The sequence below is a fragment of the Electrona antarctica genome (genome assembly GCF_951216825.1).
Source record: "Electrona antarctica genome assembly, chromosome: 21".
In the NCBI taxonomy this organism is placed as follows: domain Eukaryota; kingdom Metazoa; phylum Chordata; class Actinopteri; order Myctophiformes; family Myctophidae; genus Electrona; species Electrona antarctica.
Genome location: NC_136802.1, coordinates 11,341,444 through 11,485,622, shown reverse-complemented (window position 1 = coordinate 11,485,622; position 144,179 = coordinate 11,341,444). Strand labels below are relative to the sequence as shown.

At 43.6% G+C, this 144,179-nt stretch overlaps 5 protein-coding genes across 8 annotated transcripts; 3 read left to right on the top strand and 2 right to left on the bottom strand.

Moving 5' to 3' along the window:
* Positions 1-42,470: 42,470 nt before the first annotated feature.
* Positions 42,471-96,091, top strand: LOC306913619 (RING finger protein 17-like). 3 transcript variants are annotated; one of them, XM_079490404.1, is made up of 41 exons: positions 42,471-42,680; positions 45,042-45,163; positions 45,589-45,686; positions 46,067-46,169; positions 47,685-47,774; positions 48,771-48,874; positions 49,837-50,005; positions 50,903-50,979; positions 51,326-51,400; positions 52,252-52,586; positions 52,869-52,904; positions 54,427-54,543; positions 56,697-56,713; positions 57,742-57,883; positions 60,377-60,548; positions 61,322-61,472; positions 61,957-62,144; positions 62,797-62,932; positions 63,904-64,066; positions 64,522-64,637; positions 67,404-67,524; positions 70,094-70,211; positions 71,330-71,611; positions 72,663-72,822; positions 74,770-74,882; positions 76,218-76,308; positions 77,482-77,606; positions 78,067-78,382; positions 78,958-79,066; positions 79,680-79,855; positions 81,252-81,371; positions 81,487-81,567; positions 82,317-82,439; positions 83,918-83,974; positions 84,739-84,849; positions 85,664-85,787; positions 86,948-87,083; positions 89,965-90,016; positions 91,622-91,756; positions 95,314-95,438; positions 95,851-96,091. In XM_079490404.1, coding segments are annotated over exons 1-41 (5,148 nt in total). In that variant the 5' UTR covers positions 42,471-42,619; the 3' UTR covers positions 95,852-96,091. The 3 variants fall into 3 exon arrangements, with proteins under 3 accessions (XP_079346530.1, XP_079346532.1, XP_079346531.1); XM_079490405.1 differs by lacking the exon at positions 56,697-56,713 and adding an exon at positions 57,611-57,627 and having other exon boundaries at positions 42,472-42,680; positions 78,067-78,379; positions 78,961-79,066; XM_079490406.1 differs by lacking the exons at positions 56,697-56,713; positions 57,742-57,883.
* Positions 96,092-101,981: 5,890 nt separating this feature from the next.
* LOC306913651 (tetratricopeptide repeat protein 39B-like) lies at positions 101,982-103,622 on the bottom strand (the record flags this gene model as incomplete). Its single annotated transcript, XM_079490438.1, has 1 exon — positions 101,982-103,622. Exon 1 carries the CDS (start codon positions 103,521-103,523, stop codon positions 101,982-101,984), a length of 1,542 nt encoding a protein of 513 aa, XP_079346564.1. The 5' UTR covers positions 103,524-103,622.
* A 1,695-nt stretch (positions 103,623-105,317) lies between these two features.
* Positions 105,318-106,991, top strand: LOC306913844 (tetratricopeptide repeat protein 39B-like; the record flags this gene model as incomplete). Its single annotated transcript, XM_079490654.1, has 1 exon — positions 105,318-106,991. One exon carries the CDS (start codon positions 105,318-105,320, stop codon positions 106,989-106,991), a length of 1,674 nt encoding a protein of 557 aa, XP_079346780.1.
* Positions 106,992-109,648: 2,657 nt separating this feature from the next.
* rela (v-rel avian reticuloendotheliosis viral oncogene homolog A) lies at positions 109,649-135,783 on the top strand. Its single transcript, XM_079490386.1, has 11 exons — positions 109,649-109,778; positions 117,687-117,722; positions 121,563-121,699; positions 124,720-124,865; positions 126,901-126,992; positions 128,145-128,279; positions 129,465-129,569; positions 131,044-131,259; positions 132,061-132,141; positions 133,185-133,280; positions 133,951-135,783. Exons 1-11 carry the CDS (start codon positions 109,772-109,774, stop codon positions 134,790-134,792), a joined length of 1,893 nt encoding a protein of 630 aa, XP_079346512.1. The 5' UTR covers positions 109,649-109,771; the 3' UTR covers positions 134,793-135,783.
* A 2,105-nt stretch (positions 135,784-137,888) lies between these two features.
* cUnh11orf68 (chromosome Un C11orf68 homolog) lies at positions 137,889-141,389 on the bottom strand. 2 transcript variants are annotated; one of them, XM_079490387.1, is made up of 3 exons: positions 141,266-141,389; positions 139,510-139,742; positions 137,889-139,011 (listed from the first exon to the last, which is right to left on the bottom strand). In XM_079490387.1, exons 2-3 carry the CDS (start codon positions 139,684-139,686, stop codon positions 138,442-138,444), a joined length of 747 nt encoding a protein of 248 aa, XP_079346513.1. In that variant the 5' UTR covers positions 139,687-139,742; positions 141,266-141,389; the 3' UTR covers positions 137,889-138,441. The 2 variants fall into 2 exon arrangements, with proteins under 2 accessions (XP_079346513.1, XP_079346514.1); XM_079490388.1 differs by having other exon boundaries at positions 139,510-139,692; positions 141,266-141,365.
* Between the last annotated feature and the right edge of the window lie 2,790 nt (positions 141,390-144,179).

The following is a 144,179-nucleotide window of genomic DNA, read 5'->3' as shown; positions in this document are numbered from 1 at the left end:
AGAAGGCCGATGCACACCTCAAAATGGGAACTATGCACAAAAACGAATTTCACCCACTTTTTGACTTTTTGAAAACTGTGATGTGACAATAAAGTTGATTCTGACACTGAAAATGTTGGGGACAGGTGGGGAGGATGAAGTGCATATATTCAAAAGAGGATCTCTGAATGACGACGACCTGCAGGTCCCGCACACTGCAATGTTCGGTCGGTCATCAGGTCAAATATTAGAGGCAGAAATTGTGAAAATAGCAGATCTACATGCTCTCAAACGCCTCGCAACGCATGCAGATCTGCTACTAACGGAACCGAGTTAAACAATGTAATGTAATGCCTCAACTCTTACAACTCCCCAGTGCTCGTCAGGGTTGGGGGTCCCCAATTCTAATGTGATTATTTTGGGGCTCATGGCTGGAGAACAACTCACATAGACTCTAATTCCTTCCCCTACAGTGGTCTGAAGCTTTACCGTAGACATGAATATCACAAGTTGCAATATCTAATACAAGATTATTTAAGAGCAGTTTTAATTTTGTGCAATAATACAACATAATTTGTTTTCATATAGGCCTATAATTAATTTTGAATACTTTTCCTATTGAATGTATATGCACCTGCAGGGGGTGTCAGGGAATAAATGAATTGCATTTTTATAGCGCTTTTCCAAGTGCTCAAAGCGCTTTACAATGGTTCATTCATTCATACATTGGGAGGTGAAGCGGCGAACAGTCGACGCCAGCGTCCTCACTTCCCACATTCACACACCAATGGTGGCAAGCTCACACCAACCGACTCATTGGAGGCAATGTAGGGTTCAGTGTCTTGCCCAAGGACACTTCGACATGTGGACAGGAGGAGCCGGGATTCGAACCGCCGACCCAGGGATCATTGGACCCAGGGATCCACAGCCGCCCAGCCCCTGTTCACTGCCCCACCACCAGGAGATGTTCTGGATAAGGGGCGAAACATCCATGAATGGTGGTCCCCAGCTGATGACCCTGCAGCAAAAACGTACCTTTCTGGTATGCGGTCAGGCTTATAGGCTTGGCTCAGGGAAGAGGACGCCCCTGCCATGCATAGTCCGCCATGGCACCGTTGGAGGTGCGACAAAGAAAGCAGGAAGACCATCCTTCTGTATGAAATAACTATCGAATGTATTCAATGTACACTGCATGTATGTAGTACAGAGACCTGTATTCTTGCTTTCTTGTTTTGTGCACCACTGGATAGCTTCAATTTTTGAGTGGTGCAACCACTCCAAGGAACAGCAATGTCCGTGTTAACCTATGTGACTCTGTGTTAACCTATGTGACTATGTGACTATGTGTGTGACTATGAGTACCAGTAGGGGCAAAAGTGGCGCTGTTGTGCCAGAAACAGAGAGAGAGAGATAGTGCTGCACTGTTGCCTGCTAATGAGAGACAGACAGAGAGAGAGGGGGGGGAAATTGCACCACTCAGTTTACACGGGTGTGATTTTTGTGTATTCAAGTAGCCATACGAGTTTGGTCCCGGACGCCCCTTTCCACCAGTCTTTTGTTTTATGGGCTACCTTCAGAATTGCTTTCACATTAATGGAGGATGCAGGTTCCGAGTTAAAGACGTAGATTTGTGCCTGTTCTAGCATTGAACAGATCTGTCTACAGCTCTTACCCTGTGCCTGGAGGGAGTGGGTGTTAACCCATTCTGACCTGAGATCAGATTCTAAAAATGTCTTCTACATCCTGACAGTTTTCTGAAGCTATGTTTCTATGTCAGTCGTTCTTCGATTTTTCAAAAATAGCAGACCTACAAGCTCGTAGCGCGCCACTCGGTGGCGCGCTATGAGCTTGTAGATCTGCTATTTTTCAATAGCTAAAGCATAACATAATGCTAACACCAAAAGGGGTTCCCGCCCAAAATGCGTTAAGGCTGCTATTCTAAATTGCAACCTTACAACCTTATCACTGGGTACTTAAGTAAAAATTGACTTTTACATTCGTAGAATTTACTGCCAAGCCACAGCAAGCAATGTGTCTACGGCTGTGTAGCAAAATAAGCAAGACCTTGGATGTCGTCCAATATTCTGCTGTATTGAGCAAATAGATATTCGGTCCTGATGCCCATGGGGGTGTTGTGTCCATTAGGACCTATTTAAAGTAATGTACAACTGACACCTGCACACCTTTTAAAAGAACATTCACACGACAATTACTTTTTATAGGAACACTTTTTTTTATGTGACTCTTCACAGAAATGTGTCATCCAACCAAACTCACTCACCTCCCCTTCAGAGCACAGAAGTGGAGGAATAGATGTTCCTTGTAGTTATTCTTATGATTATGGATTACAACCAAAAACACGCACACAAGATAAATGGTAATTGAACAAAACTAAATGGCATTAACCCATTTTGGACTGAGGTCGATTAAAAAAAAGGCTTCTAAATCCTCACATTTTTCTGAAAAACCTATGTTTCCATGTCAGTGGTGCTCAACCTTTTTCATGTCAAGGACCCCCAGAATTATCTCTATTGGGCCACGGACCCCCATCTCAAAATATGTAGTTCCAGGGACCCCCCAGAAGCAAATATTTTAGTTCAAAATGTTCGCTCTGAAATATATATTCAATGATTTGCGCCACATTTGAATGATTTTTCAAAAATAGCAGACCTACAAGCTCGTAGCGCGCCACTCGGTGGCGCGCTATGAGCTTGTAGATCTGCTATTTTTCAATAGCTAAATTATAACATAATGTTTAAAACACCAACAGGGGTTCCCGCCCAAAATGGGTTAATGCATAAATACCCCCCCCCAACGCAAATAATAATAACAGAATAATTCAATAGAACAAAGAAAATAAACTGACAGACATGCTGGGAAATGTCTCCGATATGCACCCCCAGGATGCATCACAACACTTTTTTCTTGATATGAGAACGATCTTTCATGGAGAGCTAGTGTCATGTGGGATGATCTAGAAGCCCCCATCACTCGTGCGAGCCCAGGTGTTTCACATCCTTTATAATTGCCCCCCGCGGCTTGACTGACTGCAACACACCTGGATGTTGACAAACCATGACAGCTAAGACCACGAGAAGGAGGGAAAAAAAATAGAAAACCAAAAAACTAAACATGGGTTGCATGGGCAGTCAATGCTTCTGCGTGTCTACATCTTTTAGGATAGATTCCTACGTTTTGACAACCTACGGAGAGCATTCCTTGAACTCTTGAACTTGAACTCTCCGGGTGTCTGAAAAGCTAATTCTAATTAAAAAAAAGAGGAATGATTCAGCACAGTGAAGTGGAAAACCTCTTCCAAAGCAGGCCCTGGTGTTGAAGATTGTGATTGTGCCGTTTGTGTGCTGTCATCTTCCTATTAAGAACCCATATAGGAAAGGGCATTTCTATTTCTGTTTTTTATTTTTATATATATATATATATATATATATATATATATACACAATAATCATCAGAGCAAATGTTAATTTCTTCCCTTTAAAACCTCAGTCACTGTTTAAATTTTCTGTCCACTGCAAGTATAGTTTATCCAAGCCTTTATCTTCTCGCTGGTACTCGGCTTTTAAATCCCCCACTCCCGGTGATTGCCTCATGATGGCAAGACGCAAACAAACAACCCGTTTGATTATCAAAGCCGAGCAGGGCAGTGATCTGACTCCGTGTGAAAAAAGTTCATCTATCTTGCTGAACGAGGTGGCAGAGACAGGGCAGTTTTAAAGAACTAGGTCCCTGGCCGACTCTCACCTTCAGCGCTCTCTCAACTGGGAATGAGAGTGCTCCATCATCAGGCATGCTCTGTGACACCGGCAGGGGCACCGTGCGGAAAGAGCAATGGGGTGTCTTGCTCTCCGCGAGCTCTCCTTCCTCGTGGCGTGACTGGCCCTGCTTTGGTTTCACCTCACGCCTCTGCTGAATGCGGGCACAAGGGAAACCGCCATGGTGGCTGGTCACTGTCAAGCCCACCAGCTAGACACAATACAGCAGGCTATTACAGTGTTGGCTTCTTCCATTCAGCCTGTAGTTTTGTACACCAGCTCAGTTTAATGCGGTTTACTGTACACCCGTCATGATTTGATATGCTGCATCCTTTTTTATTATAAAAAAAACAAACTCCCTAATAGCCTGCTTTATGATCTTTGTAGAAAATGTTTGAAAATGGTCGAAATCCAAAGCTGTTTTGTTTTTGTCCCCCTCAGCAAAATTGTAAATACTTTCATTTCTTGGTTGTTGTCTTTGTCTTTTTCTTTTGTCTGCCCACTCTTTCTTCTTTTTCTCCTTCTGAAATGTACACTCTGAAGCGATATTGCCCTTTGCGCCTGTTAAGTGTTGACCTGATGCCATATGTAGTCCTGAAGAAAGCAAGGATGTTACAGAGACACTGGAGATGGAGTCACTTGGAGGGGGGAGGGAGGGAAAAAAAGAATCCTGGGAACTGCACTTGTGTTCTATGCATAGAAATGCTGTTATTGTACTGCTTTTTCCAAATAAAATAAATATTAAAAAAAAAAAAAAAAAACTCAGTATACATAATGCATAGGCCTACATATAAATGAGAAGCCGAGATTTTAAGTCAGGCGGTCCCTTGTTTAGTCTTTTTCAAATGGTATGTGTGCAGTTTGACTTTCTCTCCTTCAAATTGTTTTCCAAACAGGAGAATGTTTCCCCCGTGTTTGTATCACATTTATTTTAATTAGAGATTATGGGCATCACAAGACGACAACATGCATTTTAATTTAATCTAATTACCTGAAAAGCAGGACTCTATCCATAACTGTCATTTTTTAATCGTAAGGTCCTTTAACCCATTTTGGGCGGGAACCCCTTTTGGTGTTAGCATTATGTTATGCTTTAGCTATTGAAAAATAGCAGATCTACAAGCTCATAGCGCGCCACCGAGTGGCGCGCTACGAGCTTGTAGATCTGCTATTTTTGAAAAATCAAAGAACGAATGTAGAAGACATTTTTAGAATCTGATCTCAGGTCAAAATGGGTTAAAGAAAAAAAAGAATGAGAAAGGTGCACTCAGTCGAGCACAAATCTCCGCCAGGAGGAGGCATGCCTTACCTCCTTCCATCTTCATCGGTCTGGGGCATGGGATAATGTTTTTGGGGTGTGAACGTGTATGAAAGGTCACAGGGCAACGGGGGATAAAAAAAAGAACTGACATTACCGTGCAAAAAGAGTAGACATGTGGCAGCGGTGTGGCAGCAAGGTTTGCGGAGCGGTGTTGATACCGGAAGGTCGCCAGTTCGTATCCCCGGACCGGCACGTTAAAATTACCACCGCTGAAGTGCCCTTGAGCAAGGCATTGAACCACTACCATGAAATGTTCTATGAGCAGGGCCTGGCTGTAAACAAGTATCTGATGCTTAGTCCAGTTACCCTGGGTAAATATAGTAACTTTGCTTTTACATGCAATATGGAGACAAATCTTTGAACAGTGAACAGTTGTCATCACTAGGACAAACATGTAGTATGTTATAGCCTATAAAGACAATTTGTAGTCAAGACATACAGTAATGGACTGGACTTTGCTGTACGGGTCCGCCTGGACTGAAATGATGCAACAGCAGACCTGATCATAGGCTACGTCTACCTGGATATGTGCGTGCAATGTTGAATTGATAAGTTGTGCCTGTGCGTACCTAGATGAATAGACATGGAACAATACTCACAACATTGATGATGTGATTATCGGTGGATTCAAAAACAAACACAAGAGGTATGCCATGGATGCGAGGTGAGACATAGACTGGGAGGATATTCCCCAGAAAGTCAATTACTATACTCACTGCGAAAAGGTTCAGTTCTTCAAAAGACATTATTTCCCCTGAGAGACACAAAGCGAAGTCGACAATCATAATTTGATTCCTGAATCGAAAAACATAAAGCCGAACTGCCGAATCAGGTTGGAAGCTGAAGGGGACTCGAGTGTACCAAAATGACCACTGAAGAAGAATTATGGTAGAATTACATCTTGTTGTTGTGATCATGTTGTTTGCCAAAACATTTGCCATATATGTTCTAACATTCTGCATATTATCATCATATATCATATATTAAGAGTCAAGATGCCATGGCTCAGCCCTGCTATATTTGCGTTACCGACGGGCGGACGGGAGTTACCGACCCTCGCCCTCTCTCCCTGCTATTGTTTTGGGTACAGCTGTTTCCTTATATTTGGGCGTCCCCAGTTGATAAGCTTCATGTCATGTGCAACATTGTTTTCTCACTCAACACTAAACGAACCAACATACAGCATACAGATACAGGGTGTCTGCACATTTCTAATGTTGCAATTTAATGACTTTTAAGACCTTTTTAATACCAAATTGGTCAAATACAGTATTACATAAGAAATAGGCAAACATTGTGAATTGTTTGTTACGACTTGTACAATTTTTATCTGTGGATAAATGTAATGCCTACAATGTGCTTTACTTGTCAGGGTGAAAACATTGGGAACCCTTCTCTTTTAACGATTTTGTAACGCATTTTTTTCCAGCCAGTGTTAATTATCTAATGTAATCCTGGGCTGCCAACCTGGGGAGAGCAACGGACTGACCTCATGCTTTCTTCAATGCATGAGTAGTCCGTCCAAGCTGCTTCTTCTCACCTTACAGGGGGGAGTTTCCCCGGTTGGACGTAGGAACACGTTATTCCAACCAGTTCCTTTCCCCTCCATCAGGCGCCCCAGGTGGCCAGGGGGAGGTTAAGGCTGTTAAGTAAAAGTACTTCCCACAACTGGCTGGAAGTGTGCACAAGAAATATGACACTGGTCCACCAAGTTGTTTGAATTAAGCTTTCATTTAGTTATCAATATCTCCAAGAGAAAACTACAGTATGCTGTCAAAAATATATATATATATAGATCACCCATATTATAATGTCCTGTTCATAACCAATCTGAAAATATTTTCTGTAATTGTCGGCCATCACATATATGCGCTTTTAAGAAGAAAAAAAGAATCTGTATCTGGAATGCGTGGGGAGTTCTTTCACATTTGGCCCCAAACAGTCATGCTGAAAATCTAAGGCAAATTTTCATTTTACGGCCCGTCAGCTCCCTGATACGGTGCAAATGAATGCAGCAGCAAACAAATCTATCAAATCCTACAACACAACAACCGTGCTCTCTCTCTCTCTCTCTCCCTGTGACTTGAACACGCACGCACGCACGCACGCACGCACGCACGCACGCACGCACGCACGCACGCACGCACGCACGCACACACACAAACAGCAGAGGCGAGAGGGAGGGAGGGATGGATGGATGCATGGAGGAGGGATGGATGGGTGCAGTGGTGGAAAAAGCACTCAAATGTATTACTTAAGTAAAAGTATCAATACTGCAATGTACCTTCCCAGCCAGCACGCCAACGTGGGTCCCATGTGGTTTCGAGGTGGGCTACCTATGTGGGTGCCCAGTTAACCCACGTGTAGACCACGTGGGACCTACATGGGCGTGCCCACTTCCAACCCATGCCCAGTTAACCCACGTGTAGACCACGTGGGACCCTCATATTTTGCCCAGTTCAAGCCCATTCCCACTTGGTACCCATGTATCCCGCATTGAAACCACATGGGCCCCAAGTGGGCGTGCTGGCTGGGCTATTACAAGTGGAAGTCTAGTATTCAAAATGTACTTGAGTAAAGGTACAAAAGCAGCCGCATCAAATTGTACTTAAAGTACTAAAAGTAAAAGTACTCGTATTGCAGAATATACAATTTCAAAAGTTCATTATGTAAAAGATCTTTAGAAAATCGCCGATCTATAAGTTAAGATCGGCTTTTTTCAAATGGCCGAAAAATATATAGGTCTGAAGTGGTTTGTGTGTTTTGTAACAATTATCTAAATCTTCAAAGTAATTAGTAACTAAAGTTTTCATATATTTGTAGTGGAGTAAAAGTACAATATATTTGCCTCTGAGATGTAGTGGAGTAGAAGTAAAAGTACTGAAATTAGGAAATGCTTCGGTAAAGTAAAAGTACCTCAAAATTGTACTTAACCCATTTTGGGCAGGAACCCCTTTTGGTGTTTTAAACATTGTTATAATTTAGCTATTGAAAAATAGCAGATCTACAAGCTCATAGCGCGCCACCGAGTGGCGCGCTACGAGCTTGTAGGTCTGCTATTTTTGAAAAATCGAAGAACACTGTCAGGATGTAGAAGACAATTTTAGAATCGTTCCCAGGTCAAAATGGGTTAAGTAAAAGTACTTAGTTACTTTCCACCACTGGATGGATGGATGGATGGATGGAGTGAGGGAGGGTGGGTGGAGGAGAGACAGACGATGTTCCGGAGTTAGAAAAGGCAGTTGTGCATGCAGGGTATACTAAACCTTTTGATCCAACGACCTGCTGTCTTTAAAGAAGCCTCCGGCGAAGGAAGCACGCGTTCGCTTCAATCCTGGGTAATTGCAGACTTAATTTGACCAGGGATGGCAAATTATCGCCCACAGGATGCATGTCTTATACAAGCCGACACTTGAATATTGGAATATTCCACTCTGGGGAAGGACATTACAGTTACAACATGAGCGATCGAGTGAAGAGTTTGGATGTAATTTGCATTGACATTGTAAGATTAAAAATCACACCCGTGTGAAGTGAGGGGCGCTCTTATAATAGTACATCATAGCCTACATCTCATTCGTCTTCAATGTTTGTGTTTACGCAATGTTTGTGTTTACACAAACACTCAAAGCTGGCCGTTCATTGTTAATGGCATTCAATGTGTGTGTTGGGACAATGTTTGTGTTTACACAAACCCTCAAAGCTGGACACAGGAGAAAGAAAAAAATAGTTAGATCTATACGTCAATCTTACAACTCTAATTTGTTGTCCCTGATCTGGTAGATCAGGGGCTGGTGATGTAATGCTCAGTGCTGCATCATCAGTCAATGTTTCCATTTACATGGAAACATTGACTGCGTTTTGCAACGTGTGCGTTGCAAAACGCACACGTTTGCCCTCTTGCACAGAGGGTCATTCCAAAGCCATTAAGATGGCAAATGGAAGTACAGGTCTGAACGAACATGAGTACACATATCAGTTCTGTTCAATGCATGACAGTCGGTCCAATAGTATGTCGGACTCGGAACTAAAGCCTGTAAAGCCTGGTGACAGGTTGAAAATGTCAATTTCATGCCATTTAGACTTTGATTAAATAGCCAAATGGATACCTGCCAGTAACTTGACATGTTAATCAGTGTACCCATTGATATCTTTTCATCATTTATTTTTTATTTTTCCATCTCCAATTGAGCATTCGTTAGCTTTGACAGGAGGGGCGGAGAACCAAATGGACAGCTCATGCACAAAAAAGTTCCTGTAATGCCATGTAGCATACTATACCGAGCAAGAAAAAAAAGTTCTTAAATCAAGCTTTTCTTCTGGAACTATTTCAAATCAATCTATGGGTAGGGGTCTTGTGTGCTCTATACGCATACATTATTTTTCGCCCCCAATTGCAATTTGTGGTCATTTGTCGCCGGCTCTGGTTAGATCTTCCAAAATCAGGCCTAAATTACCCTTCATCGGAGTATTCATTTCTGCCGCCAGCCATTGCACGTGAAAAGATGTCGTGGGAGAAATTAATGTGCTGTTGGGTTACTTTCAAGAGCCCTGTGAGCAGAGCAATGCAATCACTCATCAATGGCCATACATTTCACTGCAAAGTGAAGAGAGAGTGGTGCGTTTATGCTGACTACTGTGAAATAGTTTGACAGAGTGCTGGTTGGTTTTACACTTTTTTTTTTACGCCCAATAAGCTTTTCCATTAGGTAAATATCTACTCCCGACCCCATACCCCTGAAGGTGTGGAGCTGGGAATGGACAGTGTGTTTTGCATGCGTTAATTTGAATTTCCATGCATTGTAGTAGCCCATGAGCATGCGCCACTGCAGCATAAGTGGGTACGGTGGTGTGGCTGAGGTCATTTCCATTCTGTAAAGCGCCATTAAATGTGTTTAATTTAATAAGCAATAAGTCATTGTGTCGCATAGCGACGTATTACTCAGGTACCTGAGTGATGAATTGCACTTTAAAGGCAAATAAACCCTATCAGAAATCTTCCCATTAATGAGCATACTGTATTAAATCACATTCCCTTCCTCCTGTCTTGACAGGAATGGTGCTTTGATGCTAACGCCAAACCATTGCTCACTGTACGATCACCATCTTAGAGTGAGTAATGGTTGAGTGTACAAACAAACAAACAAACAAAATGAACCCTAAAAATCGTTACCAAGGTACAGTACAAGGTGTATAGTGATGCTGTGCCTAGAAAACACATGGAGGATCTATCTCAGTGAATGTAGTGCTCTAACAATGGCCAAATTGAGTAAAGCAGAGCTTGATACTATGTCAAATAAACATACAGTAGTCCTCTCAGCTATTGACGGTACATTATGCACATAATTATACCAAGCCCTATATGTTTGTGAGATAACCCTGACAACACTGGGCTAACACTTTGGCCTTTGAACCTCCTCTACCCTTCTGTTTTAATTCAACACATAAGTCTGTTTTTCTCCCAATATTTACCCCCACAAATCTACTAGTTTAAACAAACAACAAGTCTAACATGAAACTTGGGTACTACTCATATACACACGTCCTCTGAAAACTCTGGAAATTCATTTCATAGCGATGAAGTATCTGCAAACCAATAAATCACTTTTTTGGGAGACCTAGCATCCTGGGAGACAATTGCACAGTACTGTATGATGTTACGTTTTTCAAATCAATGTTCTCATTCAAGCATTGCGTGCTACAGAATGAAGGGTTGTTCAGCTCGACACTTTGACGTGCTGGAATTAATCTTGCTGTGGTGATACCAGTGTTGTTCCTATTTGCAGTTATATGTCAGCTTTTTGTGTTTTTCTTTCTTTTACAACAACTAAAACAGACAATTTACCATGCCGCTAAACGGATGAATATTTTTTTATTTAGGACTGTCATTTAACTTATTAATTATCTTTTACTTTTACTCCATTCTGGGATTCCCTTTCTTCAGTTGAACTTGTAGTTTGATTTGCATACATTTGCCATATTCAGGCCATTTCTTTCCATTACATTTGTTGTACTAACCATAGGCTATTCTTTGTCATTTTCATATAGGCCTACAGTATTGTGCCATTTACAATATCGTATGTAAGACGGCGTACCTTGTGCATTACTTGTGCATACAGTACCTATTACAGAACATTATACAGATACATTTGAAACAGCGGTCATTAGAATGTAAAGTGTGATTCTTTTTGCGTCTTGGGAATTACTAGCATCCGCAGAGGATTATGAAGTGGAGGCACTCAGTGTGAGTCTCATAAATAAACAAATGTTTGAAAAAGAGACATTTGTGTCTCCTTTTCAAAGGTTTCTTTTAATCATTGACAGTATGCAAATTTCCAGGAATAGCGAAACTGTCAACCGTGCTTCTTCATTAGACCGACTCCACTTGATGGAAAAATTGTTACTTGGACAACCTGCAATCAAATTAATTGACCCCGGGCCAGGAATGACCTGTAATTTGAGTGACAGCTATTACATGACATGAAGAGTTAAGGCTCTTTCTGGCACTATGAACGAAAATAACCATTTGCAAGTTTCACTGAAGGTTCACATCAATTGCCTTTATATTATACCCATACTGTATGTGTACAGTTGGATCGAGCCAGGTTTCACAGTACGGTGCATGTGGGAGTGATTCTGGGGCTTGGTGAATAATAATTTTCTCCCATTTTCTTTAAAGGTATATTCAGTGATTTCACTTAATTCAAATATCACTTATTTTTTCTTATTTTTTGGATAATCCTTCCTACTATAAAGTGTGCTGACCATATAAGGAGTTCCTCCCTGTCCCCAGTGCGCCCCTGGGTTAAAAAAACCCTAGTTTCGGTTTGGGCTTTGGGTGGCAAAGCCTTCATCCAATCCGGATGAGAGGGGCCTTCCTCCAATCATGATGGAGTGGGGCGGGCCTTGGTGCAGTGCTGTTGGTCTTTTGTACTTCCCCCACTGTAGAGCGTGTGCATGTGCACATCTTGTTACCGGGGTGGACCGGGTTTTTTTCCAAATCACCCAAATCACTGAATGCTCCTTTAAAAATTACAAAGTTGATGTGGTATAATTGTGTGCAACAATGTAACCTCGCGTCACCAGGCTTTCCACCTCGGAGGAAAGCCTGATCTGAGTTACAAAATTGCCGTGTGAACGGGTCGGATCGGATGATATTGTTACTTCATGTTGTAGTATTGTTTTGTAGTCATCAGGCAGGAAGAATCATCCGGAACTTCCTTTTCCCTCAAACCGGAAGAATAACAATAAAAGCTCTCGTAGCCTGCGGCTTTTATTGAGAAAAATCGGTTTGAGGGGAAAGGAAGTTCCGGATGACTGATGAGTGACTACAAAACAATACTACAACATGACGTAGCGATATCATCCGCTCCCGACCGGATCATAAACCCGAAAAGGAATGCTGCCCAGGCTAGCAACAATGTGGTCCTCCTGTGTGTCACAGGAGGCAAACGAACAGCCAAGATTAGAGATTTAAATTCAGTCATACTAGACAGAAAACATGGACCTCTTACCATCCTCGCCTGTCTGCCCGCCAAGTTCGCCAACCATGCACACCTATTTACAGCTCTGGTCCAGTACAAAACAGTACATACCTTGCCAGCAAGTGCAATGGACCCCCACCCCCCACACGACACGATAACATTCTACCTCAATCATTTATATAGTGTACCTTAATCGAATTTGACACACAACCCCGCCTGTGTCCACCAGATAATGGAGGGTGACCTCGACCCCTTGCGGTCAGCTGTTCAGGGGGTCAAAGCACCACGATATATCTCAAGAAGAGGTGACAAACTGTAGGCTATCAAAATAATTTGACAAACAACCCCTTTGCATTCCTTAACCCAAATATATCTATGCTTTACTCCCCCCTCAACGCACGCACGTGCACACGCGCACGCACACGCACACCCACACACCCCCCCACACACACACACACACACACACACACACACACACACACACACACACACACACACCGTTTAGTCATCTGTAATTCCATTATCACGGCTTCCTCTCCTCATTACTCAACCTGGTTGTCTTCACTACTGAGCCATGAAGAGAAATTAATTCTTTACCACATCCTCACGGCAAGATTTCCATCTTTAGCTGGAGGAGTGGCTGGTTCCTCGTCTTCAAATTTCCAACAGTTCATGTTTTTTTGTACTACTTCCTCGTGTGCCCCTAGCCAATTTAAATTTCGAATTACTTGACTCAGACGAAGCGAAGACAGTGTGATTGCACGACTGCATTGTGTAAAAAGACGGAGGGGGGAATGCGACCTCGCTCCGTAGCACCCCCCCACCCCCCCCCTTCTCACCGCAGCCATTTCCATTCAGACAGGGACATGTGACTGGGAGGGTCCCATCTGCAGCGGGTTGTCAATCACAGGAACCCTTTTCACCTGGTGCTTTTGAACACTGTGTGCGACCATGCTCGACTTGTTCCATTGCTCTCCTCCCCACTCCAACCCCCCGCCCAACCCCCCGACTATACTCTCGTACTTCAGTGCGTCTCTCACATCCAGGGGAAAACAAACAAGCGGTGTCATACCTCTATTATGTGCCAGGAAGCCCACTACTCAAGCCCTGACACTTGCATAATGAGAAGTAGACGTAGTGTGTCCATCACCTTATCAGATGAATGCTCCTTCGTGTGATGTGTAGCAGCAAGCAGAGAAGTTTCAGAGGTTGTTGTCAGATAGAGAGAAACACCCATGCCATGGCTAGACTGACAAATGCACGCCCTTGTAATTACATTTTACACAATATGAACTATTTTATCAGGGCAAATACTATGTAGTTTTACACGTATTGCACAAACATACGTATTTACAAGATCATGTTTAAGATACAGTATAAAACTCTGATGTCATGATCTCATAATATGCTAGTCTTGTTAATAAGGCTAACCACCTCCTTAATAATCCAACCGAACAAAACAACACATTACATTTCCCACTTAACAAAATGAAATTAGATCCTCTTCCTTGTTTTTAGGTTGAGAAAGTACTATAAGGCTGTTCTTTTGGCATATAAATATAGCAACGGAACGGTCTCTGGTGGCTCAACATAGATGCTCTCCGGATAGCGGGGCGAAAAAAAAGGCAAAGTTAATTGGGAAACTCTGGGCTGGAGTGTGATTGTGACTTTGATCAATGACTGGGGAAACTCATTACCAGCGCAGGCCAGCACGTGAGGCGGACCCTAATTGCGTGCCAGTCTGTAACTCAGTGGTGTAATTGACAGCTGCATGAAGCAGGTGTGCCCGGTGACACCGGGGCACGATGCAAAATACAAAGGAGAAAGGGACGGAGAGAGAGAGAGGGAGGGAGAGTAAGAAAGGATGAGTGATGGAGCGATAAGGACGTGGAAGTAAGTGTCCCGCAGCACTGAAAATGGCAGATCTACAAGCTGGTGTGCAACAGCTCTGTCCACAGTGATGATGGGTTTTTGCACATGATTATTCATTGCATTCACATACTGCTTTTGACCAATACAATACAAAATGGTTTCTAGAGGTTTTTGCCATTTGCACGTGGAAGATGACTACCTTTCACATTTGGCTGTTGGACAAAAGATTTTGAGTTGTGATGAAAGGCGCCACTCACGTCACGAATAATTTACAAACAACTGAGACTACTTGCTGTACTAAAAGCATTTCTTTACATTACAGCATTCAGTAAAATACTATTCCCTCTGCTGGTGCAGCAGTAGCTACTGGTGGTTGTAAATCGTATTGTCGAGTTTAAGTGCTTGTTCAGACGAAACTAAAACATCAGCATTAAGCTGATGTCAATCTGAGAACCCATCGTCAAAAAATAAAGGGAAAAACCGTGCCCTCTTTTCCTTTGAATTTGATGGAGTCAACAGTCTGTCTCGAGAGACTATAAGCTGATGTAAACAGACCGGGGCAATAAAGTTGAGAGTTTTTGTATACTTAGCACTAGCGGTGTGCAATTCAGACCCATTACTAGACATTAATAATAATAATAATAATAAAGTTTCTTTTGCACATTTCATCTATTATTCTCCCTGACTTCAATCAGTTTGTCAGTGTGTCTTTGATGGCTCAAATCAAATGCAATATCACAACATTTTGAAATCCCAACCAGTTGCAGTACCAACCTGCAACAATCAAAGCTGCCTTCCTTGCTTATCCGAAGTGATCCACTGATATAGAGCGTCACAGTCCCGCCCCCTACCAGGGCCCAGGAAATGATTCTCCGTTCATTTTCCTCATAGACATTTCAAAAAGTATTTATTTAAATACGTTTACGCCGCGGACAAAGCCAACTCTTGTCGTGACAAATCATGACAACAAACACAATGTTTTGGGCCGAACAAATAATTAGAAAGAAGAAAAAAAACGGCAGGTTACAACACTTTTTTTGTTGTTTTTCTTCTTTGTAATTATTTGTTTGGTCCAAAATATTGTGTTTGTTGTCATGAGTTGTCACGACTCGAGTTGGCTTTGTCCGCGGCGTAACCCCATAGAAATGTGTATGGGGAAAATGCATTGGGAATCATTTGCTGGGCCTGGCGTCGTCATGACACGGGGTGGGACTGCGACGCTCTATACCGTCCAGTGGCCGAAAGCCTGTGCTTCATGCAGGCTTTCTGGGTAACAGGGCTTGGCTCTGGCGTGTTCCAAGTGACCATGCAGGGCCATATAGCACATTGAATTCAATCAAGCACACCGTTCTTTTCAGTGTGAATGAGAGGGACTGACTCATAGGCCTCTAATGGCTGCCCATAATGAAGTACCATGATTAAGCACTTGAAGTGGGATCGGGGGAAATAAAATAAAAGGATTCACACCTCACCACAGCCTCTATGTGGGTGCTTTTATGCAGACTTTCCTGCTTTCTCATTTGACTTTCGTATGATTCCCAGTTCCCACATACAGTAAAGGCAAACAAAAAGAGGTTGCATGCTATTTAAATCATTTCCTGTAGGATGTACAGTAATGTATAGCTATCATATTCCGCATTATATAGACAGCCAGGATAGGTGGAATTGGTGAGAATGACTTAAAGGGGAAAACCACCCATTTTCAACATGTCATTAATGTACCTTAGAGTGGAAATAATAAAAAAGTCCCCCCATGTTGTGTTTCCTAGAACTGTAATTATGAAAAATCATTAACATGGTGAATCACATCTTGATGATGTCATCAAGATGTGTTTCACCATGTTAATGATGTTTTTTCAGACCTCTAGTTCTAGGAAACACAGAATGGGGGGACTTTTTTATTATTTCCACACAACAGCTCTAAGGTATAATAATGACATAGTAAAATGTTGAAAATGAGTGGAATGCCCCTTTAACCACTAAGAACCAAGTCAGCATTGAGCTGTGGGATTTTGAGACCACTTCAGAATATTAATGCCTGGCCCTTGACGACACTAGAAGACAAATCATCATGCGCGTAACGACTGACATTCAGATTCAAGTTGTAAAAAGGACACATGTTAATAATAGAGGTGGTTCTGACTGGTCCGAATCTCTATCAGGAGGCAGCTGATTTGAATCCTAAATTTGATCCCACACACACACACACACACACACACACACACACACACACACACACACACACACACACACACACACACACACACACACACACACACACACACACACTACAAGACAATGTGTGCCATGGGGTGACCTGCCCAATTCTGTGAGTTTGCTGCCATCTAAAGGTTACAAATCATCTAAAGGGTCTTGTTGTTATACTGTAATGAAAGTCACATAACTGCACCTATAATACATTTAACCACACAAACCCTAGCATCCCTATTCTGGGCAGGGACGGATTAACCCCACGAGGGCCCCTGGGCCGGTAATTATTTTGGGGCCCCCATAGTGCGCGTGCATAATTTTCGTGTTTTTTATCATCTTTTTGACCTAAATGTAACAAAATCAATGGCCAATGAAAGCCCAAGGAGCAATTTTCACGGCCTCAAACACAGTACAGTGCGGTCCAATTTCCCAGAAGGGCCCCTTAGAGCCAAGGGCCCCTGGGCCACGGCCCCACTGGCCCAATGGCTAATTTGGCCCTGATTCTGGGCATGTCATAATAGGCAAACATTCGTCAAAAACAGGAAACATACGGTGAAAATATAGCAGATCTACAAACTTTGTTGTGAGCTTAATATAGAGGCTATGTTTAACTACCGGTATTGAAGAGATATAAAGGGGAAAAGCGTACCAAAGTATAGACTCCTGGGCTCTATACTCGAGTGACGGCTCACAAAAGTGGCCTAGGGTTTAGTTTCCCCTAAAACTATCACCAGTAAGACGACCTGAGGTGATGCCCTGAGTGGATGTGTGCACGCGACCTCACTCTTTAGGGCGAGGTCGCGTGCACGCATCCGCCTGGGTGACGGCAGACTGCTCGGCAAGCGCTGGCGCTTTAGCATGGGGGGTCAGATTAACATATGGAATTAATTCTGTAATGGCCATATATGGAGTGTCTTGAGTGTACATGGTTTTATGAGGTCAGATCAACATGTGGAATGTCAGAACAGGTCAGCTCCATATATGGAGATCTAAGGGTGGCAGCGGGGGCAGTGTCTTGAGTATACAGGGTTTGATGAGGGCCCAGGTAGGATGGGCCTTAATTTCTGGGACTGTTGAGAACTCTAGTTTTCGATGATCCAGTCTTCTCCATGTATGGCTATCCAGGGTTTGATGAGGTCAGTGTTGTGAGACGGCCATATATAGAGCGTGTCACGAGGTGTGACAGACTGATGACCATATATGGTGGTGTGACGTGTCATGAGGCGTGACGGACTGACGGCCATATATGGTGGCGTGACGGAGTCACTGACGGAACGACTGACGGAACGACAGTTTTTGCAGGTTTTCATAGTAATCTGCGACCTACAGTTGCAATTAGTATTAAGGCTCAGTTATACCCTTTATTCAGGTGCACGAGAGTGACGACACAACAGCGCATCAGCCAAACCCCCTCCATGTGCTCGTGTCCGCGATATTATTATATATACTACTGTATATCCGAATAATTGTAACTGTATGAAAAGGTGTCATATAATCCCACGAGGGATGGGCCACGAGGTGGCATGACACTTAAATAAAGTAATTCATTCATTCATTATTAAGGCAAACGCAACGTGGCAATAACGCACGCCTTTCGGTGGTGTCACAGAACACCGGAACACAAGTTGTTCCTCCGAGGATGTCTTGAAGAACATAGACTAATTATAATGTTAACGTGGCCCGTGGAGACGAGGCTGGGGCAAACGGACCAGACGGCGGATGACACCCTCCACATGGTCAGACACACTAGATGACCAAACAGATGCTTCACACCTCCGAACTCATTAGCAGAGGCCATCACGGTGCTGAACCAGCGTCCACCGATCTGACCATGGCCATCTGCATTCTAAAAAAAAATCCACCTTGCATTTGTTTAACCCATTTTGACCTGAAAGAAATGGCTTCTAAATCCTAACAGTTCAACCTTTTTCATGTCAAGGACCCCCAGAATTATCTGTATTTGGCAGCCGACCCCCATCTGAAAATACCAAAGATTTGAGTTAAAAACGTTCGCTCTGAAAGAATATATATTCTTGTAAGTTGTGTGCCACATTTTCACGTTTTTTCAAAGCTTTTTACAAGCTCGTAGCGCGGGCACTCAGTGCCGCGCTATGAGCTTGTAGATCTGCTATTTTTCAATAGCTAATGTATAACATAGGCCTAATGCTTAAAACATCAACAGGTGTTCCCGTTTTGAATGGGTTAAGGAGCCTTATGACCATAGGAGTATTTTCAATATTGTTCAAATAGCCACATTTATGGTTTTTATATTAATGGTTTGTGAGCAGATAAAGGTAAATTGGATTGTATTCATGAAAAATGTATAAATAATACATTTTATATATGTACCGGTACTTTGTTTTGTGTGAAAGGATGAGGAAGTGACCACAGTTGCACTTATTCTCAATAGGGAAATCTCATTGCAGTGATTGCGTTGTCCCAACTCTCACACACACACACACACACACACACACACACACACACACACACACACACACACACACACACACACACACACACACACACTGCCTTGGGTACGGTGGGAGAAGATGGATTGCCGCTAAGTATTTTCCGAAACATATCGCAGTCCATAGATTATAGCTATTATAGGTAAAGCTCCTGGCAAAAAGATTAGTCTAATTAGTTTTCTCTTTAACTATGCTCCGTCTTTGGCTGTACATTATTTGTGATGCATTGCCTCTTTAAAACTTGGAGAGGCAAGTGGAATGCCACTTTAATCGAGTGTTTTGCATCTTCCGGTCGGTTTACCCTCATCAACATAACGGTTCGAGGGACGCTTAAATGGCTCTTGAAGCGCGTTATGGACGATGATGATGATCTGCCTCATATTTATTTAGCAGCAAAGAGAGGATGCAAGGCCACGGAGAAATGGAGAGAAGTCGTCAAGCTGTTATGACTCTGCTCCATCAAAGACATCCTCACTTTGAGCCCTTTCTCTCAAAATATGGATGTAATGATAGTCATCTCTTACTCCCAAAATAAGCACAGACAGATGTCTGACAAATGCCCCGATATCTATCAAAGTGCTATTTCCTCGCCTTGTGTTTTTTTTCCCTCCCCTTACCAGCCTCTGACGATACATCACTGGCTTTGATCCCAACTGTCCTAACTGTCTGCCGAATGTCACACCAATTCTGAGATTGGCTGTCATAGTGTGTGCAGTTTGTGCATTGCGGAGTGCGGGCGTGCGTGCATCCGTGCGTGCGTGCGCGTGCATGCGAGCAAGCGAGTGTGTGAGTGTGCTTGCATTCACGTGCGTGCCTCTAAGTATTGCAAATATTTAAAAACGGCACTATAGTTTTGCAGGTACTACTGTGTGTGTGTGTGTGTGTGTGTGTGTGTGTGTGTGTGTGTGTGTGTGTGTGTGTGTGTGTGTGTGTGTGTGTGTGTGTGTGTGTGTGTGTGTGTGTGTGTGTGTGTGTGTGTGTGTGTGTGTGTGTGTGTGTGTGTGTGTGTGTGTGTGTGTGTGTGTGTGTGTGTGTGTGTGTGTGTGTGTGTGTGTGTGTGTGTGTGTGTGTGTGTGTGTGTGTGTGTCACGTCTGAGCAACAGTCTTATCCAGGGAGGATAAATCCAATCCATTACCTGGCGGGGCTCAGGGCAGCTCAATCGATGGCACTCTCAGTGGCTACTGATGAACTTCCCTCTCTGACAAGGTGTATCATTCAGACCTCTAGCCAGAGTGTAGGCCTCCGTCTGGCATTTCAAAGCATTCAGCACATGGAGGACTCGGATATATTCTCAGGCAAACCGAGCACATTATGTGTTGAGCTCAGAAAATCCTCACAGCCGGGTGCATATTATGCTGTTGCGAAGAGTTGTACTCAACTCGCATAAGGTAATGCAGTGCCCGGTATCAAGCTGGGCAATATATCAATATTATATTGATGTGAGAGTAGATCGTCTGGGATTTTGGATATCATTTATTATGGTGAGGGAAAAAAAAGTGTTGTCTCTTCCTTCGTTTCGAGGGAGCAGCAATATTCGTCATGGAAGTCTGTTTCATGGCAATGAATCCACCCATTAGATTTGGAGATATAATTTTGGCCTGATGGTGGCACTGGAGAAAAGGCCATGTGGTGTTCAAAACCAGTAGGGTTCATGTCCATCCGCTGGTAAGGTGCACAGTCATTTCATTGCATATCGAGCCTGTTGTTTTCCAGATATCTTGTTGCAGGCCTAAAAATAACCCAGTATCTTTGAAACACAACGTACAAGATGTGTGTTAATTTACTTATTATTACCAGTAAGACACCTGACATCCGCCTGGGTGACAGCATACTGCTGGGTGAGCACTGGCGCTTTGGCGCTTTGTTGATCACATCAGATCAACATATGGAATGAATTCTGTACTGGCCATATGGAGCTTGTCTTGAGTGGGTTTGATGAGGTCAGATCAACATATGGAATGTCAGAACAGGTCAGCTCCATATATGGAGATCTAAGGGTTTGAGGTCGGAGTTGCTGGCCAATCTGGATGACAAAAGGGATCTCCATATAGGCTTTATATTGATGACATCAGGGATCTCCATACAATGTGATATGTGACTAGCTCTGAGAATGCCTGTGGGTGGGCATCCTCTTCGGTTGCATGTTCCTTTTCCAGTCTCTTGGTGGCTCTGAGGTACGACCTCTCTCTATTGTACAGGTCTGCCAAGCATGCAGCATGGTGGAGCTCCTGTGCAATAACATCTCCACCGCTGACTGAGTCTTGCAAGACGTTTTCCGTCATTTAAAGTTTGGGCACATTCATTAACTCTCTTATTGAGATTCATTGTCAAAGCTTTTCTTGTGAATTCAGAGGATGTGGCTTCTTTGTCACATATGAAACACGTTTGGCTTTTAATGCTGGTTCTACTCAGCTTGGTCTGGCATTCCACTGTCTCAGGCTGAGCACTCTCTGCTTTTAGTTTTTTTGGTTCTCACTCTCTCCAGTTTCGTGTTGTTGAACATAATGCGACAACTTTTGTGATATTGCGCCTTGTTCCTCCTCAGAGTTTCTTAAATGCCACCAACATCATCAAGTTTGGCTGGATCCAGTTTAATAGGCATCTCATTCATTTTGTGAAAGAGGGGGATATTTGTTGCAATCACAGTGTAGCCATCATGTTGTTGTGATTGTCGTGCATGTGGTGATGAGAGCTCTTTACTATTCTTCTCTTGGCAAAGACAACACTTGCTCCAGTCAATGAATTTAGGCGGTCCTGGTCCAGGACCGCCTAAATTCAGGACTCCTGGATCTATATTTGCCATCTTGATGAATGGTAATCAAGGTATCACAGTATGATTATTACGGTATCTGTATTCAGTGAATCAAGGCTGAGGGGTTATTCTTTTACCGCCATCATGCACAATAAGGTATAGGATACGACTAGGTTCGACAATAAAATATATGATCTACACCTAGCCCGATCGTTCATCCAGTATCATTTAAGTCCAGTGCGATCTGTACACCATCTTGGTAAGTCCATGAATAAGTCAAGTCATGTATACCCCCGTACCCTTGGCTCGGCTCTCCCTCGCTGGCACACCCTGTCAATTCAGGTGCGTGCGGCTGTCTAACTAAACATCACACCTGGTAAACTAAATGTAATCTACACTAGCTAACTAATGTGGGGCTTATAGACAACATTTGGGACACTGAAGTCATTATTTAGCTACACCAAACAAATTACTCAGCTGATACTGAACCCCATGCTGAGTTTCACAGCAGCAGTGCCACCAGTGTACCCTGGCTGTGTGTTGACATCCACTCTGTTGAGCTACTACATTATCTTCCATCTTGAAAAATGGCCGCCATCTTGAAATTTTGTTTGGCCAGATGGTTTTATCAAAAGAGCAATCTCTAAGGAGTTTGTGTGCCAATGTTGGTGCTTGATATCAGCAAGTGAACGATTAATACAGTTATCTGCCCCACTAGACGGGAAATGCACGACTTCATAGTAAATGCGACCTGCGGTCGCAAAAAACAATAAAACAGAATGTATGTATGCCCACGTGCATGATGCGAGACAAATCCTTGTAACAGGAGTTATTTGGTGTATTTTTTGAATCCAGCAACCATCCAATTTGTTTTGGTGCATGTGCATTTTGACATGATAGCAGTCTGTCTGATTGTGACTCCTTTCAACTGAGAATTGTAATACCTGCTGAAGACCGTCCTGTACCACTGAAGCATTGCGGATGCGGATGAACTGTTGCAGACATTTTAAATTTCAGAGGATTACTCTTGCATTAGGTTGACAGACTCCTGCTTTAATGATTCCAACCACTGCTGTACATTTTAAATCCATTTGATGGGAGCTATTTGGTGTCTGGATTTGTCTGTTTTTATATCACTAGATATGTTGTATCCAGCGCTCATCCTTTAGTTTTGGCACTAGCTAGATGGATCTGGCTGTTATGCGGCCCTCACACCGTTGATCCGACTGTTATGCCCATATATGGAGATCTCTGTATCTGTCAGTCCTTTAATATAATTAGGTATACTAGAACGGTGCCCGATGGAGCCTCTACAGTGGTGCCTGTTGGGCACTGGCCTACAATACTATATAGTATGTCATTTCTCATGAAAAACGACATACTATAGGCCTAGTATAAAAATAACATACTATAGTTTGTCGTTTTTTGGGGGCGACTGTGGTTCAGGAGGTAGAGCAGGTCGTCCAATGATCTGTGGGTCGGCGGTTCGAATCCCGGCTCCTCCTGTCTACATGTCGAAGTGTCCTTGGGCAAGACACTGAACCCCAAATTGCTCCCGATACCTTGTACCTTGCATGGCTTCCGCCGCAATCGGTGTGTGAATGTGTGTGTGAATGGGTGAATGTAATGCACAATCTATGTAAAGCGCCTTGGATAAAGGCGCTATATAAATGCACCATTTACCATTTACCATTTTCATGAAAAACGTCATAAAAAATGACTGTTTTACTGTACTGTACGTCGACATACGTATGTCGTTGTTTATACTACTAGAGCAGTGCCCGTTGGAGCCTCTACAGCGGTGCCCGTTGGGCAGTGGCCTACTTGGAACAATGCAAGTTGGAAATGAATGCCCCACCCTTTTATGCCCATATATGGAGTTCTTTGTCAGGCATGCCCAAATGTGGAGTCTATAGACGTCAGAATGATGTCAGAACAGGCCAGCTCCATATATGGACACTGGGCAGGGGCCCTGTCCAGAGCCCGGGCAGAGGCCTTTTTGGGGGGGGTTCTGGACAACCGTGGGTCTGCTTATATGAAAACATGGAACCTCATGATTAAACAAGCCAGCATAGCTAAGTAGCCTCCATATATGGCATCTCATTGTCAAAAACCTAATTGAGGGCAGAATAATGTTACCACTGTAATAGGCTAGCTGCTATTGTACGCACAATCATACTTCACACAATGAAGTCGGAAACAGAACCAATAAGATCAGTGCCAGCAATGTTGTATTTGCCATGTCTAGAGAGGCTCTACTCACGTCCAAGCATGTTTTCATATCATCTGACTGCCACTTCCTCTCAAAATGAAAGAGAGAGAGAGAGAGAGAGGGAAGAGAGGAGCTAGGAGATGAAATGGTGCGGCGGTTATGAGATGTGTGTCTGATGCCTTTTCAGAGCCGCAGTGTTTTGGCCGCCGCACCAGTCAATCACGATTACAATGACGACGGGAGACGGGAGCAGTGATGCAGAAAGAGCAAGCGCGATAATTACAATGCAAGGGACAAGATAATGGGAATGCGCCACACTCTCCCAATCATTTCATGTATCAACTGTCGACTGAAGCCCACACCACCACCACCCCCAGACACCGCCAGACCACCCTCCCCAAACTGCAGCACTCCCTCCGACAACTAGCAATCACAGGTCATATTTGTGAAAACTGAAATGAATTAATTTGCTAAGGATGGCGGCATATAGCTGCACATGTGCTTGTAGTCAGACTTATGAGCTGGTAAACGTACTATAAGAAGTCAGCTGAAGGACGAGTTGTGTAGGTTGGCTCAGCTACTGATTTGAGAAGCACAGATTCTCCAAGAGGAACATGTAATGTTATAAGTCTTAAAAAGACCCGAGCAAACGGTTCCTAACCAGCTCTGATCTGCTTTCATTATCAGTGCCAACTCAAATTCTTAAGTTGTGCATGTTGCCAGCAGGCCAAGGAAATCGATCCCTGAAAAACAATGTTATTTAATTGACATTGAGACACTTCAGCTCAGGATGAACCATTTACCACCTGTATAGTTGGCAGTGTGTCTCTGCTCATGTGACATTACATGCATATTACCTGTGCAACATACACAATCTGAGATCGCAAACCCCCCAGAGCAGAGCACTAAAAAAAGGCTGCTAAATTATATAGATGCACTTTACACCTTTGTACTTTCCTTGTGTGTATGTTTTTAATGCTTTGTTTCCTAATGTATGGTACTGTTGTTTGCTTGTTTTGTTTTATGTTTTTATGTGGGGACTGCGGATGAGAATTAGCATTTTTGCTAAATCCTGTGTATTTACATTGCATTTATGTAATCCAGTCCATTAATATGAATTGTCCCGTCTAAATAAACAAATAAAGCAAAGTAAATTACATGAACAACATAACAACTTCAACTGATAGCCTACATATCATCATCATCATCATCATTTTTCGACCGTGGTCGAGATCATGGATTTCACAATGCCACGCCAGACTTTCTGGTCCTTCATCATTGCCATCCCCAGTTCCTGCTTACTGATGCATGTGTCCCTAGCGATGACAGGGAACGACAGTTTTCTACTTCTAGTCTGCATTGAGGCAGGATTCCAGAGAAGAAGGGAAGATATATCCTCATTGTCAGCTGTAGCAGTGGCCGGCAAACTGTGTTCTTCTGCATGGAATTTCCATGCTGTATTGATGTGGTACCATAGGGGAGAGACACAAACATTGATCAATAATAACACTCTTGAGTGAAAGATCTATAAGGGTCCATTTGGATACCAACTCTCCATCATTTAACTGGGGACCACCTGAAACGCAAGGACCACTGGTATAGATAGATAGATGGATAGATAGAATAAAACAATCTTTGTAATTAATTAACGTGCTCAGGTATACTTCATATTTTCATGGATGGATAACATGCTAAAGTAGATAGATAGATAGATAGATGGATAGATAGATAGAGTGGGTGGGTCTACCTACGCCTCTCAGCCATTATAAAATCCACGGTAACCTGAGACCTCTTGTGGCTTATTGCTTTAGTAACAACGCTATTCTGTTGTGTCTCTATGTATGTCCCTACAGTATGTACTTTAGCCAGCACGCACGCACGCACGCACGCACGCACGCACGCACGCACACACTTCACCGCTCACTTCATTCACACGGTGGTGTGATTTCTTTCTTTCTTTCTTTCTTTCTTTCTTTCTTTCTTTCTTTCTTTTCTCCCTATATTTTTATAGCCAATTTTCTCTATCCCTTTTTCTCTGAACAATTTAGTCACGCCATTTAGTTATGCCAGTACATTCCTGCCACTGCTAGCCACTGCTGCTGTGGTACATACTGGGTACTAGTGGCTCACCTGCCAGTGAAGAGCCCATAGCTAGGATACGTTTAGTAACAAACATCACCATCCCCGACCGGCTTCCCTCTCCAGAACACGGGCCAGATGTGTTTGTAGCAATGCTCGGTCAAACCAGGATGCACACGGTAGATTTGAACACCTAGGGGGGCCTATTTTTGTCAGTGCCTTACCCCTTATCCCTAAAATATTTATTTTTATTTGTATTATTATTATATATTTATTTATTATTATTAATTATTATTTATTTATTTATTATTATTATTATTATTTTTTTACTATTTAGAGTTTTGTTTTTAATAGTTCAAATAGCCGATCCATAAGCTCACAATGTGTCGATGTTGATCGGCTAGTTCAGTGGTTCCCAAACTTTTTCATGTCAAGGACCCCAAACTTTTCTGGACTAGTTGCCCGGCTACAACTAGTCCAGAATGCAGCAGCACGCATACTGACCAAGACCAGACGGAGAGCACACATCACACCCATTTTAAAATCACTTCACTGGTTGCCTGTTTTATCCAGAATTGATTTTAAGGTCCTTCTGCTAGTTTTTAAATCTATTAATGGAAATGCACCCGCATATTTGTCTGAAATGCTCCCTGGGTATGTGCCTGGAAGAGATCTTAGATCCTCAGGAACTGGTCTTTTAGAGGTTCCTAAAACTAGACCTAAAACAAAAAGGCATGGAGAAGCAGCCTTCAGCTACTACGGTCCTATAATGTGGAACAGCCTGCCTGTAAACCTGCGGCTCTCAGAATCCACGGACATTTTTAAAAGAAAACTTAAGACATACCTTTTTAGCATTGCTTTTAATTAGGTCATATTATTATCCTTGTCTTAGGTTTATTTGTAATGTTTTCCAATGTTTTATTTTCCCTTCTTTGTTTTTTCCATTCCCTTTAATGTATTTTATATTTGTAAATCTGTGAAGCACATTGGGTTGCACTTGCTGTATGAAATGTGCTATACAAATAAAGTTTTGATTGATTGATTGATTGATTGAAAATTGACACTCATTAGCCCTGCGGACCCCCATTTGAAAAGATATGCCAGGGACCTAACCTGACTCCGCCAGATGGGGCAGCAGAGAGTACACTGGGTTCCCCCCTCCTGCTCCCATCTGGGAACTCTCAGGCAGACTTGATGCCCGGCCACAAAACGGCCTGGCCAATCAGCAGCAGCTATCCCACTTCTAGCTGCTGCTGATTGGCCAGGCCGTTTTGTGGCCGGGCATCAAGTCTGCCTGAGAGTTCCCAGATGGGAGCAGGAGGGGGGACTCTCTGCTGCCCCATCTGGCGGAGTCAGGTTACCAGGGACCCCCATAAGAGAAGGTTTTTATGGCTCTAGCAGTGATTTTCAACCCGTTTAATTTCAAGGACCCCCAGTTTGCCATGGATTTGTCTACGGACCCCTATTTAATAGCATTTCTATCACTGGGACCCCCAATTTATATTGTAAAATCAATGCTAATTTAACTCTGAGAGTGTACAAATGGAACCAAATGGACCTCTTAGGGTCCATTTGGTTCCATTTGTACACTCTCTGAGTTACAGACCCATAAGGGTCCATTTGGTTCCAAACTATCATTTAGCTGGGTCCCCCCTGGAACTCCCTCAAGTACCCCTGGGGGTCCCCGGACCCCACTTTGGGAACCACTGGGCTAGTTAGGGATAAGGGCAAAAATGACAAAAATAGGGCCCCTAGAGTCTAGGGGGGACATGCAACCTTTTGCATGGGTGCAAACATTCGCACAGGGGAGGTTGGTCACTGGCATACTGGCATAAGTGTGTGAGTGATTTTTCTTTTCAAAATAAATATAAAAATATGTGTCTATTAAATTAAGTCCCTTCACATCTATATACAAACTACATCCAGCAAATATTTTTGACATTCATTCAAACTGATAACTCTGACTGGGGAGGGAGTCAGGGAGATAGGTGGGTTATTGCTTTAATGATAATTCACCCTTTGTCAAGTCCCGCCCGTGGTTGTGGCCCTCTTCGCACGCATTGGTTGCCGTTTCGTGGTTGGACAAAAATCCTCTCTCTCCATCCACTACCATTTTTAGTTGCTTCATATTGATATTCTGTGCACTCAATTGTTATTTTAAACTTGGTGTCAGTAAAAAGGAACATCACAGGTGCAGTTAGTTTTTTTCCAAAAATGATGTTTTAGCAAATTCAACATAAAAGGCGGAACAAGGGCAGAACAAGGCATAAAGAGCCTGCTGGTTAGTCAGTCAGGGACCAATCAGAAGGCTGACAAAAGGGTGAATTGCATCCTGAGGTGAAAGAAATGATTTCTAAAGAAGAAAATATATTTTCATGTCAAAAAGGTTGCCGTCCCCTGCCCTAGACTCTGTTGTGGTTAGCAAGAACTTTTCCCCCTGCACCATCCGAACGCCCCACTGTGACCAGTTTACATACTGTATACAACTAACAACTCACCAAATTATCAACTGATTTTGCACAAACATGCATGTACGCATGCACCACACAGACACACAACATTACTGCATCATACAGTTCAAGAATTTGTATGCAGGTTGTGTCTCTTGTCAGACATTTGCCCTACACCTTTTGGTTGTGTTCAATTTGGAATTCGCTGCATCTGCCTATACTTCAAACCATAATGTTGTGTTTCCATATGCTGTACGGTAGGGTATACAGTATAGGCCACTGATATATTCACTTTACATTTGCTACAGGGTTTACAAACAGATGGCACAAAATGAACAAAGGCAAGACAAAAAAAGAAAAGAAAGGAACATTCTCATTAAAAAAAAAAAAAAAAAACCTTGAGGGCTCGGGCCTATTTAATCCATTAATAAAATGTGCCCATCGTTTATAGCGCCCGGACCACTTTTACCGGAGGACAGGAAGTTGTTGTGAATGTGTGTGTAGCAGCTAACAATAGCCACACCACTCTAGAGTCGATCGACAACAACGGGAGGTAAGAATAAATCTATCGCGATTAGCGACTGGACAGCGGAGGGCCGTCAAACATAGGATCTTTTTTCATAATTAGACAGGATGATTTAGATCGCGAGTTATGAATGTTTTAAGATTTTCGTTGTCGTCAGCTAAACAGGCAGGGAACATTTTCGATGACGTGTCACTGCTGTGCAACACCGAGGATTGAGCAACAAGCGCCTCTAGGCTGTAGAGCGATGCGATCAGTTTTCATAGCACTAATTTGACGGAGATTAATCAATCTCCGTCTCGGGCAACTGACCGTGCACTTGACGGTGATCTCCGTCTTGCGCCTCCAAGGTGTTAAAAATGTATGATATACAGTAGATATGCCATGCCAGGTATGATAATATACAGTATAGCCTAAGCCTATAGATATGCCATGCCAGTTATAATCTACATTGCGATCTTAAAATAAAGAGGCTGCCTTTAGTACAATGGATTTAGTATAATGGATTAACACTACAATCAGTTTCAGTAATCAGATTACTAATCAGAAAACTGTAATATGTTACTTGGAAACTCCCACGATGTGAAGAAAAACAGCATTCCTTTTCTAAGCTGGGCGGGGTAGATATCACCCCATCTTCTTTCTACGTGTATCTAGCTGCGAACATTAATCACATGGTAATTAAATTAGCTGTAAAGTGTAAAGAGGCTTAATGAATATTAAGTTGTTTATGATGCTCATGATCACATAGGTATCTTCCTTTAATGCATGTAGCTTAAATGAGCAGTGGAATTTATTGGGGCCATTTGTAAAAGGCGAGCCAATGGCACCATGGATGCCCAGAAAGCACTCTAGCAAAGTGGGATGAGGATAATTAATCAATACAGTATTATTGGTATACATTAATCAGTTTTGCATGTGTAATGACCCCCATTCTGTTTGTATACATTGGTTCAAAAATATGATTTATAATCTATGATTATTTCTTTGAAAAAGAGAAGAAAAGAAAGAAATCTTGTAACAGTTACAGTTACAGAAGCAAGCTATAACATGAATTTTAAAGGTTTTTCATATTTAATATCATATTGTCTATGTCTTTTTTGCTTCTGAAGCTGTTTTAGCTGCAGTACCACAATGTCCTGAGGTTGTGGAGGTGCTGATATGCAACTTATTTAATATTTGAGTCATTGTAAATCTGATAGATAAACACTGCTAGATAAACACAGACTTGTTTCCATTCCATGCCAGCTTGGAAAATCAACAATGGCGGACATTGTAAACAAAGTGGAAATGCAAATTCGGAACTGAAGACGGAAAGAGGAGGAATTATACAAAGTAGGGTGACATTGATGACATCACAAATACGACCAAATCAGTCGAGCTGTTCCTGAGAGCAATTTCCATAAAAAGCCCCTATATGATGAGAAATCCTGATTGTTCAAAATTGCATATTTGTGGGGATAGAAAATACACAGGGGACCTCAAAAAACACCCCAAAAAAAGAATTTTGTTTTTGTTATAGGTCCTTTAACACTTAGGCCGCTATCATTTATTGAAAAATTAGGATCTAATTCACGCCAGCATTTTTTTTATTTGAGCTCTTATTTTGAAAAGCCGCCATTTCCGGTCCATGAGCAGTAGTCATAACCTTGGAATCTACACGGAGCGGACGGGCCTTGTTTACAATCTGAATCCAGCCCGGAGCTCTGGAGAGCTCTACATCGTCAGATCTGTGCCGTCAAAGAAACGCTGTTTTGACCAAAATGCCATCTGGGACAAGGAATAGGAGATACAGGCGATTGAAAGAAATGGATAGAATGGATTCTTATGGCGACGATGATCGAAGATGGGCGATCCAGTGCTGTGCTAACAACACAGCTAGCTAACCGGCTAACGTGAGTAGCATTTTGGCTCGAGCAATCGAACGCGCTATAAAAGCTCAATTGCCGAAGTCCGTCGGCAATGGCGTTAAGCGTCAGTATCAAAATTAGGCGTCAATTGACTTTAATCGTCGGCAATGGCGCTGAAAGTATCCTTTAAGTTAAAGGGGGTGTAAGTGTATAATGGTTTTTTTTCAGTAACAGTGATCTCCCTACTGTATATCCCTGCAGCTCTTTAGTGAGCATGATGGAGGATGAACACGTGAACTTGGAAGTGATGAAACAACAGACAAAATTAGATTCGGAACACCCATAAATGGGGTTCTCTCTCCCCATTGCATGAAATTGGCGACTCACCTGAAGATTTATTTTATGTTTACTAAGGATATGGAGAGGCAGGGAGACCATACAGAACTAGAAAAAGTGCCCTTCTGGGCACAGGTCTCCACCAGGAGGATAGGAGTGTGTGTGATGTTTGGCAAAATGTTTAGGAGTAATATAAACATGTTTTTTTGTTTGTTTGTTTGTTTTCTTCATTTTGTTGAGGAAATGCAGAGCCAGATCACTCATAGCATCTCTGAGGATAGAATTCTGGATGAGCAGGACATGTGCAGCATTTTGTACAAAACGGGCTACTCCTGAAAACTTTGGAAGGCAATCTTAGCTAATCAGTGTAGAATCTGAGAAATCCAACAGGCTCGTTTTGATAGAGATCATGTGTACCGATTTGCGTGAGATTTGGATGAAATCTGTGCGACTAACATAAACAATGTGTTTTGCAGAAATCGGCCTCATGGTGGCGCTATAACCGGCAGATGCAGGGTGAAAACGGACGGACGGAAGGACGGACGGAAGGACGGACACACGGACGGAGTGCAAAACATACTCTCTCCCCATGCCTTCGGCCTGGTGGAGACAACAAACACTATTATATGATTATCAGAATGTATCTTTTAAGAAGCTTTGGTCTTGATCAAAAAATATCTCTTACGGCACCAACAAAATAATGTATCTTTAACAAAAAAATAAAAAATAAACAAAAATTACCTTAGGCCTTCCTCAGAATCAACAAAATGTTGAACATTTTGGTCAACAGTTTTAAAGGGTAAAAAAATGTAGCTGCATAATTGCCAATATCTTAATACAATAAGTCACATAATGGCCAATATATGGACCAAAATGTGATCTGCCGGGCTCTATTCCTGACACATTTTAGGTTTAATGGCTTGAAGTCACTCCTAACATTACAGCAGAGAAACATGTTCACATTGCACTGATTCAATGATTCAAAAGGCTTTGACAGTCAGAACCATCACTTGCTATTGTGAGTGCGTGCAGTGATTTATGCCGTGCAGAAGAGATACAATGGACAACAGTTTAATCCATTTTGGGCGGGAACCCCTTTTGTTGTTAGCATTATGTTATGCTTTAGCTATTGAAAAATAGCAGATCTACAAGCTCATAGCGCGCCACCGAGTGGCGCGCTACGAGCTTGTAGGTCTGCTATTTTTGAAAAATCGAAGAACGACTGACATAGAGACAGCTTTTTCAGAAAACTGTCAGGATTTAGAAGACATTTTTAGAATCTGATCTCAGGTCAGAATGGGTTAATTTGAATATTAAGTCTGTTGGGAATACTCATACAGTAACAGCTGCTCCCATGCAGCATGTCAATCAACTGTCACGCTTGCTTCAAAACACCATACGCTGTTTACACACATGCACAGTAGCTGCTGTGGATTATGGATTATATGTCAAACAAAATGTAGATCCATGGTCTGTTTGAATAAATATCAAAGATAAGATTGCTTTCTTCTTTTATAATACAAAAGGGACGTTTGCAAAGCCAAGCTCAATTTTTAACTAGGTTACCTCACTGACTTATTTAATAGCTACTTTGTCAAATCGTTCTAACTATAAGGAGCAAATAATAAAAGCGGAATAATTTGCAGTAGAGCAAGCCATTTGTTGCATTGCTGTAACTTATGCAAATGCATAAACCATACTAATGTGGGAGTGAAATGTGCCTTTGTGCCCTATACTCACATTGGATTCCAATGATTGGAAACACACAATCCGAGTTCAACACTCATGTGGTGCATGCACTACAAAAGATGAGACAAAATAAATGTGGAGACAAAATTAAAATAAACTCCCTAACAGCTACACAAATAACAAACAAGCACAAAAACCCACGTAAATTCTATATTATCTGACACGATTGTGTGTGTGTGTGTGTGTGTGTGTGTGTGTGTGTGAGAGAGAGAGAGAGAGTGAGAGTTAATGCTTCTTGAGGGAAAAGGCGGCGCTAATCCCTGGTTATCAACACTTTTAAGCTTGCAGACTTCAGAGCCATTTGCAAACGCTCCCTCCGATTCCACTTTATTTATATATTTCACTGCCTTCCCCTTTTTTTATTGGCGTGTTGCTATATGTACCAAGACGCTCATGTCGACTCGCCACCTGATCTGAAACCGTGACAGGCTGCCTGCACAGTGGCAGCGTGGGTAATGGTTTCCAGGGAGACTGCAAAAGCAGCGCTCTGAGATGTACGCGGGATACAATGCGTTACGCCCCATTTCTACTCCCAGGCACACACCAACGGGTTTCCAATCTGGCAAGCATTGTGCCTCAACACCTCTGTTTACCACACGGAGCTGCCTGGGAGATCAAAATGTATGCAGCAGCACACGCATATATACAGTCGCTATTCTTTGAGATACACATACTGTACATACTAGTAGAGGCTCCAGGAGGGGTCCACACACATTTTTTGCATCCATAGGACCTCTACTATCCAGATTTTGATGATCCCAAGAACAAAGCTTACCATAAGTGTGTTCTTTTCAATGTTTTATTACCCCAATGAGACCTGTGGAAATGCTATTTGGAACACTGGAGAGAGGCTGTCTTTCGGAGACTGTGACACGCTCAAATTTAGAGATAGACCAAAGATAGAGATACCATTTGATTCTAGACAAGTACAACCGCAGGTTTCCAATGGGACCAACCTTGTCATGCCACCTGGTCGGGAAGGGGGGTAAATACCTAATTTATTCAAAGTTTGACTACATTTTGGCGGGTGAAAAACGGCAATAGCCATTTATCGAAAGTTCCCTTTAGCTGTCACTTCAATATATGTGAATGGAAATAGGTTACATGGATACCTACAAGCCTCCCCTGTACAGCCATGCCACATTTATGACAATCTCATGCAGTTTTGGGCAAGAACCAGGCAGTTTTATAAATGCAGTACAAATGTGTAATTTCCGCCTATTGTAAAAATGAGACCAATTTACTATATTTATAGCTATATGAGACCACTGTTCTGCATCTAGATACCACTGTACTGTATCTAGACCACTGTGCTGCATCTATAGCTGCACAAGACCACTGCACTGTAAGTAGACCACTGTACTACATCTATATCTGTATGAGACCACTGTACTGCATCTAGACTACTATACTATAGACATATGACATGTATCTATAAACCACTGCACCGCATACAATATATAGCCCATTAGATGCAGTACACATATATAGACCCCATACATTGACCCCATACATTGACCATACATTGACCTACATTGTACTGTATATAGATCACTGTAATGCATCTTAAATAAACTCAAAACAACATACTGTATTTATAAAGCACATTTAAAATGACCAGGCCACCCAAAGTGCTGTACAGGTTAAAATACAATTTAAATAGAAACAAAAACAAAACATTAACATCTGTAAAGGAAGATCATGGACTGCCAGGCTCAGCTGTCACTAAAGACCAGGCAGAAGGAATTCATCTTTAATACAGATTGACTAATATCCATTGCCTGAGCAACTCTGGTGTGTAGGGGGCTATGGGCAATATATGACCTCTCTTCCAGGCCAAGGCATCCATTAGATGCATTTGATGTATTTACAAACTGAACTCCCTGGGCAACCAGTGACCTCCAGGAAAGTCTGGATGGCTAACGAGGAAGGTCGGTGACGCTGGAGAGACAGGTGACCTCCAGGAAAGTCTGGCAGGGCAACAGAGGTTAGCAACCTCTGTTGCAGCACTCGCAAGAGGGCACCACGCTACAGACCGTACAAATGAGCAATATGTACCCAGAGTCTCCCGAGAGAAGGGGAGGAAGAGAGACTCGATAGGACAGATTAAACGACAACTATGAGTCTATGACAGTGACACAGACGCAGAGAAGGCTCCCTTGACTCAAATACACCAGAGTAAGGCCAAGTGTGGACAAGGATGGACACATGCACACCGCACAGACGAACAGTCTGGTGAGACGTAAGAGGACACTAGGCAGGAGGCAAACCGTAGTCCTAGAGACCTCCCAGTGCCTGATGTCCCCCAAGAACACACAAGGCAGAGAGAGCTTCCTGCTAGTTCTGGCAGGGGAGAAAGGACAGTGGGCGGGTCCGCGGGGGGGTGCCCTGGGTGCGGTGGTCGCTGGGGTGTGGCCGGCACTGGTTTGCTGCACCTGGCTGGTTTCGAACCTCAGCCTGTTGGCCGGGTGTGGCCTTCTCTCCCGGTGCTGGTTGCGCCTCGGGGATGGCTGCGCGCGGGGCGCCCCTTCGTGGACTTTGATGTATTTACAAACCTTCACAGCCTGGGGGGCAGAGGCTCTGGAACAGCTTGCCCCCAGTGGAAGGTAGTCGTTGCGAAGGCTTGGTAGAGGCAGTACAGCGGTCTACAGATGCACTAGAGTGGTCTACAAATCATGCAGTGGTCTCCAGATTTAGTTCAGTGGTCTACACACTACTGTAGTGCATCTGTAGACCACTGTACTACATCTATAGACCACTCTAGTACATCGGTAGACCACTGTAGTGCATCTGCAGACCACTGTACTATATCTATAGACAACTGTAAGGCATTTGTAGACCGCTGTACTACCTCTACCGAGCCTTCGCAGCGACTGCCTCCCACTGGGGGCAAGCTGTTCCAGAGCCTCGGCCCCCCAGGCTGTGAAATATCTTGCCCATAGCCCCCTACACACCAGAGCTGCCCAGGCAATGGGTATATATATCAATCGGTATTAAAGACCTTCCTTTACAGATATTAATGTTTCGTTTTTGTTTTCTATTTCAATTGTATTTTAACCTGTACAGTACTTTGGGTGACCTGGTCATTTTAAATGTACTTTATAAATATAATTTGTGTTGAGTTTATTTAAGATGCAGTACAGTGATCTATACACAGTACAGTGGTCAATTTATGGGGTCTATAGATGCGTACTGCATCTAATGGGCTATATATTGTATGCGGTACAGTGGTTTATAGTGGTTTACAGTACAAATGTCTATAGATGCAGCACAGTAGTCTAGATGCAGTACAGTGGTCTCATACAGATATAGATGCAGTGCAGTGGTCTACTTACAGTGCAGTGGTCTTGTGCAGCTATAGATGCAGTACAGTGGTCTCATACAGATATAGATGTAGTACAGTGGTCTAGATACAGTACAGTGGTATCTAGATGCAGAACAGTGGTCTCATATAGCTATAAATAAGGTACAGTGGTCTCATACAGCTATAGAAATGGTGCAGTGGTCTCATAGAGCTATAGATACAGTAAATTGGTCTCCTTTTTTTCAATAGGTGGAAATTACACATTTGTACTGCATGTATAAAAAACGGCATGGTTCTTTCCCAAAACTGCATGAGATTGGCATACATTTGGCATGTCTGTACAGGGGAGGCTTGTAGGTATCCATGTAACCCATTTCCATTCACATATATTGAAGTGACAGCTAAAGGGAACTTTTGGAAAATGGCTATTGCCGTTTTTCACCCGCCAAAATGTAGTCAAACTTTGAATAAATTAGGCATTTACCCCCCTTCCCGACCAGGTGGCATGACAAGGTTGGTCCCATTGGAAACCTGCGGTTGTCTAGAATAAAATTGTATCTCTATCTTTGGTCTATCTCTCAATTTGAGCGTGCCACCGTCTCCGAAAGACAGCCTCGCCGGTGTTCCAGATAGCATTTCCGCAGGTCTCATAGGGGTATAATACAACATTGAAAAAAACACACTTATGGTAAGCTTTGTTCTTGGGATCATCAGAATCTGGATAGTAGAGGTCCTATGGATGCAAAAAATCCAAACTAGAAAAAGAAATGAGGTGGGTGCGTGTGGACCCCTCCTGGAGCCTCTAGCCTACTATACGGGTATTTGAGGGGGCATGATAGAGACCGCCATTGTCTTGTAGGTGCAAACAGCACATGTATCACCACTGGGATTGCAGAACGTAAACGGTGAATGTATATACGTATGGTGATAAAATGTGTTACGCCAAGTGTTGGGCAAGTTATTTAAAAAAAGTAACTAGTTACAGTTACTACTGTAGTTACTTAATTTGAAAAGTAACGTAGTTACTTTACTGATTACTTACACCAAAAAGTAATGCGTTACTGTGAAAAGTCACTTTTTAGTTATTAAAAGAAATCACACCCGTGTGAACTGAGTGGTGCAACTCCATGTGGGGGTCCCTGTGGTGTCCCCGGAACATCCAGACCCACAGGAAGGTGCCCAGGGTGCAAGCCCGGTTCCGGCTGGTGGTGATTTTGCTGGTGGTGATTTTGTTCACCCCATTCGACTGGTATCATGTATTGAATCGGCGAAATCATCCGTTATCAGCACGTTTGAATGGTGCCAAAATGTCCATACTGGCATCCTCACTGTTCAGTATGTCATTATCTGCGATTGTAGCATTGTCATTATCACTGATGTCCTGACGGAGGCGTGCCGTGTCTGGTGGCCATGAGCTACGTGAGGCACCGCCGAGCGAGTCGCCGTGCCGAGCGTTGCAAAGGCCACCAGACCCGGCTCAGCGCCGTCCGAGTTACGTCCTGATAGGCAGAGAATAGTATATATTAGTAGCTCCTAGTTCCATGCACCGACAATAGTTGGAAATGACACGTCCACCAGGGGGAAACCTTGACCAGGCTATGTGGTGAGGATGCCAGTATGGACATTTTGGCACCATTCAAACGTGCTGATAATGGATGATTTCGCCGTTCCAATGCAGAGATAACGGTCGAATCCGCTGTTTTGTTGATGCTATGTAGGCCTATCAATACTTGTTATAGCAAACAACAACACAAGCAGCAAACAACAACCAACACAACATAGGGGTTCCAGTTCCACTGCTCCAGTGAATGTTGTATGTGCAGATAGCTCATAGCTGCTATTATTGGTGGTCACTGGTGTTGGCAATACTATTTGAGTACTCTGGATTTATAAACAAAGTAAGTCCAAAACCATAATTCATAGGTTTGATTTGATTATCTCACACGCACGCACGCACGCACACAAGCACACAAGCACAGTTTGTGCTTGACATTTACTGTAATTCTGCAAACTGTTAATAACATTTTCAATCAATCAATCAAAACACAGCACACGCGCGTGCAGCCTCTTTCAGTGTCTGTCCATCTCTCTCTCGCTCTCTTTCCCTCTCTTTTTCACACGCACGCACGCATGCACGCACACACACACACACACACACACACACACACACACACACACACACACACACACACACACACACACACACACACACACACACACACACACACACACACACACAGGTTTGTGTAAGGCTTGTAGGCCTACAGCACTTACACATACATACACAGCCACATACAAATTTCTTTCAAAGGCATACCAGTTCATGTCATCTCTGTCTGAATAGAATATTTACAGTTTCATGGTAGCAACACATGGGACTCCGTAACCAAACGGAAAAGAAGGATGTGGACATTTTTCCAAATTAGTTTTTTCAAAAATCTGTCTGCTAGGGTCAAAGTGCTAAGATGCTATGTTGCAGTGGAAAAAAGAGGAAGATTATTGGATGGCAGACAAACATGATATCTTTTTCAGCCGGAGAACGGATTAGACCCCACCAATCTCAATTAAAATACATCTTCAGCCGTCACAGGGAGCCAGAGTTAAAAGTTATTCATTCAAGACATATTTATTCATTCAAATAAATAAATACATATATTGCCGTTACTTTTTCTATCGTTCTGTGGTCTGAGCTAGGGCCTAATGTTGCGGTTTATCTTCTATTTAAAAAAAATATGTATTTAGCTTTGGAATGTAGCAGGACGAAACCTGATATTGATTTGTTGCAGGTGAGGAAACCATGCAGATATGGGTTTGTTGCAGGTGTAGAAGAGAAAATATAATGCCTAGAGAGAAAACAACAGCATTCTCCGAAAGGAAAGGAAAGGGAAAAAAAACAACTGCTGTACAAAACAAAAAGAATCGTCTGATGTGTCAATTGCCTCTCTGCAAGGTGCACTGTCATTGTCAACAGATCTTCTTCCCAGGTCCTTGCAGTGAGACATGAGCATGACATTACATTACGTGACTAATATTATGTGCCCGGCCTGCTATTGTACCGAACCTCCTCTATTTGAACCCTCTCAGGGAAAAAACCAAAACGCGGTGACATCATGTCTTAACTCTCCTCTCCAAATGAAAGCTCTTCCCTCACAGTATTGTGTAGTACTGACTGAGCCTTTGCACCATGCAGTCATTACAGTGATTTTATTTCATGCAGGCAAGTGGGAAAAGGCACATGTGTGGAAGCTGTGGAAATTGGCATGCAGGCTTCTGCCAAATAGCCCCAGGTTTGAGTGGTAAAATGTGGTCCCTTAATGCCCCCTGGTGGTTAATTGAAATACCACAGGGAAATCTACCTTAGTTTCTGGCCATTTGTGGTCCTTGATTCTTTTATGCCTTTCTCTGTGAAAAGATTAACTTAATTTGTACTGACCGGTGGCCGAATGAGTCACATAGAACTTTAAAAAATTACTGTTCAACTCTTGAGAAACACATTCATATATATTCGGGCGCACTGTATAAAAGTGCAAGGTGCATACTACTGTGTAACTCAATAAAACAATGCTTTGATACTGCTGACTACGCCACTTGATTTGAATATGGAGATCAATAACTCCTTTTAATACACTCATTAAATATAGAAGGACTGCACAAAGTTCGTGATTTAAACCAGGTAAAAAAGCATTTCAATTCAAATTACCAGGAAGAAGGACTGAGGCGGAAACAGTTTTTGTAGGGGGTTACAATATCAAGTGAATGTTTATTTATATTCTTTTCAACATTTTTTCAACATTTTTTCACATTTAAAAAAAAATAGCAGACCTACAAGCCCTATCTCCAGGACTGCTTGCCCAGGTATGTCCCAAACCGCCTCCTTATGTCCTGGCCTGCTTGAAAAGCCACAAAGAATGGCATTTAAGATTTTTTTCAACATTTTTTCAATTTATTTTCAAAATTAAAAAAATGAAGACAAAGACGACAACAACAACGACGATGTGGTTTTATCCTGTAGTTTTATCCTGTAGTTTTATCCTGTTTTTATCATGTGGTTTTATCCTGTAGTTTTATCATGTGGTTTTATCCTGTAGTTTTATCCTGTAGTTTTGTCATGTAGTTTTATCCTGTAGTTTTATCATGTAGTTTTATCATGTAGTTTTATCCTGTAGTTTTATCATGTGGTTTTATCCTGTGGTTTTATCCTGTAGTTTTATCCTGTAGTTTTATCCTGTAGTTTTGTCATGTGGTTTTATCCTGTGGTTTTATCCTGTAGTTTTATCCTGTAGTTTTGTCATGTAGTTTTATCCTGTGGTTTTATCCTGTAGTTTTATCATGTAGTTTTATCATGTGGTTTTATCCTGTAGTTTTATCATGTTGTTTTATCATGTGGTTTTATCATGTGGTTTTATCATGTAGGTTTATCCTGTGGTTTTATCCTGTGGTTTTATCCTGTAGTTTTATCATGTGGTTTTATCCTGTAGTTTTATCATGTAGTTTTATCATGTAGTTTTATCATGTAGTTTATCCTGTAGTTTTATCATGTAGTTTTATCCTGTAGTTTTATCATGTGGTTTTATCATGTAGGTTTATCCTGTGGTTTTATCCTGTGGTTTTATCCTGTAGTTTTATCATGTGGTTTTATCCTGTAGTTTTATCCTGTGGTTTTATCCTGTAGTTTTATCCTGTAGTTTTATCATGTAGTTTTATCCTGTGGTTTTATCCTGTAGTTTTATCATGTGGTTTTATCATGTAGGTTTATCCTGTGGTTTTATCCTGTGGTTTTATCATGTGGTTTTATCCTGTAGTTGATCCTGTAGTTTTGTCATGCAGTGCTCCAAACTGTGCTTGCATTGTCAATGGACTGAAGTGCACCAAAATGTGTCAGTTAAAGGACTGCCAGAATGCCCCTGATTGTAGAAGACCATATAGATGTACATGCATGTGATGATGATATCTATGATTAATTATCTCTGTATATGACACTATCCACTGGATTGGTTTTCAGGAAGATAGACCCTTGGAGATTTTTTTTTTTTTTTAAATGTGAATACTCATGTGGTTGTGCTTGTCGTTTGAACTATATGGTGGCATGTGACTCATTATGTGACTGGACATTGAGTTGTTCTTTTTAATAGTTGTTATTCACAACATCATAGAGTCTTATGTGCACATTTTGTGACCTTAAAAAACCCGAAAATCATTAAATGTGGCCGATCTTTTTGAAAAATCCTCTGAATGCCAACTTTTTGCATTTGCAAGTGGCATTCTTCTGTATTACAATGTTTTATAAGTCAGTACCAATCAATTCCAGGCATGATTTGACATATTCAATTGTATGATATGAAAATGAATTTAAAAAATGAGAATTTCGGTTATTTCTCATATAAAAGTGGTGGTAACAGGTAGAAAGCTACCAAGTTGGTAGTGCTACCAGGGCTTAAATGATACCATGGGCATGTGGGAACATAAAAATCAGAATTTGCCACCAGAATCTATAGGCTACCTTTTCATGAAATGCTGGGCTCTGGTAGCCTGGCTAATAAGCCAGACTAATATCACACAACACTGTCGCTGGTAGGCAACTTTTTTTTGCCAACGGCTGATTCGGTCTGGTTTATTAACCAGGCTAGGGCTCTGGCCCATGTCAGGTTGCATACTTAGTAATTGTAGTAATCATGTGTGGCCAGAAGATGGCAGCAACGTCAATCTTTTGATGATAGTAGGCTAGTCTTAAAACTGTCCTTCTTTAACAATGTTATTTTGTTATTTAGATTCCCGCCCCCACTACTCGTTATTTTATTTTGTTAAAATAAGCTCTCAAAGAATGATTCTGAATGAATTAAAGAGAAAATAAATAAATTAAACTGACACAAAGAGAAAACAGGCGCAAACAGGCGCTGATTTCCAATGTTTACAGACATTCAGAATAACTAAAACAGGTCTGTACACGTGTGTTCTGTTGTTTCATTTTAGGTTTAAAAATAAAACATGATATTTTCTTGTTTTCTCAATTTTATTCTGAAGAGAAAAACAAATGGGTCCCGACCAACTGTTTGGGAAGCAGTGCTTGACCAACACAACGACATGGCAGAACAGCGCCCCCTGGAGTATAGCAGCAGGATTCACACTTAATCTTGGCTGGAAGAATTCAGCTGTGTGTGATAAACAAACACCGTTTGTAAAGTGATTAATAGTGACTTAATTTCGCTCACAACGTTGCTGTAAAACACTTTCCTCACAGACAGAGAGGATCATATCATGGACGAAACGCCCAACTCCTTGAATTGCAACTTCTGTGGACTCGGCTACATTTTACCTGGTATGTAAATTCGGTAGATTTTTACCCTAATTATCGTATTTTGCTGCGAGGTTCGTTTCGTTTGGGCTAAAAACCTGTCAATGGCGGATATTCACCGTTATAGTTGACTGAATATTTGGTGTTTGAATTCAGTTAAACCAGTGGTTTTCAACCCTTTTCATATCAAGGTCCATATTCTACATTTGAGCCACGTACGGAACCACCATTTGATGACATTTAGTCTCTGACTCAGACCCCAAAATAACAGAATATTTTGTTGTCTGGATAAGATTTAATCCACAATTCCATGCTGTTGGTACCATTAGGAGAGACAACAGGCAAACGTTGATCAAAATAACAATTCTTAGACTTTAAATAAACGGGCTATTTCACATTCAAAAACAGTTTTGGTCATTTCATCGTCTACTCAGTCTTATGTGAAATGAAATGAAATGAAATGAAATCTATATTTACCCAGGGTATCTGGGCTAAGCTCAAGAACTTGTTTCCAGCCAGGCCCTGCTCATAGAACACATTTCATCGTAGTGGTTGATGCCTTGTTCAAGGGCATTTCAGCGGTGGTAATTTTAACGTGTCGGACGGCTGATTCGAACTGGGAACCTTCCGGTATCTAGACCGCGCCGCTATCCGTTCGGCCACCGCTGCCACCCCAGACAGTTTTTAAGTTGCTTGATAATTCAATATTTAGATATTTGAAATTGATGGTCATTTTAGCTTCCCCAGCCCCTTCCCATACACACCCATTGTAACTTCAAAACCATGCTAAATTCATCAAAAACACTCAACTTCTTTTCTGTTGACTGATATTGTCCTTCAAATACGTGAGGGCCCGTGTTACTTTTTACGTTTTTTTTCATATAATTCTTTTTGGAAAAGAATGAGGTGGAGGACACTGAAGGAGTCTCAAAACAATGATTAAAAACCAGTAAGACGCCAGAGGGCGAGAAGTGCACAGGTGACGGCAGACCTAGCTCCTTTCGGAACCCTACGTTAAAGTTTCTGACATTTTGATGACTTTATGTAGGGTTCCTTCTCACCGGATTCAAGCGACATGGGATGCAATCTGATTTCCCCTGACTTACCCCAGTGCTGCGGTGTGGGTGTCACGCTGACATATTCCAAAAGAAGCATATGGACGCTATAGGATACAACGAACCCTCTCACCCCCCCCCCCGAACGGCACAGAAGCCGTTAAGTATTTTTAATGTTTGTACGACCGTTTTGGCAGCTCTGAAATTCTCTCTTGTTGACATCCCATTGTACCGCCTCCAGCATCTCGGTTGGCTAGCAGCGCCTCCCTACGCGCCTCGTAGGCGCAGCTAGCCAACCGTAGGCGCAGCTAGCCAACCGAGATGTCAACAAGGAGGGACCGAAGAGAGAATTTCAGAGCTGCCAAAGCGGTCGTACAAACATTAAAAATACTTAACGGCTTCTGAGCCGTTCGCGGGGGGGGTCAGATGGTTCGTTGTCTCCTATAGCGTTCATATGCTTCGTTTGGAATATGTCAGCGTGACACCCACACCGCAGCACAGGGCTAAGTCAGGGGAAATCAGATTGCATCCCATGTCGCTTGAATCCGGTGAGACCGGACCCTACGTGGTAGGTCCAAAGGAGCTCAACCCGGGGGGTCCGGAGACGGGCTACGGCAGACCCTGGGTAACAGCAGACTGCTGGGCGAGCGCTGGCGCTTTGGCATGGGGGGTCAGATCAACATATCTGAATTCTGTACTGGCCATATACTGTATGGAGTGTGTCTTGAATGTACAGGGTTTGACTTTGATGTGGTCAGATTAACATATGGAATGTCAGAACAGGTCAGCTCCATATTATGGAGATCTAAGGGTAGGGGCGAGGTCATGTGCATGCATCCGCCTAGGTGACGGCAGACTCCTGGCGAGTGCTGGCACTTTGGCATGGTGGGTCAGATCAACATATGGAATGAATTCTGTACTGGCCATATATGGAGCATGTCTTGAATGTACAGGGTTTGATGTGGTCAGATCAACATATGGAATGTGAGAACAGGTCAGCTCCATATATGGAGATCTAATGGTGGCAGTGTCTTGAGTGTACACTACAGGGGTGATTGGATTGCATTGGCAAGCTTTTCCGAGATTTATTGCGAAGCATAGCAGAAGCAGAGCCATAGACAGTTGCGACATTGAGGGAGCAGAAAACAGCCTGGTCACGTGGTTCATGTACATGCCCATAGACTCTGCATTCCGTAAACTTCCGGTGTCCCTATTCGCCAGCGCTCACCCAGCAGTCTGCCATCTGCCGTCACCCAGGCGGATGCGTGCACTCACCCTCAGGGCGTCTTACTGGTTATTGTTATTATGTTGTGTTTTTGGTGTTGCGTAGGAGAGGATGATGCAACGGATCATGCCAACCTGCCCCTGGTGTTACTGTGTGGACACATCTTCTGCACCGCCTGTGTCATCTCCATGGAGGTGGGAAACCGCATCCTGTGTCCAGATTGCAAGGTAGTTTAATCACTTATGATCAACTGTATGTTTTAATTCAACCATTAGACCCTCCAGAAAAATGCGATTGTGCGATCGCATAATTTACCGCGTATAATCAGACAAATGGCACAGATTATAATTTTTTCAAAAAGGTTGCATAATCGCACAAACTTAACGCATATTTCACCTCATAAACTCACATAAAAACCCCACATAGTTTGCAACTTTTCGCATATTCCACATATTTCACAACTTTTCGCACATTTCTTCGCATAATCAAGGATTTTAGCCTGCATAATCAAGTAATTTAGCCCACATAATCAAGGATTTTAGCCCGCATAATCAAGGATTTTAGCCCGCATAATCAAGGATTTTAGCCCGCATAATCAAGGAATTTCAAGTGTTTTTCTGGAGGGTGAAATGATGCTAATCTTTCTTTCCAGGTTGAATCAGACCTGCCCAAGAAGGGCGTGGGGGGTATGGAGGTGGACACCAGAGTGATCGGCCTCATCTACACCGCCACAATGAACAAGAAGAGAAGGTATCGTCTGTCATGTCACATAAGGGCCGATTTATACTGCTATTTTAGAGCCGAAACAAAGGAGTTGTTCTGGGGCCGAATTTAGTTAGGCTCTATAAAAGTCAATGTATTCTCCCTCACGGCTAGCGCCAAACTCTCTTTTAAATAGTGGAGGTCTTTGACATGAATATGTTTTGTGGCCGGTAAATGAGCTTTGCACCGTGGATACATAATGCGACTGACCCACACTGACGCGGTGTGTGTGTGTGTCTGTGTGCCTGTGTGTGTGTGTGTGTGTGTGTGTGTGTGTGTGTGTGTGTGTGTCTGTGTGTCTGTGTGCCTGTGTGTGTGTGTGTGTGTGTGTGTGTGTGTGTGTGTGTGTGTGTGTGTGGCCTTTGCAGCGGCCGTGGCAACAACAGAGAGAGCAGACATCTCAAACATGGCCGCCGGCCCCCACCAGAGACCAAGAACCACGGCATTACAGAGGAGCCTATTTTACCACGGGTAAATAACATTACATTACATTTAGGGATGATACCACAATTTCTGTGTTAGCCGATACCGATACCGAATACCGATACCAGAGACTAATATTTATAATAATACAAAAATAAAAAATATCTTATTTTGAAGTCCACCGACCGGGAATAGTGTGTGTATAGCTATCTAGCTATATATCTCGTGTTGTGTTTATAGCAGACTCCTCACTCAAATGTGCACTTGCAGTTTGGGCAACTCCAAATCAAACTCCACATGCCCCAACATTTTATTTACCTGCTATAGTGTCAACCCCTCCGTGTCGGATCTGTGGTTAGACTAGACATAGACCGATATGACCAAATCTGATACTTTTCTGACACTGATACAGTATCAGAACATCTCTAATTACATTATATGTATAGCATTTAAGCTGCGCTGAGAGCAGCAAATTAACAGGGTTGTATGTATAGCATTTAAGCTGCCCTGACAGCAGCATTCAAAAGCTGCCCCTTGTCTAGTGAAGAAAAGGTAAATAATAACATTACAAAGCAAAGGAGCCTAGTTAACCACGGGTAAATAACGGGTGAATTGTCAAGTAGCAGTCACAGGTCTCTTGGCCAGGGGTGGGCAGGGGTTCTCAGAGTGTCATCTATTTTCCAAAACAAATCTTGTCATTCTTTGAAAATGCTAGAATATATAAAATGGTAAATGGTGCATTTATATAGCGCCTTTATCCAAGGCGCTTTTACATAGATTGTGCATTACATTCACCCATTCACATACACATTTGTACACCGATGGCGACGGAAGCCATGCAAGGTACCAACCAGCACATCAGGAGCAATTTGGGGTTCAGTGTTGTGATGCCCCACACATATAGATGCACAGACTGTGAAGTAGTTAGGGAGTACCTGCCTAATTGTCTCCCTATAGGTGAGCCTGGGTGGGGCATTCCATTCCATCTGGATTGCTCATTGGAGAGCACCTGGGCCCGGTGCCTCTATAAAAGCAATCCCCCTGCCATTCCCACAAGGAGATCCAGAAGAGGCAGACCTGCTGTCTGTGCCTCCACTGCCTGCTTGCCTCCATGCCCTTATAGAACTATTTGCCTGGTTATGTTGTACTCCAAGTGTATGTATAGGCCTACTTGTGAATAAATACAGTTTCTTATACTGTTGCGCTGTCTCCTGTCTCCCAATCGTTGCCATAGCATGAGCCAGCTATGACATATTGCCCAAGGACACTTCGACATGTAGACAGGAGGAGCCGGGATACGAACCGCCGACCCATGGATCATTGGACGACCTGCTCTACCTCCTGAGCCACAGTCACCCCATATATATTTCTTTGGACATTTGTAAAAAGTTTGAGAACCACTGGTCCACACCAAGCACAATGATGATAATCATGTGGGCATTCACACTGACGTCAGTGTATTATTTTGGTGTGGTGAGGACTCTGCCATCCACTTGGTTGATTTAGAGAACCTTTAATGGTCCATTCATTTGTCTTTTTTATTTAAATATGTGTTTCCTTTAGCCTTTTGCTGTGGGGAAAATAGAGAAGGCCTTGGAAGAAGGACTGGCCCGGGCTGCAGAGAATATGAGCCAGCTGCAGCACATCCACCAGGTGAGATGGGGGGGGGGAGGGATGGAGAGAGAGAGAGAGAGACTTTCCCAAATGCATAGATGTAGAGTGTTTTTTGTGCAAAACTAATGCTTGAAATGGATTCAGAATCATGAAAATCCCCTAGTTTGACACGTCACATGCTACTTAAAGCATTATGAAATTTAGAAAATGTTGCCTTATACAGGTTGTTAATGGTCACCGAACTTCCAGCAACTGTCACAAAGCTTCCCAAGGGAGATGGATTGGAAGAAATTGAGAGGTGATAGTAGATGATGATAGCATCCGCCTGGGTGATGGCAGACTGCTGGTAGCCAGGCTAGACTGCTGGGCCAGCGCTGGCGCTTTGGCATGGAGGGTCAGATCATATGGAATGTCAGAACAGGTCAGCTCCATATATGGACATCTAAGGGTGGCAGCGGGGCCAGTGTCTTGAGTGTACAGGGTTTGATGAGGGCCCAGGCCTTAATTTTCGGGCCTGTTGAGAACTCTAGTTTTCTCCGGCCGCCGGGCGTGGCTGCACTAATAACTTTGGGGCAGGCCCGTCTAGAGTTTAAATGGTATCAGTCAAAAGGGAGACATTGAAGAGGAAGGATGGATGGGGAAGGATCAACATATGGAATGTCAGAACAGGTCAGCTCCATATATGGAGATCTAAGGGTTTGGGGTCAGATGTAGCAGGCCAATATTGATGACGTCAAGGATCTCCATATATGGGCATTCCCATATGTGCTTAATATTGATGTGATGTTTGCAGATTTTGCTAACTATTTCTAGGAGGCTTTGCTATTCAAGAGTCTTTTTTTTTTTTACATTTTGAAATATTAGGGTAAACAAGTTATTTCTGTCTGCATAAGCTAACTACCCTCCCAGACCACTAGGTTGCAGTCAAGGAGTTGTGGACTCCAGTAGGGGTGGTCTGCCCTACACATGGGAGTTAGACAATCAACGTTGTTGTACAGTGTGCATTCTACTGTTCTATTTGCCCTTTATATCCAGACTCTGCTGACTGGCCGGAAGGTGCAGGTGACCAGGGAGAAAGCACGGCTGCATAATGCCATCAACGAAGTTGTTGACAGAGCCGTTAAACTGATCTCTAAGAGGTACAGTTCAATATTATGAAATGTTTAAGACTTGTCGTCCCAAATGTAAAGTGGGCTGCTAGAGCACCACCATGAGGCCAATTTTGTTATGATAAACCTATGTTTCTATGTCAGTGGTTCTCAACGTTTTTCATGTCGAGGATCCATTTGGTTTCATTTTACACTCCCAGGAGTTTAATTATTGCATCTGCATGTGCACAATTAGAGAATGTAGAGGAATTGTTTTTTGATTTTGTAACCCATTTTTCACCCCTGTGTCAATTATCTAATGTGACCCTGGGCTCTACACACCCTCCGCCAACCTAGTCCCCATATATGGGGGACATGGGGAGAGCAACGGACTTGAACTCATGCTTCCTTCATGCCTGAGTGTCCAAGTTGCTCCTTTACACCTGACAGGGGGGAGTTTCCCTGGTTGGACGTAGCGCGTTGAAGGAACACGTTATTCCAACCAGTTCCTTTCCCCTCCATCAGGCGCCCCGGCTGGCCAGGGGAAGGCAGTTTAGAGATTACTGCATGTTTTTTGTGAGGGTACTTACCCTAGGGGACACGGGGAGAACATGCAAACTCCACACAGAAAGGCCCTTTCGCCAACCCCGCCTCGGGTATGGGCACTGATGACGCGGAGGAGGAAACACACCGCCAGCACCCACAGCGTCCCGAGCGGGAATCGAACCCAGGACCTTCTAGCTGTGAGGCGACAGCACTACCAACTGTGCCCCTTGAATGAATTGTTGTTTTTATCGTTTGCCTGTTATCTCTCCTAATGGTACCAACATCAATACAGCATGGAAATGTGGACATAATCTTTAGTTTGTTACTTAGTTTTGGGTCTGAGAGGCTAAATGTCATCAAATGGTGGTCCGTGGCTCAAATGCAGAATAAATAATGGGCCTTGATATGAAAAGGGTTGAAAACCACTGATTTACATGAATTATGTGTAATTTCTGTGCCAACAACAGGAAGGACGCGTTGTTGTGTGACCTGGCCAGCCTGGAGTCTTTCTTCTACTCCACCAACACGGAGGTGTCGCTGATCGAGAGGAGGATGAAAGAGCTGGAGATCGCCACGCAGAAGGCCAGGGGGGTGCGGAGCTGCCGCGCTCTGGAGAGCTACTGCAACATAGAAACGGTAAGCCAGGGGGTTGCAGCGCTGCCCTGGAGAGATACTGCAGCGTGGAAACGGTACAGGATGCTACTCTTTTTGGAATGGAGTAAAACATGGCATACTGTAACTACATAATCTATAGTTTTTTTCCCCTCATACTTCTCCCCGTGATATTCTATAAATTAAATCATAACCGTCACAGCCTAGAATATTGTCTAGAGTCCTATTGCCTCATCTGATTGATTCAGAATTCCACGATAGTACTGTAGATGACCCAGGCATCTCTTATAAAGGTTAGCTGTCAGTTTGTCTGGTAGAAAATAAGAAGTGGTTGGGAGATTGTGACTGCTACTGTGGCCCATACAGCATACAATCGCTTCTGCACTCATAAGTGTGTGTGTGTGTGTGTGTGTGTGTGTGTGTGTGTGTGTGTGTGTGTGTGTGTGTGTGTGTGTGTGTGTGTGTGTGTGTGTGTGTGTGTGTGTGTGTGTGTGTGTGTGTGTGTGTGTGTGTGTGTGTGTGTGTGTGTGTGTGTGTGTGTGTGTGTGTGTGTGTGTGTGTGTGTGTGTGTGTGTGTGTGTGTGTGTGTGTGTGTGTGTGTGTGTGTGTGTGTGTGTGTGTGTGTGTGTGGAGAGACAGCACTTTTTAGACTTAGATAGCATTTGAAACAGACTTATAGCATGTCATGTAGACAGCACAATAACAGCATAGTATAATATATATGTATAGCTTATATGTATAGTGTCATTATATATAGATATGTTCTAGTTACGTTCTTAGCTTACGCATGTTTGTTGATAAATGCTTTTTATATATGTGATGTATTCCCATGCTTTTTGTTCTTGCTTAATGTAAATCGCTCTGGATTAAGAGCGTCTGCTAAATGCCTAAATTGTGTGTGTGTTTGTGTGTGTGTGTCAGGTGCTGGAGATCTTGCAGAGACCAGTGGATGTCCAGAGTGTTGATATGTCCTGTATTACTATAGACTCTGGACTGAGGTGAGAGTCATTGGAGATCTGTGTTGATTTTGACAGCAAATGTAGATTTTAGTTTTAGTCACAGTCTCTTGAATAGTTTTAATTTAGTTTTAGTCACCTGGAATGTTTTAGTGTCTAGTTTTAGTCGACTTAATATAAGATTTTGGTGGGCCTTGATGCAGTGGTAATGGCTGATTTTACACTGCGACGATCTGCTATTTTCAGCCTTCAACCAAGTATGACGCACGCGCACACACACACACACACACACACACACACACACACACACACACACACACACACACACACACACACACACACACACACACACACACAGTGAATAAGTGCGGGTGTGTGTGTGTTCCAGCTGTGTACTCCAGGCAGACAGTGTGACCAAGTGTCTGGACCTGTATCTGAAGCTCCAAGCGGGTGAACCCAAAATGTGAGTTCCCAAAACGACACATTGATTGATTGATCATTTTATTAGACAATAAGATGCAAACGGTACAGGGTACAGTAAAGCACATTTGGTCCAAAAGGACAGCACCGAAGAAAGACCTTGCGGTCTTGTTTCCATTCGGGTCCCATGCATGAACATAACTATTGGGCCAGTAGAGTCTGTTTCCTGTTAACTTCCTGTTAATTGGATAAGAGTTTGTCCAAAATGAGTGATAACAGGCACACGTTGATCAAAATGGCAATTCTTCTACATTCTCTAATTGTGTACACTACACTTATATAATGCCAGATGTTTAACAATAATTGAACACTTGAGAGCAAAAAATGAAACCAAATGGACTATTACGGTTCAATTGGTTTCATTGTATGCTCTCAAGAGTTAAAGATTTATATAAGGGTCCATTTGTTTACCAACTCTCCGTCATTTAACTGGGGACCACCTGGAACCCCCTCAAGGACCACTGGTTGAAAACCACTGGGTTATTCCATGAATTCAATGACAACACCCTAGGCAAAGTTCCATGAAATATGGGACTACTTTTATTTGTATATTAAAGGATGGTTGCATTAACAATTTGTAATTGGTAATACATTACAGATATAATCACTATTGTCAGCAACAGAATGTGGAGGGGTGTTGTGGGGTAAAGGGGTTTTTCTTTTTTGACTGCTAGGTGTGTTTTGTTTTTTGTTTTTTCTTGTCTTTCTTTTGTGTAAGTCATGTGTATTTTGTATGCTTTATTGTAAAATCAATAAAAAACTTTGATGACAAAAAAAGAAAACACCCTATACTAGGTAGTAATATTGGAATGAAGTTCCTCTGTTCCTTGTCAGTTGGTCAGAGGAGAAATTCCCCCGGCAGCAGCAGGAGGCCTCCAGCAGAAAGACCCCTCCTCGGGGCTGCTACGAACCCCCTCCCGTCCGCCCCAGGGAGTTATTCAGGAGGAGGGCTGGTGGTGGCAGAGCGGGTGGTCGCTGCTTCACCCAAAGGCCTGCAGCGGGACCATCTGGACCTCCACCGGGACCTCCGGGACCACCACCTCACCCCCCCAAGCCCGGCCTCGCTCGGCGGCAGCAGCAGCAGCATGGTCCCGCTAACGCCGACACCACCGGACCACCAGACGTCTTGGTGGAGGAGCTTATTGAAGAGGAGGAGATGGTGGAGGAAGGTTAGAGGGAGGGTTAATGTTTTTTTGTTTGGTTTTAGGCTTCATAATCACAAATTTCACAGGGCAGATATGACAAATGACTTGATTATACAAAGAAATGACTGACACATTTAATAATATAGCCTACTTTCAAGAAAAAAAACATTGCCACACGTGACGTGTAAGCTTGTAGATCATCTTATTTCCGTTTTTGACAATACATTTTGTAATGGAACCACTGTCTAATGGCCTCAAGGATGTGTTTTTGATGTGCGTTCAATATATGCTTTTAATGTCTTCCAGAATTGCCTCGCTGGACTGGCCATAAATATGTGAAAGGTGAGAGCCAGCAACTCTGAACAGGGAGACCACCTCTAGAGCTCAACCATCACAGAATAAATGTTTTATATAAGAGCACTTAACTAAATGCCTAAAATGTAAATGATGAAAATGGCAAAGAAAAGGAAGAATTATAATTATTAAACACTAGTGCCCTAGTAGCGTTCCCTATTCTGGACATTTCATAATGGGAAAACATCCCAAAAAATAGCTGATCTACAAACTTAGAATGCATTACGAGGCGTAGTGAGCTTGTATGGTAGATCAGCAATTTGTTGGCGAAGAGACTTAAAACGATATCATTTGCTGACCCTGGTCAAGAAATTATATTACTAGGGTAATTTTAATCAGTGGTTCTCAACCAGTGGTCCGGGGACCACCAATGGTCCTTGAGGGGACCAGCTAAATGGAGAGTTGGTAACCAAATGGACCTTGATATGAAAAAAGGTTGAAAACCACTGATATAACCCATTTTGGGCGGGAACCCCTTTTGGTGTTAGCATTATGTTGTGCTTTAGCTATTGAAAAATAGCAGATCTACAAGCTCATAGGGCGCCACCGAGTGGCGCGCTACGAGCTTGTAGGTCTGCTATTTTTGAAAAATCGAAGAACCACCGACATAGAAACATAGCTTTTTTTCCTTTTTTTTTTAAAATGTTTCTTTTGTGGCTTACGCCTTTTATTTTATATATTTTATGGAGGGACAGACAGTAGGCTGACAGGAAATGGGGAGAGAGATGGGAGGAAGACATGCAGTAAAGGCCGTCGGGATCGGGAGTAGAACCCGCGGCACACTGCCAGACTGGATTACCAGCCAAGGTGCCTGGACCACTGAGCCATGGCCCAGGCCAGAAACATAGCTTTTTCAGAAAACTGTCAGGATGTAGAAGACATTTTTAGAATCTGATCTCAGGTCAAAATGGGTTAAAACGGTTAATCACACATTCTGTGTCAGACATGTGGAACCTCTCTCTGGTCCTCCTTGCAGCTCCGCCTCACCCCACTCTCCCAACCACTGCTCCTGGGACGGCCAGCAATAATAACCTCTCTCTGGTCCTCCTTGCAGCTCCGCCTCACCCCACTCTCCCAACCACTGCTCCTGGGACGGCCAGCAATAATAACCTCTCTCTGGTCCTCCTTGCAGCTCCGCCTCACCCCACTCTCCCAACCACTGCTCCTGGGACGGCCAGCAATAATAACCTCTCTCTGGTCCTCCTTGCAGCTCCGCCTCACCCCACTCTCCCACCCACTGCTCCTGGGACTAACCCTAACCTCTCTCTGGTCCTCCTTGCAGCTCCGTCTCACCCCACTCTCCCAACCACTGCTCCTGGGACGGCCAGCAATAATAACCTCTCTCTGGTCCTCCTTGCAGCTCCGCCTCACCCCACTCTCCCAACCACTGCTCCTGGGACTAACCCTAACCTCTCTCTGGTCCTCCTTGCAGCTCCGCCTCACCCCTCTCTCCCAACCACTGCTCCTGGGACGGCCAGCAATAATAACCTCTCTCTGGTCCTCCTTGCAGCTCCGCCTCACCCCACTCTCCCAACCACTGCTCCTGGGACGGCCAGCAATAAGAGGAAGACCACCATGGGGAAAAAGAAAGCGGGAACAACGCCTGCCAAACAGGCATGTAGGACAGGTACTGTATATCATCACTGTCGGCCAGAAATCTATTTTCTAAGACTATAGAGCGTCGCAGTCCCGCCTCCTACCCTGGACCAGGAAATGAAACCCAATGCATTATTCTCATAGACATTTCTTAAAGTATTTATTTAAAGACGGTTACGCCGCGGACAAAGCCAACTCGAGTCGTGACAACTCATGACAACACAAACAATATTTTGGATCAAACGAATAATTACAAAGAAGAAAAACAACAAAAAAAGTGTTGTAACCTGCCGTTTTTTTCTTCTTTCTAATTATTTGTTTGGTCCAAAATATTGTTTATGTTGTCATGAGTTGTCACGACTCGAGTTGGCTTTGTCCGCGGCGTAACCGTCTTTAAATAAATACTTTAAGAAATGTCTATGAGAATAATGCATTGGGTTTCATTTCCTGGTCCAGGGTAGGAGGCGGGACTGCGACGCTCTATTTGCGCTAGAACACTTCCGCGACCCTGGCACAACAATGGACGATTATCACTTCAGGGTCATTCGGGACCGTGTAGCGCTCCTTCTTCTCTGCTTATATTGTTCAACTAGGGCATTCACTTCTAGTCATTTTTACTAGTTGACTAGTTGCCTAGTTTACTAGTCAACTAGTCGACTAGTTGTTTAACTACCTATTATGTAAAATATTTGTACATTTAAAAACTGTGTACATTGGTGACTATAACTATAATCTTAAAAGGGTATCTTTGAAAAACAAAGAAGGGTCCCGCACACTGTCAGAAAACTTGAAACAGAAAAAAATGTTGCTCTTTATTCAACGTTTCGGTCTATTCGACCTTCATCAGGACAGACAATTCGCCCCGCCGCCACCATCACCCAGTGAGACGGGGATGACGGTGAACGATGACTATAATCTACCTGATCTTGAGGCCTACAAAATCGGGGGGAAATAAAAAATATATTTTTTTCTTATCGACTAGTCAACTAGTACCAACAAGGTCGACTAGTGGATTTACTAGTCGACTAGTAAACTAGTCGACTAGTTGCTTAATGCCCTAATGGTAACATGAGGGATTGTGTTAAAGGAGCATTCAGTGATTTGGGTGATTTGGAAAACCACCCAGTCCGCCCCGGTAACAAAATGTGCACATGCACGCTCTACAGTGGGGGGGAAGTGCAACAGGCCAACAGCATGTGCACCAAGGCTCGATCATGATTGGAGGAAGGCCCCTCTCATCCTGATTGGATGAAGGTTTTGCCACCCGCCACCAAAACTGAAACTAGGGTTTTTTGACCCCAGGGGCTCACTGGGGACAGGGAGGAACTCCTTATATGGTCAACACACTCTATAGTAGGGAGGACTATCCAGAAAAAAAGAAAAAATAAGTGATATTTGAATTAAGTCAAATCACTGAATATACCTTTTTAAAGAGGTTTCTGTACATAAATATTATTTTTATCATGTGTTCTTAGTGAAACCAGATCAATTCCACACACGTACAGATGAAGCATCTCATGGTGCTCTATGTAAATGGTAAATGGTGCATTTATATAGCGCCTTTATCCAAGGCGCTTTACATAGATTGTGCATTACATTCACCCATTCACACACACATTCATACACCGATTGCGGCGGAAGTCATGCAAGGTACCAACCTGCACATCGGGAGCAATTTGGGGTTCAGTGTCTTGCCCAAGGACACTTCGACATGTAGACAGGAGGAGCCGGGATTCGAACCGCCGACCCATGGATCATTGGACGACCTGCTCTACCTCCTGAGCCACAGTCGCCCCTATGTGTCTCTTCCAGAGCGTCAGTTGGTTCAGGTCATCCATGTGGAACTATGTGTCTCTTCCAGAGCGTCAGTTGGTTCAGGTCATCCATGTGGAACTATGTGTCTCTTCCAGAGCGTCAGTTGGTTCAGGTCATCCATGTGGAACTATGTGTCTCTTCCAGAGCGTCAGTTGGTTCAGGTCATCTATGTGTCTCTTCCAGAGCGTCAGTTGGTTCAGGTCATCCATGTGGAACTATGTGTCTCTTCCAGAGCGTCAGTTGGTTCAGGTCATCTATGTGTCTCTTCCAGAGCGTCAGTTGGTTCAGGTCATCCATGTGGAACTATGTGTCTCTTCCAGAGCGTCAGTTGGTTCAGGTCATCCATGTGGAACTATGTGTCTCTTCCAGAGCGTCAGTTGGTTCAGGTCATCCACGTGGAACTATGTGTCTCTTCCAGAGCGTCAGTTGGTTCAGGTCATCCATGTGGAACTATGTGTCTCTTCCAGAGCGTCAGTTGGTTCAGGTCATCCATGTGGAACTATGTGTCTCTTCCAGAGCGTCAGTTGGTTCAGGTCATCCATGTGGAACTATGTGTCTCTTCCAGAGCGTCAGTTGGTTCAGGTCATCCATGTGGAACTATGTGTCTCTTCCAGAGCGTCAGTTGGTTCAGGTCATCCATGTGGAACTATGTGTCTCTTCCAGAGCGTCAGTTGGTTCAGGTCATCCATGTGGAACTATGTGTCTCTTCCAGAGCGTCAGTTGGTTCAGGTCATCCATGTGGAACTATGTGTCTCTTCCAGAGCGTCAGTTGGTTCAGGTCATCCATGTGGAACTATGTGTCTCTTCCAGAGCGTCAGTTGGTTCAGGTCATCCATGTGGAACTATGTGTCTCTTCCAGAGCGTCAGTTGGTTCAGGTCATCCATGTGGAACTATGTGTCTCTTCCAGAGCGTCAGTTGGTTCAGGTCATCCATGTGGAAAGCCCCAACCATTTCACTATGTGTCTCTTCCAGAGCGTCAGTTGGTTCAGGTCATCCATGTGGAACTATGTGTCTCTTCCAGAGCGTCAGCTGGTTCAGGTCATCCATGTGGAACTATGTGTCTCTTCCAGAGCGTCAGTTGGTTCAGGTCATCCATGTGGAACTATGTGTCTCTTCCAGAGCGTCAGTTGGTTCAGGTCATCCATGTGGAACTATGTGTCTCTTCCAGAGCGTCAGTTGGTTCAGGTCATCCATGTGGAAAGCCCCAACCATTTCACTATGTGTCTCTTCCAGAGCGTCAGTTGGTTCAGGTCATCCATGTGGAACTATGTGTCTCTTCCAGAGCGTCAGTTGGTTCAGGTCATCCATGTGGAAAGCCCCAACCATTTCACTATGTGTCTCTTCCAGAGCGTCAGTTGGTTCAGGTCATCCATGTGGAACTATGTGTCTCTTCCAGAGCGTCAGCTGGTTCAGGTCATCCATGTGGAAAGCCCCAACCATTTCTACGTGCGCTACCTGACCGAGAGGAAGCAGAACATCCGCCTCACCAGGAAGATCAGCGACAACTGCAGCGAAGACGGGAGCCTTTTCTCTCTTGGAGACACAATTAAGACTGGTGCGTGCGTGCGTGCGTGCGTAAATGGTGCATTTATATAGCACCTTAATCCAAGGCGCTTTACATAGATGAGAGATGATGAGATGAAATTCGATTCATTGTCAAAGTACAGTACAAGTACAGTACAGTACATCGAAAGATATTTTCACATCTGCAAACATGTCAGTAAAAAGTGATACATTAAGTGCAGGTCAGTAAGTAAATGCAGTAAGAGCAGTAGACATTAAATAAATAAATAAGGATATTATAAGCGATCAATAAAGAATGGACAATATTGTCCAGATCCATATTGCACATAGTAGTGCAATATGGAAGAAATCATATCTCACATGAAATCCTCCACCTGCACTCTGGATTCCATCCCAACCAGATTTTTTAAGGAGATTTTACATGTTTTAGGACCCAACATTTTAACCATCGCTAATTGCTCTTTATCCACTGGTATTTTCCCCTCTAGTTTTAAGGCTGCTCTTGTAAAACCCCTCCTGAAGAAGCCAACACTAGACCCCTCTGTTTTAGATAATTTTAGACCAATTTATAATCTTTCTTTTTTATCCAAAATTTTAGAAAAAATAGTTTAAAATCAGCTTATTTCATTTATGAATTTTAATAATGTTTTTGAGGATTTTCAATCTGGGTTCCGTGCCGGTCACAGCACGGAAACAACTCTTTTAAAGGTCACAAATGACCTACGTGCTGCTGATTCCGGGGATTGTTCGATTTTAATACTTTTAGATCTTAGCTCGGCGTTTGACACTGTGGATTACTCCATTTTAATTGACCGTTTGTCAGAGTGGGTGGGGATCAGAGGCACAGCCCTTAACTGGCTGCGCTCCTACCTCTCTGATAGGAGCTTTTCGGTGGCAATTGGGGATGCAAAATCCTCCCAGATCCCCCTGACCTCCGGTGTTCCTCAAGGTTCAATCCTAGGCCCATTATTATTTTCTATTTATATGCTCCCACTTGGCCATATTATAAGAAAACATAAAATAAACTTTCACTGTTATGCAGATGATTCTCCGCTCTACATCCCCCTCAATCCTGGCAGCACAGATATATCCCTAATCCTAGCTTGTTTATCAGACATCAAGTGCTGGATGTCCCAGAACTTCCTCCAGCTAAATGACTCTAAATCAGAAATCCTCCTCTTTGGCCCCCCACATTCCATCCCCGCTTTCCAGTCACAGCTTGGCAACCTGTCCAATAACATAAAAAATGCAGCCCGTAATCTAGGCGTGATGTTCGACTCCAGTCTCTCATTTAATCAGCAAGTCACTAAGGTTGTACAATCCTGTTTCTTCCAACTCCGTAATATAGCAAAAATAAAATCATTCATCTCATTCCCTGACCTTGAGAAGGTAATCCACGCTTTCATCACAACACGCTTAGATTATTGCAACTCACTATATTCCGGACTCAATAAAAAAAACTATCTCCCGTCTTCAAATGGTCCAGAACTCAGCAGCCAGATTATTAACCAATTCCAGAAGGCGTGACCACATTACCCCTGTCCTCGCCTCCCTCCACTGGCTGCCTGTTCATTTTAGGATTGATTTTAAAATTCGAATTACCACTTTTAAGGCACTAAATGGCTTGGCCCCCATCTACATAAAATATATGCTGGAGCCCCATAGGCCAACACGTAGCCTTAGATCGGCAAGCAAGGCTCTCCTGGTAGTTCCGGCTACCCAGCGTGTCACCATGGGTGACCGGGCTTTCTCGGCCCGTGCACCTAAGCTGTGGAATGCCCTACCAGAGGCCCTAAGACAAATCACCCGATAGAGCTCTTTTAAATCACAGCTAAAAACCCACTTGTTCACGATGGCTTTTACTTAAATTATTGATCGTTTTATTTTGTGTTCACCTGTTTACTTGTATTAATATTGCTTATTGTTGTTGTTTTATTCTACTACTGTATTTTAACCTGTATTGGAAAGCACTTTGTAACATTGTTTTAAAAAGTGCTTTATAAATAAAGTTTATTATTATTATTGCACATACCCCTTGGTGCACATAAGTGCTAGACTAAGGTCCAGTGACCAAACTGACCATATTGCACGAGTCCACAAGGATTGTGGATTACATTCACCCATTCACATGGGTTGAAGGTAGAGTAAGTGATAAACAGAATATACATTTTACCAATCAGAAGAGAGTACCCTTTTATCAGCTTAAATTTGTATTGTGTTCCAGTTCCAATTTTGGCAAAAAAATGGCAGAGCTACAAGCTGGTAAATCTGCTATTTAAAAAAAAAAATTGAAACATCTTGAAAGAACTACTGGTTTAGAAGTCATTTGTAGAATCCGCAATGTCTCCTCTCTCCTCTCCTGGTGGTGTGGTGTGTGTGTGTGTGTATAGTTAATGTGTCCTCTCCTCTCCTCTCCTGGTGGTGTGTGTGTGTGTGTGTATAGTTAATGTGTCCTCTCCTCTCCTCTCCTGGTGGTGTGTGTGTGTGTGTGTGTATAGTTAATGTGTCCTCTCCTCTCCTCCAGGCGGTGTGGTGTGTGTGTATGCCAAGGAAGACGTGTGGTGTCGGGCTACGGTGTTAGAGATCATCCAGAGGGACACCCAGGAGGTGGTGACGTCCTGCCCCGTCACAAAGCTCTCCTGCCTCAGGCTCTTCCTCCCGGACTACGGCTTCACCAAGGACATCCGATTCGGACTGTACGTACTACAATACAGCCTCTGTGCACCCGTGGATCTCATAGGTGGCGTCCAGAGTTCCAGTTTGTAACCATTATGGACTCTTAAAACACTTGCACTGCCCTTTTTTAATGAATCCCATTCTCTGCCCAGGACGGAGATTAGCCAAAAGACGGAGATGTAATTGTTTGATATCGGCGAGCAGTACACACTACAGTCTATGGGCGTCTGTTGTGCAACTTTCTAAACCATTTTCCGGTTGGTGCGTCATCAAAAGTGTTCCCCCTCCATTATAGCGGACGGGAGGAAAAATCTCCTAACGCTAATATCTTTGAATCTAAATCACTGATTTCAATTATAATCAAAATCCGTGTTTTTGGCGATCCTCCCGCAAATGTTTCGGTTAGATGCTAGGCTATCTGCGCAAACAAGATGGAGTCCTGTGTCACTTTGAAAAGGGCTCTGAAGCTCCAAATAGCTGGGCACACCGTTTTACTGGTTCCAACTGACGCGGGGCAGTTGTTTATGTAAGTCAAGTTTACAGGACTCATACAAGGAAGAGTGGGCACCTAAACATTGTGGGCACCTCAGTGTTAAATTGGCTTTTTCCCCTCCCAAAATGTAAAATAAATAAATAAGGAATTAATTTGTATAATGGTAATGGATGGACATATTGTGAAAGGCGTGTTTTCGGGGGTGAGCGTATTCTTGTATTCCCTTGCACTACTCTTTTAATCATCCAAACTTTGTTCTCTCCTCAACTGCTTCGTCCCGCCGCCGCCACCATCACCCAGTGAGACGGGGATGGCGGTGAACGATGAGTCCATGCTGGAGGCTGTTAACGAGCACGTGAGGAAGGCTCCCACGTTGCTGCAGGATGAGCTGAGATACTTTGCTCCTCAAGCCATCAAATGCTCCCTCAAGGACCTGATCCCCGTTGACTTGGTAGGAACACTGACATTATACTAGGGCAGGGGTTCTCAACGTTTTTGACCGGGGACCCCCGGAAATGCTTTGGCAATGTCTCGGGACCCCCGCCCCGCCCCCTCCCGACCCCCAATATAAATTGACTGCTACAATAACCTTAAACCATTTTGGGCGGGAACCCCTTTTGGTGTTTTAAGCATTGTTATAATTTAGCTATTCAAAAATAGCAGATCTACAAGCTCGAGCTTGTAGGTCGAGCTTGTAGGTCGAGCTTGTAGGTCTGCTATCTTGTAGGTCTGCTATTTTTGAAAAAGACGGAGTAGGAAAGAATCGTGGCATTTTATCATGAACATTAGTGAGGACCTATTACCGGTATATGAAGCTAGGTTGAAACGTGGTGAAGTGGTCCCTTTTAATGAGTTAAATGGCTTTGTCCACACAACAGATACACATGGTGGTGGACAAAATGTTGACTATTTTCTGTGTGTGCGCGCGTTCCCAGGCTCGAGGCTGGAGCAGGGAGGCTCGCAGTGAGTTCCGTGCTGTGGTGGGCTCGGCGGCCGTGGAGATGCAGCTGTACGGACAGGACAAGGACTGTCTGCTGGTGGACCTCAGGAAGGCGTCCATGGACAGAGCCAGCGAAGTGCCCATCTCTGTGAGAGAATACCTCATCTTCATGGAGGTGGCCAGGTCTGCTCTGAGGCTTCTGTCTCTCTCTTTTTCGTTGAGAATTTGATTTTTTTAAATGTTTTATTTAGAAAGAACCATTGACTTAGTAAAACCCATTAACACATGTTTTGCGCATGCTGTGCGCAGCCGTTCACTTACGGCCCCTTTAGGTCTTAAAGGAGCATTCAGTGATTTGGGTGATTTGGAAAACCACCCAGTCCGCCCCGGTAACAAAATGTGCACATGCACGCTCTACAGTGGGGGGAAGTGCAACAGGCCAACAGCACATGCACCAAGGCCCGCCCCCACTCGATCATGATTGGAGGAAGGCCCCACACATCCTGATTGGATGAGGGTTTTGCCATCCGCCACCAAAACTGAAACTAGGGTTTTTTGACCCCAGGGGCTCACTGGGGACAGGGAGGAACTCCTTATATGGTCAGCACACTCTATAGTAGGGAGGATTATCCAGAAGAAATGAAAAAATAAGTGATATTTAAATTAAGTCAAATCACTGAATATACCTTTAAAGTCAATTGTTGGACGGCTGGAATTGTTAGCACGGCTCAAAAAGAAACGGATGCTTTCTCGCTTTTAATGGTTAAAGAACTGAAGGTGTAATATAAGCTTCACATGTTAGTAACGCCTGCCGTCCCTCCCCCGTCCTCCTCAGGTTCTACACGTCACTGCCCTCCAGTAGGACTCCTCTGCAGTACTACCCTTGTAGCTACCCCAAGGTCGGCAGAGAATGCAACGCAGTGGTCACCCATATCAACAGCCCCTCGGACTTCTACATACAACTGGTAGTTGTATGTAGCACGCACGCACGCACGCACGCACGCACGCACGCACGCACGCACGCACGCACGCACGCAAGCACGCACGCACGCACGCACGCACGCACGCACGCACGCACGCACGCACACAGACAGACAGACAGACACACACACACGTTTGTATTACTATACTTTTTGAGGGCCGCTAGCCCCTCCTATATCCAGCTTTTGGTGTCTGTCCACAAACGCTTGTCCTACACAAACATTACATTCCCATTGACAATGAATGGATAATTTTACGTCCTAGTGTCTGAGCAAATTGATATAGGGCTCCAATTTCGTCGCCGCCTTTACCCGCGACGCGGCCAGCAATTCAGCCGCTGCCCGAACATTACGAATATAGGAGCTTCCTCTGTCCCTTAACAGTATTTTGGTCCAGTGTCACCCGCTATCCTTTTTGCAGACACCGGTATTTGCGCCTAGAGGTGTGGTCATGGGCGTGCTGGCACGCTTTCCCCTAAATTGCTATTTTGGTCACACACATTTGGGAAAGCGATAGTCGAGTTTCAAAGCACCCGTAATGCCAAATTAGTTTGGTAAAGAGCGGCGCGCACGGGGCACCGCGCGCCTTCAAGGCAGCAACACAGGCAATGGCACGTGGACTGGTGAATTAACGCCCAAACCACACCTATGCATAATATAATGGGTAACGGAGGTGTTTTAGGGATTTAGACAGAACCAAAATACCAACTTTAGTGGGGGAACACCCCTTCCCCACTGCTAAATCCCATAACAGTGTATTTAGAAAGATCAGACGAAAATGGAGCCCATAGTGTCTATTTTATGTCATGACATACGATGATAAGATCACTTCACACGGGTGTGATTTTGGTTTTCTTTTTGAGGACCTCCTATGCACAGCTGTGTGTGTCTGTAGCATGGAATGTGATGATTTGATTGGCTGATGTATGATGATGCTGTCATCTCTCCCCCCCTCCCCCCAGGTTGACAGCATGGAGTTCTTGCTGCTTTCCAACAAGCTCCAGGAGTTCTACTCCAGCCTGCCTGAGTCCAGAGACCATGACCTGCAGCTCTACTGTCCCGTGCTGCAGCAGGCTTGCGTGGCGCGCTACAACCACCTCAGCTGGAGCAGGGCCAAGGTCATAGGTAAGGGGGTGTGTGTGTGTGTGTGTGTCTGTGTGTGTGTGACTGTGTGTGGCGTAGATCTGCTTTTGGCTTCTGTGGCCCTAATACATGGAATGACCTGCAAACGACATTCAAATTGACCACATTGGTACCCTTGAGTCGTTTTAAAACCTTGGTGAGCATACAGATCCCCACAATATGTAACTGTTTTTAGATCGTCTTAGCTTTTATTTGTAACCTACCGTATGTACCGGTAATTCACATGTATACCTTTTATTGATGTTCTGATGTATTGTGATGCTTTTTTTTAATATGATATTGTATTACTCGACGACACTGAAATTAGTGTAATTTCGAGAATAAATAAAACTTGAATGAATGAAAGAATGAGGACTATTTTTATATATATGATGTATTAACATGTTGATCGTATTAAAAGTGTGCGTGTGCGTGTGTGTGTGCGTGTGCGTGTGCAGGACATCCTGGGGGCAGGAAGGTGGAAGTGATGTATGTGGACTTTGGCAACAAGGACATCCTTTGTGTCAGCGAGCTGAGGAAGATCAAGGATGAGTTCTTCTCCCTCCCTGTCATGGTTAGAGCAAAGCTGAACAAAAAACAACTGCATTGAAAATAAAAAAACCTAACCTGTAGGTGTGCAATTAATCGCAATCCCCCACTGACTGCCTAGTTTTTGAGTGGTGCAACCACTCCCTTCACACCTCCCACACGGAGTTGCACCGCTCACTTCACACGGGTGTGATTTTTCACTAACCTTTGGAAGAGGCACACGGATTCACAAATCTTTTTTGTTTGTAGTGTAATACAGGGGTTCTCAACCCGTGGGTCGCGACCCCTCAGGGGGTCGCCAAAATATTTTAGGGGGTCCCCAAATTCTTTAAAAAAAATATATATATATATATATATATTTTTAATTTTATTTTCACGATTTTTCAAAAATAGCAGACCTACAAGCTCGTAGCGCGCCACTCGGTGGCGCGCTATGAGCTTGTAGATCTGCTATTTTTCAATAGCTAAATTATAACAATGCTTAAAACACCAAAAGGGGTTCCCGCCCAAAATGGTTTAAGGTTATTGTAGCAGTCAATTTATATTGGGGGTCGGGAGGGGGCGGGGCGGGGGTCCCGAGACATTGCCAAAGCATTTCCGGGGGTCCCCGGCCAAAAACGTTGAGAACCCCTGGTGTAATAAAAGGTAATGGAAGTACAGTAAATTAATCTGTTTTCACTGTGGATAATTAGAAGAAAGCACTTTGTTTATTAGTCACGGGGATGGGGATATAAACCAGTGGTTCCCAATCTTTTTCATGTGAAGGACCACCAAATTGACACCAATTAGCCCGCGGACCCCCATTTGAAATGCCAGGGACCCCCATGCATAAGAGAAGATTGTATGACTCTAGCAGTGATTTCTCAACCATTTTAATTTCAAGGACCCCCAGTTTGACATGCATTAGGCTACGGATCCCCATTTAATGGCATTTCTAATATCTGCCACCCCCGATTTATATTGTAAAATCAACGTTTCATTAACTCTGAGAGTGTACGACCCATGAGGGTCCATTTGGTTCCAAACTATCATTTAGCTGAGAACCCCCTGGAACTCCCTCAAGGACCCCTGGGGGTCCCCGGAACCACTGATATAACTTGTGTATTAGAATTAATCGTTGCTGTGGGGGCGGCGGTGGCTCAGGGGTAGAGTGCCTGGATGGTAACCGTAAGGTTGCCAGTTCGAACCCGGGCTCCCCCAGAGTTACTGTCGAAGTGTCCTTGAGCAAGACACTGAACCCCTAATTGCTCACGATGTGCTAGTTGGTGCCTTGCATGGTTTCCGCTGCTATCGGTGTATGAATGTGTGTGTGAATGGGTGAATGTAATGCACAATCTCTGTAAAGCGCCTTGGATAAAGGCGCTATATAAATGCACCATTTTAAATGCACCATTTGTGTGTGTCCTCTGTGTTCTCCTGCAGGCCATTCAGTGCTGTCTGTCCAACGTGTGTCCTCTCTGTGTTCTCCTGCAGGCCATTCAGTGCTGTCTGTCCAACATGTGTTTTGTCTCTGTGTTCTCCTGCAGGCCATTCAGTGCTGTCTGTCCAACATGTGTCCTCTGTCTCTGTGTTCTCCTGCAGGCCATTCAGTGCTGTCTGTCCAACATGTGTCCTCTGTCTCTGTGTTCTCCTGCAGGCCATTCAGTGCTGTCTGTCCAACGTGTGTCCTCTGTCTCTGTGTTCTCCTGCAGGCCATTCAGTGCTGTCTGTCCAACATGTGTCCTCTGTCTCTGTGTTCTCCTGCAGGCCATTCAGTGCTGTCTGTCCAACGTGTGTCCTCTGTCTCTGTGTTCTCCTGCAGGCCATTCAGTGCTGTCTGTCCAACATGTGTCCTCTGTCTCTGTGTTCTCCTGCAGGCCATTCAGTGCTGTCTGTCCAACGTGTGTCCTCTGTCTCTGTGTTCTCCTGCAGGCCATTCAGTGCTGTCTGTCCAACATGTGTCCTCTGTCTCTGTGTTCTCCTGCAGGCCATTCAGTGCTGTCTGTCCAACGTGTGTCCTCTGTCTCTGTGTTCTCCTGCAGGCCATTCAGTGCTGTCTGTCCAACGTGTGTCCTCTGTCTCTGTGTTCTCCTGCAGGCCATTCAGTGCTGTCTGTCCAACGTGTGTCCTCTGTCTCTGTGTTCTCCTGCAGGCCATTCAGTGATGTCTGTCCAACGTGTGTCCTCTGTCTCTGTGTTCTCCTGCAGGCCATTCAGTGCTGTCTGTCCAACGTGTGTCCTCTGTCTCTGTGTTCTCCTGCAGGCCATTCAGTGCTGTCTGTCCAACGTGTGTCCTCTGTCTCTGTGTTCTCCTGCAGGCCATTCAGTGCTGTCTGTCCAACGTGTGTCCTCTGTCTCTGTGTTCTCCGGCAGGCCATTCAGTGCTGTCTGTCCAACGTGTGTCCTCTGTCTCTGTGTTCTCCTGCAGGCCATTCAGTGCTGTCTGTCCAACGTGTGTCCTCTGTCTCTGTGTTCTCCTGCAGGCCATTCAGTGCTGTCTGTCCAACGTGTGTCCTCTGTCTCTGTGTTCTCCTGCAGGCCATTCAGTGCTGTCTGTCCAACATGTGTCCTCTGTCTCTGTGTTCTCCTGCAGGCCATTCAGTGCTGTCTGTCCAACGTGTGTCCTCTGTCTCTGTGTTCTCCTGCAGGCCATTCAGTGCTGTCTGTCCAACGTGTGTCCTCTGTCTCTGTGTTCTCCTGCAGGCCATTCAGTGCTGTCTGTCCAACGTGTGTCCTCTGTCTCTGTGTTCTCCTGCAGGCCATTCAGTGCTGTCTGTCCAACGTGTGTCCTCTGTCTCTGTGTTCTCCTGCAGGCCATTCAGTGCTGTCTGTCCAACGTGTGTCCTCATGATGGAGACTCCTGGAATGAGAGCGCCATAAAAAGATTCCACGGCCTCACCTTCCAGAAAGCGGGGGTCACTGTGCTGGCCACAGGTACTGTTTTATTTTTTTGTTTTTTAAAGATTCTCTTTTTTGCCTTTTATTAATCTCCGTCCTGAGCGCTGGGCGTTACTATTTGATAGGGCGGAGAACTCCGTTTATGCCGCTCGGGGTGTTAAAAGGCTACTACAGTGAAGTCAGTTCATACTAAATTGTTTATAGGGTCAATATAAGTAAAATAAATTAGGCCTAATCTTTCCATGAGTATCTTTATTCTTTCAAAAATAATACAAACAGCCAATAGAGGGTATGCGTGTGACATCATCATCAAACCAGGAAGTTATGCAGGAACGCCTACGGAGTGGCAAAAAACTACTTTCTGGCCTTGACAGCCCATACATCCACACAGAAAGGTCATATCTGATTGCATTAACACTAGCGCGTCGGAGCGGTCAGGCTGACCGATTTTGAAATTTTGAAGTGGATTTTCTTTGCCCATGAAGTCCTGAGAAAGTTCCCCTTGCATGACTTTTTCTAAATGTTCGATTCAAACCATCTCTGTTTTTTTTTTCATCTGAAACGTTTTGGAAATATGATTTTAGACATAATTCTACTAAAATGTCTGCTCTTTTTCGGTCCGTGGGACCGCTCTTAGAGCCCTCACCCTTTCTCCCCCACAAGCAGTGCTTTTCACACCTCCCTCCCGGCTGGAGACGGGCATTGTTCAAGCTAATGTGTCATTTGCATTCCAACTAGCCTTCCACATGTAGGCAAACTTACATTACAAACTTACATAAACTAAATGTTGTTTTAGATGTTATATTTGTTATATGCGGTTTGCAGAAATAACGATGTCTGACTTTATTTCTCGAAACGGAAAAAGAAATATGGTGTGTGGTATTGTTTCCACCAAGCGCATAGCTCAATAGATATAAATACATGTTGACTATACACGCCATCTTTAGCATAATTATGTTGGAATAATAAAGTTTATAGCATTGTGACTATGTCGCGCATATTAATTTCATATATCAGCGCATCAAAAATATGGTGAAATATGGTGTATTGACTGACTGGCGTATTGTTTCAACCAAACGCATAGCTCAATAGATATAAATACATGTTGACTATACACGCCATCTTTATAGCATAATTATGTAAGGTGGCGATGATAAAAATGAATCAATTATCCTGGAATAATAAAGTTTATAGCATGGTCTGTTTGACCCGACCGACATTTCCTTGGAGCGAGAATGTTCGCCGATGCGCGAATCAGCGCGATGCCAAATAAAAATGACAGTGTTTGAAATCAGTCCAACCCGATAGACGTCCCGAACTTCTAAATGTTTTGTCAGTAAGAAGAACAGTTCTGTCCGTCCTTCGTCTGTAAACTTTTCTGCACGCGACCAGTGGAACTGATTTCCACGCATCACGGCTCTCTTTTTTTCTCTCTCCCTCTCTCTCTCTCCCTCTCTCGTGGAGAGGGAGAAAATATCCAAGTAACTGACGGTGAGGTATGCGGAAGTGCATTTTAGATAACGCTGTAGCACTATTTGTGGCGGTGATGCGTCACATGACTTGTTCTATCCTATGGTGTATATATAAACCGTGCTGCTGCTACGGACCTTTCTGCTGGCACAATAAATCAAATATATATAAATGACATCGATCATGTAAGGCTAGGCCAGGCTTAGCCTTCCCAAAAATTATGCTGGGTATTTTTAAAATATATATAGGCTAATATGTGCGCAGCATTATATAGAAGGCTATAGCCGCTCCCAAACTCCCAACTCCTTTGTCTGCAGCCTAAACTTTTCTGATTTGCACGCACGCACGCACAGCTCTTTCCTTTTTTTGGCACAATCAATCAAATATATATTAATTACATCGATGTTTCCCCCTCTATATAAAATGACAATATATAACTAATGTCGTATTTCGTCTGAGCAATGTGCCTGGCTCTGGCAATAACGTGTGGTAGCCTATTGTATTGGCTCAATACAAAGTCGGACAGTGTTTGCTGCGCAAGGGTATTCAATAAAGCGCTCACACCGTCACTATAATTATAGTTTGGTAAACTGAAATAAAAAATAACTTTGAGTTGTCCTGTCTAGTTGAAACTGCTGCCTTGAATTCGTTGGAATGTAACATTTAGAAGACAATGGCAAGCCGTCAACGGGTGCAGAGAGAGGTGTGAAGATCATTAGACAGTGGGGGAGACAATGGCCAATCAAATAGCACGAAAAACACCGGTCAGCCTGACCGTTAGCCGTCATATTAGTAGTGCATTTTTTTCAGACATCCTAGTGTTAAACAATGTTAAACTCACTTTGCCTGTTGCTTTGCCACTCGATTTGCCACTCGATGTGCCATTCACTTTAAGCATACGCTCTATAGCATAATTAAGTTGTGAATCTTAAACATAAGGCAACTAAAACAATTGTAGAAGTTGTTTGCTGTAGTATTTAAGGCAGTGTGTTTGAATCTGCATACAGGGCTCCCGCCCTCCCACCACTGGTGCGAAATCGGGTAGGAAAAACGGGGTCGCGTCTCTTACACATGGCACTGTGTGTGTGTGCTTTTAAGTAGGTGTAACTTCTTTCACTAACTGTCCCCCATGTAGCCAAGGCACCCAAATCCAAGCCACTGCCCGTCTCTCTGTACCAGAGTTCCCTCAATGGACCGCTGACCAACATAAATGAGTTGCTGATCGCAGAGGAGCTGGCCTGCTTCAGGACGTGGTGAGACGTTCGTTTTTAGTTCCTGTGCTTTGTTTTTCCATCTTAAGCCATTCAGGGCGGGAACCCCTTTTGGTGTTTTAAGGATTATGTTATACTTTAGCTATTGAAAAATCTTGAAAATGTGGCGCAAATCATTGGAAAAAAAAAAATATATATATATATATATATGTGTGTGTGTGTGTGTGTGTGTGTGTGTGTGTGTATGTAGACGTCGTCTACACAATTAGAGAATGACAAATAATTGTCTGTTGTCTCTCCTCTGCTACCAACATCAATTTTGAAAGAACTGTGGACAAAATATTATTTCGTTTTGGTTCTGAGAGGCCAAATCTCATCAATTGGTGGTCCGTGGCTCAAATACCAAATAAATAATGGTCCTTGACATGAAAATGGTTGAAAACCACTGGTCTGGACAAAATTGGATGTACGGTCAAATGCAACTGGTTAATTCGGTGGAGTCATGCATACAACTGTGATTGTGGATTTAATTTGACCACATGTCCATTCCACCCACCACCCTTTTCTCCTCTGCCTTTCCTCTCTTTCCTGCCTTTCTACACACAATTTCAATTCAATTCAAAGGGCTTTATTGGCATGAGAAAACATACGTTTACATTGCCAAAGCAGAAAGCACAATACAACAATACATCAATACAATCAAAACAAAAAATATGTACATTTGAACGTCAGAATCTTCAATAGATCAATTTCTATATTGTACCAAGATCACTGGATGCAGGTATAGTGCAGGAATATACACAATGATTAGTCTTTAGGGTGGTTGTGTTCCGTTTGATATCCTTCTCCTATCACAGCAACTCACAAATCTTGCTGCTGTGTTTGCACATTGTTGTACTTCGCCCAGCAGATATGGGAGTTTTTTGTCATTGGTCATGTTTTCAAAATCTCCGTGTGTGGTTGTAATCTGTGGGAAGTATGTGTCTCTGATGTCTTGGTACAATGGACAGATGGTTAGGAAGTGTAGCTCGGTTTCCACTTCATTTTGTGTGCAGTGGGTGCATAGTCTGTCTTCTCTCGGGATACAGGTCTGCCTATGACGGCCTTTCTCGATCGCAAGACTTTGCTCACTGAGTCTGTACCCCTGTCCTTCCCTGCAGCGTGGGCGACACAGAGCCCTGCGCTGAGGACCCAGTGTGGGACCCTCCACTGGAGGTCATAGCCTCCCCCGGGCAGGAGTCTTTGCCCAACGGCGGTGGCGCCGGTGGCAGCGCGTCAGACCAAGGAAGCCTCCGAGGCCAGTCTCTGGATACGGTGGACTTCCAGCCCAATCTAGAGCTCCCCGCCGTCGGCCTGGAGGAGCTGAAGGTCAGGGTCACCCATGTCAACTCTCCTGGGAGCTTCTACGTCCAGCTCACACAGAACAATTTCCAGCTTAAAAAGTGAGTGGTATTATGGATTTGGCCATATTTACAAATGGCAATATGTGTCACGGAATACGTCTTATCTTCGGCAATATTTTCCAAGATGACTAGTGATATGCCGTAGTACTGGTCATACTGACCAGTCTGTTGTTCTGTAGCCTGGGGTCCACCTATGCTTTCTATGGCATAGGCAGCTCCCGGCAGGATCCGCCGGGAGAATCTAGACGCAGCTGCGCGAAATGAGACTAATTAATTAGAGCGAGTGTGTGTGTGTGTACGTGTGTGTACGTGTGTGCGTCAATTTAACAAAGGTGCAAACGATCAGAAATCAGCAGAGAGTGATCGACGTTTGCGCTACTGTATGCCGAATTGAAGTGGACTCGGGCCCCAGACTTTTTTTTTCTCTCCCTGGAAATAAAAACGTCTGAGTTTCCGAGGCTAGTTGTTCTGTTATGCAGAATCCTGCCAGTAATCATGTAGGTATTAGTGCTGCTAGGTGGTGTGTCCCGTGGAATTGCAATTCCGTGCTATTTCACCGTGTTTTGGGGGAGCTATGGGCAGTTCCCGCTCTATGTGGGAGATAAACCCTCTGTGTCGTGTTCAATGCAAACTGTGTGCTCTGCAGTGTTTGAAAACTAAGACGCAAAATGTTCGTCGACTACCTTTTTCCACTGACAAAAACTAAATGGAAACTAAATAAAAAAACTAAGCTATGATGACTAAAACTATGACCAAATATACTGACAATTTCGTCAACAAATAAAAACTAGACTAACATGTTATGAAGGGACTTAGCCGATCTACGTATCTTGTAGATCTGCTATTTTCAGCAAGTGTAAAATCAGTCATTGCGACGGCATCAAGGCCCGCTAAAATACATTTCAATCAACTAAATCAACTGTAGTTTTAGTTGACTAAAATCGTATGATATTATGAACACAAACGTGACTAAAACTAAGTGAAAACCATTCAAGAGACTATAACTAAAACTAAAATAAAAAATTTGCTGCCAAAAATCAACTGTGTGCTCCGTGTGGAGGATAAACTTTCTGCGTCGTCTTCTCTCCAGACTGTGTGAGCTGTTGAAGCAGGACTGTGTTTCCACGGAGCCCCAGGGGGAGGACGGCGTCGTCCAGTGGGAGGCAGACATGTTCTGTGCCGTCCTGATCAACGGCTGCTGGGAGAGAGGACAGGTCCACAGCACCGTGGCATCCACCAGCATGGCTGAGGTATCATCTCTGATCTTTTTATAATTTTTATCTCATGATTTTGCAACCCATTTTTTTCAGCCAGTGTCGATTATATAATGCAACCAGTATACTGAAACCAGATATAATCATTAGGGAAGGTGTATGCATGTACTATGTGTACTATATGTAAACTCTTCATTTCCATATTCCAGCCATTCAGTTGCATAAAAATAAAAAATAAAATAAAATAAATATTTGGGGACCCCCCAAAATAATTTGGCGACCCCCCGAGGGGTTGCGACCCACGGGTTGAGAACCCCTGATCTAATGTAATTCTATGCATGAGGAGTCCAGGCTGCTTCTTTTCACCCGGTCGGACGTAGCACGTGGAAGGAACACGTTATTCCGACCAGTTCCTTTCCCCTCCATCAGGCGCCCCGGCTGGCCAGGGGGAGGTAGTTTAGAGACCAGGATTACTGCATGTTTTTTTGTGAGGGTATCTAGTACCCTACGGGACACAGGGAGAACATGCAAACTCCACACAGAAAGGCCGGTATCATCTCTGATCTTCTATCACACTGTCGGCGATTAGTGCTTCCATTCCCGCTGAAACCGTTTCATATACAGTAGAAAGCTTTTCAGAGTTATTATAGGGTCTCGATTGTTGCTTTGTCTCTGTCTTTATTGTCATTCACACGGTAACTTTACATCAGAGATGGACGGCTGAACGAATTTACAGAATAGAATAAACTCAGAAATGAGTGAAAATCAATACTGTAACCAACACTAAAATAAAATATTACATTTGCCTTGACTCATTACATACCGTAATATATCCCTATTCTATTTCACATGAAATAAGTCCATAGGATTACACTTAAATTGATATTGCACACATACTATTAAATAGGGGTGTGCTGAAATATCGATATGGCGATATATATCGATACATCCTCCCGCGATAAATAATCAATATTGATTATTAAAATATCGATATATATATATATATCTTTTTTTTTTAAATTTGAAATGTTCATAATGAAGTGATGAACAACATGTTTAGAAAAGGAGGAAATGACAGCTAAAATAAAGCAAATCCCACTCAGATTCCACAGCAACCAGAAGTACTGAATTATTGGATGGTGATTTGTCCAAAGTCTCCAAACAATACAAAATGCTGCATTTTTTCAGTTCCAAGTATTTTGTAGTTGCAGATATCGTGATATATCGTTGATGAAATTTCATACAATATATCGATATATCGCAAATATCGCAATATATCGAATATCGTGATATTATCGTTATCGAGGGCCTAATATCGCGATATATATCGTATCGTGAGGAACCCATATCGTCCCACCCCTACTATTAAACTGCATATGTATTTCCAGTTTTGGATAATATATCACATCTCAAGTGTGTCTTTTGTTTAGCTTATTATGTGTTCTTAATTTGGGGTGGGTAAAAAAAATGAGATGCAGGATGCATTCTACTGTCAGTACAAACTCATCTAAATCAGTGGTTTTCATCAACCAGTGGTCCGGGGACCACCAGTGGTCCTTGAGGGGGTTCCAGGTGGAGAGTTGGTAACCAAATGGACCCTTATAGACCTTTAACTCTTGAGAGCGTAACATGAAACCAGGTCCATTTGGTTTCATTTTACGCTCTCAAGAGTTAAATTATTGTTAAACATCTGCATTACTTAATTTACAAGAAGTCTATACACAATTCAAGAATGTAAAAGAAGAATGTTGTTATTTTGATCGTTTGCCTGTTGTCTGTCATTGTGTACAAAATCTTATCTAAGTTTTGCGTCTGAGAGGCTAAATGTTGGTCCGTGGCTCAAATGCCAAATAATTAATGGACCTTGACATGAAAAAGGTTGAAAACCTATGATCTAAATGATAATGGAAATAAAGAACTGATTTGCAGTTCATACTAATAATTACCATGTGGTCTCTGTCTCCCTCTGGTGGCTGTGTTTAGGTAAGACGTTGTGACTATGGCAACAAAGTGTCCGTGCAAATCAGCAGCCTGAGGCCCCTCCAGGCTTCCCTCGTTGGCTCCCTGGCATTAGAGTGTACCCTCTGTGACATCAGGTAGAGTGTACCCCTCTGTGACATCAGGTAGAGTGTACCCCTCTGTGACATCAGGTAGAGTGTACCCCTCTGTGACATCAGGTAGAGTGTACCCCTCTGTGACATCAGGTAGAGTGTACCCCTCTGTGACATCAGGTAGAGTGTACCCCTCTGTGACATCAGGTAGAGTGTACCCCTCTGTGACATCAGGTAGAGTGTACCCCTCTGTGACATCAGGTAGAGTGTACCCCTCTGTGACATCAGGTAGAGTGTACCCCTCTGTGACATCAGGTAGAGTGTACCCCTCTGTGACATCAGGTAGAGTGTACCCCTCTGTGACATCAGGTAGAGTGTACCCCTCTGTGACATCAGGTAGAGTGTACCCCTCTGTGACATCAGGTAGAGTGTACCCCTCTGTGACATCAGGTAGAGTGTGGTCAGGAGGTGCACGCACATCCCGGGTTAATTCAACAAAATGGGTTAAACTGGAAGTTTGCACCGCTCATCCTGCTTGCTTGCTGCTGCATACTGATACTGCTGCGCTGTGTCTGCTTAGACTTTTGCTGCTCACCCTCCACCCCAGCTACCACCTCAGTCTCACCCTCCTCCACCCCAGCTACCAAAGAAAAGTACAAAATACCCACATCACTTAGTAGAGGTGCTGGGTTCGAAAGGGACATCAGAAAAAGAAAAATGAACCCATGAGTGCGCGGTTTCATTCTTCTTCCTTTTCTTTATATATGAGTCCCATACAAAATTACCCAAATATGTTGCCATTTCTGTAGCCAGTACTTGGAAGGAGCACAGGTGTAAAATGATGTAGGAGTGCTCCCGACATGATATCCAAACTGCTCTGCTTCTTCAAAAAAATAGAAGGAGAAAAAACGTACTGTTATTTCAATAAATATTGACCCAGGAATTAGTATACTAGTATACCGAAGCGTCCCAAATATTTCAGATGAAAGGGCAGGTTTCATAAAGCTTATAATGGCTTCTCTCCATCGAAGCCTTAACTCATTTAGGGCGGGAACCCTTTTTGGTGTTTGGTATTAAAAATAGCAGAGACCTGAAAAATCATGAAAATGTGTTGCAAATCTTTGAATATATACTCTTTCAGAGCGAGCGTTTTTAACTCAAATCTTTGCTTCTGGGGGGGTCCCTGGAACAACATATTTTCAGATGGGGGTCGGCGGCCAAATACATCAAATTTTTGGGGTCCTTTAAATTACATAGTTTGAGCACATAGAAACATGACAGAAAACTGTCATGATTTAGAAGACATTTTGTAGAATCGTTCCGACGTCAAAATGGGTTAATTATTGTCACCATGTCATGTGTGTCTCTCTGTCTCCGCAGGCCAGCTGGAGGTAGCTCCACTTGGACGGCCACCGCCTGTGACTTCATGTCCTACTATGTGACTGGAGCCATGGCCACCATGACCATAAAGGTATGTACATCTCTCTCCTCACATCTCTTCGTCTCTCCTGGTAGATGGCTGGCTGTGTTGTCTCCAGTGTGTCAGTGGACCAACACCATCACCATGCACATAATGCACATTCATTGTATACTGTTTTCCTTTTCCAGCAGCACTTGGCACCTTGCCCACATAGCCAAAACTACTAGTAATTGGTGTACTACTGACCATGGTATTACTGTGCTTAACTGACCAGCCAATTGGCCTGACCTGAACCCCACAGAGAATCTATGTTGTATTGTCAAGATGAAGGTGTGAGACACTAGGTTCTACAATACGAATGACTTTAAAGCTGCTGTCGAAGCAAATCTAGGCTTCCATAACTCCTCAACAGTGCCAATGGCTTATCACCTCCATGCCACGCCCCATTGATGAAATTATTTGTTTAAAAGTAGCCCAGACCACGTATCGAGTGCATAAATTAACATACTTTTCAGATGGTCGACATTTCTGTATTGTGTTTTTTTTTCTCATACAATATTGTAATATTTGAGATAGTATTTTTTGATTTTCATGAGCTGTATGCCAGAATCATCAAGATTAAAGCAAAAAAAAGGTCAAATATTTTCATATGCGCAATTACAATATTCACATTTTTTGAGAAGCACCTGTATGTGAAATGGCGTGTATTTTGCTGGCTCTGGTGTTGTTTTTATTCGTTCCATGTGTTGTGTAGGAGCTGACCGAGCATTTATTTATTCCATATGAGCGAGTTCAGTCAGGAAACTCGGTGCAGTTGCCGGCGGCCGTTCATTAAGGCCGCCTCAGCATCACATTCTCATTCACATGATCCACTCATCCAATCACACACTCATTCCATCTTCATACCGGCTATTTAAACTGGAAGTTTGCACCGCTCATCCTGCTTGTTTGCTGCTGCACACTGATACTGCTGCGCTGTGTCTGCTTAAACTTTTGCTGCTCACCCTCCTCCACCCCAGCTACCACCTGTCTCACCCTCCTCCACCCCAGCTACCACCTGTCGTTTTGGATCTGCTGTTTAAGTCCCTGTGGTTGGGACTGATGCGCTTGATCAGAGTACCTAAAAAGCAGATCCAATTCATTGCTAAACCTTAATAAATCTATTGCTCATTGTATATTCCATTCATGAATTGTCCTGACTGAAGTGTTGTTGTGTATAATTAGGAGCTGACAGAGCAGCGTCCCGTTCCCGTGTCTCTGTCCTGCTCCAACCAGAAAGGAAAATACGTCTGCATCGCCGACTTCCTGGTCAGCGAGGGCCTCGCCCTCAAGGAGAGGAGGAAACAGAGGTACAGGTGTTGATTTGATTTAATCTTACGCCGTCATCTGAAAACCCTGCACCTCTTCAGACTCCATCTTAGCCCGTAGCACTTGCCGTAGCACTTGCCCTAGCCTCGACGACCTTACAGGCGTATGCAAAGGCCCAACTTATGTACTGTAACTTAGATAGCATTTTATGTAGACATGACACTTTTCGGGTACTGCATCGTCTATTTCTCACTTCAAATGTTTTCCAAAAACATTCTTGAGAGCAATGTTTAGCTGTAAATGCCATGGTGTGTTTGTTAACATGGCTGTCATGTTGGATACAGCATAAAATCCAAGCAGCGCAGCAGGTGCTCCGAGGCTTTGATTAGACAGCGGCATGTTATAGAGCGGAGCGGTCTGTTATCAAGAAATAACACACTGCTGAATTCAGCGGCTGACCAAACCACAATCAAACATTCAACCAAGCTGTAATAATTCCAGAGAGGCTTCCACAGTGAAGACGGAGGATGGTGTCTCCGGCCCCCAGGATGCTGTCTCGAGGCCCCAGGATGGTGTCTCGGGGCCCCAGGATGCTGTCTCGAGGCCCCAGGATGGTGTCTCGGGGCCCCAGGATGCTGTCTCGAGGCCCCAGAAGGGTGAGATTGAAAAGGACGTCCCTGCTGTTGATAACAGCCTCACTCCTCCACCAACACCTCCTCCACTCCGTCCTCCAGCTGTCTCCAGCCCAACGCTGCCTGTTGTTGTTCCCAAGCACGCACCTAAGCCTGCCCCTCGCACTGCGTTGACTGAGAAGGTAGTCACGCGCGCACACACACACACACTGTCCTGTTTTTGAGTGGTGTAAACCACTCCTACAACTGGCTTTGTTTTGAGTGGTGTAAACCACTCCTACAACTCCTACAACTGGCTTTGTTGTGCAGAAAAAATGAGCATGGTTGATATGTTCACCCGGGTGTGATTTCATTACGTCCTACAACTGTCTTTGTTTGTGCAGAAAAAATGAGCATGGTTTCTATGTTCACCCTGTTCACCCGGGTGTGATTTCATTACGTCAGACATGATTTCATTACGTCAGACAGGCTATGTAAGACCTTACACCACTCAGTTCACACGGGTGTGATTTTTAAAATGTATTTTACTGGCAGCATTATGAAACCCCTCTTTGGTACAGCGATATGTAGCCTTTTCTTTGTCTGTTCAGGTCGGAATGGCATTATGTTTTCGCCCCTGCCTATGTGTCTGTCTTTCTGTGTACTTCTGTGGAGGGGCCCATTTGGCAAATCATAATCACACATTAAACGAGGTGTTTCTTTCATCTCTCTTTGAGAATTGAGAAGTGTGTGTGTGTGTGTGTGTGTGTGTGTGTGTGAGAAGACAACATGGTACCCGCCTCCTGAGCTGCCGCCTCATGGTCCAATCAGATTGAGCATCTCTGCTGTCGGGGACGACGGTGTGATCTATGGCAGGACGTACCACGCTGGTACGTATCTCTGCTGTTTCATACATTAGACAACTGTAAAGTGCTTTTGAAGGTACCACAAGGTAGCACTTTTCTGTAATTTTTGGATCCTTAACTAACTCATGGCCACAGACTTCTTTAACGCCTTTTTAATGAAACCCCGAGCCGCCAACGATGCCATTAATGTGTTATTCAGTGCTTTATTTAATAATAAACCTATAATGTTGGCTTACCGCATATCAAAGCTCTCGTCGATCGACGGCTCCATGTCCCTTCAGCCCCGATGTATTGAAAAAAGAGGAAGGTGGCGGATGAGGCCTTTCTAGTCCTTTTTATGAGCATTCCATTTCAAATCGCGGTGGATGAATAAAGCGACTGTGTTTAGTGGCTCAATAGCAACTCCCCGTGACCGCGCATCTAAAATATGAATGTTTCTAAAGACTCGTAGCCAGTGATTAGTCAGATCAGCACGACCACCTTCGCCATTGGTGTTTTGGGGAGACGAGGAGGCGCTCTTCTTCTACAACCAAATGGAATGGTGGTGAACGGTGGCGGTCGCTGAACTATCGCTAGCGCCCCCTGATGGTGGTTGAGTTAATGTGTGTGTGCGTGTGTGCTCGTGTGCTCGTGTCAGTGCACCTGCTGAAGCAGCTGAGGTCCAGGATGAAGAGGCACATGAAGGAGATCCAGATGCCAGTGCCCAGACAGAAGGCTCCCAGCTGGAGGTCCGTCCAGGGCTGTGTGGTCATGGGACCGGACATGCGCTGGCACCGAGGACAGCTGCTGGAGCAAGTCAGCAGACAGCTCAGGGTACTTGTATCTGTTTGTCTGTCTGTCGGTCGCAATCTCTCTCTCCCTCCCTCCCCATCACCCCTCAACTAGTCTTGCGTAGCCAGACAACTATTCCACAATCTCCAAATACTATAGAGTCTGGAACTACACCTCCCGAAATCCGAGTAAGGAAGCTGCCATTTCAGTTCACAAAAACTCTTTAGAGCTTATTTTCTTATTTATTTTTTCTGCTAAGCAGCAAGCTATATATGCTTAGATGATTTCTATTTATATTCAGATAAATGTGCGCGACTGTAAAGACGAAACAGAAGTGGTGAGGAGGCTCCACTTCCGCTTTATATTTTCAGACTGTATGATGGAAGCATTTGGAAATTGCGAGAGGCAACACGAGACTACCCCTCAACTGGTCCAGGAGAGTACAAAACTCTGATAGAGATGAATATTGATGTGAATGTGTATGCTGCTACAGTATGTAAGGTTATTGTAAGGTTATGTAAGGCAGGGGTTCTCAACGTTTTTGGCCGGGGACCCCCGGAAATGCTTTGGCAATGTCTCGGGACCCCCACCCCGCCCCCTCCCGACCCCCAATATAAATTGACTGCTACAATAACCTTAAACCATTTTGGGCGGGAACCCCTTTTGGTGTTTTAAGCATTGTTATAATTTAGCTATTGAAAAATAGCAGATCTACAAGCTCATAGCGTGCCACCGAATGGCGCGCTACGAGCTTGTAGGTCTGCTATTTTTGAAAAATAGTGAAAATAAAAAATTAAAAAAAACTTGTAATTTGGCGACCCCCCCGAGGGGTCGCGACCCACGGGTTGAGAACCCCTGATGTAAGGGATAATGTATGGCAACAGGTGGTCATTGTTGATAGATAAATCACAGACTGGGTGATTAACCACTGACGCTGAGAGGAGGTGGTTAATCAATATCCCGCTTATTACACGGCTGCTTAACACATACATTAATTAATTTACCCAAAAGTGACAACAAAACAAAGTATTTCCTTGCTTACGGTAATGAAAGTATTTCAAGTTGGCCCCGCAGCTAGAGCGCAACAAGTCGCCTCAGAAACAAGGAAGTGAGGGTTGATCAAATGGAATCAATTTGATTCCATAGTCTATTTCTCGCTTCAAATGTTTTCAAAAACATTCTTGAGAGCAACGTTTAGTTAATGTTAATTTTGTGTGTGTGTGTGTGTGTGTGTGTGTGTGTGTGTGTGTGTGTGTGTGTGTGTGTGTGTGTGTGTGTGTGTGTGTGTGTGTGTGTGTGTGTGTGTGTGTGTGTGTGTGTGTGTGTGTGTGTGTGTGTGTGTGTGTGTGTGTGTGTGTGTGTGTGTGTGTGTGTGTGTGTGTGTGTGTGTGTGTGTGTGTGTGTGTGTGTGTGTGTGTGTGTGTGTGTGTGTTTTCAGGTGCGTTATGTGGACAGCGGCCAAGTGGAGAACTTTCCATTTTGTCACGTGTATCCCAAATTGCTGTGTGATGAAGTTCCTCAGCTCTGTATCCCCTGCCAGCTGTATGGACTCATCCCAGTAAGAGATGAGTGTGTGCGCGCGTGCGTCTGAGACACAGCATCATTTAGATGTAGACATCACTTTATTGATGTGTGTGAGTACAACATTGAGCTGTGTGTCTGTCTCTCTCTAGGTGGACAGGGCGTGGCAGCCTGATGCAGTGGCTCTGCTCAGAAACCTGCTGGTGGGACGTTCTCTGGACATGCAGGTCACGGTAAAGGTCCACTTGCCAGAATGTGAACCCCGGCATTTTGAGTACTTAAAGGAGTATTCAGTGATTTGGGTGATTTGGAAAAAAACCCGGTCCACCCGGTAACAAGATGTGCACATGCACACGCTCTACAGTGGGGGAAGTACAACAGACCAACAGCACGTGCACCAATGCCCGCCCCACTCGATCATGATTGGAGGAAGGCCCCTCTCATCCTGATTGGATGCCACCCAAAGCCCAAACCGAAACTAGGGTTTTTTGACCCCAGGGGCTCACTGGGGACAGGGAGGAACTCCTTATATGGTCAGCACACTTTATAGTAGGGAGGATTATCCAAAAAATAAGAAAAAATTAGTGATATTTGAATGAAGTGAAATCACTGAATATACCTTTAAAACTAAAGTTTTATGCTAGAAATGTTGAGTATGGGTCCCCAGCATGTAAAAAACTGCCGGATGCTAAATCGCATATGTTGAGCAATTTTCATATTTGGCATAATATGTGACCATACCATTAACAACCTATAGAAGGCAAAAAAATATATATATATATATATATATATATATGCCCAAACGTGCTGACCTCATCACATTTGTGATGATGGCTGTGGCCGTTTTTAGCCCAAGGAATGATTTTTGTGCTAAACTAATGCTTGGAATGGATTCAGAATCATGAAAACCCCCTAGTTTTGACAGGTCTGAGGTCACAAGCATGATGAAATTTAGAATGTTTTTGTGTGCGTGCGTTGCTAGGAGCTGCCTTTGGAATCGCGTGGCTGTGTGACGGTCCAGATCTCCCTGGATGGACAGAGTCTGAGTCGGATCATGTGCCACTATCTACATGCCACTGTGGACGAGACCCTTCCATTACAGGAGGTAGGTGTCCATCTACATGCCACTGTGGACGAGACCCTTCCATTACAGGAGGTAGGTGTCCATCTACATGCCACTATGGACGAGACCCTTCCATTACAGGAGGTAGGTGCCAACATCTACATGCCACTGTGGACGAGACCCTTCCATTACAGGAGGTAGGTGTCCATCTACATGCCACTGTGGACGAGACCCTTCCATTACAGGAGGTAGGTGTCCATCTACATGCCACTGTGGACGAGACCCTTCCATTACAGGAGGTAGGTGTCCATCTACATGCCACTGTAGACGAGACCCTTCCATTACAGGAGGTAGGTGTCCATCTACATGCTACTGTAGACGAGACCCTTCCATTACAGGAGGTAGGTGTCCATCTACATGCTACTGTAGACGAGACCCTTCCATTACAGGAGGTAGGTGTCCATCTACATGCCACTGTGGATGAGACCCTTCCATTACAGGAGGTAGGTGTCCATCTACATGCCACTGTGGACGAGACCCTTCCATTACAGGAGGTAGGTGTCCATCTACATGCCACTGTGGACGAGACCCTTCCATTACAGGAGGTAGGTGTCCATCTACATGCTACTGTAGACGAGACCCTTCCATTACAGGAGGTAGGTGTCCATCTGCATCTGTGGACGAGACCCTTCCATTACAGGAGGTAGGTGTCCAGCTACATGCTACTGTGGACGAGACCCTTCCATTACAGGAGGTAGGTGCCACCATCTACATGCCACTGTAGACGAGACCCTTCCATTACAGGAGGTAGGTGCCACCATCTACATGCCACTGTGGACGACACCCTTCCATTACAGGAGGTAGGTGTGTGTGGCTGTGTTTGTGTGTGATCATACTACTATCATGGGGCGGCTGTGGCTCAGGAGGTAGAGCAGGTCGTTCAATGATCTGTTGGTCGGCGGTTCGAATCCCGGCTCCTCCTCCTGTCCACACATGTCGAAGTGTCCTTGTACTGAACCCCGCCGTGCCACCATTGGTGTGTGAATGTGAGAAGTGAGGACGCTGGCATCGACTGTTCGCTGCTTCACCTCCCAAAGTATGAATGACTGGACCATTCATTGTAAAGCGCTTTGAGTAGGCACATAGAAAAGTGGTATAAAAATGCAATCCATATTATTGTTACTATCATACTATCTACTGATATTTCAACACACTGAATATCACTGCATGTTACATTGTTAACATTTCAATGTGGATTGACTTGAAAAGTCTTTGGTGACGAGATTTGTTTTACGAGGGAAGTTCAATCTTCCATGACTTCTTAACGGAACAATGATGCTGAAATCAGTTAGCAGGTATGTTTAGTAGACTTTTTAATTTAACATGCTTGAAATCAAAAATCAAATTCACAGAAAAGGTGTAATATTCCACTGAGCGTTTTTCAGGCTATTAGACGTATAATATACAGTACGTCTAAATGCAACGTTGACAGTGTGTGTGTCTATGTGTCTGTATTGTAGGAATACACCATCACATCCACTGACGTTTCCCTGGATGAGTGGGATATAGACGCTGAGGTACTGTAGCACCACTAACACTACTGTTAACACTAAAACAACTGTACCTCTTGAGGTACTGTTTTAACCCATTTTGACCAGAGATCAGATTCTAAAAATGTCTTCTACATCCTGACAGTTTTCTGAAAAAGCTATGTTTCTATGTCAGTCGTTCTTCGATTTTTCAAAAATAGCAGACCTACAATCTCATAGCGCGCCACCGAGTGGCGCGCTATGAGATTGTAGGTCTGCTATTTTTCAATACCAAAAGGGGTTCCTGCCCAAAATGGGTTAAATATGTATTTGTTGTTTGTTAATCTAGTTACTTTGATTCACATGCTTGTCACTCTCTTAATTCCTTGACCACTTAACAAAACTACGCTCATGGCACTCATTCTAACCTTGAACTCTGCAAGACTTCTGTTTATGAAAATATCTGCTGTGCAGGCAGTCCTGCAGCACTCACACATTTTATTTGCCGTAAACCAGTGCTTCTCAAACTTCATGTCAAGGACCCCCAAATTGACACTAATTAGCCTGCGGTCCCCCTTTTTTTTTTTTTTTTTTTTACAATTTCAAGGACTCCCAGTTTGATATGCATTAGGCTACGGACCCCCATTTAATGGCATTTCTATCTCTGGGACCCCAATTGAATTGATGTTGTAAAATCACTGTTAATTTAACTGTACAAATAGAACCAAATGGACCCCCACTTTGAGAACCACTGGCGTGCGTTAAAGCGCGGTGAAGGGAGAAGGTTAAGTGGTGCCGTTTTAAACGTCCAGGGTCTAGAGATGGAGCATGAACCGGTGCTGGGTCCCTTCTCCTACCCCAGCCTGCCCGAGGAGGGAGAGCGCTTCAGGGTCAGGGTCAAACATCTCTGCACCCCCAACGAGGTACCGTACCCAGACACCACTTAATGCACCATTATTTTCAAGTCTTGCTGTGCGTGCGTGCGTGCGTGCGTGCGTGCGTGCGTGCGTGCGTGCGTGCGCGCGCGATGGACCAGATTTGTGTGTGGTTCAAGCTGAGTTCTAAATTGTTCACCTTTCAAGGTAATTTACTATTCTGTCCTTTATCGGGTAGCAACTCGAACGGCCCGAGTCGGCTAGGTCTAGCGTTAGGTCTAGTCCATAGAGTAATATATTTAGGTCTAGTCCATAGAGTCATATATGTAGGTCTAGTCCATAGAGTCATATATTTAGGTCTAGTCCGCAGTTGTTGGAGGCGAGAGGTCGAGAGGCACTTCCGCGTTGGCCACAGAAGCGGGGTGTGGTTATATGGCACAACCTGGCTAGGATTTTGTTTCCCAGGCGCGCATATTCTGATTAATTCCTCATGCTCCCGGTGTTGTGTCAGGGTGTTTAGTCTGTCACGACGACAGGAGAAGGGGACAGATATAAATCACACATTATGAGGTAACGAGGGGCGGCGGTGGCTCAGGGGTAGAGTGGCTGGATGGAGTTCGAACCCAGGCTCCCCCGGAGTTAGTGTCGAAGTGTCTCTGAACCCCTAATTGCTCCTGATGTGTTGGTTGGTGCCTTGCATGGTTTCTGCCGCCATCGGTGTATGAATGGGTGAATGTAATGCACAATCTATGTAAAGCGCCTTGGATAAAGGCGCTATATGAATGCACCATTTACCATTTTAACGAGGTGTACTCTGCAGGTGTTCTGGTGCCTGTGTGGACTAACGAGGTGTACTCTGCAGGTGTTCCTGGTGCCTGTGGAAGAGGCTGATGCTCTGTTGGTGAACGGAGACACTCTGGAGTCTGCAATGAACAAACTGAATGCACATAAAGGCCGTCTGAAACGCCTCTCCAACTACCCCTTGGGTAAATCACCTTGTTGCAACTTGGTTTATAATGCAGATCTACTTTTTGTGTCTGTTGTGAAGTCATTTTTCTTATTGTTTCTTTGGTTTTCTGAACTCAATTGCACCCAGAACGTTCAGTAGGTTGTGGTCTGTGGTTTTCTGAATAATTTGGCTCAAACAAGAGCTCTGATTTGCCTGTGGACTGTGGTGTAACAGTCCACAAATCCCATATATGACACAACAATTTGCCAGGAGATGTCACTGGGATTTTGCCTGTTTTCATTGCAGCTCAAAAGGCTTCAAACCACACAGAGAAAACTTCAGGCCACAGAAAATCCACTGAATGTTCAGTCAAATCAAAGTTCAGGTTGTGTGGGTGTAATTGAGGTCATACAAGCTAAATGAAAAAAAATAAATGAAAATGAATGTCATTAAACTTTTAACACATTGAGATTCGTACGACGATGTGGAGCCGTCCTATAGCTAATCCAACCGATGGATTGCGAGGACGTGACGTGTACACACGTCCTAGCGCTTTTTCATTGATATCTTTCTTTTTTGTTGGGGGGTTGGCCTCTCCTTCTGCAATGTACTCCTTGCTGTTCGCGCATGTGCGCTGCCGTTCACTTCCTTGTTTGGCGCTCAGAAAGAAAGGCTCGCCGTGCATAATCTAGGGAGCTCTCTGTGGTTTTGACCAGATGGGTATATTACTTCTGTCTTCATTTCTGACTTCAACATGCCTCTCGCCCGGAATATTAACGCTTCTAGAGCGACTTTATCGTAAGGTAAGCACGCAACATTATGCCTCCCGGTTTTTGTACGGAACGGACGGGTGGGGGGGCTTTCAGAGTAAAAGCTGCCATATCTGCCCGGCACCCCGAGCTCCTATTTTGACATAAATCCCAGCGCTGATTGTGTTGACCCATTTTGACCTGAGATCAGATTCTAAAAATGTCTTCTACATCCTGACAGTTTTCTGAAAAAGCTGTTTCTATGTCAGTCGTCTTTTCAAAAATAGCAGACCTACAAGCTCGTAGCGCGCCATTCGGTGGTGCGCAATGAGCTTGTAGATCTGCTATTTTTCAATAGCTAAAGCATAACATAATGCTAACACCAAAAGGGGTTCCCGCCCAAAATGGGTTAATGTGTGTGTGTGTGTGTGTGTGTGTGTGTGCTCAGGATGTGTGTGTCTGGCAGAGTACGGTGATGGAAGGTACTACCGGTCCAAGCTGATGGACTTTGTGGGCGTGGATCCACCAGCGTTGTTGGTCCAACACGTGGACTTTGGCTCGGACGACACCGTGCCCACCAGCAAGTAAGATCCTTCATCCACATGAAGCCATGGCTTTATGACACTGGTTTTCAACCCTTTTCACATCAAGGCCCATTATTGTCTCCACCAGGCCAAAGGCATGGGGAGAGAGTATGTTTTGTTTATTCTGCATTTGAGCCACGGACCACCATTTGATTATGTTTAGCCTCTCAGACTCAAAACTAAAGAATATGTTGGTGTCGTTGGATAAGATTTTGTCCACAATTCCATGCTGTATTGATGCGGGTATCATTAGGAGAGATAACAGGCAAACGTTGATCAAAATAACAATCCTATATACAATTGAAAAGGTGTGCCCAAAACGCTGGCACAGGAACAAAAGGCACCAGCTACTACGTCACTGACACACTGCAACACACACTGCAACAACCCACTAAACACACTAACACGTCACAGACTTACCCTCCGCGTCGATCCACGGCTATCTCCTCATGTCGCGCAGCACGGCCACACTCAACATCACCCGCCTAACAATTGTCATTGCACTGGCACTAAAGCCGCCTCCCGTCCACACTCACAAACAATGAGTAAATAAACACACACACAAACACGCCACAAGCACCGACACCCCCGCCTAATTTCTTGCCAGGTCTATGAAAACAAGCCCAGAAAAAATGCCATTCAACACGCTACTTACAACTCGCTTACAATTCGCGGACCTGGCAACACTGCATCCTGTTTTCCCATTGGCTACGGTTGCTACAACACGCATTTGCACTGCATGCTGGGAGCAACACAGCTTAATGTAGGGGTCACCGATTGCTGTGCTACATCCCCCTCATGTTCTCACCACCCCGTTCGGCTACACCACACACACTAACCTACACAATTCTCCACATGCAACACAGGGCCCTTATTGGCTAGCCCCCTCACATGGCGATCCCCAGCAAGCAAAACATAGGGCAGCCAACCACACACACACACACACACACACACACACACTCATTCTAACTTGGATGGACAGCGCCGCGATTACATACACAGTTTACCATACGTCCTCTTTTGGGGGCCTGTCCGGCCAGTCCGGGTGGTTTTATAAATTCCTTCAAATGTCCGGGGTTTTACACGTATCGCCTGTAGTGTATCGCTACGCTCACAGACCATTCACACCAATGTGTATTACAATGCACGTTCAATGGTTCGTAGTGGAAAAACACTGTGAGGTGGACTTTCAGCCCGAACCCCGGAATGTGTATTCTTCATAACTCTGCATGCGCTGCACGCTGACACCACTACCACTGGTCCCGACCGCAGATCAGAGAAAGGCTCGCTGGCTGCTCCGCTGTCTGCAGATAGACACACAGCGGAGAACTATCTCATCATTGACATGCAGAAAAAGTAGGCTGCTGTTTTCTTAGCTTTGTGACTGACCAATGACAAGCACATTGTATTGTCTGCAAAGGAACTATGTGTCTGTCACAAATACAAGTTCTGTCCTGCAAGCCCATGTCATGTCAACACAGACAAGGCAGCTGTGCGCGCGGTGAGTCCTGCACATTATAATCACCCAATATTATTTTGTACAACCTAGCAAAGCATAAGATATGATGGTTTGGAGAATAGGCTGGTCTCTCTTTTTACAACAGATAAGCCATTGCATACAGGTTCTCAAACTTTTTAATTTCAAGGACCCCCATAACTCTGAGAGTCAAACCAAATGGACCCATAAGAGTCCCATTTGATTCCATTTCTACAGTATCAGAGTTAAAAGTTATAAAAGACTCCATTTGGTTACATTTGTACACTCTCAGAGTTACAGACCTGTAAGGGTCCATTTGGGTCCATGTGTTACACTCTCAGAGTTACAGACCTATAATGGGTCCATTTGGAACCCCCTCAAGGAACCATGAGGGTCCCTGGATCACACCTTTCAGAGCCACTGCTTTAAATAAATACATAACTAATATAGAGCATATTTGATCCATTTATTGTTAGGCTATAGATTCTTTTGACATCTCAATTTAACAGAACCGCCCACGCACGGCACATGCACGACGTGCACGCGCATGTGCACATCCACATCCACATGCACGCGCGCATGTGTCCTCTTTTTGGTAATTCAGAATATGGTATGCCTACACAGTTAAAATAATGCAAACACGCAAATCGCACGAACGACTGCGTCGACACCTGGCGTGGAACAAACGGGACGAACCGAGGCGCATATATGGATAAGAACAACAACACGCGCGCGCGCGCACGCGCTGCAACACAAAACAGCTGCATAAAACGCGTGTCACTGTGGACTTCTGTATCTGTGGACTTCTGTATCGCAACGCGGGGCAACGCAACTCTGGGATGAGCGGGCCGAAGGCCCGCGAAATTCTAGTTATTCTACATTCTCTAATTGTGTAGACTTCTTGTAAATTAAGTAATGCAGACGTTTAACAATAATGTAAGTCTTGAGAGCTAAAGTTAGTTAAAGAGAGTTAAACATAAGGGTCCAACTCTGGGGACCACCTGGAACCTCCTCAAGGACCACTGGTGGTCCCCGGACCACTTGTTGAAAACCACTGAGTTGGCAGATCAGTGAGTACTGTGGAGCTAATCCATTTAGGGATTTAAAAACAAAATCTATAGTTTAGCTTAGGTGGTTCGGGCATCTGGTTAGGATGCCTCTCGGACGTCTCCCTAGGGAGGGTCCTCGAGGCACGTCCCACTGGGAGGAGACCCCGACGCAGACCAAGGTGCAGTTGGAGGATGTTGCTCTGGAGAGGGAAGTCTGGAGCTCTCTGGTGGAGCTGTTGCCCCCCGCAACCCGACTACGGATAAGCGGTTGAATATACTGTAGATGATTGGATCTATAGTTTTCATTTATTGTTGTCTTGTGTGTGTCTGTACACCCCCCCCCCCCCCCTGCCAGGCTGCGTCAGATGCCTGCTGAGCTGCTGAAGTTTCCTGCCAGTGCTCTGAAGGTCAGTGGTGCAGACTAGGGGTTGGGTGAAAGCAACCCTCAACGTCTTCTGACAGACATATGGGAGGGGTTGGGGGAGGCGAGGCTTCCCCTCCCCCAACCCCTCCCCTACTGGGTGGGGTTTTATGGGGTGATTTTACCCACGTGCTGTAGACTAAGTACTGTACTTAAGGAACATTTTGAGGTATTTCAACTTTATTTGAGTATATTCTAGATACTTTTACGTCTACTCCATGACATCTCGGATCCAAATAGGCTATTGTACTTTTTACTCCAACAATTATTTGAAAACATTTACTAGTTACTTACTTTTTTTTGTAACAGAGTTGTATTTCTACATTGCAATATTGACTTCTTTTTTTCCTTTCACCACATCCATAAATCTTCTCTTTGGTCTTCCTCTAGGCCAGGGGTTCTCAACCCGTGGGTCGCGACCCCTCGGGGGGTCGCCAAATTATTTTGGGGGGTCCCCAAAATATTTTCCCAAAAAAAAAAAAAAAAAATCGTGAAAAAAATTTTTCACGATTTTTCAAAAATAGCAGACCTACAAGCTCATAGCGCGCCACTCGGTGGCGCGCTATGAGCTTGTAGATCTGCTATTTTTCAATAGCTAAATTATAACAATGCTTAAAACACCAAAAGGGGTTCCCGCCCAAAATGGTTTAAGGTTATTGTAGCAGTCAATTTATATTGGGGGTCGGGAGGGGGCGGGGCGGGGGTCCCGAGACGTTGCTAAAGCATTTTCGGGGGTCCCCGGCCAAAAAGGTTGAGAACCCCTGCTCTAGGCCTCCTGCCTGGATATGCTCACCATCCATTCCTCCTAAACATCTGACATGCGCTGTCCCTTTGATGTACTCGTTCCTGCTCCTATCCATCCTTGTCACTCCCAGAGAGAACCTCAACATTTTAGTCTCTGCTACCTCCAGCTCTGCTTCCTGTCTTTTCCTCAGTGTGACTGACTCTAAACCATACACCATAGCTGATCACCACCGTCTTGTACACCTTCCCTTTCATTCTTGCTGATACTGTCCTATCACACATCACACCTGACCCTTATCTCCACCCATTCCAACCTGCTTGCACTCGTTCCTTCTTCACCTCTTTTCCACACCATTTGCGCTGAAGTAGATCTAAGTACATTGCAGTATCGACACTTCCACTTAATTAACACATTGATTGACTTCTATTCACGAGTTGCTCGAGTTAATTAATTGTAGAACACTTTCCCTGCCATTCACGAGTTGCCCGAGTTATGTTTTCATTGTTTAATCCACGTTTTTAATCAGTTTTAAGTTAATACGGGCAATCCACCGGACAGAATGGGATATGAGATGCGTTTTGATGACGTCATCGCAAAAAGGTCAGCCGCTCCGACGTACAAAGGGTTATGGGAAATTGAGTCCCCATTGTATACAATAGGAGAGCTGCCTAGCAGCGCGCGCGGCCGTCCAGTCCGGTCTGTTGCTGTGGTCGGCACTTAGGACACTACAACAAGCGATTACACCGTTTAAAAAAAACATAGGCAGTCTAGCCTGAAAGACGGCAGTAAATTGTAGGCAATCAAGCTTTAAAATGCGTCTACTTTTCTTTCCCACCACTGCTGCAGGTGCGTCTGAGTGGCTTCCGGCCTCCGCGGGTCAGCCGGGAGACAGACATGCTGCCCTACCGTCCAGAGTGGAGCGTCAAGGCTGCGCAGGTCATGATCGACCTGCTGCACGGAAAGATCACTGCTTCAGTCGTGGTGCGCACACACACACACACACACACACACGTCTGATGATTGTTGTTGCAGGATCTGTAGCTATGCTCAGAAGACATCATTTATACAAATGAGGCAAGACAAGAACTCAGACTTCAAAAGTAAGAGTGATTTTTTACTCGAGCAAGGAGTCAAAACTTTACATGACCTGTAAATGTAATGGAAACCCAGACAGCTTTTATAGCAGGACCCTCACAACAGCCAACCCATAACCATGTCTCAACAAAGCAACTCTACAGCCTCAAGACTTGACCATATAGGTCAACAGATGGAACAATTAACCTTTAAAATGATCCCTGGCTAATAAGACAAATTTCTTTCATAAATAAAGAATCATTCAGTCTATAGGAACTGCTCTTGTTGCAAGTTGAGGATGTCATATGTCCATATGGTCTAGCCCTATGGAATGTATGGAATAGATATGCTAATAAAAACAACTTAATACTTCCTGAGGATAATATGAGCATCAAAGCAATATTTTAAATACTTTTTATTAGCACGTGCATTCATATATTCCATAGGGCTGAACCACACACGGACATATTATGACATGCTATATATGATATGCGAGGAGAGAAGTTCCTATTGAGTAAAATATTTTCTATTTATGAAAGGAGAGAAAATATTTAAACTGTTTTAATTTTAAATGTTTAGTTATTGAGGGCAAGTATAATGTTTTAAGGCATATTTGTCTTACTAGCCAGGGATCCTTTTAAAGGCAATAATATGACGTCAAGAGTTTAGTTTACCAATATTACAGTGGCTACGTGATTGATTGATTGACATTTATTTCACAGTATGCAGAATGGGTACATTTCAAACGAAAGCACAAATCAATACAAAAACTGTTACTTTGTGGACGATCCATGATTAAGCATTACACTATTTTCAACAGGATCCACCATTTTCAATTCATCAGAACATTTAGAGACGACGTACCGATATACACGTACAGATATACACTAAAAAAAAAAAAACAGGAAATCATCATAAAGAAAGTAAAAAGGGGAAAAACATGTACAGTATGGGGAGAAAGGGGGGCGGGGGATGGCTCAGACGGAGAAGGAGAATTCCATACTAGAAGGCTTTCTTACCTTTTATTTGTAGTTGTTACATCCCCACCAAAGAGGTCCAGGTGTTATTTTGTGCGCATTATTGGCTATTTCCCCTACCATAAGCCCTCAATGAATTGCATTGAATTGAATGGGGCTATGGGGTATTGTGCTAATTTGCTTATTTCCATTTTTTTGAGTGGTGTAAACCAGAAAAAAATGAGCATGGTTGCTATGTTCAAAATAATTTCTGACGTAATTAAATCACACCCGGGTGAACTGGATGACCGTAGCAACCATGCTCATTTTTTCTGCACAAAAAAAGCCAGTTGTGAAATCACATCCGGGTGTGATTTCATTACGTCAGACATTACGTCAGACCACAGCTGATCATGCTATATAAAACCTTACACCACTCAGTTCACACGGGTGTGATTTTTTTTTTGTATATATCCTCTCTTCATAATGTAAATAGTATCCCAAGCGGCACACTTTACTACTTATTTCGATGGAAATAAGCGAGTTAGCACAACAACCCAACCCCCATTGAGGGCTTATGGTAGGGGAAATGGCCAATAATGCACTTTTGCACAAAATAACACCTGGACCTCTTTGGTGGGGACGTAACGACTACAAATAAAGGTAAGAAAGCCTTCTAGGTCCCTGGAACAACATATTTTCAGATGGGGGTCGGCGGCCAAATGCAGATAATTTTGCGGGTTCTTGACATGAACAATTAACCTTTAAAATGATCCCTGGCTAATAAGACAAATTTCTTTCATAAATAAAGAATCATTCAGTCTATAGGAACTGCTCTTGTTGCAAGTTGAGGATGTCATATGTCCATATGGTCTAGCCCTATGGAATGTATGGAATAGATATGCTAATAAAAACAACGTAATACTTCCTGAGGATAATATGAGCATCAAAGCAATATTTTAAATACTTTTTATTAGCACGTGCATTCATATATTCCATAGGGCTGAACCACACACGGACATATTATGACATGCTATATATGATATGCGAGGAGAGAAGTTCCTATTGAGTAAAATATTTTCTATTTATGAAAGGAGAGAAAATATTTAAACTGTTTTAATTTTAAATGTTTAGTTATTGAGGGCAAGTATAATGTTTTAAGGCATATTTGTCTTACTAGCCAGGGATCCTTTTAAAGGCAATAATATGACGTCAAGAGTTTAGTTTACCAATATTACAGTGGCTACGTGATTGATTGATTGACATTTATTTCACAGTATGCAGAATGGGTACATTTCAAACGAAAGCACAAATCAATACAAAAACTGTTACTTTGTGGACGATCCATGATTAAGCATTACACTATTTTCAACAGGATCCACCATTTTCAATTCATCAGAACATTTAGAGACGACGTACCGATATACACGTACAGATATACACTAAAAAAAACAAAACAGGAAATCATCATAAAGAAAGTAAAAAGGGGAAAAACATGTACAGTATGGGGAGAAAGGGGGGCGGGGGATGGCTCAGACGGAGAAGGAGAATTCCATACTAGAAGGCTTTCTTACCTTTTATTTGTAGTTGTTACATCCCCACCAAAGAGGTCCAGGTGTTATTTTGTGCGCATTATTGGCTATTTCCCCTACCATAAGCCCTCAATGAATTGCATTGAATTGAATGGGGCTATGGGGTATTGTGCTAATTTGCTTATTTCCATTTTTTTGAGTGGTGTAAACCAGAAAAAAATGAGCATGGTTGCTATGTTCAAAATAATTTCTGACGTAATTAAATCACACCCGGGTGAACTGGATGACCGTAGCAACCATGCTCATTTTTTCTGCACAAAAAAAGCCAGTTGTGAAATCACATCCGGGTGTGATTTCATTACGTCAGACATTACGTCAGACCACAGCTGATCATGCTATATAAAACCTTACACCACTCAGTTCACACGGGTGTGATTTTTTTTTTGTATATATCCTCTCTTCATAATGTAAATAGTATCCCAAGCGGCACACTTTACTACTTATTTCGATGGAAATAAGCGAGTTAGCACAACAACCCAACCCCCATTGAGGGCTTATGGTAGGGGAAATGGCCAATAATGCACTTTTGCACAAAATAACACCTGGACCTCTTTGGTGGGGACGTAACGACTACAAATAAAGGTAAGAAAGCCTTCTAGGTCCCTGGAACAACATATTTTCAGATGGGGGTCGGCGGCCAAATGCAGATAATTTTGCGGGTTCTTGACATGAAAATGTTATGAGAACCACTGACATAGAAACACATGGGTTTTTCAAAAAACTGTCAGGTTTTAGAAGACTGATTTGTAGAATCGTCCTTGGGTCTAAATGGGTTTTAATGGCTGTTGGTAGGGCGTTCCACGTTTTAGTGGCATAGCGGCAAAATGAAACGTAATGGCCGTTTGTCCCTCCTTTCCTCCTGTGCATGGCCCCTCTTTCTTTCCGTGCATGGCCCTTCTTTCCTACCGTTCCCCAGGCCAGAGAGCCAGAACTGACGGTTCTGTTGTATGCTGAGAATGGAGAGCTGGTCCACTTACCTCTGGTGAACAGACTCCTGGCGGACTTCGACAGAACAGAGGCTGCACGCCACGAAGAAGACTGGTGCGTTTTGGTTCATGTCATCAAAGACACTGATATTCATCCCTAGCCAAGAGGGACACAAGCCACACGCACTCAAACAGTGTTGATTCCGCCGACTAAAACTATTTTACGAGAAATGTTCGTCGACTACTAATTTCGTCAACAAATAAAAACTAGACTAATATGTTAGGAAGGGAGAGATCCAGTATAAGTCATTTTACACTCACGACACGTCGCAGCGCGACGCATTGTGAGCTTGTAGAGCTTCCTGGAAACGCCACTGCTGTAGATGCTCGTGTTACACGATAAGTGGTAATTCAAGGGTTGTGCGTGTGTGGCTTGTAGTACTCTTCCTAAAAGGAAGTTGTTCGTTCTTCTGTATTTTACCACGTCTTAAATTAATCTATTGATGATATCTTCCCCTCTCTTCTAGAAACGTGCAACAAGAAGTTAATCCTCATTGATGATGTGTATCTGTTATTTTGTCTACAGATAGATTTAATTTTATGTATCTTTATGTTTTCCTCTGTATATAAGTATACAGTGTGTGTATAGTTTATTTTCATCTTTTAAATATTGAACAAAAAATCTTCTGTTATCTTAAACATTGTTCCAAATGTTTGTTTTCTGTTAACAACAGATTAAAAATATCGGTTTTGTTGATTGATGTGGAATGTTTTGTTAGTTTTTTTCAGAGCTTCTTCACATTCAAAAAGCTAATCAGATATGTAATAATGTATTCTGCATAATTGTTTGATGAACCCTGCCACTGAATTGCTGTAGTACAACAATTTAATTTATTTAATGTATTTATTTAATTTAGCAGACGAACAACACATGGTAATACATCAAATACCTGTACATACAAATAGTCATCATGAATCATACGTAACCTAAGAACCTAACAGTGGAATATCTATATAATTAATCTATGCGTATATACTATAGAGTGCTACTGTACATGTAGGCTGACCCAAAGTTGAAACAGTTGCCAGGGGGACATCTTTGGGCCTGGGGTCCTCATCGTTGGATATGTTGTTCCCACAACCAAGAAGAGTATTTTACCCTTTACTGGAGGTCGTAGGCCCTAAAATGACCCCATGAGGAAGCGTTGACCTTTACTGAATTGCAGTTTCAGTTCATTTGACCACCTAACTTCAGATTTGGGCACAATTACACCATTGCTTCAGTTTCAGTTCATTTGACAACCTTCTTTCAACTTTGGGCACTTTTACATGTAGGCTGACCCAAAGTTGAAACAGTTGCCAGGGGGACATCTTTGGGCCTGGGGTCCTCATCGTTGGATATGTTGTTCCCACAACCAATAAGAGTATTTTACCCTTTACTGGAGGTCGTAGGCCCTAAAATGACCCCATGAGGAAGCGTTGACCTTTACTGAATTGCAGTTTCAGTTCATTTGACCACCTAACTTCAGATTTGGGCACAATTACACCATTGCTTCAGTTTCAGTTCATTTGACAACCTTCTTTCAACTTTGGGCACTTTTACATGTAGGCTGACCCAAAGTTGAAACAGTTGCCAGGGGGACATCTTTGGGCCTGGGGTCCTCATCTTCTCGGATATGTTGTTCCCACAACCGAGAAGAGTATTTTACCCTTTACTGGAGGTCCTAGGCCCTAAAATGACCCCATGAGGAAGCGTTGACACCCTAACATGTGGTCTTTAAGTGGTGGGCCTGGGGTCATCTTAGTGGCTAGGAGGTCCAGTGAAAGGCCTACATACTCCCAAGATGGAGGAACAACATTTTACAATCTGGGAACCCTAGGCCTTTGTATGGCTACAGGGCGACTGGTTCAATCCTACCCTAAATCTAGGCCTAAGACGTGACACCTCAAAGTGGGGTACATTGCATCCACTGGTCAAGCCAAGGGCCTACCACTCCACTCTCTTGATATGTTCTTTCCCAACTCTCCCCACTCTCTTTCCCTGGACCTTCTAGCCCCTAGGATGACCCGATGCCCACCACTTAAAAACCACATGCTATGGTGCCCAAATCTGAATTTAGGTGCTCAAATGAACTCAAACTGAAGCAATTCAGTAAAGGTCAACACTTCCTCCTGGGTCATTTTAGGGGCTGGGACCTCCAGTAAAAGGCCTAAATACTCTCCAAGAGTTGGGGAACAACATATCAAGAGAGTGGAGTGGTAGGCCCTTGGATTGACCCAGGACCAGTGATTCAATGTACCCCACTGAAAAATAGCAGATCTACAAGCTCGTAGCGTGGCACTCTGTGCCGCACTACGAGCTTGTAGATCTGCCCAAAGTTGAAGGGCTTCAACCTTGGGTACTGGGTAGCTGAAGTTGAAGCTCTGCCCGTCAACTTTGGGAACTTTTACAGTATGTCTACATAAAATGCTATCTAAGTTGAGCCTATGCATACGTCTGTAAGGTTGAGGCTAGGGCAAGTGCTGCATGCTAAGATGGGAGTCTGAAGAGGTGGGTTTTCAGACTACGGCGGAACATTGGGAGTGAGTCTTCAGTTCTGATTGCAATGGGAAGTGCATTCTGTAGTTTTGGAGCCAGAAAGGAGAAGAGCCTGGGACGCATGGAGCGTTATTGTCCCGGCATACAATCAATGTTCTAGGGAGATAATGCATCGTACAATGGTGTTGTATTGTGTGCTGAAAAAGTAACTACCGGTAGTCTTGTGGTGTGGTTACTCTGGGCCAGGGGTGGGCAACTTTGACGATGGAGACGGCCACTATATTTCCACACTCACTCCAGAGGGCCACATTGCATATTACTGTCGTAGCAAAAATAGCCGATCTACAAGCTCAAAACGCGTCGCAATGCGACGCGTTTTGAGCTTGTAGATCAGCTATTTTTGCTATATTTGAATTGAAAACCTGAAGTTTAATAATGTTTTGCTATTTTTGAGTGGTGTAAACCACTCCTACAACTGGCTTTGTTAGTGCAGAAAAAATGAGCATGGTTGCTATGTTCATCCTGTTCACCCGGGTGTGATTCTCCTACAACTGGCTTTGTTAGTGCAGAAAAAATGAGCATGGTTGCTATGTTCACCCTGTTCACCCGGGTGTGATTTAATTACGTCAGACATGATTTAATTACGTCAGACAGGCTATATTACACCACTCAGTTCACACGGGTGTGATTTTATTTAAATGTAATCCTGAAAAGTAAACTTTTTATTGAATTTCAAATGCATTTAGTTATAGTTATGTTAACTTTATGAACTGTTAACATAACTACATTGGACACAAAAAGACTAACATTTGAATACTAGTCATTAAGTACTAGTCATTTAATACTATTAACTACAGTATTCTGATATTAACATGCGGGCAGCATTAAGTGAAGGTGGGGGCCGCATGTGGCCCCTGGGCCTGCTCTGGGCTGGGGGCCGCATGTGGCCCCCACCCCTGCTCTGGGCTGTCTGTGGACAACTCTACCCAGTGTTGAAGTAACTAGTCTTGTGGTGTGGTTACTCTGTCTGTGGACAACTCTACTCTATCCAGTGTTGAAGTAACTAGTCTTGTGGTGTGGTTACTCTGTCTGTGGACAACTCTACTCTACCCAGTGTTGAAGTAACTAGTCTTGTGGTGTGGTTACTCTGTCTGTGGACAACTCTACTCTACCCAGTGTTGAAGTAACTAGTCTTGTGGTGTGGTTACTCTGTCTGTGGACAACTCTACTCTACCCAGTGTTGAAGTAACTAGTCTTGTGGTGTGGTTACTCTGTCTGTGGACAACTCTACTCTACCCAGTGTTGAAGTAACTAGTCTTGTGGTGTGGTTACTCTGTCTGTGGACAACTCTACCCAGTGTTGAAGTAACTAGTCTTGTGGTGTGGTTACTCTGTCTGTGGACAACTCTACTCTACCCAGTGTTGAAGTGGATCTACATGGTCCATCATTGAACAGGAACGCTGTTCAGAATATATAGTCATGAATGACTTTCTATGTAAATAACTTCCACTTGTAGACAACGGTTTGTAGACAACAGTACAATATAATTGTACAACCCCGTTTTTACTTGTCCATTCTGTCGGACCATACCTTCAAATTTGTGGGAAAATGTCAAAAATCTATTTGCCTAGCACTCCCATTTCCTGGATGACAACGCCATTTACCCAGTCCTGGGATATAAGATGGGTTAGGTCGTCGCAGATATTTTTTTGTCCCCACTCCTTGGGCTATTTGTTTTGTCACTGTATATTTTGCACATACATGAAATGTGTTATCTGTATTTTCCCATCCCACAACTACTGGGAGCTGTGAATGCCAGAAGTACGGCACTCGGGGAGCAGTTAGGGGGAAAGTGTCAAAAAGGTATTTCTGCAGTCCGTTATTTCCAGACTGGTGTTCTGCCTGTTGTATGTTGCGATGTAAGCTAATTAAATACATTTTAAGTCAAAGTGCCATGTCCAATTACACTATTGATTTAGAGCCTATAGGCTACTGTAGTTATATACAGGGGTGGAAAAAGTACTTAAGTAAAAATATCAATGAATTAGACCGTTCCTCACCCAGGAGTCAGCCCAGCTCCTAATCCAGACAACAGTCTTGTCAAAACTTGACTATTGTAACTCCCTCCTTACTGGCCTATACCGGCATGTGCACTTAAGCCCCTCCAACTGATCCAAAATGCCGCAGCTCGCTTGGTCTTCAACCAGCCAAAATTCTCACACGTCTCCCCCCTTCTCCACTCCCTCCATTGGCTCCCGGTCGCTGCCCGCACAGAATACAAAACTCTGATGCTGGCATTCAAAGCAACCAAAGGCATGGCTCCCCCATATCTTACAAGTATGATCGTACCCTACAAACCCTCCCGCGCACTCAGATCAGCCAATGCAGGGAAGCTGGAAGTACATTCACTAAAAACGCCGGGACAACGCTCCACATGTCCCAAACTCTTCTCCCTTCTGGCTCCAAAACTATGGAATGCACTCTTCTATCACCTTTACAATCAGTGGAACGGCCGTGTTTTACAATTGTATCAGTTGAACGGCCTAGTTTTACAATTCTATCAATCGAACGGCTGCGTTTTACAATTCTATCAGTCGAACGGCCGCGTTTTACAATTCTATCAATCGAACGGCCGCGTTTTACAATTATTTCAGTGGAACGGCCGCGTTTTACAATTATATCAGTCGAACGGCTGTGTTTTACAATTCTATCAATCGAACGGCCGCGTTTTACAATTATTTCAGTGGAACGGCCACATTTTACAATTATATCAGTCGAACGGCTGTGTTTTACAATTCTATCGATCGAACGGCCGCGTTTTACAATTCTATCAGTGGAACGGCCACGTTTTACAATTCTATCAACCGAACGGCTGCGTTTTACAATTATATCAATCGAACGGCTGCATTTTACAATTCTATCAGTGGAACGGCCGCGTTTTACAATTCTATCAGTGGAACGGCCGTGTTTTACAATTATATCAATCGAACGGCTGCATTTTACAATTCTATCAATTGAACGGCCGCGTTTTACAATTGTATCAGTTGAACGGCCTAGTTTTACAATTCTATCAATCGAACGGCTGCGTTTTACAATTCTATCAGTCGAACGGCCGCGTTTTACAATTCTATCAATCGAACGGCCGCGTTTTACAATTCTATCAGTGGAACGGCCGCGTTTTACAATTCTATCAACCGAACGGCTGCGTTTTACAATTATATCAATCGAACGGCTGCATTTTACAATTCTATCAATCGAACGGCCGCGTTTTACAATTCTATCAGTGGAACGGCCGCGTTTTACAATTATACCAGTCAGACGGCCTAGTTTACTCTAGTGTATTTTTTTCAGTTTTTCATGGGTTTATGAGGTGACAGTACTTCATTAGACCCCTTGGTGTGGTTGTTAAGTGCAATGATGTCTCCCCTTTGTATTTAGAGTTTCTTCCTGGAGACTGAAACCTTGACAGTCAAACAGCGATATAGTGACATCACACTATCATCCCCTCCCCTTTATCATAAAACAACAGCTGTGGGTGCGGCTTCAGTTCAGGTGGATCACCACCCATCACCACCCACCAGGCAAACTTAATGAACTGGTGGGCGTGTCCAACTGTCCACATAAAAACGATAGTTTAACAAATACTGTATACTTTCTGAAACAATTATACCTCCTTATATACCAAAATACCATGGCAAAAGTCACGGCACTCCGTCTTTAAAGAAGTGAGGCGCCGCTCACTTCACCCTTTCCAAGGGCACATCGGCTAAACAAACAAGACGGAGAACACCGGACCCTATACGGTAGCTTATACATTCCTTTCATGTTTTATGTCCTGATGAATATAAAGTGCAATGCTACAATGTTGGTGGTGTTTGAATGGTTTCGCAACTGCTGAGGAGACCCCCGGGAAAGACCAAGGCGCAGTTGGAGGAATCACATCGACTCACATGGCCTTGGAACGCCTCAGGATCCCCCCAGCAGCAAGTTACTAATGTTGCTCTGGAGAGGGAAGTCTGGAGCTCTCTGGTGGAGCTGTTGCCCCCGTGACCCGACTACCGATAAGCGGTTGAAGATGGATGGATGGAAACCCATTCTACCAGCTAAGTGGAAATTGAGTCAGGCCGGTGACTCGTTGAGGCAGTTGAGCGTCGCATGGATTCTGAAATGGAGCCTGTCCTCCATGCAGTAGTTTTTGTAGTTCACCTTGGCTTTCTCCATGTGGGCAGTAGCCTCGGTGACGTCTCCCCGCTGTTTGCAGAGTAAGCCCAACTCAAACAGAGTGAAGGGAACCAGATAATGGTCATGCCTGATTCGATGCTCACTGGACAGCACCTGTGTGAAACACTGCTCGGCCTGCGGGAGTCTGTCCAGATGTTTGAGACAGACGCCTTTCAACATCTGGACCAAACAACTGTCATCTGCGTGGAATTCTGAAGGGGTGGGGTCGCCGCGCAGCGTTTCCTCCGCCTTCTCTACGGTGGCGAGGAGAGCTTTGGTGCAATCGGCGCTCTTCCCAACAATGGAGTAAGTATTCCACATATACATCACCTCCAGTGCAGGTATGACAAGTCTAACTGGCTTGGTCGCGTTGTATCTTCTGGATTTCCTGATAGCAAACTCTTCTGGAGGTATAGCTTGGCCCGCGACACACCGCTTCAATCCCTTTACCTGCCTGAACAGATCCACCAGGTTCTCTCCGGTTCCCGCTACTTCGTCTTCTGACATCATACTGAGAATCACTGCTTTCTGGTACAGGTAGATAGCCTTGGACCATCTGCTCTCCTTACACAGACGGTCAGCATACTGGTAGGCCTGCATCCAATTCTGTTCGTAGGAATGACACCACATCAACTCCCAGTAACACAGATGATGGATCTGTCTCCATTCCTGTTGGGATCTAATGCATTCCTCATACCCGGACATGGCCTTCTCAAAGTTTCCTTTGATTGCTGCGATGCGAGCCGAATAGAAGAGAATCATTGAGCTGTTGGGATATTTCTGTTGGCAAGGCTCCAATAAAGCTTCAGCTTCCGCAAGATCGACTTCTCCTGTTCCCAGTATCAGAGTGGTATACGTGTGGTAGAAGAGCAGTGTCAGAGTGCACAGGACCGATGGCAGAGTGCAGCTAGATGCTACATCTCTGAGCTGAGACAGACCAAAGTCCCTGTTTCCTGAGACTCCGATGAACTCCAGCAACCTCAATATCCTCTGAGGAAGGAGATATAGGATCAGGTTGAAGGAGCCGATGCCAAACTTGACTCCACCCTCAAACTGTCTGAACAAATCGGAGCTCCTGGCTTGAGCCCGAGTGGCATTCATCGATTTCTGGCAGTCCTTGTAGATCTGATAGCTCGTTCCGATCTTAAGTCCTCCTTTGATAAAACTGACCATGTTCTCGTCCTGTACAAAGGTTAGCGAAGCCTTTTGCAGCAAACACTGAGCATAGCATATGTCGGCGTGCATCTCGTCTTCCCGCGGGACGGGCTGATTGGACACGAGACTGAAGAGAGAACCGACGATGGAGTTTCTCTTTCGGAACCTCTGACATGTGTGTAAAGCATCGTTGATGGTCACCATGGCGATCTGTATGTCTTCGCGTTCAAACGTCATGGTGGCCTGCATCACCAGGATACTGCTGTACCCCAACGCGTGGTACATGCTGTCTCTCCGCCGCGGTTTGAGCAGGCCCAGAGCCTCCGAGAACTTGTTGTTGAGGACCAGATCGAGTGCACACTGGGTCTCCTGAATGGCCGAATGCAGATCCACCTGCTGACGGGAGCCGGACATCTTGGCACCTGGACGGTAGTCTGCCTCGACAGAGTCGGCTTTACCTACTTGTGCCATTTCTCCCAGGCCAGTCTTCACATACCGATAAACTGTACGTATTCTACCTTACATAGGCTGACCAGGCTTTGGTCTGACGTCACACGCAACGCAAACCATTGCTTAGTAACTAAGCAATGGTTTGTGTTCGAGTCGGTCGGAACACACGGTTGTTCAGAACCGCCACAAAAGGCCTCTCTCTGGGCTCTGGACAGGGCCCCTGCCCGGGCTCCATATATGAAGCTGGCTTGTTCTGACATCACAAATATGTTATGTAATCTGCATAGACTCCATATTTGGGCATGCCTGACAAAGAACTCTATATGGGCATAAATGGGACACATACATAACTAATAATGCACTCTGTTGAGTGCCAACTTGCGCTAGGCACACAAGGCCATATATGGCCTACTTGTGTGCCTAGCGCAAGTTGGCACTGTGCACAAGCAGAGCGAGCAGTTACTGCTAACCAATGTCTATTACAACTGCTGTTCTAAATCCTTTAGAGTCTTTGTCACTATTGGGCAATTTTTTATAGGGTTTTCTTGACCCTACCATTAACATCCTATGGCAGGCAAAAATGTCAAACTTCCCTTTTGCTTTAAGTAGCATGTGACATGTCAAACTAGGGGGTCATGATTCTGAATCCATTCCAAGCGTTAGTTTGGCACAAGATACACTCCTTGGGCTAAAAGCAACCATAGCCACGTGCCCAAATGTGCCCAAAATGTGCTGACCTCATCACATTTGTCATGACGTCTATGGCCGTTTTTAGCCCAAGGAGTGTATTTTCAGAATCATTTGACATGTCACATGCTACTTAAAGCAAGAGGAAAGTTTGACATTTTTGACATTTGTGCCTGCCTTAATGGTAGGGTCACAAGAAACCCCTATAAAAAAATTGCCCAATAGTGACAGCCGGTCAGCAAGTGGATTCATGAATGTATGTATATAGACAATATTTTAGGCCAATAAAAAAGACTATATACCAAATTTCCCACCCGTCCACCTCGGCTGCCAGACTATTACCTTTTACCCACCCAACATCTAAACATATCTTAATTGACATATACTGTATACATACCATACAACAGCCAATTAGGGACCACCGAGGACATACATACCATACATACGCAGCCGACCACAGTACTTGCACGCTTTGCTTGCGCAAGTATTAACTGGGTGGGGCACGCATTTCCAACTTGCATCGTTCCAAATAGGCCAGTTCCCAACGTGCCTACATCTGGAATGTGGCATCCTTTAAGAGACAAATCTGTGCAGATAACATTGTCCAAATTTGAAATGCCAGCTTCAATCACATACTGACAGGAGGGACTAATATTATTTTTTGGCACTGGCCATTATGTCCTGGACAATAATGGGAAATGTATAACATGCCTGCCCACATTGGCGTTGAAAGCAATGCATGGTTTCTGTTGAGTGTGACGTCAGACCAAAGCTTGGTCAGCCTATATAAGATACTATGTAGTGTGAGGACAGACCTTCAACATGTGGTAACTCAATCTGCCTGGACACTGAAGACAGATCGATATCACTATGACACATGTCGACAACAGTGCCTCAGCTGTGGAGGACCTTGTTGAAGAGCCACTACCTGGCTCCTGTCGGATGGACCTGCATTCGGCCATTAAGGAGACCCAGTGCGCAATCGATCTGGTCCTCAATAACAAGTTCTCAGAAGCTCTGGACCTGCTCCAGCCATGGCGGAGAGACAGTATGTACCACGCGTTGGGGTACAGCACTATCCGGGTGATGATGGCTAATGATCACGGAGAACTCCAGGTTGCCATGGCGACCCTCAATGATGCTTTAGACACATGTCAGAGGTTCAGAAAGACACACTCCATATTTGGTTCTCTGTTCAGTATTGTTTTCAAACAGCTCAACCCACAGGAAGAGGAGATGCATGCAGAAATCTGCTATGCCGAGTGTCTGCTGCTAAAAGCTGTGCTAACATTTCACGATGAAAACGTGATCAGTTTGATCAAAGGAGGACTTAACATCAGAAGAAGCTATGGGATCTTCCAGGACTGTCAGAAGGTGATGAATTCCTCTGAAGATAAAGTCAGCAGCTCTGATTTGTTCAGACAGTTTGAGGGTGGAGTCAAGTTGGGCATTGGCTCCTTCAACCTAATGCTATCTCTTCTTCCTCATAGAATATTGAGGTTGTTGGCGTTCATTGGATACTCGGGAAACAGGGACTTTGGTCTATCTCAGCTCAGAGAGGTGGCATCTAGCTGCACTCTGCGATCGGAATTGGGCACTCTGACATTGCTCCTCTACCACACGTATACCAACTTGATAATGGGAACAGGAGAAGTCGATGTCGCGGGAGCTGATGCCTTACTGGAGCCGTTGCATCAGAAATACCCCAACAGCTCAATGTCTCTCTTTTTCTCGGCTCGCATCTCAGCACTCAAGGGAAACTTTGAGAAGGCCATGTCTGGGTATGAGGAGTGTATTGGATCCCAACAGGAGTTGATACAGATCCATCACATGTGTTACTGGGAGTTGATGTGGTGTCGTTCCTACCAGCAGAATTGGACACAGGCCTACCGGTATGCTGACCTTCTGTGTAAGGAGAGCAAAATGTCCAAGGCCATGCATGTGTACCAGAAAGCAGCGATTCTCAGTATGATGTCAGAAGATGAAGTGGCGGAAACGGGAGAGAACCTGGTGGAACTGTTCAGGCAGGTAGAGGGGTTGAAACAGTGTGTTGCGGGCAAGTCTATACCTGCAGAGAAGTTTGCTATCAGGAAATCCAGAAGATACAACGCAACCAAGCCAGTTAGACTTGTCATACCTGCACTGGAGATTATGTATATGTGGAATAGTTTCGACATACTTGGGAAGAGAGCCGATTTCACCGAAGCTCTCCTCGTCACCGTGGAGAAGGCGGAGGAAACACTGTGCAGCGACCCCGACCCTTCAGAGTTCCACGCAGATGACAGTTGTTTGGTCCAGATGTTGAAAGGCGTCTGTCTCAAACACCTGGACAGACTCCCGCAGGCCGAGCTGTGTTTCACACAAGTGCTGTCCAGTGAGCATCGAATCAGGTATGACCATTACCTGGTTCCCTTCACTCTGTTTGAGTTGAGCTTACTCTGCAAACAGCGGGGAGACGTCACCGAGGCTACTGCCCACATGGAGAAAGCCAAGGGGAAGTATAAACATTACTCCATGGAGGACAGGCTCCATTTCAGAATCCATGCGTGCAACGCTCAGCAGCCCCAAGTCAACGAGTCACCGGCCAGCACACCACCATCTTCTGGATACTTCTAAAACAAATAGACCTTTAACCCATTAAGACCTGAGGACGATTCTAAAAATGTCTTCTAAATCCTGACAGTTTTCTGAAAAACCAATATGCTTCTGTATATCGTTGTCTTTAACACAGTAGTTACTGCGAGAGTGAGGTCTAGTCAACAACAACTCGGGATTCCTGTATCGCTGCCCTCCACAATCTTACATCAGGTTTTTGAGTTTTTGAGGGCTCTTTCCTGTTGTACTGTGAGGGTCCATGTCTCAGCTTCATAGAGCAGTACCACTCCACTGTGAGGGCCATGTCTCAGCCCCATGACCATGATGGGGTGTACTCGCCTTGACTTCCTCGGGCCAAGAGTGAACCCCAGTGCCTCCTCTCTGCCCTTGATTGCGAGTCTCAGTGCATGATCCATCGCTACAACGAACAGGAAGGGGGCCAGAGTGTCACTCTGTAGGACGCCCGCTAGAATCTCAAATTATTTGGACCTTGGGGGTTTGGACCTTGGCTCGATTCTTGCTGTCTGTTGTCTTTAAAGATGGAGTGCCCTGATTTTTTTCCCACCCTAAAACATGTTCATCAGGTCTTATTGTTATATAAGGAGGTATCATTTTTTCAAAAAAGTGTACAATATTTGTAAAAATGTTGTTTTTATGTGGGCACGCCCACCAGTTCATTAAGTATGCCTGGTTTGCCTGGTGGGTGGTGATGGGTGGTGATCCACCTGAACTGAAGCCACACCCACAGCTGTAGTTGTATGATACAGGGGGATGGGTTAGGGGAGGGGCTGATAGTGTGATGTCACTATATTACTGTTTATTTAATTTGCCCAGTTTGACTGTCAAGGGTTCAGCCTCCAGGAAGAAACCCTAAATACAAAGTTAATACACCATTGCACATAAAAACGACTCCAGTGTGTCTAATGAGGTACTGTCACCCCATAGACACATGAAAAACTGGAAAAATACAAAAATTGTGGCACTCCATCTTTAAGATAGTCTCTCGAGACGGACTGTTGACTTGCGTTATATTTTTAGATTGCACTTTTCCCCAGGTACGTATATATACGGGACCCCCCCCCCCCCCCCTTGGGGACGTAATATCCAGACTTTGTCCTACACAAACATTTTACGTCATAGTCTCTGTAGAAATATACATAGTGTCTATTTTACATCATGATAATGTATTATGATAATAGCGCCCCTCACACAGGTGTGATTTTTTAAATTCTGTATTTGTAACGACAGTAGGCTAAATTTAACTATTTCTACATCACAGTATTGATACCTTTATTTGAAGTAAAACAATTAGTCTTTTTTTCCACACCACTGCTGATATCCACAGCCACAACTATACTGTACAAAACATTCTGATTTCTTTCAGGGGTAGACCTACACTGTACATACAACTACAAAACATTCTGACACGGGTATAGGCCTATACATACATACAACTACAAAATGTGATGACTAAACTCAACCGTCAGCAGCTATATGTTTAGTTTATGGCCTCCTCTCCCACTCTGTGTCCTAGCCCCGGTCCAGTGTGTTTAGCGAGTTCTCACTAACAACGCCCTCCCTGCCAGGAAAGCCTCTGTTGCTCACGGGTGAAAATTCCACTGCCGTGCGAGGGGTCCAACTTTACCAAAACTAAACAAAACTACTCCACTAATCACCAAAACAAAGCCTGTGTTGTGTTGGTGAAAGTCTATTCTCCAGGCTGGGAAGCCTCTCAGCGCCCCAGCTTCTCTGTATACAGATCTACCTCTACAGATCTGGTCAAAGGGTAATTTTATGTTGACCAGATCTGTAGAGGGCGCTCTAAATAGAATTATTGTATTTTATTTTATGCCCCAAAAAAGTACAGTATATTCTATAGAGAAGCTGGGGTCCTCCTGAGAGGCTTCCCAGCCTGGAGAATAGACTTTCACCAACACAAAACAGGCTTTGTTTCGGTGAGTACAGACGTACGTGGTTTAGTTTATTTTTGGGTAAAGTTGGACCCCGCGCACGGCAGTGGAATTTTCACCCGTGAGCAGCGGAGGCTTTCCTGGCAGGGCGTTGGTGAGAGCCTCGCTATTAAACGCACTGGACCAGGGCTAACTGTGTCCCATACAGTGTATGGGATACAATGTGGGGTCCTTCCAAAGTGGAAGGACCCCACTTTGGGAACCACTGGGGTCCGGGGTCCTTGAGAGAGAGTTCCAGGGGTCCCCAGCTAATTAGGAACCAAATGTACCCTCATGGGTCGGTAACTCGGAGAGTGTAAGAGTGTACAAATGTACACTCTCAGAGTTAAATTAACATTGCTTTTACAATATACATTGGTGGTCTGATCTCCCAGAGATATACATGGCCTTGAAATGAAAATGGTTGAGAATCACTGCAGTGCTATGACCCGTAGGCCTACAAACCTTCTCTTATGGGGGGTCCCTGGCATATCTCTTCAAATGGGGGTCCGTGGGCTTATAGTGTCACTGTCAATGTGGGGGTCCTAAACATGAAAAGGTTTGGGACAGGCAGACAGACACGCACGCACACGCACACGCACACACACACACACACACTGTTCCTTTAACGAAAGCCGCGTCATTTGGGTATTTCCGCACCCTTCTCCAGGAGAGGGGGCGGTGGCATGTTGAACAGAACACACACCGACCGAAAGAGAGGCAGGCGAGCATTCAGTAAAAAAATAAGTTTACAAACCCTCACGTTGCTGCTGACAAAAATAAAACAAACAAACAAACAAGGAATATAATAAGGAGCGATCATCGATCGAGGCCTGACTGGGATATCAGATCATGGATGGTGAGTCAGTCCACAGTCACTAGTCTCACACACACAATTTGACACAAAACAACAGTGCTTGCTGTTGCATTTTGGAGTTTGGTGAGACACACAGACTTGTTTTGCGCACTACAGGCGCTGGCGCACTCACACACACACAGGGAAAGCCCCGCTAGCTGCCATTGGTTTTGTGTTCATATCGCAGGAGGAGTTTGTTTTAATGGTTGATCTCTGTACGTGCTTGACTGTCACTACTAGGAAGTTCTCCCTTTCTCTCGCTCTCTCGCAACACGTCCGTGATTTCGTTGTGTGTGTGTGTGTGTGTCAGTCAGTCAGTGTGAGAGATTATTTATTTAGCCTATTTTGATTTATATTTGTTTCCTGAATATCAATCTCATCATGTCCCAATTAACTTAAGGTTGTTGTGCGTAATATTGCTTTATTAATTTGGCCCACTGCCATGCATTCAAATAAATAATAACAACAACACTTGTCAAAGAAACAATTCAGATTTAGAGACATGCGTATATCAAAAGAGCCGCAGACCAGACCCAACCCCATCGGAATGGAATGGCTGACAGACTGCTTGTTACCAGTTTGTAGCATATTAACAGTGGTTCTCAAACTTTTTCATGTCAAGGACCCCCACATTGACATTTATCAGCCTGCGGACCGCCATTTGTACTGTTTTTTTCCCCCAACCGTTTACCCCCCAGTTTGGCATGCATTAGTGATTAGTCTATACGGACTCTTATTTAATGGCATTTATATCTCTGGGACCCCACTTTATATTGTAAAATCAATGTTGATTTTACGCAGAGTGTACAATATTTGGTTCCATTTGCACACACAGAGTTACAGTCCCATAAGGGTCCATTTGGTTCCTAACTGTCATTTCTTTTGGGGACCCCCTGGAACTCCCTCATGAAGGACCCCTGGGGGTCACTTTGACTTGAGAACCACTGACATACAACACTGTAATAACACTGCTACACGGTTAGCATGTTGCTAATTATGCTTGGTTGTTTACTCGGACGTACGTGACTACAGCCTAAACGGAAACTGACTCATTTTGTTGTTCTCGGCAGCGGTCCCCGTCCCCCCATGGCCTGAAAAGACTGTCGTGTGTGTGTGTGTGTGTGTGTGTGTGTGTGTGTGTGTGTGTGTGTGTGTGTGTGTGTGTGTGTGTGTGTGTGTGTGTGTGTGTGCGTGCGTGCGTGCGTGCTTTGATCTAAACTACTGAAGGAAGGGGTAATTAATTCTGTAAGCTACTGCCATGCAGTGATAAGTACTCACATCTTTCACTTAAAGGTAGTGTAAGTGATTTTCTTTGGTTAAAATAAGTGTTAAAAAGCTCCATATTGTGATAGTACTCATTGCTATAGAGCAGGGATGCCTGGAAGGTACCAGTAGATCACATGACATGCCCCTATAAATATTAAAAACTATTTTTGGCATCTGCCACTTGAATTAAGGTGAGTTGATTGATTGACATCAAAGGGCCTGTCAGCTCAAACCCACAATGCAATATTATTTTTTCAAGAGTGTTGCTGTGCACAAAAACATTGGTAGCATTACAAATTAAACACACCCCCCCCCCCCTACCTAATCATTTCTCACCCTCTATTACATATATTACAGGTACATATTTAAAATATTTTCAGCAATGGTATAATAATATTTTCGTTGGGTAGATCTTGTTGAGCTGGTCATTTTGAAAGAAACTCGAGTCAAAAAAGTTTGGGCATCCCTGCTATAGAGTGTTTGTTGCAGTAACAGGAGTCTCCATGTCTCCAGCTTTTTGAGTGGTGTAAACCACTCCTACAACTGGCTTTGTTAGTTTACGTGTCTGTTCGTACCAAAAAATTAGCATGGTTGTTATGGTCACCCAGTTCACCCGGGTGTGATTTCAGCTTTGTTAGTTTACGTGTCTGTTCGTACCAAAAAATGAGCATGGTTGCTATGGTCACCCAGTTCACACGGGTGTGATTTCATTACGTCAGACATTACGTCAGACCACAGTTGATCAGTCTATATAAGACCTCACACCACTCAGTTCACACGGGTGTGATTTTGTTTTTTATTAAACAAAAATGCATTTTCAGAAACCAAAACTGAAACTGGGATAGACATTTCTATCCCAGTTTCTATCCCAGGTCTCTATCCTGGTGACCAGGATAGAGAACCCAGTCGGAATTGTAAGTGATGAGACGAAGAAATGTGCAGAGTCAGACAAAATTGGCACTGGAAGATTATAAAAATTAAGCTCATAAATAGCTACTCTCTCCTGATTGTCTGACATTACTTTTGTCACCTGTATTTTCTGTTTATTGAAGAGCTGGAGAGACAGGGAGACCTCTGTTACTGAACAAACACTCTGATTACTATGCAGAATATAGCTATTTAACCTTTTAATAAAAATCTTTTTGTTTTAACCAAAAAATACCACTTCAGATGGTCCCCCACTAAATGATGGCGAGTTGGTGCGCTCTTGAGAGCGTAAAATTCCCTTACATTTGGTTTCATTTTACGCTCTCAAGAGTTAAATTATTGTTAAACATCTGCATTACTTAATTTACAAGAAGTCTACACAATTGGAGAATGTACAATACACCATGGAATTGGAAAAGTTGGGGTCTGAGAGGCTGAATCTCATCAAATGATGGTCCGTGGCTCAAACGGCGAATAAGTAATGGGCCTTGATAATATCATATCATATACAGTATCATCATCACAAACCTCAAACGCACATCTATGTCCATGTATTTTGGCGGAGCAGCCAGGGAGAGGGAGCAGGCCTGTTGAGACATGACGGAAGGGAAGGTACTCCTTTTTCCCTTTCAAAATGATTTGAACACCTACGGGGGCGGAGCTCTGACCATCACAGACATAAATCATGCTCGGCATCTCTCTCTCTCTCTTTAGTCGGAAACAAAGCACAGAGTAAAAAAGGAGTGAAATTGGAACGCTCCTGGAGTCCCATTGAGAAGCTTCAGAGACAATGGAGGGACTGCTAGGCCCTTCACAATAAGCACCGTCATTTAACACCTGTCTTTGTGCTATTTACTGATACTCTACTGTTAAAGACTTCTTCCTCCCCGATCGGTTACGGTCATTTACGAGACACAACCGTTATGTTTAGTTTGTGAACCGGCCGGAACCGGTTCTTTTTAAGACCCGGTTCCGAGATTGAAGAACCCGAATCGGTTCCATCGTATTTGGAATTGGAACTGTTTTTTTTTAATCACACTGTCAGTCAGAGCTGGTTATGTGGTTATGTGTTGTGTATGCTATGCAATTATAATACCGGTGGTTCTCACATTTTTTTTATTTTACTCAGTGTACAAATGGAACCAAATGGGGCCGTAAGTGTCCATTTGGTTTTATTTGGCTCAAAGTTACAGTCCTGTAAGTAGCCTACACAGGTGACAGGTCAATACAAAACCTGACTGCTATGAGTATAAAACCAGAAATTCAGAAAAAGCGGGGGTGGCCGTGCTAAAAAAGGCAAAAAAACTAATTTTGCGTGTGCATGTGTGTGCATGTGCACGTGCACATGTACGCACGCGAGCTCTGGCACCTAATAATTTACAAATTAAGCACTGCCTGCAAGGGTCTATTTGGTTCCATTTGTACACTATCAGAGTTACAGTCTTGTAAGGGTCCATTTGGTTTCATTTGTACACTCTCAGAGTTACATGCCTGTAAGGGTCCATTTGGAACCCTCTAGGAATCGTTAAGAGGGAATCGTTAAATCAACTGAATCATTAAAATCCTAAAGGTTCCTAACCCTAGTTGTGAAGCACTTGTTGTTGTAGTCCGGACGTTGTTGTGTGTCCAGTAGATTTCCACCTGCAGCAACCCCCCCAAAACCCCCCGAAAAACCTCTGCCCGAACCACAAATATGTGCTGAAGCACGCAGTGTTTTTTAGTTGCCTGTTTTTGGCTCCATGTTGGATCTAATAATCTATACCAGAGGTTCTCAAACTTTTTCATGTCAAGGACCCCCCTTAAATCGACACTTATATTAGCCTGTGGGCTGCGGACCACCACCATTAGAAAATATATGCCAGGGACCCCCATAAGAAAAGATGTGTATGGCTCTAGCAGTGATTCTCAACCATTTTCATTTCAAGTTTGACATACATTAGTCGATTAATGTACGGACCCCCATTTAATGGAATTTCTATCTCTGTAAAATCAATGTTAATTTAACTCTTGAGACACAAATTACCCTAACGGGTCCATTTGGTTCCATTATACACTCTGAGTTACAGACCATTTGGTTCCTACAGTAGGCCTAACTATCATTTAGCTGCATGGGGACCCCCTGGAACTCCCTCAAGGAGTCAAGGACCCCCCTTTGAGAACCACTGCTATAGAGCAGTGGTTCCCAAACGTTTTCGTGTCAAGGACCCCCAAATCAACATTTATTAGGCCATGGACCCCCCATTTGAAAACATATGCCAGTGACCCCGATAAGGGAGGATTTTTACGGCTCTAGCAGTGATTCCAAAACATATTAATTTCATGGACCCCCAGTTTCACACGCATTATGCTACGGACCCCCGATTTAATGGCATTTCTATCTCTGGTACCCCAATTTATATTGTAAAACCACTGTTAATTTAACTCAGAGTGTACATTCGAACACTCTCTGAGTCACAGGCCCATAAGGGTCCATTTGGTTCCTAACTATCTCTAATTGAGGTACCCCCTGGAGGGCGCAAATCAACGGGTTCATGTACCTTCATAACATTTTAGTCTAGTTTTTTATTTGTTGACGGAATTGTCAGTATAGTCTTAGTCATCATAGCTTAGTTTTCATTCATTTCCATTTAGTTTTCGTCAGTGGGAAAAGGTAGTCGACAAAAATCTTTTGTCGATGAAATCAACACTGAAGCTCACAACATGTGGCTCCGCACCACATTGCAAGCTTGGGGATCTGTTCTGTTTTCACAGTATGTAATGTATGCGGCGGCGGTGGCTCAGGGGTAGAGTGGCCGGATGGGAACCGTGAAGGTTGCCAGTTCGAACCCGGGCTCCCCCAGAGTTAGTGTCGACGTGTCCTTGAGCAAGAAACTGAACCCCTAATTGCTCCCGATGTGCAGGTTGGTGCCTTGTGAATGGGTGAACATGATCTATGTAAAGAGCCTTGGATAAAGGCGCTATATACATGCACCAATTTCCAATTGTGAATTGTTTTTAATAAATTGATTTTTTTTAAGACTTTAATTATTTAATTATAATTTGTATTTCTTTATGTAGGAAACGCCACTGTTTGGGAAACAGCTGTAACTGTTAATTAGTGCTTAGTTCAAGCACCTCTAATAACACCAAACGAGCTTCCCCTATAATTACAACAACCACTTTTAGAGTTGTCCAACACCATTTTTGTTCAGGTCATCAATCATACCATTTCAAAGTCAAAGTCCGTACTATTTGTCACAGACGTTACCACAGTGAAATTTGTTCTCCGCATTATTCTGACACATTATTATTCTGACACGCCGGCCGGGAATCATTTTGTAGATGATCTGACCTCCCAATCGAACCCTTACTCTTCCTGGCCAGCGTGGGAGTGTCCCTGAGTGAGACGCTGAACTCCATCTGCACCCTGGCTGGGAGGGGAGGATGGTTTAACAAACTTGAACCACTTCAACCCAGCCTCCATAGTCTATTCTGGGGGGAACATTTTGATTGATTGACATTTTTATGTCACAGTATGCAGATTGCAGAATGGGTTCATGTCAAACGGTAACACAAAAAGTGTTACTTGTTGGCTGACACCATATTTAAGCATTACACTTGTTTACAACAGGGTCCACCATTTTCAATTCATCAGAACATTTTCGTAATGTCACCTACCGTCCGTAGGTGCTCTTTGGAGAGCGGTTTTGAAGGAGTCAAGGGATTCACATGTCTTAATGGCTGTTGGAAGAGCGTTCCACATTTTAGTGGCATAGGAGCGAAATTAATTTAGTCCCTTGTTTTAGCCGAATCTGGGTTGCACATCATGGTTTGTTGAACTCCCTAAATTCACCAGAACTCACTGAATTCACCAGAAATAGCAGATCTACTAGCTCTGAGCTTGTACATCAGCTATTTTTGCGATTTGGTGTGGACGGGGAAAAAAAGAGGACCAAGTCAGTCCGTTTCACCAAGACTAGAGGCTTCAACACAAGTGGTTAAATGCAGACTCAGTGAATTCCTGAAGTTGAAACTAGCTAGACCTTTTTGTAACTGTTGTAGCTTTTGCAGCAGCTACATAATGTTGGATGTATCTTTGTAAAATAAAGCCTGTAGCTTGCCTGTAGCTTTGTAGCTGCCTGCCATTGTGAAATTCCGTTGACAATTCAGTTGAAGAAACTAGAGTTGTCCCGATACAATCTTTTTCAGACCGAGTACGAGTACAAGTACTTCATTTTTAGTACTCGCCGATACCGAGTACCGATATGAGTGCTTTTTATTTGTTGTTGAGTAACCACTTATACCCAGCCTCCATAGTCTATTCTGGGGGGAACATTTTGATTGATTGACATTTTTATGTCACAGTATGCAGATTGCAGAATGGGTTCATGTTCAACGGAAGCACAAGTCACTACAAAAAGTGTTACTTGTTGGCTGACACCATATTTAAGCATTACACTTGTTTACAACAGGGTCCACCATTTTCAATTCATCAGAACATTTTTGAGACATTTAGCAACCGTCCGTAGGTGCTCTTTGGAGAGCGGTTTTGAAGGAGTCAAGGGATTCACGTGTCTTAATGGCTGTTGGAAGAGCGTTCCACATTTTAGTGGCATAGGAGCGACATTAATTTAGTCCCTTGTTTTAGCCGAATCTGGGTTGCACATCATGGTTTGTTGAACTCCCTAAATTCACCAGAACTCACTGAATTCACCAGAAATTGCAGATCTACTAGCTCTGAGCTTGTACATCAGCTATTTTTGCGATTTGGTGTGGACGGGGAAAAAAAGAGGACCAAGTCAGTGTAGTTGCAACTCGAGTCCGTTTCACCAAGACTAGAGGCTTCAACACAAGTGGTTAAATGCAGACTCAGTGAATTCCTGAAGTTGAAACTAGCTAGACCTTTTTGTAGCTGTTGTTGCTTTTGCAGCAGCTACATAATGTTGGATGTATCTTTGTAAAATAAAGCCTGTAGCTTGCCTGTAGCTTTGTAGCTGCCTGCCATTGTGAAATTCCGTTGACAATTCAGTTGAAGAAACTACAGTTAATAATAATAATATCTGGGATTTATATAGCGCTTCATGACAATCAAAGACGCTTTACATGTGTTGGGGCCAGGGGTGGAACAAGAAAAAGGACAACTTTATTTGAAAAAAACAATTATAAGAATAAAACCAATAAAACATATAGCATATAACAAGTTTTAAAAACACATCAGCTTGGAAATGCAATTGTGAACAGGTGGGTTTTCAGTGCAGATTGGGAAGTGAGGGGGAGGAGTTGTCCCGATACAATCTTTTTCAGACCGAGTACGAGTACAAGTACTTCATTTTCAGTACTCGCCGATACCGAGTACCGATATGAGTGCTTTTTATTTTTTGTTGAGTAACCACTTATACCCCCTTTTTCTCATAGATGCAAATTAATCTCCGATCTAGACTTGTCATTTATGCTTGTAGATCGACTGTTTTTGGCGATTTGCTGCAGTGTTGGGTCAGACTTTCTCCCGTTGCATTCGGTGTCAATTGGACGTTTTGGTACTCGGGTCAAAGTATCGGGGGCCGGTTCCGAGTACGAGTATACTTGAGGGTGGTATCGGCCCGAGTACCCGATCACCAGTATCGGAACAACTCTAGAAGAAACATTTTTTATTTATTTTATGCTTCTACTACTATCACTTCTGCAATACTTATGTGATTGTATTTGTTTACATTCTCTCTCTCTCTCTTTTGTCCATAGGTCTGTTTGGATGGGGCTCGCCCCCGTTAAACCATGGTAAGGAGCACTTACTGTATATCCCAAGCTATTACGTTTTATTTTGTATTTTTTATTTTTTTTAAATTTTAAGTAGATTGTGCATCAGTGAAATGCTGGATTCAAGGTATAGACGTGACGTGAGTCCAAATTTGGTTTCATTTTACGCTCTCAAGAGTTAAAGATCTATAAGGGTCCATTTGGTTACCAACTCTCCATCATTTAGCTGGGGACCACCTGGAACCCCCTCAGGGACCACTGGTGGTCCCCGGACCACTGGTTGAGAACCCCTGTCCTAAAGTACAGTGTAGAATGGGGTCCCAAAAAAATAAAAAAGCTTCAGCTCTCACTGGACCGGTTCGCAGTCTGTGTAGGGAATGAGGCATTACCCCAGGTGAAGGAGTTCAAGTATCTCAGGGTCTTGTTCACGAGTGAGGGGAGGACGGAGAAGGAGATCAGCCGAAGAAACGGAGCGGCATGGGCGGTATTGCAGTCGCTGTACCGCACTGTTGTGACGAAAAGAGAGTTGAGCCAGAAGGCAAAGCTCTCTGTCTACCGAGCAATATTCGTTCCTACTCTCACCTATGGTCATGAAGTGTGGATCATGACCGAAAGAATAAGGTCGCGAATACAAGCGGCCGAAATTAGTTTTCTTCGACGGGTGGCTGGCATCTCCCTTAGAGATAGGGTGAGAAGTTCAGTCACACGAGAGAGACTCGGAGTAGAGTCGCTGCTTCTTCGCCTGGAAACCGAGCCAGTTGAGGTGGTTCGGGCATTCTGGTTAGGATGCCTCTCCCTAGGGAGGGTCCTCGAGGCACGTCCCACTGGGAGGAGACCCCGGTGGCAGACCAAGGCGCAGTTGGAGGAAACACATTGACTCACTGGCCTTGGAACGTCTCGGGATCACCCAGGAGGAAGTCACTAATGTTGCTCTGGAGAGGGAAGAATGGAGCTCTCTGGTGGAGCTGTTGCCCCTGCGACCCAACTACAGATAAGCGTTTGAAGATGGATGGATGGATGGTGCACTCTCAGAGTTTCATAATGGCCCCCATGTTAGGCCACGGTCTAGACGTTGAGAAACAGTGTCCTTAAGTCTCTTTAACTGGACAGGAAGCTCTGGTAGGCTGGACAAAACGTAGGCCCGTACTTCCTGTAGGCCTACTTACTTACTTTAATACGGTTTAGAAACTTTAGTTGTTCTTTTCCATTCCTGCCTTTATCTCCTCGTGACACGGAGATAAAACTGTGAATGAGGTTAACACTCAGACAGACCGGACGGTCCTTGTGGGAGTTGTGGTTATGTGTGTGCTGACTGCTGACTGGCAGAGACTCCAGTGATATCATTCACAGTGTGAGAGAGAGATGGATTGGAATCTTGCAAACGTGTTGATAACAGATTCTGTTCTGTGCAAACAATGTGCTTTAGGTCTGCTGTGAATCTGGTATCTTCAAACAAATGTCAAAGGTTCCTGTTTTTACACGTTGTGTATAAAATGCTGTGACGATAATCGATGTCAAATTCATATGATGGGTTCCTGTTTACTGTTAAACAGTAACACAAGAAACAATCTCATTTTCAGGATAATCGCAATGATACATCCTTATTAACCCAATCAGGACAAGGACCCCTTTTGGTGTTTTAAGCATTATTTAAAATGTTAGCTATTGAGCGGCACAAAGTGCTGCGCTACGAGCTTGTAGATCTGCTAATCTTCTAAAATCGTGAAAATGTGGCGCAAATCTTTGAATATATATTCTTTCAGAGCGAACGTTTGTAACTCGAATCTTTGCTTCTGGGGGTCCCTGGAACAACATATTTTCAGATGGGGGTCGGCGGCCAATTTCATATGATTTTTGGGGTCCTTGACATGAAATAGTTTGAGAATCACTGACATAGATACACAGGTTTTTCATTTATGATTTAGAAGACATTTGTAGTGAACAATCTGGTCTCAGTCCTAAATGGGTTAAGTAGCATGTGGCGGGTCAAACTAGGGGGTTTTCATGATTCTGAATCCATTGCAAGCATTTGGTTTGCCCGAAAAACACTCCTTGTGCTAAAAACAGCTATAGCCGTCATCAAAAATGTGATGAGGTAAAGTGGAAAAGTGGAAAAGTGTTTTTCATGCAAAACAAATGCTTGCAATGGATTCAGAATCATGAAAAGCCCATATTTTGACCCGTCACATCATGCTACTTAAAAGGCTTGCCTGTGCCTGGGCCGTGGCTCAGTGGTCCAGGCACCTTGGCTGGTAATCCAGTCTGGCAGTGTGCCGCGGGTTCGACTCCCGATCCCGACGGCCTTTACTGCATGTCATCCCCCCATCTCTCTCCCCATTTCCTGTCAGCCTACTGTCTGTCCCTCCATAAAAAATATAAAATAAAGGCGAAAGCAAAAAAGAAAAAAAAAAACATTTAAAAAAAAAACGGAAAAGTTTGCCTGCATACTGTATCTAGTTGTTAATGGTACCCTAACTTTCAGCAGCTGTCACAAAGTTTCCCAAGGCCTTGGAACAAGTTCAGAGGTGATAGTAGACACCTTTTTATGAAAACATTTGTGAAGGAAGCTAGTGGTAAGCCTTTATTTTGCAGATTTGCCCCAAATCTCGCTAACTTTCCTTAAAGGGGCATTCCACTCATTTTCAACATTTTACTATGTCATTAATGTACCTTAGAGCTGTTGTGTGGAAATAATAAAAAAGTTCCCCCATTCTGTGTTTCCTAGAACTAGAGGTCTGAAAAAAATCATTAACATGGTGAAACACATCTTGATGATGTCATCAAGATGTGTTTCACCATGTTAATGATTTTTTTCATAATTACAGTTCTAGGAAACACAGAATGGGGGAACTTTTTTATTATTTCCACACAACAGCTCTAAGGTACATTAATGACATAGTAAAATGTTGAAAATGGGTGGTTTTCCCCTTTAACTAAATGAATCATGGGCGTGTTGGAGTAAGATGCCCAGAGCCAGAGCCATTATGCATTGATTAGCTCGCAGCCTGCGGCGTGCCATATATTTAATCTGCTGTAGGCGGACAGCAAAACAACAAAATCATATTCAAAAGTGTGGGAAAAAAACGGTTGAGTCATATATTTTTTTGGCCTGCTTTCAACTCATTCTAGAATCTAGAAGATGTATGCTGGGAAACATGTAGGCTGGGTTCTGCAGCGTCTAACTGGCAATACAAGTTCTGGTATGCTGGATATGTAGTCTCATACTACCTGTATTTACAGTTTTAGTAGTTCTTATCGTCGTCGGAACAGAATAATCAGCAAATATAACCACTTGCAAAAAAAAATAGGCAATCTACAAGCTCACAATGCATTAAACCGTGGTGCGTGATGCATTGTGAGCTTGTAGATCAGCTATTTATGTCCAAAAAGTTACCCTCTTCACAGCGTTTCAGCCCCTGCCTCTCTAAACCGTTCTACATGGTCTGGCCCCACCCTACATTACTGATCTTCTGCCCCCCAAGGTCAATGTGAGATCCCTGCGGTCCTCTGACAAAGGCCTCCTAAAAGTTCCTGGGACTAAGCGAAAGACAAAGGGTGACCGTGCTTTTGCAGTAGTTGCACCTACATTATGGAACGCCCTATCTTGCACTTTAAAAAACGAGTCTGTCAATATTTTTAAGAGTTTGTTGAAAACGTTTTTATTTCGTAAACATTTTCCCGATTTTATTTGACCTTCTTGATTATGTGTTCTTATTGCTTGTTGTTGTACACTGTCCTGTTGTAATTTTGATTGATTTTATTTTGTTCATTGTACAGCACTTTGTAACCTTGTTAAGAAAGGTGCTTTATAAATAAAATGTACTTACTTACTTACTTACTCTCTGCACGTCGTCCCTGCAGGTAACCCGTTCATAGAGATCATCGAGCAGCCCAAGGCGCGGGGCATGAGGTTCAGGTATAAGTGTGAGGGCCGCTCGGCCGGAAGCATCCCTGGAGAGAAGAGCAACGACACCACCAAGACCCACCCTGCCATCAAGGTGGGTGGAAAAGAAATGCTAAATGAACTTAGCTTTTGAAAAATAGCAGATCTACAAGCTCGTAGGTCTGCTATTTTTGGGCGGGAACCCCTTTTGGTGTTAGCATTATGTTATGCTTCAGCTATTGAAAAATAGCAGATCTACAAGCCACCGAGTGGCGTGCTACGAGCTTGTAGGTCTGCTATTTTTTAAAAATTGAAGAACGACTGACATAGAAACATAGCTTTTTCAGAAAACTGTCAGGACATTGTGCAAACAATGTGCTTTAGGTCTGCTGTGAATCTGGTATCTTCAAACAAATGTCAAAGGTTCCTGTTTTTACACATCGTGTATAAAATGCTGTGACGATAATCAATATGTCAATATGATGGGTTCCTGTTTACTGTAACACAAGAAACAATCTCATTTTCAGGATAATCGCAATGATACATCCGTATTAACCCAATCAGGACAAGGACCCCTTTTGGTGTTTTAAGCATTATTTAAAATTTTTGCTATTGAGCGGCACAGAGTGCCGCGCTACGAGCTTGTAGATCTGCTAATCTTCTGGTTGAAACTGGTTGAAAACCGCTCATTTAATCCATTATGTAAAATAATTGATAATTGATACTTTAATGAATTAATCGATTAACAATCCCCATTTTGCGCATATCATTATAGTAGGTGAAAAGGTAAAACAAAATACAATTTGATTTTTTTTTTTTAAATAGACAATCTACTAGCAATGTAGCTGTGCTGTGCTCAAGTGGTTAATCGATTCGTTTATGATCAATACTGCATGGAATTGTGGACGACAACAAAATATTCTTTCGTTTTGGGTCAGCGATGCTAAATATCATCGAATGGTGGTACGTTGCTCAGACGCTGCTAGCTTTTTACTACTGAAAATGTAATACAAGTTATAATGCATTTGACTGCACACATATTGTGCCTGATGATACGGGAGAGCCTTCTGTTATTTCTTTTCATAGGCCTTTTTATTTATCCACCTTTTTATGTCTCTTGGCTGCTGGCAACAACTCAATTTCCTCCTGCAGAAGCAAAGCGCAATAAAGTGCAATAAAGTGCAATCATAAATCTGGAAATTCACTGGTGACTTCATTTTATTGGTCTACTCTACTTACTACATTATGGACAAATATTTGGTTACCTGTTGACATATACTTGCCAGCCAATGACAATATATTAGAGGATAAGTGGCAGCCAACCGGAGTTCATTTCCCCCGTGGTTTGATACAAGGTTTGTGTACTGTTTGTTTTCTGAATCTCGTCATTCAGACCCAAAACTGAAGAATATTTTGTTATCGTTGGATACGATTTTGTCCACAATTCCGTGTTACCGACTCTCCATCATTTAGCTGGGGACCACCTGGAACCCCCTTAAGGACCACTGGTTGAAAACCCACTGTTATACAGCATTGCCAGATGAAAGGGTAATTTTGAGATGACCTAACTTGACGTATTTCCCAGTGGAATTTGATTTGAACTCTGAAAAGTGGGCATCATGACATCCTCAACAGAATTACAGTTGATGATTGATGGGGTGGACATTGTGATATTATCATTGGTTGCTTCAAGTCTAAATAAATAAGCACAAGTCACATTCATTTTGTTTTGGCAGCCGCATGTTGTTAAATTGGTGGCATAATAATATGTCGGGTGATGTGATCTAGTGTCCAGGAATGTGATCCAACAGGCATTTGGCATTTAACCCATTTAGACCTGAGACAAAGATTCTACCCATTTCTTCTAAATCAGTAAAACCCATGTTTCTATATCGGTGGTTATCAAACTATTTAATGTCAAGGACCCCAAAAGATGTATGTAATTGGCCGTGTACCCCCATCTCAAAATATGTCGTTTCAGTTTGAAAAATGTTCGCTGTGAAAGAATATATGTTCAAAAATGTGCACCCGTTTTCAAGATTTGCCAAAAATCTACAAGCTCTATGAGCATTTTGACCTGAGATAAGATTCTAAAAATGTCTTCTACATCTTGACAGTTTTCTGAAAAAGCTGTTTCTATGTCAGTCGTTCTTCGATTTTTCAAAAATAGCAGACCTACAAGCTCGTAGCGCGCCACTCGGTGGCGCGCTATGAGCTTGTAGATCTGCTATTTTTCAATAGCTAAAGCATAACTAAATGCTAACACCAAAAGGGGTTCCCACCCAAAATGGGTTAAATAATGTTTAAAAGCTATAAGGTGACACAGATGCGTCCTCAGGTCTAAACGGGCTAATCCCGTCTTAAATGTTGCCAAAGCATGACTCGCATCATCACACGAGACGTTTTATGTTGTCCGCCTCGCCCATGCAGGTCCACAACTACAGCGGTCCCCTGCATGTTGTTTTATGTTGTCCTCCTCGCCCATGCAGGTCCACAACTACAGCGGTCCCCTGCATGTTGTTTCATGTTGTCCTCCTCGCCCATGCAGGTCCACAACTACAGCGGTCCCCTGCATGTTGTTTTATGTTGTCCTCCTCGCCCATGCAGGTCCACAACTACAGCGGTCCCCTGCATGTTGTTTTATGTTGTCCTCCTCGCCCATGCAGGTCCACAACTACAGCGGTCCCCTGCATGTTGTTTTATGTTGTCCTCCTCGCCCATGCAGGTCCACAACTACAGCGGTCCCCTGCATGTTGTTTTATGTTGTCCTCCTCGCCCATGCAGGTCCACAACTACAGCGGTCCCCTGCATGTTGTTTCATGTTGTCCTCCTCGCCCATGCAGGTCCACAACTACAGCGGTCCCCTGCATGTTGTTTTATGTTGTCCTCCTCGCCCATGCAGGTCCACAACTACAGCGGTCCCCTGCATGTTGTTTTATGTTGTCCTCCTCGCCCATGCAGGTCCACAACTACAGCGGTCCTCTGCATGTTGTTTTATGTTGTCCTCGCCCATGCAGGTCCACAACTACAGCGGTCCCCTGCATGTTGTTTTATGTTGTCCTCCTCGCCCATGCAGGTCCACAACTACAGCGGTCCCCTGCATGTTGTTTTATGTTGTCCTCCTCGCCCATGCAGGTCCACAACTACAGCGGTGCCCTGCGCGTCCGCATCTCCCTGGTGACCAAGAACACTCCGCACAAGCCTCACCCCCACGAGCTGGTGGGGAAGGACTGCAAACATGGCTACTATGAATCTGACCTGCAGGAGAGGAGGATACACAGGTTGGTAGAGAGGAGCATGTGTACAATGAATGAATGAATGAATGCATTTTATTTATATTCCACCTTTCCAAATATGTTACAGGGTGCTTTACAGACAGGTTATAAACGGCAAACATAAAGAAGGTAATCAAAAACAACAAAACATCAAGACATCATAAACAATAAAACATGCAGGGCATCAAAAACAAGTGGAAAAAAACTATTATTAGGAAAAACACTTGACATACAAATGTGTTTTTAAAAGCGTTTTAAAAGAAGACGCCGACTCTGCTAGCCTATAAGAGCCAAGGGCAGGGAGTTCCAGAGAAAAGGTAGACCGAGCCACAAAGGTCCGGTCCCCTGCGAGTGACGAGGCGAGCTGAGGGAGGATCTGGGAGGGCCCTATCCGAGGATCTGAGGTTGCGCACAGGCTTATGGGGTTCCACCAGGTCTGTTGTATAACTGGGCGCTAGACCATGTAGGGCTTTAAAAGTAATCAATACAAGCAGGATGGGTCTTATGCAGTCGTGGAAAGTGACTAAGTGTATTTACTTACCGGTAAGTACTGTATTCAGTAGAATTTTGATGTTTGTACTTTACTTGAGTATACCCGATTTGGGGTGCATATACGTTGGTTAGACATACCAACAGTCCTACAGTCATTAGTCAGACAAACCCGTGCTGCGGGTTAAAAGTAACCCGTGGCCCCCGACATGCATGGGCTATACATACCTACCTGGCAGGAGAGATAACGGGCAAAAGTTGATCAAAATAACAAAGTTGCATGAACCTCCCAAACACTTGGGACATGCGGGTCTATGATGGACCCACCCCACACAATAGTGGTGGTCCCCAGGTTGCTCTTAGTTAGGATGGTGGTCCCTGGGTCAAAACCTGTTGAAAACCACTGCTTTAGGGTGATTGCCCGTGTGAGTGAGTTTATGTGCAGGTGGCATATGGGGCCAGAGGATGTCTGTGTTATCTGAGCTAGTCTCAGTGCATGACGAAATGTAAACACGCAAGATAACACTTGTTGGGATAATGTGAAAATGCAAATTAACAGGGTGAATCGTAGGGGTTTATTTAAGTTGTGTATCACAAATGGCCCACAAATCATGATGTGAAAAAAGTATTGCCCAAACCTACTTGTAAAACGCGGCAGCCATGTTTATTGACAGTCGAGATAGTAGAACCTCCCTCTGTTATTCATTAAAGAAATACATAGTGCTGCTTTAAGCAAACATATTAGTTTCTGCATCTTTTGCAACATAAACAGAGGTATAGTTCAGCGGTTCTCATCACAATCTAGCATTATTTCAGCCAAGCAGTGGTTCAGTCAGTGGACACTAAATACTGACACAGATACACACACTCCAATGGTTGAGGAAAAAACATCTAAATTGCATTCAGACGTATTTATGGCTTATTCTAAGGCAGTGGTTTTCAATCCTTTTTATACCAATGTCCATTATTTATTTAGCATTTGAGCCACGGATCACCATCTGATGACATTTAGCCTCTCAGACCCATTTGAGCCACGGACCACCATCTGATGACATTTAGCCTCTCAGACCCATTTGAGCCACGGACCACCATCTGATGACATTTAGCCTCTCAGACCCAAGACTTAGAATATATTGTTGTCGTTGGATAAGATTTTGTCCACAATTCCATGCTGTATTGGTACAATTAGGTGAGATAACAGGCAAACATTTATCAAAATAACAATTCTTCTACATTCTCTAATTGTATTGACTTCTTTTAAATTAAGTAATGCAGATGTTTAACAATAATTTAACTCTTGAAAGTGTACAATTAAACCAAATGGTTTCATTTTATGCTCTCAAGAGTTAAATATCTATAAGGGTCCGTTTGGTTACCAACTCTCCTCTCCATCATATAGCTGGGGACCACCTGGAACGCCCTCAGGGGCCACTGGTGGTCCCCGGACCACTGGTTGAAAACCACTGTTCTATGGCAGTTTCATCCACGCCCGCATTGTACCAAAAGCTACGTGGTTTTGCTTGCATCTCACTCTCTCTTTGACTGGTTTCAGTTTTCAGAACCTGGGCATTCAGTGTGTGAAGAAAAAGGATGTGACTGAAGCCATCACTTGTAGGCTGCAGACCCACAATAACCCCTTCAACAGTACGTACACACTTAAACTCACGCATGCGCGCACGCACACACACACACACACACACACACACACACACACACACACACACACACACACACACACACACACCTTGATTGCTCTTCCAATGACTACAGTACATCCATCTCCCAACACCTAACCCTATCTTCGACCCATATGACTACATGCCTAGCTATAATCTTTAAAGGTAGTGCAAGTGATTTTCTTTGATTAAAATAAGTGTTAAAAAGCTCTATATTGTGATAGTACTCATTGCTACATAAGTAGTGTTTGTTGCAGTAACAGAAGTCTCCATGTCTCTCCAGCTTTTTATTAAAACAGAAAATGCATTTTCTGTTTGCTGAAACTGAAACTGGGATAGCAATTTTATCCAATCAGGATAGAGAACGCAGTCAGGATACAGATTAATCCATTTTGGGCGGGAACCCCTTTTGGTGTTAGCATTATGTAATGCTTTAGCTATTGAAAAATATCAGATCTACAAGCTCATAGCGCGCCACCGAGTGGCGCGCTACGAGCTTGTAGGTCTGCTATTTTTGAAAAATCGAAGAACATAGAAACATAGCTTTTTCAGAAAACTGTCAGGATTTAGAAGACATTTTTAGAATCGTTCCCAGGTCAAAATGGGTTAAACAAGTGGAATTGTAAGTGATGACACAAAGAAATGAGCAGACACAATTTGAACTGGAACAAATATTAAGCTCATTTTAAATAGCTACTTTCTCCTGATTGGCTGACATTTTGTTTTTTGTTCTGTTTATTAAAGAACTGGAGAGACAGGTAGACCTCTGTTACTGAACAAACACACTATAGCAATGATTACTATCAGAATTAGTGATTTAACTTTTTAACAAAAACCTTTTTGTTTTTTACCAAAAAACACTTGCGCTATACCTTTTAAATCTTTCAAAAGATTGTATATGAACATTTCTCCAAGATGAATAATAGAAGTCCACAAACACAGAACATTAGGAAACCATTCAAAACACTGCCCTCGCATGGTTTTGTGCCATTGTATTACCTTACTTTTTTTTTTCTCGTCTTAATCTTGTTATTGTGTTAAAAGGAACTCCACTGCGTTTATGATAGGATGCGGTTAGGATGCACCACACCCATTTGTTTTGGCTGTGTTTTGGCTGTAGTTCCCGAGACCAAGGTATGGGAGGAGGAGTTTGACCTGAATTCGGTGCGGCTGTGCTTCCAGGCCTCTGTCACGCTGCCTACTGGGGAGCTGTTTGCCTTGGAGCCCGTGGTGTCCCAACCCATCTACGACAACCGTGAGTGAGAGTCCAGCACACAAACACAGATGTGCACACTTCTGTGAGCTTGCATATCTGCAATTGTTTTTAACCCAATCTATGCCATACCCAGAATATCTCGGGTTTATTGCTTAAACCCCTCCTTTGCCAACCCGAGAAATCTCGGGTTTCTTTAATGTCATCTAATCCAGAATTTATAGTATTTTATTTACCGTCCGTTAGTTGTTTTTAGCATCCATCGCTAGCCTCCGGTGGCTCCCATGGTGTGACGTTATTGGATATCCAAAATCTCCTCGTGCATGCGCACGCACGCGATCTAAAGCATATTTTGGGGCTCAGATTGAGATAAAGGATGATGTTCAGATAAAACTTTTGTTTTTTATTAACATCCCTAAATGCCTGGCATGCTGCTTGTTGTTGTTATTGTTATATACCTGCTGTACATTTTTAGGTTTTGTCTGTTAACCTAGATTGTTCAGAAACCAAATCAGAATATGGCCATATTGAGTCTTTTCCAACAGATTCTAGCATAGCTAAACTGAAGGCATCCCTTTTTTCCCCAACCAAATCGTTCACATTGATCTCATATGAACAGTTTTTATGGCACAAAACGTATCTTACAACAAGTGTATCTTGTGATTGCGAGTATACATATTATTTTAGCTGTGTCGACTCAAAAGCTGTACAATGTCATAGAAACGTTATGCACATTTGGCAGCATGCAGGCTTATTACTAATTGAAAAGGTAACGGTAATATTATATATATATATTATTTTAGTTTGCATTAAGTTCCTTTATAACCGAAGAAAACATCTACGCCAAAATGCAATAAAGTCAGCTACTCCGGGAGCTACTTTATAGTACCCTATTGTTCTGAATATTAGACTATGTTTTTCTCCAATGGAAATATCCTAAAAAAACGGGGTCGTATTATAATCGGGGACTAGACTATTTGACATTCAATGTTCTTTTTCCAAAAATGAGTCTTGAAAAATGGGGGTCGTCTTATAATCAGTGTCGTCTTATATTCGGCACAATACAGGTATTTTCTTATTTATTCTGCACCTGCCCTACATTTAGGATGTGCATGTTCTATTAGTTTTCTTCAAGTGAGCACTTGGCTGCTGTCTTAAGTGTTATCATCTTTTCTACTGAATGTGTAGGTGCATATGATTACTGTAATAAATGTGTCTTTCTCCCAGGAGCCCCAAACACAGCTGAACTGAAGATCTGCAGGGTCAACCGGAACTCTGGCAGTTGCAAAGGAGGGGATGAAATCTTCCTGCTGTGTGATAAAGTGCAAAAAGGTGCGGCAAATTCTGTCCAAATGGCAATAAAGGGGCACTCTTTCTTTCTTTAGCCAGAGACAGGATGCCTTCTCAAACATCCATAACAGATTTAACAGTCAAATTAAGTTAAAACGGTTGAAAATATTAAAAGGAATAACAGACTACTACCATGAACATAGAAATATGTCTTCATAGGATAAAGGTGATAACTTTGTATGGATTTGCAGTGCCCCCAAGTGGACTACAAAGTAACTGGAATAACAAATGGACAACAAGCCTGGCATCTTTCTAAATAACATACTTGGCGTTTCCGTTTACAAGTAGACAACATACCTAGCATCTGGCTAAGTAACAGAACTTTGGTTAGCTTAATTATCTAAATAAATAGAAATAGTGAGGTTGAATATTAAAGCCTGGGCTCTATTTCTGGCTTATGCTCACACAAGAAACCAATGCACTTTCTTTCTGTATTTGAATGCTACAGTACCACTTCTTGTTAACGGCACAGCAACACAAGTAAAGGAAAATGCAATTAGTTCTGTGCTAGGATTCAAATCCATGCAGCAGTGAAAACAGCTTCATCATATGATATGGTTTAAATCAAGAGAATAAATATAAGCCTCACGTGGTCCAACATTAGTCACAGATCCTTGACACTGCCTAAGTGTGTCACACTGACAGTCATCGTCTGACTGCTTAAGCCTGATTTCTACGTAACAGTAGTGATATGACAGTGAATAAATTAGGTGTTCAGCCGGGAAAACATTTTTTTTTAATCTCTGATTTGATTTGTTCTACAACGAATAATGTTATGTCCTCTTCCGACAAATTTGTCATTGCAACGGCAACACCGGGATTCAAACCCCTGAGTGTGGTTTAGCCAAACATCTACCATACTGTCAATTGGGAATTTGTCTCACGAGACATGGCCAAAGCATTTCCGGGGGTCCCCAGCCAAAAACGTTGAGAATTCCTGGGTTACAACATAAAATCCAAGCAGCGCGGCCGGCCAGGTGCTCTGAGCCTTTGATTAGACAGCGGTCTGTTATCAAGAAATAAAACACAGCTGAATTTGGCGACTGACAAATCAGAATCAAGCATTCAACCAACCCGTGTAATAAATTGTATTAATGTACTCATACAGATTGGTTAAAACTGAATTAAAGTAATGCTATATTGAGGGTATGCGTGTGACATCATCATCATCATCATACCCGGAAGTTATGCTGGAACGCGTACTGAGTGGCAAAAAACTACTTTCTGGCCTTGACGGCTCATACATCCAAACATAAAAGTCCTATTTGATTGCATTAAATAACTTTAAACAACATTAAATTCACTTTGTCACTAACTTTGCCACTCGACCTGCCATTGACTTTATGCATGCGCATACCCTCTATTGTCATTGTATTACAGACAATTCCATTCATATAACTGTCCCTTTCTCCTCTTGCGTGTCGCCCCACCGCTCTGCTCCTCTCCTCCCTACCAGAGGACATCGAGGTGCGGTTCTTCCAGGACACCTGGGAGGGGAAGGGCACGTTCTCCCAGGCTGACGTCCACCGGCAGGTTGCCATCGTGTTCCGCACGCCGCCCTACCGCGACGCCAACCTGAGCGAACCCGTCAGGGTCAAGATGCAGCTCCGCAGACCCTCGGACCGCGAGGTCAGCGAGCCCATGGACTTCCAGTTCCTGCCCTCTGACCCAGGTAGGTAGTGATGAAACGGGATTTTGTCGCCTCTAATGTGTTTTGGCGGGTGTTGATGCTGCCGTAATGACTGATTTTACACTTGCTGAAAATAGCCGATCTGCTATTTTCAGCATGCAACCGAGTGTAAAATGACTAATTACTAGTCCCATTTGTTGACAAAATTGTCAATATATTTAGTCTCAGTTTTAGTCATCATAGCTTAGTTTTCATTTAGTTTCCATGTAGTTTTCGTCAGTGAAAAAAGGTAGTCGAACATTTTGTTTGTCATAGTATTAGTCGACGAAATCCTGCCTCAGTGGTCACCATAACTTTTCCATACCAAGGACCCCCGTATAGCCGTGGGCTGCGCTGCGGACCCCTATTGCGAATGTGAGTTGGCTAATAATATGAATAAAACAGAAAATAAAACTGTTATGTTTTTGCTATTTTCGAAGATTGTTTGAAAATAATTGAAAACCTTTGACAATAAATGACACCCAAAAAAGGCATGCCAAGCCTCTTTCCAATTGGCAGACCGCACTTTGTAAAACCACTGGTGTAGTTCAATGTGCTTGAACTAGACTGTCGAAAACCTGTGCAAACCTTACGTGTTCCCCTACAACGGCGGAATACTGAACACGAACAAAACATATTGGAAAGACGAAATTATGAATTATGAGATTGCTGCCCCCAAATGCTTCTGTTGAGCATTGGGTTTAACTTTCTATATTACATGTAATTTTAATGCCAGAGTTTATAATCTACATTACATGTCATTCTTATGTCAGTCTTCTCAATTAAAAAAAATGTGCCAAACAGATGAGTACCGACTCCTGGAGAAGAGGAAACGCACAGGGGACATCTTCCAGAACCTGAAACTGGGCACCATACTGCCTGGAGGTAGGTGTCTGTAATGTTTCTGTATCTCAATGAAGAAACTTGGTTCTTGATATATAGCTTTATTTGAACTGATAGGGTTTGGTAGCATACATGTCATACATCCTATTCTATGATCTTGAAATGTTTGTAGGTGTGGTCTTGATCATTGCCATCTAGTAGTGGCTGTTATAAATCATATCACAACATCCCCTTTCCTAACACAATAACAATATTCTATATCGTCAGTACAGGGATGGAGCTCGTTACCTTTTATTGATAACGAGCACCTTATCGTTCAGGCTTATCGAGCCGAGTTCTTATCAAGCCCAGCATGTTCTATTATGTTGTGGAAAGACGGGAGACGAACAGAACAAGTATCTTTTACTATAGGGTCTTCTAATAAAGGACCTTTCTAACAGATGGCAGGCAATTGGACTTTTCACTTTTGGAAAATAATATTGAAGAAACTGTTAACTGGTTATAATGTGTGTACCTAACCTACGTACCGTCACTTTCAAAGTGAATTTTGTTCACTCGGACAGCACTGGTTGGCAGGTATCAATACACTTTTAGAGCGACATGTTTGTGCCAGCATGGGATGATTAGATTTATTTCTTGATCGCCTCTTGTCTTGATTGTTTTAGTGTGATTGTTTAAACATGACGTCATGGGCTGCTATGCTCGATAACAGGCTTGATGAGCCCAAAGCGTATTGATTACCGAGTACTCGATAAGCTTGGGTTTTTTCGGGTATCGAGCTCCATCCCTAATCCTTAAGGCTTATACATAGTCTGGATATTCGGTGGTTAGGTGACCACTGAACTACAACATGTCGTCACGAGCCGCGATGAAGAGCAAACCACCGCCACCGCTCCAGCCCTTCTCTCTGTTTCGGTGGTCACCTCACCACCGAAAATCCAGACTATGAATAGGCCTTCAGTCTTTTTCATGAAGCAATTATTAATCCATGTTTCATTTTAATGTTTGTAGTACTATCGCTCTACATCATGGTGTAAATGATGTAATTTTGTAATGTATTTGTTTTTTGTTTGTTTTTTTCTCAGTGGGCTTGACACCAGACAGGAGGCCCATAACCACTGCAAGGAGAACAGTCGCAGTCAAGCCTCAAGTAATGATGACCGTTCACTCCGTTCAGTCTGGTGAGCCTTTCAGTGACACATTACAGCTTTGCAGCATTCAATGTCTTGTTGAACAATAAACACAATGAGCATAGCCTCAAATTGCACCTTCTTAACCCATTTTGACCTGAGATCAGATTCTAAAAATGTCTTCTACATCCTGACAGTTTTCTGAAAAAGCTATGTTTCTATCGTCGTCGTTCTTCGATTTTTCAAAAATAGCAGACCTACAAGCTCATAGTGCGCCACTCGGTGGCGCGCTATGAGCCTGTAGATCTGCTATTTTTCAATAGCTAAAGCATAACATAATGCTAACACCAAAAGGGGTTCCCGTGTAGAATGGGTTAAACTAAACTGTGTTGTATATAAGCAACATAACCTACTGTGAAGCTGTTCACAAAGAAATTACCTAACTTTGCTACTACAGCGAAAACATACGTTACTATTTTTTTTACTCTTGAATTGCTTTTTATTGCACTCTGTATTCTATCCCTATCCCTTTGCTTGCTGTTTTTGTTGTTTTGCTATCTATGCTGCTGCATTGTCTGAAGCCAAACAAAAATAAGTTTAACTCTTATGTACCTGTACACAAGATGTAACAATAAAGTACAACCTTGAACCTTGATAGTGTTCAGAGATGAGGTAGTGAAAGTGGATATGACTAAATAAGATGTTTATTTTCCTCCTGCAGGTGGGAACTCAGGGGTTCCCCCTGGTGGTGCTGCAAGGAAGTCTCAGACAGCCTTCGGCTCCTACATCCAGCCTGGCCAGCTGTTCACTGTCCAGCCCAAGGTCGAGGCCTCATCCTCTGTCTCCTCCTCCTCCTCCACCGCCGTCACTCAGCCATGGAAGTTCTTGGAGACCCTGTCACTGGACTCTCAGCCTAAAGCCACCCCGGTGACCAGCTACGGCTCGTCCCTACAGGCCTCGGGTGGGTCTTCTTCCGTGACATCCAACCAGGATTACCCCACCCTCAACCTGTCGGACCTCCATGACTTTCCCTTCGCCACCTTCCAAACCGTTGCCACTGCTCAAGAGGGGAACGCCACCACCGCCCAGGGAGGGAGCACCTCCTCCTTTGCCCTGCAGGGCTCCTCCCAATTAGGGGACGATGACGACATACCCGATTTCCCTAGCTTTTCGGAGGCCCAGGCCGCGGGCAACCTGGAGAGTCTCATCATGGATGATTTCGAGGACCTGCTGAGTCAGAGGCTCGGGGCCGCCGAGGGAGGAAGCGCCGCGGGCTCGGCCGCGTGCCACCAGGCGCCCTCCGGCGTCGCCCCCCAGAACAATGCAGCGACGTCCCAGAACCCGGCCGACAACCCCGGCAGTACTTGGATGAACTATCCCAACAGCATCGTCAACCTGCTCCAAAGCGAGGCCATGATGGACAGCTCGCCCAGCGGCAACGCCGGCCACCAGCAGCGTCCCGTCCTGGACGAGTTCGACGAGCTGATGTCGGCCGACGAGGACCGCCTCATGTCCATCCTGAACAGCGGGAGTCAGGCCGCTTTCGTGTCAGGGCATCCTTAAAGAGCTCCTCGCGCCTGCATCCCACTGAGAAATAGTCGCTATTAGACGTCTGTCTAGAAATGGGTTATAACTGGTCTTTTTAGCGGTCTAAGCTTAGCTTAGACGTTGATTAGCAGTTTTTTAAACCAGTGGTTTGCAACGCTCAAGGACCATTATTTATTCTGCATTTGAGCCACGGACCACCATGATGAGATTTAGACCCAAAACTAAAGAATATTTAGTTGTCGTTGGATAAGATTTTGTCCACAAGTCCATGATGTATTGATGTGGTACCATAGGAGAGAACAGGCATGCAATTATTCTACATTCTCTAATTGTGTAGACTTAATTGTAAATGAAGTAATGCAGACGTTTAACAATAGAATGTAACTCTTAAGAGTGTAAAGATAATGTTATGCTCTGAAGAGTTAAAGATCTATAAGGGTCCATTTGGACTCTCTACCATTTTGCTGGGGACCACTCTAGGACCACTGGTTGAAAACCACTGTTTTAAACGTCTATATATATATAGACGTTGAAATTACGCTGTTTCAATGTCTAATCTAAGCCTAGACCGCTAAAAAACTAAAAAATGTAGACGAATTTCAGACATCGAATAGACCGAAAAATGCTCAGTGGGATGTTTCCTATAGACATTTGTAAAGCCAGACCCTGTACACACACACACACACACACACACGTGTCATTTTGAGGGGACTAACCCATTTAAGAGTTCCTGCATTTTCCCTCTAAATAAATCCCAACATAAGGAAATATGGTGATTATGAAGAGCTGGTTGAGACAGAATGCAGCAAAAGATATTCATTGAATATTTTCGCAGGCGGCGGGGGTTCCCGGGGTTCGAGTCCCACGGACTCCCTGGACTCATTCTGGCAGTCCGACTGACTGCGACACTTTTTAAGAATGCATGGAAATACCTTGAAGAATCTGCGGTATTTGATGTGGACGGAGTTGATGAGGTGTGGACTTTATCAGGCCTTTTTTCCCTTTTGTTTTTAAACAGCCAGCTAGTGATCAATAATCAAACTCAATCACGATCAGATGTAATGTCCCCTCATAAACATTACTTTTGTTAATGATTGCACTTGAACATCCTTTAAATCGGTGGTTTTCAACCCTTTTCATATCAAGGACCACTATTTATTCTGCATTTGAGCCACGGACCACCATGCGATGAGATTTAGACTCTCGAGACCCAAAACTAAAGAATATTTAGTTGTCGTTGGATAAGATGTCCACAAGTCCTTGATGTATTGATGTGGTACCATAGGAGAGACAACAGGCATACAATTATTCTACATTCTCTAATTGTGTAGACTTAATTGTACATTAAGTATTGCAGACGTTTAACAATAGAATGTTACTCTTGATAGTGTACTCGGCAGTTAAAGATCTACCTTACCAACTTTGTACCATTTAGTGGGGACCACTGGTTGAAAACCACTGCTTTAAATGTTCGTCTTTTAAGCCCTCGCCACACCAAAGTGTGCAACAAGACATCACACCGCAGGGACAACGCTAAAACCGTCTTGACCCTTTGGTGTGGTTAGGGCTTAAGAATGTCCACTAAAAAAACTGTTGCTCTGCAAAATATATTATCAATATATTGAATGTTACCCTTTTAGGGAATTATTTTAGAATCCTGACAAACATGGTTTTTTGTTTTTTAGAAGATTGTCCCCTTTGAATAATTTTAATCAATTAAGATGATCTAGTCAATTTCGTCCACATTTTGGACTTTGCAGAAGTGTTCCACCCCCAGTTTAAAGGCTATGCAAAGGAATGTTATTTGCTGAATGTTTAATTAGCCTAAACATTAGCTCTGAATTGAAATGGGTAGAATTACTTGTAACTATCAGAATTGTCTTTTAGATGTATTGGATGCTCTTACAGGGATTGTGACCTAAAAAAAAGTTCATGTAATTTTTCTAAATTATTTTAGGTTTTCTGAGCTCAATTGCACCCCAAAAACCTGAACTTTTAACATTCAGTAGATGTTCTGTGGTCTGGGGTTTTCTGGCTCAAACAAGTGCTCTGGTATTCCTGCTGTTTGTGATGAAAGAGCCAGCAAATCCCATATGTCAATGGGATTTGCCAGCTTCGCCCGTTTTCATTGCAGCTCAAAAGGCTTCCAAAACCCAGAGAAAACTCCAGGCCACAGAAAATCCACTGAATGATCAAAGTTCAGGCTTTTTGGGTGTAATTGAGGTCATAAAACATAAAATAAAAATTAATAAATTAATGTCATGAAACCTTTAAGGAAATGTATTTCTATCATCTTGACAACTAAATAAGTGATGATATATGTACATATATAAATGGAAACACATCGACATGTGAAATATTCAGTATATTCATACTCAACGAAACATGTTAATTAATTCACCACACAAAGCAGCATCTGTAATTCACCACTTCAGAATTGTATAGGTCACCTTTTCTACACCATAGTCAAGGTCACACACACCAGGCCTCTTGGAAACGGATGAATGTGTAATCTAACATTTTGTACAAGAAATTCTTATCTATGCAAATTCTATTTGTTAGTGGTTATTGTTTTGTCACAATACAAAAAGGCTAACACTGAGCAATAAAAACACGTTATAAGACACTTAAGAAATTAATCTGTATTTGGCAATTCTGTAGTAACAGCTGTGGAAAAAAAGCAAAACAAAAAATGTAAAGGAAAGACATTGCCTGCCTTAAACATGTTTCCTTAAAGCAAGTTTTGTTCTCCAGTATTGGGTCGGATAGGTAGCGTTAAGTGTAATTTCAAACAACCACTGTTTAAATTAACATTAAGAAACCGCTCAGAATGATTAGACAAACTTGAAACAAAACCTTTTTGGTTTGTATGCCAAACGTACACATTCAATCCCTGACAGTGATGTCAATCTTTTTGTAGATAAAACAGCATTCAAGTAAAAAAAAAGAAAAAAAAGTCATGCATTATGAACAAACATATCTTGCCTTACATTTTTTGTAAAACTGTTTTGTAGAAAAAAACAGCATTCAAGTAAAACAAACAAAAAAACCTTCATACATTATGAAGAAACATATCCTGCCTTACAATTTTTTTTGGAAAACATTTCTCCACTCTCGTGTCAGACATATTGTCCAATAAAGAAAGAAGAACCATTGATTATTTGTTTAACGGAATAGCTGAACATATTGATAGGCATTAAGAAATGGCTCAGATTTAGACAAAATTTAAACAAAAAAAACAATTTTGTAGGCCATCTTCAATGCCTGACAATCAACTGCTATGTCAGTCATGATCAGTTGTAGGACAGCCCCCAGCATTGCGTGACTATATTTTTAAGTGAATCTCCTTTTTAATCTACACCTCCTCTGGGCTAAAACAATGCACCTTCTTGCTCTCATGGTTCCTATGTGTACAACAACAACACTGCCGTGCCGTGCCAAGATGCCACCTAGAGCAGGTGTCTCTCCCGGGTCTTTAAGGAAGTGGATGGAAATGACGCTCTCGCGCGGCTTCAACTTGTAGTGTCGGCCAAAAAAAAACGCTTTGCCGATGCTACACAAGTTGAAGCCGCGCGCGGGTGTCATTTCCATCCACCAGCTGTCTTAAAAAAAGAGATGCCTGCTCTAGGCACTTTTTCACCGCTTCTTTGTGCGCACCATGCTCTTATACGACTACCATGTTGGTGACTTTGTTAGTGACGAGCGAGCGCCTGGGCACGCACTCCAGGTCGAACTTGCTGTCGTAGATGGTCGGCGAGAGCTTCCAACGGTTGTTGCGGTATATGCCCAGGTAGGTGTACACGTCGGGCTTGTACGAGAGCGAGCACTTGACGCCCGTGGCACGGATGGCCGCTTCCAGCCTCACCACCTGGTCCTCCTCCGTGAAGTTCTCGTTGTAGGCGCAGATGACGTGCTTGCTGTTCCCGGGGTCGTGGGGGCTCACCTTGCACGTCTTGATATTGCCGTCGGCCGTCGCTCGGGCCACGCACTCCCAGGCATGGTCCACCTTGAAGCCCGTGTCCAGCATCATGAGCCACTTGCCGGAGAGCACGCCGTGGTTCAGGGCAAGCTCCTTGACCGTCTGGTGGGTGACAGGCCGGCCACTGGCCTGCAGCTCGTCCCAGCTGTCCTGGAGGCCGTCCACGTCTCCGTCACTGGGGCAGTGGTCAGGTCCCAGCACGGCGATCCACCCCACGGGGCTCTGGCCGTCGTCCTCGTCTCCAAATCGAGACACCTGTGGTGATATTAGGGTTTTGGGACAATCGATATTATGGCAAAGAATAACGTTGCGTTGCAACTAGGGTTGGGACCGGGCGGGAACCAGTTATTTTTCAGTGGATCTGCTATTTTTGGCTTATCGATTTGTGTAGAGTGAAATATGGGCGTACAAATGCGCTCTTTACAATGTCCGCTTCATCAAGTATAGAGGGGTTTAAGTGGTATTGAATTTGCAGCTCAACAAAAGCCAATTCATCCTACTGTATGTATTACACGATAAATTAAAACGGTGGTTTTCAAACTCTTTTTTTGTATTAGTAATAGTATAGGGCCCTGGGGTCCTCACTTTGAGAACCCCCGCACTGGACCACCATAACTCTTGAGTGTACAAATGGAACCAAATGGACCCGTAAGGGTTCATTTGTACACTCTGAGTTATAGCCACAGGATCCATTTTGTTCCTAACTACAGTCCTCAAGGACTGGGGAAGGATTAATTATGGTCCCATGCCTACCTTTGATGGCATGTTGCTCTCCATCCAGCTGTCAAACTCTGCCCTGGGGGTCCTCCGTGAGTCAAAGATAATCCAGGGGTCCATGTCCGCTGCCATGGCCTCCGCAGCATAGGTGTCTGCGGTGAAAACAACGGGCTTCTCCGACACCCTCTCTTCTGGAACCACCTCCGCCTCCATGGTTGGCTGTCAAAAGTGAATCGTTTTTAAATGATGGGTCCCAATGCAAGCTTCTCCTGTTGGGACAAAAAGGTTTCAACTTTATATTCATTGACGGTAGAAGTAGTGAGGCAAGGCAATGTAATGTGCTTTACACTGCTTTTCAAGCAAAGGAAACTCATTATACAACTAGAAAAAGTGCCCTTCTGGGCACAGGTCTCCACCAGGAGGATAGGACTGTGTGAGATGTTTGGCAAAATGTTTAGGAGTAATATAAACATGTTTGCCTTTGATGGCAATTGGATGATTTGAGGCATTGTTCCAAAAATGTGTTTTGCAAAAATCAACCTGTTGGTGGCGCTATAACAGGCCAATGTGAAAAGGGTGGGATATATTCCTCAGCCTAGTAAGAAAATGTGTGAAAGATTTCACGTAAATTGCATGCTGCGTTCATGATTTGAGGCTTTTGTTCAAAACGGGGCAATCTTGCAAACTGTGAAAGCCAATTATAGCCAATTAGGATGGAATATGAAATATCGGACAGATCCGACTTGAGCACATGACCATAGAGATACTGTGTAACGATTTGTGAGATTTTTGGACAGAATCTGGAGGAGTAATATCAAAAAATGTGTTTTACAAAAGTCGGCCTCCTGGTGGCGCTATAAAAGGCAGATGCGGAAAATGCAGGTCAAAGGTTTGTCCTTGGCCTCTAGGGAGTGTGCATGCAACATTTCACGCAGATCGGTGCAGTTTTAGGTAAAAAATTAGAAAAGCTGCCTCATGGTGGCGCTATAACAGGCCGTTCTGGAAAATGCGGGGCAGAGGTTCATCGTTGGCATCCAGGGAGTGTGTGTGCAAAGTTTGGCATCGACCGGGTTAACGGTGCCGGAGATTAGCTGGTAACGGACGGACGGAAGGACGGACACACACACGGACGGACGGACGGACGGACACACACACGGACGGAGTGCAAAACATACTCTCTCCCCATGCCTTCGGCCTGGTGGAGACAATTATAAAATTACATTAAGGATGCATAAAACAAAAGTAAAAAATAAATAAATAGTTAGTGCAGAAGAGGAAAAAAAGGAAAATTACTAACAAAAGCAGCAGCAAACAAAGGTCTTTCTTTAGTTTTAGATTTTTACCATAATGTTAAAATGTTGTGATGTGCTTTAATGATTAAAAGTACACCACCAGATTTTAACATTGTGCACACTGCTACTTTCAGTTTCAATACTCAAGAACTGATCTGGAACTTTCCATTGGCAATAGAAACAAATAGGCTTTCTTGGGTTTAAAGTCCTCTTACTAGACCCCTTTTCCAACGTTGATCAAAATAAAAATGATTCTACACTCTCCATCATTTAGCTGGAGACCACCTGGAACTTGGAAGCCCCTCAAGGACCATATAATTATTCCTCAATCAACGTTGTACACTGAATGAAAAGCTACAGCTAGCCACACGCTAACTGTAGCATCATTACTAGCTCCTATAGTTAGTTGATTCGTTCACTTTTGCATGCATTTGTATAATAATACGCACTTTGTTTTAAAAGCTATCCAGTCAAACAGTATTACACTTGCATGCACTTACACAACACACCAAGCCGCCGACAGTAGACAAAGAGTAGTTTAGGCGGCGTTCTGTTCCGTGCTGGAACTAAACCCTCACAATACAATATCCTCACTCTCACTCCACTAGTCCATATTCGCACCAGTGTTGCCAGGTTGAGAGAAATAAGCAAACCAGGTCTATACAAATAGACCATATACAATTCTATCAAATCTACAAGATTGAATATTGTCGATAAAAAAAAATGAAATTAAATGTGGAAGATTTTATATTTGGAAGATTTTCAAAACACTTTAACGACACGACACAAATACAAAATATGTTCAGACAGGGGTGCATCTAGCTCTGATCCATAGCTCTAATGCGTTGCATTAGAGCTATGGACCAGAGCTAGGGTGCATCCCGGTCAGGGTACTACTACTAACGTGTATAATTTGTTTCTCTTCAAATTAAAAGTGGGAGTTGGGAAATGAACATATTTGAGAAGAACCCAATAATGATTAGCTAGGGTGACCAGATCCAAATTGTTCATTCGAGGGACAGAAGTATCGCTTGTGTGGGACAAGTCCCACATGTCCCACACAAGCGATACTGGAGTACCGGGTTAGCAACTTACTACTTGAGTTGCTATTAAATGCCTTGATGTCATATTCGACCATAGGCCTATTGGCTATCATTTATAAACTCCTTTGGTGTCTCACATTTTGTTTTAAAATCATGCTTTATTTTTATGCTATTTTAACAGGCTTAAAAACACATCTTGCAGGAAGAGACAATGAGAGAGCTTTACAACAGAAGGCCAACTATTAGGGGACTAACTATTAGGGCATTTGAACACTGATGCAATTGCCTGCCAGTCACAATGTGGGACAGGGTCTCAATATGTGGGACGCCTGAAAAGTCTTGGAAATGAGGGACTGTCCCATGCAAAGAGGGACATCTGGTCACCCTATAGCCAAAACTGCACTTTAGAAACAAGCAATGTATGATGAATTGAACATGGTGGACCCTATTGTAGACAAGTGTAAATTACACTTGTTTACAATAGGGCCCACTGTGTAATGCTTTATGGTGTCGTCCACAGTTAACAGTATTGTATTGAGTTGTACTTGAAATGAATGTACTGTAATTCTATAAACTGTTAATAAATTCTTCAATCAATCAACTTTACAGAAAAAGAAGCCCAAAGTCGCTTATAATAAGCGGACAGGGCAACACTCATTCGGACTCGTGTTTGCAACTTTATCGACACGGAGTTGTTTAACAGAGAGACAGAGAGCAGACAGTTTATTTTTCTTGTGAAAGCTCACACACACACACCCTTATCAGACTCACCCAGGCCATCATGGATTAATGTCAAATAAAATCTTACTGAAAATATATCTGTAAGGGTCAGGTCAGGTCCTAAATGTGTCCCTGTGAATGATGTTCAATCTACAACATCTGCCAACCATGAATAAACCAAACTGAGGCTTTTAAACTTTGCTTTTATATGAAATACCCGAGACTAAGCTATTCTTCAGAAGAAGATGCTTCTGAACAGAACATAATATTTGCTAGTATATGACCACTTCAAATCCTCTATAATCTTAAAATAACAGCCATCTATATTGGCTATTTATGCCAATGCTTGAATCCAAATGAGTGAAATCAGTCGTCGCGACTGAGGAGAACTTTAATCCAGCTAGTGGTTTTCAACCAGTGGTCCGGACTGGAGACCAGCAGCTGGGTTCCAGGTGGTCCCCAGCTAAATGATGGAGTTGGTGAGAGCTCTCCTAATGGTACCAACATCAATGCAGCATGTCATTGTGGACAAAATCTTATCCAACAACAACAAAATATTCTTTCGTTTTTGGTCTGAGAGGCCGCTAAATGTCATCAAATGGTGGTCCGTGGCTCAAATGCTGAATAAATAATGGAACTTGATATGAAAAGGGTTGAAAACCACTGCTTTAATGCATGCGTCATGACTCATCTTACCTGACAGCTAGATCTGCATTGATGTCAACATTAACAGTCAATGAAAATCCATTGATCTGACCGCCGGCTGCTGCTAGTGGGGTGTTACACTGCTATCAGCAACCTATCGAAGTCTGTCACCTTGCCTAAAATGATGATGCCATGTGCTGTGGACGTTAAAGGACCACTTCACCACTTTTCAACCTATCTTCATATAATTGGTTCTCCTCATTGTGTTCATGATAAAATACCACCATTTTTTCCTACTCCGTCTGTGTCTCATAGGAGGGATGTGGGCAGTTCAGAAACGTTCCAACTAGTGACATCATCGTTTAATTTTTTTAAAACATTTTTTATTCATATATATTTTGATTTGTATTATCGTGAGAACGATATGGCTTCCATTATCACATTGCAACTTTTCAGGAATAGAAAGCCCATTCCCATCGATGATGTCACTGGTGCAGTAGTGGACAGGTTTCTGAACTGCCCACAGCCCCCACCCCCTTTCAGAACAACGAGTGGCCCAGGAAATAATTCTCCATTCATTTTCTCCATAGGCCTTTCAAAAAGTATTTATTTAAAGATGTAGTGCCACAATTTTTGTATTTTTCCAGTTTTTCATGTGTCTATGAGGTGACAGTACTTCATTAGACACCCTGGAGTCGTTTTTATGTGCAATGATGTATTCCCTTTGTATTTAGGGTTTCTTCCTGGAGGCTGACCCCTTGACAGTCAAACGTGCCAATGAAAAAAACAGTAATATAGTGACATCACATTATCAGCCCCTCCCCTAACCCCTCCCCCTTTATCATACAACTAAAGCTGTGGGTGCGGCTTAAGTTCAGGTGGATCACCACCCATCACCACCCACCAGGCAAACCAGGCATACTTAATGAACTGGTGGGGGTGCCCACATAAAAACGACATTTTAACAAATACTGTACACTTTTTTTGAAAAAAATCTTCCTCCTTA

Coding starts and splice junctions, on each gene's coding strand:
- LOC306913619 (XM_079490404.1), top strand. CDS start 42,620: ATGGACGAAACGCCCAACTCCTTGAATTGCAACTTCTGTGGACTCGGC. Junction 50,006..50,902: donor GCTACTGCAACATAGAAACG/GTAAGCCAGGGG, acceptor TGTGTGTGTCAG/GTGCTGGAGATCTTGCAGAG. Junction 91,757..95,313: donor AGATCACTGCTTCAGTCGTG/GTGCGCACACAC, acceptor ACCGTTCCCCAG/GCCAGAGAGCCAGAACTGAC.
- rela (XM_079490386.1), top strand. Junction 117,723..121,562: donor CTCGCCCCCGTTAAACCATG/GTAAGGAGCACT, acceptor TCGTCCCTGCAG/GTAACCCGTTCATAGAGATC. Junction 126,993..128,144: donor CCACAATAACCCCTTCAACA/GTACGTACACAC, acceptor TTTTGGCTGTAG/TTCCCGAGACCAAGGTATGG.
- cUnh11orf68 (XM_079490387.1), bottom strand. CDS start 139,686: ATGGAGGCGGAGGTGGTTCCAGAAGAGAGGGTGTCGGAGAAGCCCGTT. Junction 139,012..139,509: donor AGAGCAACATGCCATCAAAG/GTAGGCATGGGA, acceptor ATATCACCACAG/GTGTCTCGATTTGGAGACGA.